The sequence below is a fragment of the Callorhinus ursinus genome, unplaced genomic scaffold, assembly GCF_003265705.2.
Source record: "Callorhinus ursinus isolate GAN/ISIS: 27379988/994484 unplaced genomic scaffold, GSC_fseal_2.0 scaffold33, whole genome shotgun sequence".
In the NCBI taxonomy this organism is placed as follows: Eukaryota; Metazoa; Chordata; class Mammalia; order Carnivora; family Otariidae; genus Callorhinus; species Callorhinus ursinus.
The window spans coordinates 13,565,595-13,689,978 of record NW_027397095.1 but is presented as its reverse complement, the minus strand read 5'-3'; the positions used below and the strand labels follow the sequence as shown (position 1 = coordinate 13,689,978).

At 43.1% G+C, this 124,384-nt stretch overlaps 2 protein-coding genes, 1 long non-coding RNA gene, 1 other non-coding gene and 1 pseudogene across 4 annotated transcripts in view; 2 read left to right on the top strand and 3 right to left on the bottom strand.

Moving 5' to 3' along the window:
* LOC112809436 (uncharacterized) overlaps positions 1–7,105 on the top strand; it is an 8,240-nt gene extending 1,135 nt beyond the window's left edge. Inside the window, exons 3-4 of the mRNA XM_025852736.2 lie at positions 1,428–1,473; positions 6,788–7,105. Of these exons, the coding sequence (XP_025708521.1) occupies positions 1,428–1,473; positions 6,788–7,105 (364 nt within the window). The remainder of the gene's footprint in view (positions 1–1,427; positions 1,474–6,787) is intronic.
* Positions 7,106–7,168: 63 nt separating this feature from the next.
* On the bottom strand, positions 7,169–8,370 carry LOC112809278 (uncharacterized). Its single transcript, XM_073879211.1, has 2 exons — positions 7,683–8,370; positions 7,169–7,356 (listed from the first exon to the last, which is right to left on the bottom strand). The coding sequence occupies exons 1-2, from the start codon at positions 8,326–8,328 to the stop codon at positions 7,292–7,294; spliced, it is 711 nt and encodes a 236-aa protein (XP_073735312.1). The 5' UTR covers positions 8,329–8,370; the 3' UTR covers positions 7,169–7,291.
* Positions 8,371–33,602: 25,232 nt separating this feature from the next.
* Positions 33,603–34,741, bottom strand: LOC112809316 (large ribosomal subunit protein mL43 pseudogene; annotated as a pseudogene).
* A 6,084-nt stretch (positions 34,742–40,825) lies between these two features.
* Positions 40,826–40,932, top strand: LOC112809332 (U6 spliceosomal RNA). Its single transcript, XR_003204555.1, has one exon. It is a non-coding gene; the product is annotated as a U6 spliceosomal RNA (small nuclear RNA).
* Positions 40,933–61,395: 20,463 nt separating this feature from the next.
* LOC141370375 (uncharacterized) lies at positions 61,396–107,567 on the bottom strand. The gene is made up of 5 exons (XR_012374366.1): positions 107,495–107,567; positions 106,920–107,057; positions 64,363–64,420; positions 63,199–63,283; positions 61,396–61,432 (listed from the first exon to the last, which is right to left on the bottom strand). It is a non-coding gene; the product is annotated as an uncharacterized lncRNA (long non-coding RNA).
* Between the last annotated feature and the right edge of the window lie 16,817 nt (positions 107,568–124,384).

The following is a 124,384-nucleotide window of genomic DNA, read 5'->3' as shown; positions in this document are numbered from 1 at the left end:
CGGGCTGCGGCGCCGGGCGCGGGCTCCCGGCCTCGCGGGCGGCGGGCGGCGGGCTGGACGGGCTGCGGCGCCGGGCGCGGGCTCCCGGCCTCGCGGGCGGCGGGCCGGACGGGTTCGCAGCGTCTCTATCCTCGCGGCTGACGAACACCCAGCGGCGTCGAGGCTGCCGGGCCCGCCGGGCACTGGCGCTTCTGCGGGAGCTGAGCGCTCGCTCTGCGGGTGGGGCGGCGAAGGCGGACGCTCGCTCGGGCGGGTTTGATCGCGTCCAGCCGGGAAAGCGTCCGCCGCCCTTCACGGAAAAATGTCCTACTGGCAGCAGGGTGGGCGGGGACGAGGGCGACAAGTCTGAGACGCGGGAGCAAGCGGTTTAGGATCCTACCTTTGTTTAAAATCGTGGTAAGTCTACTCGTCGTGAATTATTTCTGCACTCGGTTTTTTAAAATGATTCATTTTCAGTAATCTCTACACCGCCGTGGGGCCCCTGCACCCATTTTTACATTTTTAAGTAGTGCACTTGAAAACTATCTGGATTAGTGAATATTCTGCATTCCCTTCGATTTTGCTAGAGGTCTTGAAACAATGAAAAGTTAAAAAAAAAAAAAAGAAGAGGAAGAAAAGAAAAGAAAAGGGGCGCCTGGCTGACTCAGTCGGTAGAGCCTGTGACTCTTGATTTTGGGGTCTTAAGTTCGAGCCCCACGCCGGTTGTAGAGATTATTTAAAAATAAAATCTGAAAACAGAGTACAATTAAATCTTGCTTGAGGGAAAGCTGCCCTGCAGAAGGAAAGCTCGAGCTAGATGGTACAGGACAGTGTTGGGGGCGAGGCGTCTGCGGCTGTGGGCGGAGGTAGGGGAGGAGGAAGTCAGTGATACCGAAACTTTAAAACAAGCACAACCAAAGAATGAACAGCAGTTCGTGCCATCCCTTAGCACCTATGGGAATGTACTCTAACTTGGTCATCACTGAGGGAGAGAGAGAGAGAGAGAGAAGGAGAGGGAGAGAAAGAGAGAGAGAGCTGGGGGGAGAGTCAGAGAGAGAGGGTGAGAGAGATGGATGGACAGCACCTTATTGGAGGGCTCTAATTTAATCCATAAAATGGGGTTAAGAGCAATGATCGAAAGTCGGTAGGGCTAGATCCTCAGAGATATTTCTTCATTTTGAAGTTGGTAACACTAAAGGAAACTGAATTAGAATGTCGTGTGTTCTCGGGGACTGTGCCTCCTTTACCCAAGAGACTTGGCTTTCCTTCAGGTCTTGGTCCACTGCATCTCACTGTCAATCCTGAAATGGTGTGACTTTCCCTAAGTGTACAGACTGGTTCCTAAAATGTCACTGACATCTCCCTGAAAAAAAATGTTAAAAAGAGGAAGGAAAAATGCTCTATTTTAATTCACCCCCAACTCCAAATATTGATTTTTCTCCCCTCAGCCAGGAGCTTGCAAGATTAATCGATGTGCCTGAAGCCAGAGTGCAGGTCAGTAAACCCGAAAGAAACCATTTGGCTGGGAGCCGTTCTAAAACCGGCTTCAGGACTTGGACACCTTTGTCCTTGACCTTCTCACCGTCCTGGGTTTTTGTGGCCTTTGCTAGCTTTGAGAAGTAAGTGTTGAACTTTTGGGTCTTGGTGGGGGGACAACGGGATAAATAAAGCCCAGGTTTGGGAAATTGCCCATTTCCAGAGGGAACATGATTTCCTAAAGGAATGAAAAAATTAGTATCGTATCGTATCCCTTCTATAAAATATACACACATGTCTGTATAAACTGTACCTATATATACTTTTAGATGTCACTGAATTAGACATAGAATACACATATTTATACGGATTTTTAAATATAGCACAAATAGAAATATAATCATAGCTATAGATCATATATATAGTATTCGTATTATTTTTATATGTAATATATACCTATATACTAACGGATACATGTATTTACATATAACATCATAATTATGGATCATATATATAGTATACGTACTATTTTTATATGGAGTATATACTAACATATGTGTGTATTTATTATATAAGTCAGTATGTGATCTAGAAGTACATGGAATGTAGTGGGGCGCCTGGGTGGCTCAGTTGGTTAAGCGACTGCCTTCGGCTCAGGTCATGATCCTGGAGTCCCGGGGGCTCGGATCGAGCCCCGCATCGGGCTCCCTGCTCAGCGGGGAGTCTGCTCCTCCCTCTGACCCTCTTCCCTCTCGTGCTCTCTATCTCTCATTCTCTCTCTCTCAAATAAATAGATAAAATCTTTAAAAAAAAAAGAAGTACATGCCATGTAGTAAATATGAATATAAATTATATAACATGTAAATCACATTTAATTCATAGAATATATGCTTACATATTCATCTAGTATAGAATATATATATTTGATATGTTAAATGTATACGTAATAAATACACAGTATATCAAAAGTATATTCTTTTTTAAGCATCTTCCATAACAGATAAATACCATATATATCGATGTGACATCATTGTTATTGCTAATATAAAATATATTTCTATAATGCACATATAATTAATCAGTTATTATCTACGATGTTATTAATATAGTCCTATGTAATATACAATTACCATATACTATAGCCAATAGATTGTTCTTTGCTGTATCAGTTATGGATTAATATTTATTTATTATTAATTGATATTAGTTATTGAGTAGCACGTTAATCTATTGATATAGCAATATCATTATATGGTAGTAATGTTTCTCTACAATAGAATCATCAGGTATTATTTAAGTATTATACTATAAGGGTATAATTATGTAATTCCTATGTATTCCTGTATAAGCACTCATACGTGACTTGTATATACACAAGTTTATATTATATATGGTACATTTATATATAACCCATCTTAGAACAATATATACAGAAACATAAATATTTTATATAAACATAAAGAAAGGAATACCCGCAAGCACACATACTCAACAGACAGCTCAGCTCCTGAAAGGGTTATCATGCAGGCACCACTTCACTGTCGGGTCACATTTGGATGGAGTCTGAAGTGGAAATCGTTCAAATCGCTCAACTCACCAAGGAGTTGAATTACACCGATTTACTGAAAACGAGCATAAGCTCTTGGCCTAAGGAGTGAATTTACAAATATTTTGGCATAGGCTTGAGGGAAGATTTCACACACATGACACAGCAGATAAGCAACTGCCTTATGTCCAGTGAAGCTGAGACTTACAGGGAGGGTAGACCTTCAAGTACAACAGCCTGGGCCTCCTGCTCTTGGTATTTCCTCGTAACATATGATTTTTTTCACTCTAGGATTCAGACGGAAACAATTGTATTTTGTCATTATGGAATTACTTTTAATTTATTTTAAAAGTTCAGAAATTTATTTTTACTCTTACTGCTTGTAGTGCAGGTGCCTAGGCCTCTTGCTGGGTTGTTGTTTTTTTTTTTGTTTTTTGTTTTTCCAATATATATGATTTCTCTCTTTTTTTAGGATTTTATTTATTTGAGAGAGAGAGTGAGCGCGCGAGAGAGCAAACACAGTCGGGGGGAGCGGCAGAGGGAGAAGCAGACTCCCCACTGAGCAGGGAGCCTGACATGGGGCTGGATCCTGGGACTCTAGGATCTTGACTGGAGTCAAGGCAGACGCTTAACCAACCGAGCCACTCAGGCGCCCTAATATACACGATTTCTTGCTCTAGGATTCAGACGAAGGCAATTTTACTTTTTAATTTAAAAAAATATTTTATTTTATTTAAAAGATGTTAAATTTCATTAATTTACTTTTAGAGCTGTGGCTTTTAAGTACTTGGTAAACAGGTGTGGAGAGTGCCAGGCCTACATCTTCATTTTCTGGAACTCCTTCATAGTCGGCCTGATAACCTTGTTAAACAGTAGACCCGTGCATTACGGTGGAGACGGGAGGGGGGTAGGTGCCACCTTTGAAATCTGTCTACAAGAGAAAAGAAACGAAAGCAACAATTTCAAACAAGGTTCCACCAAGCTAACAAAGGTGGAGGCCGACCCAACCAGGTGGAGGCCGATCCAACCAGGTGGCCGCCACCCCAGCACAGGTGGAAGCCTAAGGCCAGAAAGATGCCTTGGGGATATGACTCACATTCCAATCTCTGAACCGACCAAACGCATTAGTGAATATTCCTGTGAGGAATGTCTGACACCTGAGATTTTGATCTTCCTCTTGTGGTCCTTTTAGGAAGAGATTGTGTGGAATTTGTCACTAGTGGGCACTGGCTCTTAGTCCAGGCTGGATTCTGACGTGTGCTAATTGGAAAGACTTTTTCTTTTCTTTTTTTTTTTTAAGGATTTTATTTATTTATTCATAAGAGACAGAGAGGGAGAGGGAGAGGGAGAGGGAGAAGCAGACTCCCTGCCGAGCAGGGAGCCCGATGCGGGGCTCGATCCCAGGACCCTGGGATCATGACCTGAGCCGAAGGCAGACGCTTAACCCACTGAGCCACCCAGGCGCCCCGGCACTTTCAATTTTCAAAGAAGTTTTTCCCAGTTTTATGAAGACATAAGTTGCATAGAGTCCTGTATCAATTTAAGGTATACAGCATAATGATCTGACTTACATCTATTGTGAGGTGTTTACCACAGCAAGTCTAGTTACCATCCATCATGTCCTAGAGAGACAGAGAAGAAAGGAAAAAGACAAAAAGAAAAATAAACAGTTTGTTCTTTGTGAATAGAAGTCTTAAAATTGAATCTCTTAACTGGCATAGATACCATAAGGTAGTGTTAAGTATAGTCCTTATGCTACATTAGAGTCCTGGTACTTATTTATCTTAGAACTGGAAGTTTTTACCTTTTGACCACCTTCAGGCAGTTCCTCCACCCAAGCCCTCTAAAAGTGGTCACAGATCTGATCTCTTTTTCCTTGAGTTTGTTGGGTTTTTTAGATTCCCCATATAACTGAGATCATAAAGTGTTTGTGTGAGGAAGAGTTTAATGGATGTGCCCCCAAGTGCAGTAAGAGCTGTTATATGAATCCAGTATTAGAAATACGGAGGGAGGATCAGTGTGTACCTCAGCTAGGCTACTTGGCATTTGTGTAGATTTGGCCTCTGGGAAACTTGGATCCCCCCAAGATGAGGTCCACGGCGCTGGTGTTTTTAGACAGCATATTCATGCAGCAGAAAGACCAAATACTAGGACGGCAGAGGGAAAATGAGGCCACAGGGAGAGTAGAGGCCCCCTTTGTGTCAAGTGACATTTGCGAACCGGGAATGTCTACAGATATTAAATACAAAGAAATTCCATTAACTAGGATGCGGAGAGGACAGTGGAGTCCAAAGGACAGGTTTTATTTGTAGGGTTCAGAGTTGGCAGATACTAGGGAGGAGCCATTTTGTGACTCCTCACCCACATGGTGGTTGACTGTCTTCCTACAATGTCAGTTTCACCTTCTTGCCTTAAGAATACTGTATGATTGCACTTATAGGTGGACTCTTAAAAGCAAAACTAATCAACAAACGGAGCCGATACAGACTCATTTACAGAGGACAGGATGGAGGTTGCCAGAGGGGAGGGGGTGGGGGCAGGGGAAAAATAAGTGAAGGGGATTAGGAGGTACCAACTTCAGTTGAAAAATAAATCCGGTGCGGAGATGCAAAGGACAGCGTAAGGAATATAGTCAGTAATATCGTAATCCTTTTGTATGGTGACTGCCCTTACCGCGGCGAGCATTTTGTAGAGAACTGTCGAATCACTATGTCGTACACCTGAGGCGAATACAGTATTGTATGTCAACTGTAGTTCAGTGAACAACAGAAAAGAGGATAAGGGATGGGATGGGGCTCTCCTGGTTGAGTAGAGGGGCCTGGGGAGGGGGGGCGGCCCTGCCCCGCTGGGCAGCAGGGGTCCTGTCCAGGGTGCTGGAACCATAGCCAGAGAGGAGGGAGCTGGCCGGGGGCTGAGCCCAGGAAAGCCTGGAGGGTGGTGCAGGCTGGGGGCTGCAGAATCCACCACAGTGACGGCGGTGAGCCTCTTTGCCCCCGATCTGTTGGCTGGACGAGATTTTACGAACTTAGCAAGTCTGGTCCTAGTTCGTGTAAACACGCATTGTCCCCGATGTCTGTAACATTCAGGTAGTGTCCAGCGCTTCAGCTTCCTCCTGTCCCAGCAGGACCAGCCACAGGCTCCTGGGCCCTCCATGCCCAAGCCTCGCTCACAATAGCATCTTTTCCACTCTGAAGCGGTTTCAGAAGATGAGCGACCCTTCAGTCATCCTGAAAGGAACGCTGCTGTTGTTGAAAGATCCGGCACGTTCCTATGGATGACGTACTTACTCTTTGTTCAAGACGGGCTTTTCAAAATGGGGTTTGTTCCCCTCAGCAGGACTCTTGGACGATGCTGAGCTTCCCCCATAAGCAGGGTGACACCTGCCTAGGGACTAGGGGCCAGTGGCAGCTGGACAGCTGCTGGTCAGCTGTGAGGACACAGACATCCCAGGTGTAACAGTCACGGCAGGGACAGAGCGCCGTTCCTCACCTACACCTGCTGCTGAGAACGGGGAAAAGTAATAGGCAAGGTGGGAGGACAGAGGCAAAGCAGAGAGCCGAGCCAGAGCCTGGCACAGGCTGGCGCAGCGTGGGTGCCCTCTCGGGGTGAGCTGCAGGGGGGCCCGTGGCCCTGACTTCCCTAAGCGATTTTAGCAAGAAGGACATAGCTCCCCTGATGCCGTTTCAAACCTTAAGGGCATAGAGAGTAAGTAGCCTGCTTGTTTTCTCCTGTATGACATCCAGTGCTCAACGTACTAAAACGATCTCTTTTTCTCTCTGATTGAAGGTTTGGTTTAAGAACAGGAGGGCCAAGTGGAGGAGACATCAGAGGGCACTGAGGTTCAGAAACGTGCCCCCCGTGGCCATGGTCCCCCCCATCATCTTTAACTTGGGTGGACCCTACCGTGCCGTCCTCAATCAGGAGCGGCCGGATTGCCTGTGCGTTCTCCCCCAGCCACTGCTGCTGGGACCACCTCCGCGGCCCATGCCGCTCTTTCCTGTTGCCTTCTTGCCTCCTCTGCCCTGGCTGCCTCCACCTTTCCCTCCCTTCGGCTGCCCTCCTGCGGGCGCTCCCGGGTTCCTACCGTCCGTGGTTCGCTGGTAAGCCCTTTTCCCACAGAATGGCCTCCGTGACGGTTTTTTCCCACGGTGCTTTCGAGCCCAGCCCCATTCTGTGTAGCTCGCCGCCAAGAGCAGTTCACTAAATGCCCGCTAAATGTATGCAGGAGAAGTGCAAATTCACGGACCCTCATTTTTGGGCACTTGTTGTCTTTTCAATAAAGTTATCAATTCACGCTCGGCGTGTTTGTTTTGCGCGTGGTATGGGGTCAGTGCATGTGATGGACGGCGCCGTTCCTGCAGAAAGGCAAGGAGGCCTGCTGCTTTCAGGCAGCCGCGTCCCCGAGCCGCCATCAGGAGGCCACGGCCCTGTCTGAAGTTCCCCAAGTGCCCGCGGCCGGCTTCCAAAGACCCACCGTGCCCTCCAGCACCCCATCTTCCCCCGCACTCCCCCCTGCCCCCACCCCGTGCCCCAGCGGGACCGCGCCGCCGTGCAAGACGGGGTGGCGTCCGCCTCCAGGGAGAGAACGCTGTGCTTCCAGGCGGGGCTGAGCCGCAGCCGCGGGGAGGCGCTGAGGCCCACCCGGGGGGACTGGAGGGGACACTTCTGAGGGGCTACTCACGGGGCTCCCGGAGAAGCGGCAGCCGGCCGTGCAGCGGCTGGTGCTCCGCAAGTTGTGTCCGGTGCCGGCCCTTTGGGTGGAGGAGACGCGGCGACGGCATTCCGGCCGGAGGGTCCTGCGTCCTGCGTCCTGCCTCCGCCAAGGTACCACGAGAGGGGACCCCCTTCAAGGCCGGCGCTGGGCTCTCGGTCCTCCCTTTCCCCCACGCCCCAGAGGCCGAGGGCCCAGCATCGCTCGGTCGCCGGCTCCCAGCTGCCCGGCGCCTTTCGGCGAGACCGTGGCGGTGGCCCGCGGTCCTTGCGTGCAGTCGTTCCAAGTCGGCGGCTGAGAAAGGACAGGGGTTTTTGTCCACCGGGACTCGCGGAGAGAGAGGGGCTCCTGCGGAACCGAGGCTGTGTACCTGTTGCCCGATCGGGTTATTTACACTGGCACACACCGCCCTTCGTGTTGCCAGGACGACCCCAGCCCTGGGGACGAGTTTTGCCGGTGCACCCAAAATGTCTCCCCCGGTCCCCCAGGTTTGGGTTGTGGCGCCGCAGCGGGTTCTGTGAGCCCAGGCGTCGGCGATCTCCCGGATCCGAGATCGGGTGGCCCCCTCGTGTGCTAGCAGTGGTTCCGGGGTGCCGCCTCGGGATGGGGGAAGCATAGCGTTTCTTCGAAGCTCCCCCAGCCCGGCGAAGCTGCCGGCTTTCTGCGTCGCCGCCGCTGTGACTCACCTCCTTCCTCCCCGCAGAGACCTGGGTGGCCTCAGCCCTTAGCTGTGGGCCCTCGACCCCATCCCGCATCTCCCTCTCAAGGTGTGTTCTCCAGGAGCTGTCCGGGCACCATCTTCGCGTCTGATTCCGGGACGTTTGCTTGTAAATAGCAATTTTTGAAACCACTTGTGGTATGTATCTTTAGTGATATCGTGCTATTTCTCTTATTTGTGAAATTTAGGTGTCAGACGCTAGAGGGAAACTGGGTTTTTTTTATTTTATCATTTTATTTATATTTCATTTCACTGTTTATTTTGGTTTTTGTTTATTTTCCTTCGTTTTATATTTTATTTTTCCCTTATTCATTTTTTATTGTATCTTTTACTTTACAGTGTATTTTATATTGTCTTATTTTCATTGTTTTGTTTAAGTTATTATTTTAATTTTCGTGTGTATATTTTTTTGTTTTTACGTAAAAAAAATTAATAGAAATGTACTTTACCTAAAATATTATCGTGATTTCCAGTGTACGGCGTAGTGATTCGACAATTATATATATTTGGAATTGCTCACCATGGAACTGTAGTTAACCATCTGTCACCATAGAAAGTTATTATTATATCATTGATTATATTCCCTATGCTATGCTTTTCATTGCGGAGACGTATTTATTTTGACTGCAATTTCGCACCTCTTAATTGCCTTCAGCTATTTTGCCCATCCCCCACCTCCTCCTTTCGGGCAACCTTGTTTGTTCTCTACATCTTTTTATCTGTTTCTGTTTTGTTGATTTGATTTTTAGATTCCACTTATTAGCGAAATAATATGATATTTGTGTTTTTCTGACATTTCTTGTAGCATAATACCGTCTGGGTCCATCCACATTACCACCAATTCTAAGGTTTCAGTCTTCAGTATGGCTGAGGAAATATTCCATTGTGCATATAGACCACATCTTTTTTATCCAGGCAATCATGGATGGACGCATAAATTGATTCCGTATCTTTGCTATTGTATATAATGCTGGAATAAACATTAGGGTGAATATGTTTTTTCATATTAGTGTTTTTGTTTGGGTAAATACCCAGAAGTAGAAATACTGTATTGTATGATACCTGTATTGTAATTTTTTGAGGGATGTCCACACTTGTTTCTCATAGCGGCTGCATCATTTTACCTTCCCACCAACATTCAGAAGGGTTCCCTTTTCTACACATCCTGTGCAATACTTATTTTTTCTCTTTTCAACCCTGGGCATTCTGACTGGTGTTACGTGATACCGGGGTTTTGATTTGCGTTTCCCTGGTATTTAGTGATGTGTAGCATCTTTTATGTGTTCAGTGGCCATATGTAATTTTTTTTAAAGAAAAATGTCTATTTTGGTACTCTACCCTGTTTTGATTTGATTTTTGTTTTGGTGTTGAGTTGTATGCGTTGATTATAAATTTTGAATATTAACCTCTTATCAGATATCTTATCATATATCTTATCAGATATATGATTTACAATTTACAATTTTTTTCTCCATTCTGGAGGTTGCCTTTTTGTTTTTTTGGAATGGAATGGAAATGATCATTTCCATTGCTGTGCAAAAGCTTTTTAGTTTGATGTAGTCCCATTTAATTATTTTTGCTTTTATTTCCCGTGCCTGAGGAGACATATCCAAAAAAATATTGTTATGGCTGATGTCTGTAAATTTTCTATCTTTTTTTTTCTTTTAGGAGCTTTATGGTTTCAGATCTACATTTTGGTCTTTATTTTGTTATTTTATTTTATTATTATCATTATTTTTTAAGTAGGCTCCATGGCCAGCCTAGAGCCGAACACGGGGCTTGAACTCATGACACTGAGATCAAGACCTGAGCTCAGATCAAGAGTCAGATGCTTAACCGTTTGAAGCACCCAGGCGCCTCTTACATTTTGGTCTTTTGTTTATTTTCAGTTTATTTCCGTGTATTGTGCAAGTAAGTGGTCCAGTTTCATTCTTTTGCATGTAGCTGTTCATTTTCCCAGCACCATTTATTGATGAGACTGTTTTTTTCCCCATTGTATATTCTTGTCCCCTTTGTTATAGATTAATTGATCATCTAAGCTTGGTTTTATTTCTGGGCTTTTTTTTTTTAAGATTTTATTTATTTACTTGAGAGAGCAGGAGCGCACACATGCGCATGCGAGAGAGCATGAGCAGGGGAAAGGGGCAGAGGGAGAGGGAGAAGCAGACTCCCCACTGGGCAGGCAGTCCGTCGTGGGGCTCGATCCCAGGACTCTGGGATCACGACCTGAGCCAAAGGCAGCCGCTTAACTGACTGAGGCACCCAGGCGCCTCTGGGCTGTTACGTTCTATTGATCCATGTACCTGTGTTTTTGCCTGTAGTACCATTCTGCTTTGATTACTATTTGTAGTATAGTTTGAAATCTGGTAGTTTGATACCTCCAGATTTGTTCTTAAGGTTGCTTTGACTATTCTGGTTCTTTTGTGGTTCCAAGGAATTTTTAGGTTTATTTGTTCTAATTCTGTGAATCCATTTACAATGACATGGATGGAGCTAGGGAGTATAATGCTATACACTCATATGTGGAATTTAAGAAGCAAAACAAATGAGCAAAGGAAAAAAAAAGATAGAGAGACAAACCAAGAAACAGACTCTTAAGTATAAAGAACAAACTGATGGTTACCAGAGGGTAGGTGGGTGGAGGGATGGGTGAAATGGGTGATGGGGGTTAAGGGGTGCATTTGTCTTGATGAGCACTGGGTGATGTATGGAATTGTTGAGTTACTATATTGTATCCCTGAAACTAATATAACACTGTATGTTAACTATACTGGAATTAAAATAAAGTTTAACAGAAAAACAACAAAAAAACCCCAGTATAGGTATTTTCATATGGATGCCATTAAACCTGTGGGTTGCTTTGTGTATTATAGACATTTTAACAATATTCATTCTTCCAATCTATGATCATAGTACATATATATATATATATCTTTCTATTTATTTGTTTCATCTTTGATTTCTTTTTTCATTAAAATTTTTTTTTACGTTTTGCTTGGTTTGAAATAGTTGACATACAATGTTACTAGTTTCATGTATACCACTTAGTGATTGGAGAATTCTCTACATAATGCATTATGCAACGTTCATCATACGTGCAATTACCATGTCACCATACAACATTATAATATTATTGACTATATTTTCTGTGTTATACCTTTCACCTCTGCTACATTTATTTTATTTTATTTTTTTTTAGGATTTATTTATTTGAGACAGCAAAAGTGGGGAGAGGGGCAGAGGGAGAGAATCTTTAAGCAGACTCCCTGCTGAGTGTAGAGCCCATTGTGGGGTTCAGGGCTCGATCTCACAACCTATGACCTGAGCCAAAACCCAAGAGTCCGGCTCTTAACCCACTGAGCTACCCAGGCAGGCTTGTGACATTTATTTTATAAGTGGTGGTTTGTTACTCTTAATTCCCTTCACCTATTTTGCCTATTCCATCCCTTACCCGCTTTCCTCTGGCAACCACCAGTTTGTTCTCTGTGTTTAAGAGACTGTTTGTTTTTTGTTTGTTTATGAATTTGTTTTGTTTTTTAGAATCCACATACAGGGGCACCTGGGTGGCTCAGTTGGTTGAGCAACTGCCTTCAGCTCAGGTCATGATCCTGGAGTCCCAGGATCGAGTCCCGCATCGGGCTCCCTGCTCCATGGGAGCCTGCTTTTCCCTCTGACCCTCTTCCCTCTCATGCTCTCTGTCTCTCATTCTCTCTCTCTCAAATAAATAAATAAAATCTTTAAAAAAAAAAAAGAATCCACATACAGGTGAAATCATATGATATTTGTCTTTCTCCATCTGATTTATCTTATGCAGCATAATACCCTCTAGGTCGATCCATGTTTTTGTGAATGGGAAGATTTCATTCTTTTTTATGGCTGAGTAATATTCCATTGCATGTATATTTCACATCTTTTTTACTTATCTATCAATGGACACAGGTTGCTTCGATGTCTGGGCTTTGTAAATAATCTTGCAATAAACATAGGGGTGCATATATCTTCTTGAATTAGTGTTTTTCCATTCTTTGCATGTATACCCAGTAATGGAATTACTTGATCATATGTATTTTCTATTTTTAATTTTTTGAGGAGCTTTCATAGTGTTTTCCACAGTGGTTGCACCAATTTCCATTTCCACAAACAGTGCACATGGGTTTCCTTTTCTCTACATCCTCACCAACAGTTATTTCTTAACTTTGATTTTAGCCATTCTGACTCATGTGAGATGATATCTCATGTTGTTCTGATTTCCATTTCCCTGATAACTAGTGATAGTAAGCATCTTTTAATGTGTATTGACCGTCTATATGTGTTTTTTGGACAAATGTGCTATTTTGATTTGTATAACATTGTAATATAATTTGAAATCTGGGATTGTGATATTTCCAGCTTTGTTCTCCTTTCTCAGGATTGCTTTATCTATTCGGGGTCTTTCCTAGTTCCATACAAATTTTCAGATCATTTGTTCTAATTCTGTGAAAAATACTGTTGGTATTTTGATAGGCATTGCATTGAATTTGTAAATTGGTTCGGGTAGGGTGGACATTTTAACAATGTTAATTCTTCTAACAATGAGGAGGGTATATCTTACCATTTATGTTCTGTTCCATTTTTTTAATCAGTCATTTATTGTTTTCAGATACAGGTCTTTCAACTTGGTTAAATTTATTCCTAAACAATTTTTTTTCCAGTGCAACTGTAAATGGGATTGTTTTCCTAATTTTCTTTCTGATATTTTGTCATTATTGTGTAGAAACACAACAGATTTCTGTATATTGATTTTATATCTTAACATGTTTACTGAATTTATTAATTCTAGTAGTTTTTTGGTGGTCTTTAGATTTTTTATATACAGTATACTATATAGTATATAGTATTATGTCATTTGCAAATAGTGACAGTTTTACTTCTTCCTTACCAATTTGGAAGCCATTTATGTATTCTTCTTGTCTGATTTCTGTGGTTAGTACTTCCAGTACTGTACTGAAATAAAAGAACCCTTGCCTTCCTGATCTTAGAAGAAAACCTCTCAACTTTTTAATATTGAATATGATGTTTGTTGTTTTTCATGTATGGCCTTTATTGTGTTGAGGTATGTTCCTTCTATATCTACTTTGTTGAGAGTGCTTCTCATGAATGGATGCCGAATTTTGTGAAATGTTTTTTCTGCATCTGTTGAGATGATCACAGGATTTTTATCTTTCATTACTTAATGTGGTGTATCTCAATGATTCATTTGGAGATACTGAATCATCCTTGCATCCCTGGAATAAATATCACTGGATTGTGATGAATGGTCCTTTTAATGTACTGTTGAATTCATTTTGCGGATATTTTGTTGAGGATTTTTTTTTAAGATTATTTATTTATTTGACAGAGAGACACAGTGAGAGAGGGAACACAAGCAGGGGGAGTGGGAGAGGGAGAAGCAGGCTTCCCGTGGAGCAGGGAGCCCAATGCCGGGCTCGATCCCAGGACCCTGGGATCATGACCTGAGCCGAAGGCAGATGCTTAATGACTGAGCCACCCAGGCGCCCCTGTTGAGGATTTTTGCATGTTTATTCATCAGGGTTATTGACTTGTAATTTTCTTTTATTGCAATGTCTTTGTCTGATTTTGGTATCAGGGTAATGCTAGCCTTGTAAAATCAATTTGGAAGCATATTTTTCCTCTTCTATATTTTTGGAATAGTTCAAGAAGGATAGGTATTAATTCTTCTTTAAATGTTTGGTAGAATTTCAAGTATTTCCTTCAGGGGTGCCTGATTGGCTCAGTTGGAGGAGTGTGCAACTGTTGATATCGGAATCATTAGTTTGAGCCTACATTGGGTGTAGAGATTACTTAAATAAATAAATAAATAAATCCTTTAAAAAATAAAGTGTTGCCTTCATAAATAAAAATTTAAAACAAATCACTAGGAAAATATTTGCAACCGACATAATAAAAAAAGATTTACATTCCCAATATACAAAGAATCCTACAAATTGATAGGAAAAAGACAACCTAACAGAAGAGTGGGCAAAATATATGAATAGATATTACACTGAAAAAACAAAAGTAGCCAATAAACATTTGAAACTATATGTAGCTTCAGTATTCATCAGGCAAATGCAAAGGAAAACAGATCACCCATCAGATCAGCAAAATTTTTGAAAATTAATAATATTCAGTGTCAGCATATTGGAGAAAAAACACTTTCTTATAATGTTGGTACAACATTTTTGGAGAATAGTTTGTATATTTTTTAATGAATGATTGTAGGTTTCTAATTAGTATGGTATTTATATTCCATTGAGTACATTTTGTTAAAGATGTAATAATTTTAAAATGTCAGAATTTCTAATAAAGTTATATTCTTTGCAAAAAAAATAAAATAAATGTTTGGTAGAATTCAGCTGTAAAGCTATCTGGTCCTGGGTTTATGGGGTTTTATTATTAATTAATTAATCAATAATTTATTTATTTATTTATTATTTTAAGTAGGTTCCACACACAACATGGGGCTTGAACTCATTAACCCGAGATCCATAGACATGTGCTGTACTGACTGAACCAGTCAGGTGCCCCTGGTCCTGGATTTATGTTTGTTGGGAGGTTTTTTTTTAAGATTTTATTTATTTGATTTTTTAAAAAATTTTATTATGTTATGTTAGTCACCATACAATACATCATTAGTTTTTGATGTGGTGATCCACGATCGTTGTTTTTGTATAACACCCAGTGCTCCATGCAGTACGTGCCCTCCTTAATACCCATCACCGGGCTAACCCATCACCCCACCCCCCTCCCCTCTAAAACCCTGTTTGTTTCTCAGAGTCCATAGTCTCTCATGGTTCATCTCTCCCTCCGATTCTCCCCCTTCATTTTTCCCTTCCTTCTCCTGATGTCCTCCATGCTATTCCTGATGTTCCACGAATAAGTGAAATCATATGATAATTGACTTTCTCTGCTTGACTTATTTCACTTAGCATCATCTCCTCCAGTCCCATCCATGTTGATGTAAAAGTTGGGTATTCATCCTTTCTGATGGCTGAGTAATATTCCATTGTATATATGGACCACATCTTCTTTATCCATTTGTCTGTGGAAGGGCATCTTGGCTCTTTCCACAGTTTGGCTATTGCGGACATTGCTGCTATGAACATTGGGGTGCATATGGCCCTTCTTTTCACTACATCTGTGTCTTTGGGGTAAATACCCAGGAGTGCAATTGCTGGGTCATAGGATAGCTCTATTTTTAATTTTTTGAGGAACCTCCACACTGTTTTCTAAAGTGGCTGTACCAACTTGCATTCCCACCAACAGTGTAAGAGGGTTCCCCTTTCTCCACAACCTCTCCAACATTTGTTGTTTCTTTCCCTGTCCATTTTTGCCATTCTAACTGGTGTAAGGTGGTATTTCAATGTGGTTTTGATTTGAATTTCCCTGATGGCTAATGATGATGAACATTTTTTCATGTGTATGTTAGCCATTTGTATGTCTTCTTCAGAGAAGTGTCTTTTCATGTCTTCTGTCCATTTTTTGACTTGATTATTTGTTTTTTGGGTGTTAAGTTTGAGAAGTTCTTTATAGATCTTATAAAAAAAGATTTTATTTATTTGAGGGAGAGAGAGAGAGAACGAGCGGGGCGGGGGGGGGGGAGCAGAGGAAGAAGCAGACTCCCTGCCAAGCAGGGAACCTGACACGGGGCTTGATCCCAGAACCCTGGGATCATGACCTGAGCCGAAGGCAGATGCTTAACCTACTGAGCCACTCAGGCATCCCTTGTTGGGAGTTTTTTGACTACCAGTTCAATTCCATTATACTAATTGGTATGTTAAGATTTTCTATTTCTTTTTGGTTGATTCTCGGAATATTGCCTATCTTTAGGAATTTATGCATTTTCCCTAATTTGTCTAATTTATTGACAAATAATTTGTTATAGTGGTCTCATAATCTTTTGTATTTCTGTGTTATTAGTTGTAACTTCTTTTTTTAATTCTTTTTTTTTAAAGATTTTATTTATTTGACAGAGAGAGACACAGCGAGAGAGGGAACACAAGCAAGGGGAGTGGGAGAGGGAGAAGCAGGCTTCCTGCCGAGCAGGGAGCCCGATGTGGGGCTCGATCCCAGGACCCTGGGATCATGACCTGAGCCCAAGGCAGATGCTTAATGACTGAGCCACCCAGGCGCCCCTTCTTTTTCATTTCTGATTTTATGTATTTGAGCCCTCTTCTTTTTTCTTGATGAGACTGGCTAAAGGTTTATCAATTTTCTTAATCTTTTCAAAACATCAGTTCCTAATTTCTGATCTATTTGATATCATGTTTTTGGTTTCTATTTCATTTATTTCCACTCTTTATTATTTCATTCATTCTGCTAAATTTGGGCTTCATTTTTTCTTCTTTTACTAGCTCCTTTAGGTATAAGATTAGACTGAGATTTTTCTTGTTTCTTGAGGTAGGCCTGTATTGCCATAATCTTTCCTCTTAGAACCACTTTGCTCCATCCCATAGATTTTGAAATGTCATGTTTTCAGTTTCATTTGTCTCCAGTTATTTTTTATATTTCCTCTTTGATTTCTTCACTGACCTGTTTTTTAAAGATTTTATTTGACAGAGAGAGAGAGCGCAAGCAGGGGGAGCAGCAGAGGGAGAGGGAGAAGCATGTATCCCGTGGAGCAGGGAGCCCAATGCAGGGTTCGATCCCAGGACCCCGGCAGACACTTAAATTGTCTGAGGCACCCAGGTGCCCTGACCTATTTGTTGTTTAGTAGCATGTTGTTTAGCTTCCACGTGTTTTTTGGTTTTCTACTTATTATTTTTTTTTGTAACTGATTTGTAGTTTCATAATGTGGGCAGGAAAGATGCTTTGATTTCAGTCTTCTAAAATTTATTGAAATTGTTTGTGGCCTCAAATGATATCTGTCCTGGAGAATATTCCATGTACACTTGAGAAGAATGTGAATTCTGCTCTTTTTGAATGGATTGTTCTGTTAAGTCCATCTTGCCTTATGTGTCATTGAAAGTCATTGTTTCATTATCAATTATCTGTCTCGATGATCTATCCATTGATGTAAGTGGGGTATTAAAGTCTTCTATTATTGTTGGCTGTCTGTTTCTCCCTTTATGTCTGTTAATATTTGCTTTATATAATTAGGTGCTCCTATATTAGGTGTATAGATATTTACAAATGTTCTTTGTGTTGGATTTACACCTTTATCATTATGTAATGCCTTTCTCACTTATTACAGTCTTTATTTGTTTGTTTGTTTATTTATTTATATTCCAGTATAGTTTCAGGTGTATAATTAGTGATCCAACAATTCTATATATTACTCAGTGCTCTTCATGATAAGTGTACTCTTAATCCCCTTCCCCTGTTTCACCCACCCCCACCTCCCCTCTGGTAACCATCAGTTTGTTCTATATAGGTAAGAGTGTTTTTTGGATTGTCTCTGTTTTTCATTGTTCGTCTGTTTTGTTTCTTAAATTCCACATATGAATGAAATCATATGGTATTTGTCTTCCTCTTAATGATTTGGTTCATTTAGCATTATATCCTCTTGATCCATCCATATTGTTGCAAAATGGCAAGATTTCATTCTTTTTCATGTCTGAGTAATATTACATTGTATATACACACCACTTCTTTTGTGTATGTATGTTTTTATCTGCATTTATATATATATATATATTTTTAAGATTTTATTTATTTATTTGAAAGAGAGAGACACAGCGAGAGAGGGAACACAAGCAGGGGGAGTGGGAGAGGGAGAAGCAGGCTTCCCGCGGAGCAAGGAACCCGATGCCGGGCTTGATCCCAGGACCCTGGGATCATGACCTGAGCTGAAGGCAGATGCTTAACAACTGAGCCACCCAGGCGCCCCTATATATATATGTTTTTAAGTAATCTCTATACCCAGTGTGGGTCTTGAACTCACATGCTGGAGATCAGGAGTCACATGCTCTACCCACTGAGCCAGCCAGGCACCCAGACACCATGTCTTCTTAATCCATTCATCCATCAGTGGACACTTGGACTGCTTCCATAATTTGACTATTATAAATAATGCTGTAATAAACAAAGGGGTGTGCATATCTTTTCAAATTAGTGTTTTTGTATTTTTTTGGTAAATACCCAGTAGTGGAATTACTGGATCATATAGTAATTCTATTTTTAATTTTTTGAGGAACCTTCCTACTGTTTGCCACAGTGGCTGCACCAGTTTGCATTCTCATCAACAGTGCGCAGGGGTTCCTTTTTCTCCACATCCTCGACAACACCTGTTGTTTCTTTTGTTTTTTATTTCAGCCATCTGACAGGTATGAGGTGATAACTCCTTGGGGTTTTGATTTGCATTTCCTTGATACTTAGTGATGTTGAGCTACAGTCTTTATTTTAACATCTAATTTGTCTGATATTGCTACCCAGGGTTTTTTTTTTTTTTTTGCTTCCATTTGCATGGAATATCTTTGTCTATCCCTTCACTTTCAGCCTATATGTGTCTTGAGGTCTGCAGTGAGTCTCTTGTAGGCAGCATATAGATGGGTCATTTTTTTTTAAAGATTTTATTTATTTATTTGACAGAGAGAGAAACACAGCGAGAGAGGGAACACAAGCAGGGGCAGAGGGAGAGGGAGAAGCAGGCTTCCCACAGAGCAGGGAGCCTGATGTGGGGCTCGATCCCAGGACTCTGGGATCATGACCTGAGCCGAAGGCAGACGCTTAACGACTGAGCCACTCAGGCGCCCCGGGTCATTTTTTTTTTTTAATCAATTCAGTCACCCTGTCTTTTTTTTCACCATATGTGTTTTGATTGGAGCATTTACTTCATTTACATTTAGAGTAATTGTTTGATATGTATGCTTTTTTGCTCATTGTTTTTATAGTTGTCTTTTCTTTTTATTCTTGCTCTGTTCCCTTGATGTTTTATGACTTTCTTTAGTATTATGCTTAGATTCCCTTGTCTTTATTGTGTATCTATTACACGTTTTTGGTTTGTGATTACCATGATGTTCATTTATAACTTTCTATGTATGTAGCAATGTGTATTAAGTTGATGGTCACTTAAGTTTGAACACATTCCAAAAGCACTACATTTGTACCCCCCCTTGCATGTTTTATGTGAATGATGTCATATTTTGTTTTTATTTTGTGTGTTCCTTGACTAAGTTTTTAGATATAATTGATTTTACTACTTTTATTTTTTTTATCCTTCATACTACCTAAAGAAATGATGGAACTCATATTTTTACTGTGTGTTTGCTTTTACCAGTGAAATTTTTCCTTTCAAAATTTTCTTACTTCTAGTTATGGCCTTGTGTTTTCTCCTTAAATATGTCCATTTAACATTTCTTGTATAGTTGGTTTAGTGGTGATGAACTGTTTCAAGTTTTGTTTGTTTGTGAGATTCTTTCTTTCTCCTTTAATTCTGAAACCTTGCCAGTAGAGTGTTTTTGGTGGTAGATTTTTTCCTTTCAGCACTTTGAATATATCATGCCATTCTCTGTTGGCCTGCTGTTTTTGCTGAAAATTAGCTGGTAGCCTTATTGTTTTTACCTTGCACATAACTGCTTTTCTCTTGTGGCTTTGAGATGCTCTCTCTATCTTTAATTTTTGACATTTTAATAATTGTGTTTCTTGGTGTGGACCATCTTGATTTCATCTTGTTTGGGACTGTCTATGCCTCCTGAACCTTGATGTCTCTTTCCTTCCCCAGATTAAGGGAAGTTTTCAGGTATTATTTCTTCAAGTTAGTTTTCTGCCTTTCCCTCTTTTCCCTTTCTGGGACCCCCATTATGCAAATGTTATTATGCTTGATGTTGTCACAAAGGTATCTTAACCTATTCTCATTTTTTTGAAAGATTTTATTTATTTATTTGACAGAGAGAAAGAGCAGGAGAGCACAAGCAGGGGAAGTAGCAGAGGGAGAGGAAGAAGCAGGCCCCTGGCCGAGCAGGGAGCCTGATGCAGGGCCTGATCCCAGGACCCTGGGATCACGACTCAAGCCAAAGGCAGATGCCTAACCAACTGAGCCACCCAGCCTCCCTAGCCTATTCTCATTTTTAAAAATTGTTTTGTTTTTTTTTTTTTTGCTGCTCCACATGGTTGCTTTCTATTACCCAGTCTTCCAGCTTGCTGATCCATTCTTCTGCGTCCTCTAATTTGCTTATTCCCTCTATAGTATATTTTTCACTTCAGTTATTGCATTCTTTAGCCCTGATTGGTTCTTTTATATATTTTCTATCTCTTTTTTATATTTCTCACTGAGTTCATCCATGTTCTCTCAAGTCCAGTGAGTGTCTTTACGACCATTACTTTGAACTCTTTGTCAGGTAGATTGCTTATCTTTGTTTCATTTAGGTCTTTTTCTGTGATTTTTTTTTAATATTCTTTCTTTCAGAACATATTCTTCTGTCCTCTCATTTTGTCTTACTCTTTGTGTTTGTTTCTATGTATTAAAAAAGTCAGCTATCTATGTCTCCTGCTCTTGGAAGTACTGGCCTTATGTGGAAGACATCTTGTGATGCCCTTTAGTGTAATCCCTCCTGGTCACCAGAATCAGTATACTCCAGAGCTGTCCCTGGTGTGGGCTTCATGCACCTTCTTGTTGTGGCTGAGCCACATTGCTGCATTTGGGCTGGGGGGGTCGGGCTGGCCCTCAGCTTGGTTGGTTGCAATTTTTGTACTCTTACTTTTATAAACATTCAGTTCTCTCCCACACTGCAAGGCTTTCTAAGGTAAGCTTTTTTGTTGAGGGGGAGAGTAACCCACCTCAGGCTTTGGAGTGTGGATCATTTGGTGCTGAAGACTTGGGGCCCAGCAGACAAAGACAGAACTTTCGTGGTTTTTTTTAAAGATTTTATTTATTTATTTATTTGACAGAGAGAGACATAGTGAGAGAGGGAACACAAGCAGGGGGAGTGGGAGAGGGAGAAGCAGGCTTCCCGCTGAGCAGAGAGCCCGATGTGGGGCTCCATCCCAGGACCCCGGGATCATTACCTGAGCCGAAGGCAGATGCTTAACGACTGAACCACCCAGGCGTCCCTCTTACTTGTTTTTCTTCTGTTAATCTGTGTTATGTCAATTTAATTATTAGAGTAGCTGAAAAACCTAGAAGGGGAGAAGGGAAATTTTTCTGCCCTTACAGTACTTATCCAAAAACATGTTTGTTTTAAATCTGTAATTCAGATTTAACTCAGGTCGTGGATTTCATTTTTTCTTTTTAAAAATCTGTTATGGAAGTACAGTTGACATACAATGTTATATTAGTTTCAGGTGTACAATGTAGTGATTCAACAATTCTATACATTATTCATTGGTCACTTTGATAAGTGTTGTCACCATTTGTCACCATATGTTATTACAGTATTATTGACTATATTCCCTATGCTGTACTTTTCATCCCTGTGACTGATTTATTTTATGTATTTTGACCATTCCCCCACCTTCCCCTCTAGCAACCACCAATTTGTTCTCTGTATTTATGAATTTATTCCTTTTGTTTGTTCATTTGTTTTTTTATATTCCACATATAATGAAATCACATGGTATTTGTCTTTCTATGTGACTTATTTCACTTAACATAATGTTACCCTCTAGGTCCATCCATGTCATTGTAAATGTCAAGATTTCATTCTTTCTAATGCCTGAGTACTATTCCATTGTATATATATATGCCACATCTTTTTTTTTTAAGATTTTATTTATTTGTTTGAGAGAGAGAGAATGAGAGATAGAGAGCACGAGAGGGAAGAGGGTCAGAGGGAGAAGCAGACTCCCTGCTGAGCAGGGAGCCCGATGCGGGACTCGATCCCAGGACTCCAGGATCATGACCTGAGCCGAAGGCAGTTGCTTAACCAACTGAGCCACCCAGGCGCCCTATACACCACATCTTAATCCATTTATATATGGATGGGCAATTGGGTTGTTTCCATATCTTGGTTATTACAAATAGTGCTGCAAAACACATGGGGGTACATATATCTTTTCTAGTTAGTGTTTTTGTTTCTTTGGGTAAATACCTACTAGCGGAATTATTGGATCATATGCTATTTGTATTTTTAATTTTTTGAGGAATCTCCATACTGTTTTTCACAGTGGTTGCATCAATTTACATTTCCATGAACAAAACATGAGGATTTCCTTTTCTCCACATCCTCACAAACACTTGTTATTTCTTGCCTTTTTGATATTAGTTGGGCTATATATTTCTGTTTGTTTGATCTTGTAAATACAAGGACTCAAAATTTGCCACCCCAAAATGCATCTTTGGCATGTGAATTATAGTGTGATTATTTTTTTTAAGATTTTATTTATTTATTTGACAGAGAGAGTGAGAGAGAGAGCATGCATGCGCACAACCAGGGGGAGTGGCAGAGGGAGAGAGAGAAGCAGGCTACCCCACTGAGCAGGGAGCCCAATGCGGGGCTTGATCCCAGGACCCTGGGATTATGACCTGAGCCGAAGGCAGACGCTTACCCGACTGAGCCACCCAGGTGCCCTAGTCTGATTATTTCTATGAAATATAAAGCTCAGGAAGAATCTTTGATCTTCTTTTTAACTGCCTAAAGGAATTTAGGTAGAAGACCTGCTCCAAGAGAGGGATGTCACCATAGGTAACTACAGTATAATATGAACTAAGTTTGATAGACAGGGAGGAATTTGCCAAGGCCTGTTTGTTTAAAGTCCTCTCGTGTCCATTTGTTTCTGTATGGCCCAGCAACCATTTCTTTCACAAGGATTTACTCTTTTTCTTTTTTTAAAGATTTTGTTTATTTATTTGACAGAGAGAGACACAGCGAGAGAGGGAACACAAGCAGGGGGAGTGGGAGAGGGAGAAGCAGGCTTCCCGCTGAGCAGGGAGCCCGATGTGGGGCTCGATCCCAGGACCCTGGGATCATGACCTGAGCCGAAGGCAGACGCTTAACGACTGAGCCCCCAGGCTCCCTAGGATTTACTCTTTTTCATCTCCTGTGAATTGCTTTCTTTTCCTTTGAAATTACTAACCCATACCTCTTTCTCCTTAGTCCAGAATGAAATATATACTTCATTTTACCTGACTGTGTTTGGAAACTCTGTTTATGTGGATTCCTTGTAGGTACATAGTTTTGATTTTCTTCTGTTAATCTGTCTCATGTTAGTTTAATCCTTTGACCAGCCAGAAGAATCTTGAAGAATGGAGGAAATTTTTACTCCCCAACAGTTGTTGGGGATGACCGGATAAATTTTAACTGGTTGGACATTGCTCTCCCTAGGGCTGCTGCAGCTGTGAGGTTCTGGGACTTCTGACAAGTTGGCATAAGTTATCAGTTCTTATGATGTTAATCTGCTGGGTCTTCGCCTGAAGGTATAACTGAATCAAGAGTGGTAAGCATCCTTTTCTTTATCTAAATATAGATTAGCAGGAAAAAATACTTGTGGAACTAGTTCCTTGGGTATATGGACTTTGGTAATATGTATTATTTGTTTTGGAAAGCAAATTAATATTCAGAGACTGAGTTTGTCTTTGATAATAATTTGTTTAGAAGAGGTTCACTGTGAGAATTTTACAAGCCAGTAGCGTACAAGATAATGTCTCTTCATAAGCCAATAAAGAAATAACATACTCTAAATTTATGATAGATTAGTCACGCTATCATTCTAGAAAAGGAGAAGTGAAAGGAATAAAGATCAAACTTAGCTGAGGTGTACCTTTTTAGGAGTTGGTACTCAGGAGAGACTGCTTAGCTAACTGAAAGGCGAGGCCCACCCACCAGTGAAAAAGTAAAGGTCCCCTGTTACTAGAGTGCTTTGCTAGGGATTAATGGCACCATTGTGTTGGGCAAGAGGATTTTTATCTCAAAGCTGCGGTACAGCTTTCACCACTCCTTGTAGAAGATTCACTTTTACCAGGAACAGGAGCTAATTGCCACCAGGTCTTCAGAGAGCTATTTTAGATCAGCAAAATGTTGCCTCTCCAAGACCAAACACTTGAATTGTCCTCGTAAATGTAGTATTTACTGTCAAAATGTCCTCTTGCCATACTTGCTTCCCTGTATTATGTTTTTATTGATATGCCCCTAGTGGAGCCCCCAGCAGCTGAGCTTTTGAGTTCTTAACAGTGAGAACAGGACAACATCCTAACACAAATTACTTCATTCTTTTTTTTTTTTTTAAGATTTTATTTATTTGACAGAGACACAGCGAAGAGAGGGAACACAAGCAGGGGGAGTGGGAGAGGGAGAAGCAGGCTTCCCACTGAGCAGGGAGCCCGATGCGGGGCTCGATCCCAGGACCCCGGGATCAGGACCTAAGCTGAAGGCAGATGCTTAACGACTGAGCCACCCAGGCGCCCCAAATTACTTCATTCTTATAGCAAAACAACTTTATTTCTAAAGACTTTGTCTTTATCGTAAACAAGTGGATTTGAAATCATATCATAACAATACACAACAATCCAATTTGTAATTTCAACTCACACACTACTTAATCCTAAGGGCCTAATGCCCTGTACAAAGCTAAGTTCACAAAAATGTCAATCCACCCTCTGATTCTACATCACTTACAAACTTAATCACATGCAGTCATTTTGGGGGGGCATTCTTCCTTTGTTGCACATTCTTTTACACCATTGTTTAATGACCAGTTTAAGCAACCATATTCCTAATATTCGTAGCAAAACCATAACAAAGACCTCCTTAATATGCTACCATATCCAATTGCCAAATGACAACAAATTAAGCTTTTTAACCCATTCAGTTAAACTTCCTTGAGAATTGTATTTCCATCTATAAGCCATGTTTTATTTTAAGATTTTATTTATGTATTTGAGAGAGGGAGAGTGCATGAGAGAGAGAACAAGCAGGGGGAGTGGCAGGCAGAGGTAGAAGCAAGCTCCCAGCCGAACAGGGAGCCTGACTAGGGGCTCGATCCCAGGACCCTGGGATCATGACCTGAGCCAAAGGTAGACACTTAACTGACTGAGCCACCCAGGCGCCCCTATAAGCCATTTTTATACGGTTCCAGGGGGTATAAGCACGTAAAGTACATTGTATATACAGTATCAGGCGCAGGTATGATTGCCATAATATCAGAATTCAAAGCTGTCATAACTTTGGGAATATAATTTTTTTGTCCTCTTTTCAATTCCTGCTGAGTTATTTTAACTTTATTAGTCTTATCTACCATGTTTGTTTATTTAAGTTTCCGTTGTATGATTTAAATTGACTAAATTTATTTTAAGAGTTTCAATGTGAAATATTTCTCTGGTTATTTTACTTTTTTATTTTATTAAAGTTTTTATTAAAGTTTTTATTTTAATTCCAGTTAACATACAGTGTTATATTAATTTCAGATGTACAGTATAATGATTCAACAATTACATACATTACCCAGTGGTCATCACGACCTGTGTATTCCTTAACCCCATCGCCTATTCCTCCATTCCTCCCTGCCCCCCACCTCCCCTCTGGTAGCCAGCAGTTTGTTCTTGATAGTTAAGGGTCTGTTTCCTGGTTTGTCTCTGTCTGTTTTTTTCCCCTTTGCTCATTTGTTTTGTTTCTTAAATTTCACATGACTGAAATCACATGGTAGTTGTCTTTCTCTGACTGTCTTATTTTGCTTAGTATTATACTCTCTAGCTCCAACCAAGATTTCATTCTTTTTATGGCTGAATAATATTGTGTTGTATATATATACCACATCTTCTTTATCCATTCATCAAACGATGGACATTTGGGTTGCTTCCATAATTTGGCTATTGTAGATAATGCTGCTATAAACACAGGGGTGCATGTATCCCTTTGAATTAGTGTTTTTGTATTTTTTGGGTAAATACCCAGTAGTGCATTTGCCGGGTCAGTAGGGCAGTTCTATTTTTAATTTTTGAGGAACCTTCATACTGTTTTCCACAGTGGCTACACAAGTTTGCATTCCCACCTGTGGTACCCAAGGGTTCCTTTTTCTCCACATCCTCCCCAATACCTGTTGTTTCTGGTGTTGTTGATTTTAGCCATTCTGATAGGTGTGAGGTGATATCTCACTGTACTTTTGATTTGCATTTCCCTAATGATGAGTGATGTCGAGTGTCTTTTCATGTGCTTGTTGACTGTCTGTATGTCCTTTTTGGAAAAAAATGTGCACGTCCTCTGCCCATTTTTTAATTGGATTATTTGTTTTTTGGGGTGTTAAGTTGTATCAGTTCTTTATATATTTTGGATACTAACCCTTTATTGGATACATCATTTGCAAATACCTTCTCCCATTCTGTAGGTTTTCTTCTGGTTTTCTTGATTGTCTCCTTCGCTGTAGAGAACCTTTTTATTTTGATGCAGTCCCAACAGTTTAGTTTTCCTTTTGTTTCCCTTGCCTCAAGGAACATACCTAGAAAAAAGGTGTTGTGGCTGATGTCAGAGACGTTACTGTCTATGTTCTCTTCTAGGATTTTTATGGTTTGAGGTCTCATGTTTATGTATTTAATCCATTTTGAATTTATTTTTGTGTATGGTATAAGACAGTGGTCCAGTTTCGTTCTTTTGCATGTTGCTGTCCAATTTTCCCAACACCATTTCATGAAGAGATTGTCTTTTTCCCATTGTATATTCGTGCTTACTTTGTCATAAATTAATTGATCATAAAAGTATGGGTTTATTTCTGGGTTTTCTATTCTGTTCCATTGATTTTGTGTCTGTTTTTGTGCCAGTACCATACTGTCTTGATGACTACAGCTTTGTAATATAATTTGAAATCTGGAATTGTGATGCCTCTAGCTTTGTTTTTTCTTTTTCTTCTTTTTGTTTTTCCTTTTTTTGGGGGGGGGAGGGGGAAAAAGGAGGGGAGGGAGAGTGAGGCTCTTAAGCAGGTTCCATGCTCAGCAAGGAGCCCAAGGCAGGGCTCAATCTCACAGCCCTGAAATCATGACCTGAGCCAAAATCAAGAGCCAGACACTTAACTGACTAAGCCACCCAGGTGCCCCAAGATTTTACATTTTTTTTCTCAGTAGTCTCTACACCCAACATGGGGTTTGAACTCACACCCTGAGATCAGGAGTCACATGCTCTTCTGACTAAATCAGCCACGCACCCCTTTGCTTTGCTTTTTTAAGATTGCTTTGGCTAGGGGTGCCTGGGTGACTCAGTTGGTTAAGTGTCTGCCTTCACCTCAGGTCATGATTTCGATCGAGCCATGCTTCGGGCTCCCTGCTCAGTGGAGAGCCTGCTTCTCCCTCTGCCTCTGCCTCTCCCCCCTGCTTGTGCTCTCTCTCTGTCTGTCAAATAAATAAATAATCTTTAAAAAAAAAAAGATTGCTTTGGCTATCACAGTCTTTTGTGGTTCCATACAAATTTTAGGATTGTTTGTTCTAGTTTTGAAAAAAATGCTGTTGGTATTTTGATAGGGATTGCATTAAATGTGTGGATTGCTTTGGGTAGTATAGACTTTTTTTAAATTTAAATTCAATTAATTAACATATAATGTATATTATTAGTTTTAGAGGTAGAGTTCAGTGATTCATCAGTCTTACATACATCAGTATAGTGCTCATTATATCATGTGCCCTCCTTAAACATTTAAAAAAAAAGATTTTATTTATTTGAGAGAGGGAGAGCATAAGTGGGGGAGGGAGGGGCAGAGGAGAGGGAGAAGCAGACTCCTCACGGAGCAGGGAGACCAATGTGGGTCTCGATCCCAGGACCCCAGGATCATGACCTGAGCTGAATGCAGATGCTTAACCAAGCCAGGCACCCCTAAACATTTTCTTTTTTAAGTACACTCTATGCCCAACGTGGGGCTTTAACTCATGACCCCAAGATCAAGGGTCACATGCTCTATTGACTGAGCCCCCCAGGCACCCCCTAGTATAGACATTTTTTAAAAAAGATTTTATTTATTTAATTGACAGAGAGAGAGAGACAGCGAGAGAGGAACACAAGCAGGGGGAATGGGAGAGGGATAAGCAGGCTTCCCGCCGAGCAGGGAGCCCGATGCGGGGCTCGATCCCAGGACCCTGGGATCATGACCTGAGCCGAAGGCAGATGCTTAATGACTGAGCCACCCAGGCGCCCCTAGTATAGACATTTTAACAATATTTGTTCTTCCAATCCATGAGCATCGAATGTCTTTCCATTTCTTTGTTGTCTTGAATTTCTTTCATCAGTGTTGTATAGTTTTTAGAGTACAGGTCTTTCACCTCTTTGGTTAGGTTTATTACTAGGTGTCTTATTATTTTTGGTGCATTTGTAAATGGGATTGCTTTCTTAATTTCTCTTTCTGCTGCTTCATTATTGGTGTATTGAAATGCAACAGATTTCTGTACATTGATTTTGTATCCTGTGACTTTACTGAATTCATTTATCATTTCTAGCTGTTTCTTGGTGGAGTCTTTTGGGTTTTCTATATATAGTATTATCATCTGCAAATAGGGAAAGTTTTATGTCTTCCTTACTGATTTGGATGCCTTTTACTTATTATTCTTGTCTGATTGCTGTCACTAGGACTGCCTGTACTATTTTGAATAAAAGTGGTGAGAGTGGACATGCATGTCTTGTTCCTGACCTTAGGTGAAAAGCTCTCAGTTTTTCTTATTAGGGATGATGTTAGTGGTGGGCTTTTCATATATGACCTTTATTATGTTAAGGTATGTTCCCTGTAAACCTAGTTTGTTGAGGGTTTTTATCATGAATGGATGTTGTACTTTGTCCAGTGCTTTTTCTGTGTCTATTTAAATGAGCATATGTTTCATATCCTTTTTCCTATTGATGTGAGGTATCATCTTGACTGATTTGTGTATATTGAACCACGCTTGCAACCCAGGAATAAATCCCACTTTATCATAATGAATGATTTTTTTAAGGTATTGTTGGATTCGGTTTGGTCGTACTTTGTTGAAAATTTTTGTATCTATATTTATTAGAGGAATTGGCTTGTAGTTCTCTTTTTAGTGGTGTCTTTATCTGGTTTTTGTATCAGGGTAATGCTGGCCCCATAGAAGGAATTTGGAAGTTTTCTTTTCTTTTTCTAATTTTTGGAATAGTTTAAGAATAGGTATTAACTCTTTAAATGTTTGGTAGAATTTGCATGTGAAGGTTCTGGAATTTTGTTTGTTGGGAGTTTTTGGATTAGTTATTCAATTTCTTTGCTGGTTATTGGTTTGTTCATATATTCTGTTTCTTCCTCTTTTAGTTTTGGTAGTTTATATGTTTCTAGGTATTTATCCATTTGTTCTAGGTTGTCCAATATGTTGGCATATAGTTTTTCATAATCTCTTTCAATCCTTTGTATTTTTATGGGGTTGGTTGTTATTTCTCCTTTCTCTTTTGTGATTTTATTTACTTGGGTCCCTTTTTTTCTTGATGAGTCTGGCTAGAGGTTTATCAATTTTATTGATTTTTTTTTTCAAAGAACCAGCTCCTGGGGGTGCCTGCATTCCTCAGTCAATTGGTTTCGGCTCAGGTCATGATCTCATGGGTTGTGAGATCAGGCCCAGCGTCAGACTCCACACTCAGTGGGGAGTCTGCTTAAAGATTCTCTCCTTCTGTCCCTTCCCCTAGTTGTCTTCTCTCTCTCTTTCAAATAAATAAATAAATCTTTAAAAAAAGGAAAAAGACAAAAAAGAACCAGCTCCTGGTTTCATTGATCTGTTTAATTTTTAATTTTTTTTTTGGTTTCTGTATCATTTATTTCTTCCCTAATGTATATTACTTCCTTCATTCTGCTGGTTTCAGGTTTTGTATATTGTTCTTTTCTAGCTCCTTTAGGTATATGGTTAGGATGTTCATTTGAGATTTTTCTTGCTTCTTTTTTTTAAATATACATATTTTTAAAGATTTATTTATTTATTTGAGGGGGGAAGGAGGGCATGTGACCAGGGGCAGAGGTAGAGGGAAAAAAATCTCAAGCAGACTCCCCATTGAGCACACAGAGCCCAATGGGGGGCTTGATCCCACAACCCTGAGATCATGACCTGAGCTGATATCAAGAGTCAGATGCTTAACTGACTCTGCCACCCAGGCGCCCTTTTTCTTGCTTCTTGATATAGGTCTGTATTGGTATAAATGTCCCTCTTAAAAGTGGTTTTGCTGCATCGTAAAAGTTTTGGACTGTTGTGTTTTCATTTTCATTTGTTTCCATGTACTTTTTAATTTTCTTCCTTTATTTCCTGTTTAACCCATTCATTATTTAGTAGCATGTTATTTATTTAAGTTTTGTTTATTTATTTTTCGTAATCTCCACACCTGGTGTGGGGCTCGAACTCATGACCCTGAGATCAAGAGTCACATGCTCTTCTGACTGACCCAGCCAAGATCTCAGAAGCATGTTATCTGACCTCCATGTATTTGTGGGCTTTCCAGATTTTTTTCTTGTGGTTGACTTCTAGTTTCATAGCATTGTGGTCAGAAAAGGTGCATGATATAATTTCGATCTTGAATTTGTTGAAGTTGTTTTGTGGCCTGTATGTGATCTAGTCTGGAGAATGTTACTGTGTGCACTTGGAAAGAATGTGTATTCTGCTTTTTAGGATGGAATGTTTTGAATATATCTGTTAAATCCATCTCGTCTACTGTGTCACTCAAAGCCATTGTTTTCTTGTTGATGTTCTGTTTAGATGATCTGTCCATTGATGTAAGTGGGGTGTTAAAGTCCCCTATTTTTATTATATTACTACCAGTTAGTTCCTTTATGTTTGTTATGAACGGTTTTATATATTTGTGTGCTCCCATGTTGGGTGCATAAACATTTATAATTGTTATATCTTGTTGGATTGTCTCCTTTATGATTATATAGTGCCCTTCTTTGTCTTTTGTTACAGTCTTTGTTTTGAAGTCTATTTTGTCTGATATAAGTATCGCTACTCTCGCTTTTTTTTTGACATCTGTTTGCATGATAGCTGTTTCTCCATCTCCTTACTTTCAATCTTCAGGTGTTTTTACGTCCACAGTGACTCTTGTAAGCAGCGTATAGGTGGGTCTGATTTTTGTTTTTGTTTTTGTTTTTACTTTAATGTGGCCTCTTCTGTCTTTACTTTTGGAGTTTGTTCTGTCAATCTTCAGGTCTATTTCTAGGGTATTTAGGATGATTTGATAGTTATCTCGTTGTGTTCGTGGGATGAGGTGAGCTTAGGGTCCTCTTACTCTGCCACCATCTTCCTTTCTCTTTCTCGATTTCACAACCCTGAGATCATGAACCTAAGCCGAAACCAAGAGTCAGATGCTTAACTAACTGAGCCACCCGGGCACACCTGGGTCATGTTTTTTATTCATTCTGTCACTTTATGTTCTTTGGAGCATTTAGTCCCTTTACATTCAAAGAAAGTATTAATAGTTAAGTACTTATTGCCATTTTATTACTTGTTTTGTGGTTCCTTCTGAAGATTTTCTCTGATCCTTTCTTTTTCGTGGTTTGCTGGTTTTCTTTAGTGATATATTTGAATTTCTTTCTCTTTCTTCTTAGCATATTTATTAGTGGTTTTTGACCTGTGGTTGCCATTATGTTTATATGTAATATCTTCTGCATATAGCAGTGTATATTAAATTGATGGTCATTTCAGTTTCAACCAATTCTTTACTCCTCTCCTCCCCACATTTTAGGTATATGGTGTCATATTTTAAGTCCTTTTATTTTGTGAGTTCCTTGATGATATTTTTACAGAAATATTCATTTTTACTGCTTTTTTGTTTCCTGCCTTCATAGTGTCATTTTTTTGGTTTTTCCTTTCCACTTAAGAGAGTTCCCTTTGCTATTTCTTGCAGGGCTGGTTTAGTGGTCATGAACTCCTTTAGTTTTTGCTTGTCTGGGAAAGTATCTCTATTTCTATTCTGAATGATTGTCTTACTGGATAGAGTATTCTTGGCTGCAGATTTTTCCCATTCAGCATTTTGAATATATCATCCCACTCCTTTTTGGTCTGGAAAGTTTCTGCTGAAAAATCCCCTGATGGCCTTATGGGGTTTTCCTTGTATGTTACTGTTTTCTTTTGTCTTGCTCCTTTTTAACATGTTTTCTTTATCACTGTATTTTGCCAATTCAGTTATAATGTCTTGGTATATATCTGCTTTTGTTGATTTTGTTGGGAGTTCTCTGTGCCTCTTGGATTTGAATATCTGTTTCCTTTCTCAGATTAGGGAAGTTTTCAGCTATTATTTCTTTAAAAAGTTTTCTGCCCCTTTCTCTCTCTCTTTTTATTTTTATTATTTAAAAAAATATTTGTTTGAGAGAGTGAGAGAGCATGAGAGAGGGGAGGGTCAGAGGGAGAAGCAGACTCCCTGCTGATCAGGGAGCCCAGGTGGGGCTTGATCCTGGGACTCTGGGATCATGACCTGAGCCAAAGGCAGAACATGACCTGAGCCAAAGGCAGATGCTTAACCTACTGAGCCACCCAGGCACCCGCCCCCATTTTTAAAGATTTCATTTTATTTTTTAAGTAATCTCAGTACCCAGTGTGGGGCTCAAACCTACAACTGCAAGATCAAGAGTCTCACACTCCACCGAATGAGCCAGCCAGGTGCCCCAAGCCTCCTTTTCTCTTCTTCATCTGGAACTCCTGTAATATGAATGTTAGTACATTTAATGGAGTCACTGATTTCCCTAAGTATGTTCTTGTTTTGCATAATTCTTTTCTCTCTCCTTTATATAGCTTGCTTGCTTTCCATTATTCTGTCTCCTAAATCATTAATTTGTTTTCCTTCCAGCCTGCTGTTCATTGCATCAAGCATGTTTCTTTCTTTCTTTTTTAAATATTTTATTTATTTATTTGACAGAGAGAGAGACAGTGAGAGAGGGAACACAAGCAGGGGGAGTGGGAGAGGGAGAATTAGGCTTCCCGCAGAGCAGGGAGCCTGATGCGGGGCTCGATCCCAGGGCCCTGGGATCATGACCTGAGCCTAAGGCAGACGCTTAATGACTCAGCCACCCAGGTGCCCCAAGCATGCTTCTAATCTTGTTTATTGCACTATTCATCTCTGGTTCTTTTTTATGTCTGTGTTAAGTGTCTCACTGATGTCTTCTACTCTTTTCTCAGGTCTGGTGAATATCCTTATTATCATTGCTTTCAATACTCCATGGGCCATGTTACTTACATCTGTTTCACTTAGATGTCCAGCTGTGGCCTTGTCCTGTTCTTTCATTTGGGACAAATTTCTGTCTTCTCATTTTATCTAAGTCTCTGTGCCTGTTTCTTTTTTTTTTTTTTTAAGATTTTATTTATTTATTTGACAGAGAGAGACACAGCGAGAGAGGGAACATAAGCAGGGGGAGAGGCAGGGGGATAAGCAGGCTCCCCACTGAGCAGGGAGCCCGATGTGGGACTCGATCCAAGGACCCTGGGATCATGACCTGAGCCGAAGGCAGACACTTAATGACTGAGCCACCCAGGTGCCCTCGAACAAGTTTATTAATCTCAGTTTTCTAATCTAAACATTCACACGGATATAAAGTGGTTATCCTAATGCCAGGTTCACAGCAGGGTATAAGATGCTAGCTCTCTAGCTCAATGGTTACAGAAACAGGACACGGGAGGTTCTTCACATCCCAATCTTGAAAGCACTCGCTGGGATTTAAGATCACTGTTATCAATCTGGATTTCAGAAATAAATGCCTGTAATATCCTTGAAGAGTCAGGTTTCAGAGATATCAAATGGGGAAGAATTAGGAGACTAACAGTCACTGCCCTGCCTCATGAGCAACAAAAAGACAGCTCTTCTTTATCCCAAGCAAAAGCTTTGGCGTCAGTTTCCCTTTTGGTGGGCTCTATCTGCCTGTGTGGACTTGGAATCCCCTGAACCCAAAGAGGAAGAACCACCTCCACTGGGGTAAGAGTCCAAAGCCTGGGTATTGGAGTTGGTGGGCAACTCTTAATGGCACTTGCGCCTGGGCTAGGGCAGCATCTTGGACCTCTCGCGGGCGCAGCCCACCCAACGTTGTCGGTTTGTTGGTGAAGGGGTGCCACTGGCCCTGGATGCTAGGGCTGTCCGTGTGGAAGGGCTTGCGGATGCGGATCACGTCCAAGCCCGACTGGTCCGCCAGCTTCTGCACCAGCGTCGCAATCTCCTCGACTGACTTGCAGTGGATGCTCTCCTCACGCACTGCCCTGTTAAGGTATTCGGCTACTACTCTGGGCACACAGCACGGCCGCGAGTTTACGTATATTACGACCCCCGGGTTCCGTCGGGCGAAGTCGGCCACCTCGCGTTCCACGAACTCCCTGGCGCCACGAGACGACGGCGCATCGCGGCTGAGGCTAAAGCTGAGACGCTGCAGCTGCTGCACGTAGCGCCCCAGCCCGTTGTGGAGGACACTGGCCAGGAAGCGGCTCGGGGTCCCGCGCGCCGTCATGGGTGCAGCGCCCAGGTAGCCCAGACCGTCTGTGCCTGTTTCTATGTTAGGTCAGCTCCATCTCCTGTGTCTGAGGATAATGACCTTATGAAGAACAGGTCCTGTAGTGCCCTGCTGTGTCATGTCCCCTGTTCCCCATGGCCTGGTGCTTCCGGAAGTGTCTCCAATGTGTGCTCCATGTGCTCTGCTGTTTTGTCCTGGCTGCCTTATCCTGCAGGCCAACCGTCTGCAGAGGCTCTTTGCCTGTGGTGGGCAGTGTTTGGTCCCTGGTCTGAATGTGGTGCATTTTAACCCAGTGTGCTCTGGTCTGCTTGTGAAGTAAGACCAGTCACCACTGCTACCGGAATTGAAGCTCCACAGTACTCCCAGGTCAGGAGACGTGGCGGTGGCAGGGGTTTGGGTCAGTCATTTGGGGGTGGGGTCCCCCCGCACTGGCACTGGGGAATCATGTCTGGGAAGGGTGGTTCCACCATAGTGTGAGGTGGGGAACTTGGTGAAAGCGCATCAGATAGCAAGTGTCAGCACTGCCCTGGTTCCTACAGGTGGCTCTTTGTTTATGCTGAGGGGCAGGGAAGGGCAATGGCATGTGCCAGCTCCTTTGTTCCTGGAGGGGTCTCTCCGTGAATGCTGCCTCTCTGCTGCCTCTCAGGGACTTGCCTCAAGATGAGCAGATGACCTCGCACTGTGTGCCCCAGGTGCTCTTCAGATTGCTGTTTCCGCACTGTATGTGTGCGGGCGCTTTGCCCTGCCTCCTCTCCAAGAGCAGTGCAGCATCCTTTGTGCTCTAGTCCTCTGTGCTCTATCTGAGCCAGGCCCACTGACCTTTAAAAGTGTAGGCTTTAAGCCCTGCCAGTTCCAAGAACTCAAGAAATTTGGCCCTTTTGCTTTCCAGGCCAATTGCTATGGACAGTCATTTTCCCAGCATACTCCCTTGTGTGCTAGTCTGTCTCTCACCCTTCTCTGTGACTCTGGCTCTTTCCCTACCGCAGTGGCCACGATCTGTTTCTCTCCCAAACCACATCTCCATGCTTCCTACCATCTTCGATGTGTCCTCTTCTCTACTTTTAGTTGTGGAGTTATTTCTGCCAGTCTTCAGGTTGATTTCGGGGATATTTAGGATGATCTGATAGTTATCTAGATGTACTTGCAACAGGAGGTGTCCCTAGGGTCCACCTATTCACGGCCATTTTCTCTCTGGTTATTTTATTTTATTTTAATTTCATTTTTAAAGATTTTATTTATTTATTTGACAGAGAGAGAGAGTGCGCACAAGCAGCGGGGGAGGGAGGAGAAGCAGGCTCCCTGTGGAGCAGGGAGCCCGATGTGGGGCTCGATCCCGGGAGCTTGGGATCGTGACCGGAGCCGAAGGCAGACACTTAACGACTGAGCCACCCAGGCGCCCTTATTTTATTTTCTAAAAGATTTATTTGTTTATTGGGGCGCCTGGGTGGCTCAGTCGTTAAGTGTCTGCCTTCGGCTCAGGTCACAATCCCAGGATCCTGGAATCGAGCCCCACATCGGGCTCCCTGCTCTGTGGGAGGCTTGCTTCTCCCTCTCCCACTCCCCCTGCTTGTGTTCCCTCTCTCGCTGTATCTCTCTGTGTCAAATAAATTAATTTAAAAAGAAGATTTATTTGTTTATTTTAGAAAGAGAGTGGGGGAAAGGGCAGAGGGAGAGAGAATCTCAAGCAGACTCCCTGCTGAGTGCAGAGCCAGATGTGGGGCTTGATTCTACTGCCCTGAGATCATGTCCTAAACTGAAACCAAGAGAAGGACACTTAACCAACTGAGCTACCCAGGTGCCCCTCTCTGGTTGCTTTAATAGTTTGTATATCTTCTATTGACCTTGAATAATATCTTTTTCCTTGTATTATCATATTCATTATCTTTTATTTTTACACATCCCATCATGTTGTGTTCTTTACTTTTTTCTTGACTGCAATAAGTTGGGGTGCAGTTTGGCTTAGAGCATACTATCATGGTCCAATTTCCCATATTACATATAACTGGTTGAGGAAGCATCGAGGCCATAGTCATGGCTACTCGTACCACAGGTTCATGCAAACATCTAGCAGTAATAAATGTAATTTGGTCCATTCTACTAGCATATCCTTAAGAACATGTTTTTCTTTTCTCTTAAGGGGGCTCTCTATAGCCTATGGGCTCTATTCTCCCTTTTGATATTGGGGAACTGCAAAAGTGTGGTAACCCAACATCATATTCTTTTTTAAGTGCCAATGTATTAAAAGTATTAATACATTTAATAAAATGTATTAAATCTGATAGCATTTTTCAAGTAAATCAAGGCTACCTTATTTATTTATTTATTTATTTATTTATTTATTTGACAGAGAGAGAGAGAGTGCACAAGCAGGGGGAGCGGCAGACAGAGGGAGAGGGAGAAGCAGGCTCTCCGCTGAGCAGGGAGCCCGATGTGGGGCTCAGTCCCAGGACCCTGGGATCATGACCCGAGCCAAAGGCAGACGCTTAACCGACTGAGCCACCCAGGCGCCCCAAGGCTACCTCTTGAGTCTCTGTCCATCTAACTTCCCTATTCTTCCTAATTGTATCATAGATAGGTTTTCATATCATCCCTACGTGCAGTATGTGGTGTTTCCTATATCCAAACAGTCTTACCAGTTTATGACCTTCTTTTGTGGTAGGAGATGTTATGTAGTTTATCTTGTTCATCACTGGGTTTGGTATTTTTCTACCTTCAGAGAACCAAATTATGTCTAGAAATTTTACTGTAGTGTGGGGTCTGTGGACCTTATGTGGGTTAATTGTCCATCCTCTGAGTGTAAGGAATTCAGTTCACCCAATTTTGACCTTAATCTGTTCTTCCACATTATTACCATAAATAAGGATGTCATTAATAGAGGAAATAATGGTTTGTTTATGTGTTGTGTTTTCCTGAAAGGCCTGGATGTCTTGTGTTAGAAGGTGGCAGGGTTTTGTTGGGTTGTTAAAGTATCCTTGTGGTAACATAGTAAACTGATAGTGTCTGCCTTCCCATGTGAATGCAGTCATGGGTTGATCTTCCTCATCAATTGGAATAGTAAAGAAAATGTCAGATAAGTCTATCACTGTATATTAAGTTCCGGATCCAGTGGTGCTGTAGTTTGTGATAGTGCCTGTGTTTGGGAGTGCTCCCTCAATTTTGGGAGGGTGTCTGTTTAAATTCCTATAATTTACTGTAAATCTGTATGATCCATCTAGCTTTTTAACAGGTAAGATTGGGTGAAAATAGTAGGAACAATAATTTGTTCCTATAATAGTTCCTGAATTTTGTTCTTAACTTGAATATGTCCTCCCTTAAGATTATAGTGGGGTGTATTTGTTATTTTAAATGGGGTGAGCAGGGTTCCTGGGTGGCTCAGTTGGTTAAGCAACTGCCTTTGGCTCAGGTCATGATCCCAGGGTCCTGGGATCAAGTCCCACATCGGGCCCCCTGCTCAGCAGGGAGCCTGCTTCTCCCTCTGCCTGCTGCTCCCCCCGCTTGTGCTCTCTCTCTCACTCTCAAATAAATAAATAAAAATAAAAATAAATAAATGGGGTGGGCAGTTTAATTGCAGTTCATTTTGGTATAGCTAAGGTATTCTGTGGAATGGTTATATCTTTGTTGTTTACATCTTGTATTATTACATCTATTTCAAGAATGTTTTCTAAATTGGGCCCTACAAGGCATTTGTCCTCATGGGTGGTATATCATTAGTTAAGACTGTATGTACCCATGTCCATGGGATTAATTTTCCTCCTAATCCTTCACTTAGTCTCTTTGATTGGTGAAGTTTTCTAAATTAGGGGGTTATCCTTGTATCATTGTTATTTGGGATCCTGTATCTAACAGCATAGTAGTATATGTAATATTTTTATTTATAAAAGGCGTTTTATAGATATGGGCACTGTAACAGGGATAATTGTCTCTGACTTGGGCAAAGAGATGGAGTCCCTGTATGGGGCTCATGGGGCTTTCTGCGTTTCACCTATCAGTGGCATGTCTATTTATGGGACTAGGTTTTATAATGGGGTAGTATTTACAATAAATGGATTCATGGGTCTACATGTTGGTTTATTTTCTGTTGGTCTATTTCCCCCCCAAAATGGGTGTTTCCATCTTTCTGCCGCTGTAAATAGTTTCTGGGGTTCTTATTTGGATTAAAGTTCTCCTGTATTTTTAGCACCTTCAAATACTGTAAATAGTGCTGTTCTATCCTGTGGAGGTGCAGCTGTTAGAATGACCTTTTAAATTGATTCTCTTGCGCGGCGCCTGGGTGGCTCAGTGATTGAGTGTCTCCCTTCGGTTTGGGTCATGATCCCAGGGTCCTGGGATCCAGCCCCACTTCGGGCTCGCTGCTCAGCCAGGAGCCTGCTTCTCCCTCTCCCACTCCCCCTGCTTGTATTCCCTCTCTCATTGTGTCTCTCTGTGTCAAATAAATAAATAAAATCTTAAAAAAAAAATAACTTGATTCTCTTGCTACTGTGTGTAGTAGTGAGGGTGTCTGTCCCCTATCATAAATCGTAGTTAATAGTCCTAATCTCATTACATTAGTAGCTTCCCCTGCTGTTTTTCATTGAGATGTTTTATGGGGTAATGTATTAGGTATAGGCCATATTAATCTCCAGGTTGCTGCTGTCCAGTCAGAGATCTTTGTATATTAATATACTTTTTTCCAAATGCTCTAAGGTGTTCATTAAATTTAGCGTCAGTGGTAATGGGTCTGAGTTTCACAGTTTCTGCTCCTGTGAGGATCAGGTTGTGTCCTCTTTTGGACTATAAATGTAGTAGCCACTGGGTTTCTGTGTTAAAATCAGTTTGTTGGAATTCCATTCTAATTTTTGTCATTTCTTGTCTAGTATAAACTAGTCAGTGATTCTGATTGGTTCCATATTTTCATTTGTTGTAGTTTTGTCTATTTTCATAGGTCTAGTTTTTAGTAAGTTAAAATTTACCAGGATCAAAAGGGTTAAAGTAATCATCATTGTTAGGGTGTGGATTGGTGCTATTAAGAGCAAAAAGGTCTAGGTTTCTTCCTACTCTGGAGATTATTTTACATACTAGTACTTTTCCTCATAGTCTGTCAGTATCTGTGTTACTAAATATTCCTAATAAGAGTGATGGAATTTCTTCCTTATGTGCTTTTTTTTTAAAAGAAAGCAATTATTTTATAAAGCATAATAAATGTATGGTATTCATGTTTATTAAAAGACAGATTGACAGGTTATACCTTAAAATGTCCAGTAATATGCTGGGTTTTGTTGATGTTTTGGCTTCTTCATAGTCTTTTTTTATATACATAATATTATATTAGTTTCAGGCCTATAACCTAGTGATTTGACAATTCTATATATTACTAAGTGCTCACCATAGTAATGTAGTTACCATCTATCACCATACAAAGTTATTATAATATTATTGACTATATTCTCCATGCTGTACCTTTAATCCCTGTGACTTACCCATTTTACAAGTAGAAACTTATACCTCTTAATTTTTCTCAAACATTTTGCCCAACCCCCAGACCCCCTTATGTGCTCTTTTATTTTCCTTTAAAAAATACTGTTTATATTTTTGTATGAAAATAACGGCTGTACTACCATGTTTGCATATATACCAATATTGGAAACAATTCAATAATGAATCACTTCTAAATCTTTTAAAGAACATACAAACATTGGGGCGCCTGGGTGGCTCAGTTGTTAAGCTTCTGCCTTCGGCTCAGGTCGTGGTCCCAGGGTCCTGGGATCGAGCCCCCCGTCAGACTCCCTGCTCGGCCGGAAGCCTGCTTCTCCCTCTCCCACTCCCGCTGCATGTGTTCCCTTTCTCGCTGTGTCAAATAAATAAATAAATCTTTAAAAAAAAAAGAACATACAAACATTAAAACACTGATTGATTATAGAAAGTAGAGTGGAGAGGGACGCCTAGGTGGCTTAGTTGGTTAAGCGTCTGCCTTTGGCTCAGGTCATGATCCCAGGGTCCTGGGATCGAGTCCCTCATCAGGCTCCTTGCTCAGCGGGGAGCCCGCTTCTCCCTCTGCATGCTGCTCCCTCTGCTTGTGCTCTCTCTCTCTGACCAATAAATAAATAAAATCTTAAAAAAAAGAGTAGTGCTCGCTTCGGCAGCACATATACTAAAATTGGAAGGATACAGAGAAAATTAGCATGGCTCCTGTGGAAGGATGACATGGAAATTCTTGAAGTGTTCCATATTTTTTAGGAATAACATGGAGGACATTAGGAGAAGGAAGGGAAAAATGAAGGGGGGTGGAATCAGAGGGGGAGATGAACCATGAGAGACTATGGACTCCGGGAATCAAACTGAGGGTTTTAGAGGGGAGGGGGTTGGGGGGGATGGGTGAGCCCAGTGATGGGTATTAAGGAGGGCACATATTGCATGGAGCACTAGGTGTTATACGCAAACAATGAATCATGGAACACTACATCAAAAACTAATGATGTACTGTATGGTGACATAACATAATAAAAAAATTATACAAAATAAATATAGAAAAAAGAGAGTGGAGGGAAAAAACCTTTAGCTATCATTTTCAGTAAAGAGAAGCACTCTGAGGAGAATCAAATCAATTAGTAATATTCATCTATATTGCAAAATAATACATACATAGAAAAGTTAGTGATCATACTGATTTTATTACTTTTTCTAAGCCATTTTATCTCCCTCACAGTCAATGCAAAGAAATAAAACAATATAAAGAAAAATATGTCCTCATTATTATTCACAATAAAAAAGGTCTGCTTCATTCTACAGGCCTGGGTATATTGTATAATATGGACCACTTAAAGGCTTAAGTGGATCAAAATACCATTTTGATTCTTACTGAATAGAATTTCATCCGTATTTGGTGATAGGACTGGCTCCATGGGAGCTGTAATGTATTGAAGCATTTCTTTGGTATCCCCAGATCTCACATTAAGTAAAAAAAAACCCTACTCAAGAAAAGATAACAATCGTCTGTCCATAAATTATATCCATAGGCTCCTTCTATTTACTTATTTATTTATTTAGAGTGCATGACAGGGGGGAGGGGCAGAGGGAGAGGTAGAGAATCCTCAAGCAGCCTCCGTGCTGAGCATGGAGCCCTATGTGGGGTTCGATCCCAGGACCCTGAAATCACGACCAGAGCTGAAATCAAGAGTCAGTCACCTAACCAACTGAGCCACCCAGACACCCAGGCTCTTTCTTTAGTGTAAGGTGGGAAAAGGGGCCCTTTTTCGAGTACATGGATACAAGCGTTGTTGTGGTCTAAAGATTGTTAAATTGATATTGTGTCTGCTATAAAGAAAATAAGGTGTACATCAAAATGACTGCCAGATTAAGAAACTTCCACAACATGTTTCAGTTCTTCAAATAATTGAGCAAGTTCCTTTTCTAGGCTGATAGTCTGGTATTCGCATTGCTGCTGCCCATGAGACTCATCACCAGAGGTAAACGATTCAGTTGAACCACCTGGTAGCTGTTATGGTAACAGATGATACTTTAAAAAAATTTTTTTTAAAGATTTTATTTATTTGACAGAGAGAGACACAGCGAGAGAGGGAACACAAGCAGGGGAATGGGGGAGGGAGAAGCAGGCTTCCCACGGAGCAGGGAGCCTGGATGTGGGGCTCAATCCCAGGACCCTGGGATCACGACCTGAGCCGAAGGCAGACGCTTAACGACTGAGCCACCCAGGTGCCCCTAAAAATTTTTTTTAATTTTTAATTTTTTTTGAGAGAGTGTGCATGAGCGGGGGTAGGGGCAGAGGGAGAGAAAGAATCTCAAGCAGGCTCACACTCAGCACAGAACCTGATTTGGGGCTTGATGTCAGGACCCTTAGATCATGACCTGAGTCAAAATCAAGAGTCAGTGGTTTAACTGACTAAGCCACCCAGGTGCCCCGTTAACAGATGATATTTTCATTTTTTGAAAGTTCAAGTTTGCTCTCTTGGTCTGTTGCAAGGGCAAAGTAGATAAGAAACTGGGTATCAAAGAAAGCTTTGGACGATTGTCATTGGCTACTTTAATAACACGTACGCCATCTCTAACTGATGCAACAATAGCATGGAGCCCTTCAACATGTAGTAATTTATTTTATTTTATTTTATTTTATTTTATTTTATTTATTTTATTATTTTATTTTATTTTATTTATTTTATTTTATTTTATTATTTTATTTTATTTTATTTCTTTTCTTTTCTATTCTATTTTATTTTATTTTATTTTATTTATTTGTCAGAGAGAGAGAGCACACAAACAGGAGGAGCGGCAGGCAGAGGGAGAAGCAGTCTCCCAGCTGAGCAGGGACCCCGATTTGGGACTCAGTCCCAGGACCTCAGGATCATGACCTGAGCTAAAGGCAGACACTTGACTGAGCCACCCAGGCGTTCCTGTAGTAATTTTTTAAATTAAGTGTTTAATTTCAATTCCAGTATAGTTAACATAGAGTGTCATATTAGTTTTCGGTGTACAATATAGTGATTCAATAATCCCATACATCATCCAGTGCTTATCAGGACAGGTGTACTCCATAATCCCATCATCTATTTCACCCATCACCCCTCCCCCACTTCCCCTCCAGTACCATCAGTTTGTTCTCTGTAGTTAACAGTCTGTTTCTTGGTTTGCCTTTTTATTTTTTTCCTTTCCTTATTTGTTTTGTTTCTTAAATTCCACATATGACTGAAATTATATATTTGTATTCTTCCGACTTATTTTACTTAGTATTATACTCTCTAGCTCCATCCATATTGTTGCAAATGGCAAGATTTCATTCTTTTTTATGAATGAGTAATATTCCGTTGTATATATACCACATTTTTTATCCATTCATCTATCAGTGGACACTTGAGCTACTTTCCATAATTTGGCAATTGTAAAAAATGCTACTATAAACATAGGGGTGCATGTATCCCTTTGAATTAGTGGTTTTGTATTTTTCAGGTAAATACCCAGTAGTGCAACTGCTGGATCGTAGGGTAGTTCTATTTTTAAATTTTTGAGGAATCTCCATACTGTTTTGCACACTGGCTGCACCAGTTTGCATTCCCACCAACAGCGCAAGCGGGTTCCTTTTTCTCCCAAGTGCTCGCCGGTACCTATTGTTTCTTGTGTTTTTGATTTTAGCCATTCTGACAGGTGAGGTGATATCTCATTGTGGTTTTGATTTGCATTTTCCTGAAGGATGTTGTACTTTGTCCGATCCTATTTTCTGTGTCTATTGAGATGGTTATATGGTATTTATCCTTTCTCTTCTTTTTTAAAAAAAAATTTTACTGGGCATATTGTTTTTTTTTAAAAAGATTTTATTTATTTATTTGACAGAGAGAGCAAGAGAGCACAAGCGGGGGAGTGGGAGGCAGAGGGAGAAGGAGAAGCAGGTTCCCTGCAGAGCAGGGAGCTCGATGTGGGGCTTGATCCCAGGACCCTGGGATCATGACCTAAGCCAAAGGCAGACGCTTAACCGACTGAGCCACACAGGCACCCCTATCCTTTCTCTTCTTGATGTGATGTATCACATTGATGTATTTGCAATCATTGAACCACCCTTGCATCCTGGCAATAAATCCCACTTGATCATGGTGGATGATTTTTTTAATGTATTGTTGGTTTCAGCTTGCTAGTTTTTCATTTAATATTTTCACATCTATGTTTATCAGAGATATTGGCCTGTAGTTCTCTTTTTTGTGGTATATTTTCTAGTTTTGGTATCAGGGTGATACTGGCCTTACAGAATGAATTTGGAAGTTGTCCTCCTATTTTTTGGAGTAGTTTGAGAAGAATAGGTATTAACTCTTCTTTTTTCTTAATTATTTATTTTAGAGGGGAGTGGGAAGGGCAGAGGGAGAGGGAGAGAGAATCTTAAGTGGACTCCATGCTGAGCATGGAGCCTGACATGGGGCTCAATCCTACAACCCTGGGATTACTACCTAAGCCAAAACCAAGAGTTGGACACTCGACTGACTGTACCACCCAGGTGCCCCAGGTAGTCTGATAGAATTTGCCTATGAAGCTGTCTGGTCCTGAACTATTATATATATAGGGAGTTTTTTGATTACTGATTAAATTTCATTGCTGGCAATCACTCTGTTCAAATTTTCTTTTTTTTTTAAGATTTTATTTATTTATTTGACAGAGACACAGCAAGAGCAGTAACACAAGCAGGGGGAGTGGGAGAGGGAGAAGCAGGTTTCCCACTGAGCAGGGAACCTGATGTGGGACTCGATCCCAGGACCCTGGGATCATGACCTGAGCTGAAGGCAGATGCTTAACGACTGAGCCACCCAGGCGCCCTCTGTTCAAATTTTCTAATTCTTCCTGCTTCAGTTTTGGTAGTTTATGTGTTTCTAGGGATTTATCCATTTCTTCTAGGTTGTCCAATTTATTTGGCATATAATTTTTCATAATATTCTCTTACAATCCTGTGTATTTCTGTGGTGTCAGTTATTTCTCCTTTTTTTATTTCTGATTTTTAAAAATTATTTATTTATTTATTTATTTATTTATTTATTTAAAAGATTTTATTTATTTATTTGACAGAGAGAGAGTGAGAGAGCACAAGCAGGGGGAGCAGCAGAGGCAGAGAGAAAATCATGCTCCCTGCTGAGCACGGAGCCTGATGTGGGCCTTAATCCCAGGACCCTGGGATTATGACCTGAGCTGAAGGCAGAGGCTCAACCAACTGAGCCACCCAAGCGCCCCTATTTCTGATTTTTTTTTTAACTTGGGTCCTTTTTTTTTTTTTGATGAATCTGGCTAGAAGTTTATAAATTTTGTTGATCTTTCAAAGAAGTAGCTCTTGGTTTCAGTGATCTGTTTTATTGTCTTGTTAGTTTCTATATCGTTTATTTCTGCTCTGATCTTTATTATTTCCTTTCTTCTGTTGGTTTTAGGTTTTGTTTATTTCTTAGCTCCTTTAGATTATATTATTTATTAGAGATTTTTCTTGCTTCTTGAGGTAGGCCTGCATTGGTATAAAGTTCCCTCTTAGAACTGCTTTTGCTGCATTCCAAAGATTTTTGGCTATTGTTTTCATTTTCATTTATTTCCATATAATTTTTTAAATTTCAAATTTGATTTGTTGGCTGAGCCATTCATTGTTTAGTAGCATGTTATTTAACCTCTATGTATTTGTGCTCTTTCCAGATTTTTTCTTGTTCATTTCTAGTTTCATGGTGCGATGGTCAGAAAAGATGCATGGTATGACTTTGATATTTTTGAATTTGTTGACACTTGTTGTGTAGCCTAATATGTGATCTGTTCTGGGGAATGTTTTGTGTGCACTTGAAAAGAAAGTGTAGGGTGCCTGGGTGGCAGAGTCAGTTAAGCGTCTGACTCTTGGTTTCGGCTCAGGTCCTCATCTCATGGGTCGTGAGATAGAACCCTGTCTCCAGCTCCATGCTCAACAGGGAATCTGCTTGAAGATTCTGTCCCTCTGGCCTTTACCCCACTTGCATGTGTGTACTCTGTCTCTCTCTAAAAAATAAATAAATGATTTTTAAAAAGTAGGCCAATACTGTACTAAAACATTGTTTTAACAGAGAAAAACCAAATCATAATTTTGTATCAGTGTACTTTTGATATTAAAGCTCATTTTATTTAATTAAATTTATTCCAATTTTAGCTAGTCCTGATCGTGTATAAGATTACTTTCCAAAGATTCCTTTTTTTTTTTAAGTAGGCTCCACACCCAGAGTGGAGCTCAACATGGCACTCGAACCCACCATCCTGAGTTTAAGACCCAAGCCGAGACCAACTGAGCCAGCCAGGTGACCCCCAAAGATTCCTTTTTCATAAACCTTCTACAACTTTCTTTTTTTTTTTTTTTAAGATTTTATCTATTTATTTGGGAGAGAGAGTGCGGGTGTGTGAGTAGGGGGAGGGGCAGGGGAAAAAGAGAGAATCTCAAGGACTCTGTGCTGAGTGCAGAACCTGACTCAGGGCTTGATCCCAGGGCCCTGAGATCATGACCCCAGCCGAAATCAAGAGTCAGACGCTCAACCGACTGAGCCACCCAGGTGCCCCTACAACTTTCTTTTTTACATTGAGATTTTGTGCTGTTTTTCCTCTTCCCCAGCCTCTCTTTAGGAAAAAAATTACTTTATTTTCACTCAATAAAATGCATTTCCATTCCTCATACCTTCTTTTACTGAAAACGTACATCTTACTTTTTTTTCAAATGGAGTTGTCTCCCTTATTTTTTTTAGTAGCTTTAACCACATGTTAATTGGAATTCTTAACTCTTAGAAACCTTTAGTCCTAGTGAAAACAAAGTAGTAAGCAAATGTGAATTGTCTGTTAATAGCAGCATTCTTTAGATTGGCAAATTATGAATACATTTCATGATTTCTAGAAACATATGCTTCTTTACAGTACAACCTTTCAATAAAGCATGAAGAATATTTACTAATAGTCCCAAATTTATCTTTACTTTCTCTTTAATTGGAAAGACAAAAGTAGATAAATCTATGCTCAGTAATTAATGTTTTATTATTTTATCTTATTTGGAAATAATGTAGATATTTAATGAATTTAACTTAACACCTCACTTAACCTAAAAGCAAAAGTTTAAGGTTTCAGGTTACCAAAATGATCTGAGCAAACATTTAAAAAGTTTACCTACAAACCTTTTTTTTAATTTACACCTTTTCCAATTTACTTGTTCTTAACACATGTTTAGATTGCCCACAAAAACTCCATTAGACATCAGACAAAGTCAACCATTATTTTTTTAGTTATTTATTGCTGAGAAATTTTTTAACAGAGGTAACATGGATTATTTTGATTTTAAATAAACCCAGGCAGAATAAAGGTTTTATATTTAATGCTAGTAACTCTAAATGATATAGGAAATGGTTGGGGTTTGGAGCTGATGGCCAAGAAAGAATTCTTGAGACTTTTTTGGTGCAAAAAGTTGGTTTTATTAAATCACTGGGACGGGACCTGTCGGCAGAAAGATGTGCACTGGGGTCATGAGAAGTGGCTGACTACATACTTTCAAGTTGGTAGGGGGTTAGGGATAGCTTAATTCTGAAAGAATTTTGGAAGCAAGGTTTCCAGGACCTTGAGGGGGCCAGCTATCTTTAGGAAGAGGTCATTTACTACGTCTAGTAAAACCCTAATCGTGAGACCCTTCAGATGTATCTCAGTGGGCCATATGCTTAGGGGATGATTACAAACATATATCTTGGGGGGTAGAGATAAAGGAAGTGTCCAAAGAAATTTTTGTATGTTAAAGTAGACTCAGGATACTGGGAGGCGGGCTAAGATTGCCTTTTGCCCTTAGGAAACCATCAACGTTGAGGCAGTTTAGTTCCTAGAAGAAGGTCTCCCTGCTTCAAGGACTTGTCAGTGGGCTGTAGGAGTTAAGGAAACTTAATTTTTTTCTTTTCCCTTTACTTCCCACATCATAAAGACATGTCTATTTTTGGGGCACCTGGGTGGCTCAGTTGTTAAGCGTCTGCCTTCGGCTCAGGTCATGGTCTCAGGGTCCTGGGATCGAGCCCCACATCGGACTTCCTGCTCGGTGGGAGGCCTGCTTCTCCCTCTCCCACTCCCTCTGCTTGTGTTCCCTCTCTTGCTGAGTCTCTCTCTGTCAAATAAATAAATAAAATTAAAAAAAAGACGTCTATTTTAATTAAACCAACAACATTAAATTAGCTTTAATACTTAATATTTTCCAGGGCGCCTGGGTGACTCAGTCGTTAAGCGTCTGCCTTCAGCTCAGGTCCTGGTCCCGGGGTCCTGGGATTGAGCCCCGCATAGGACTCTCTGCTCCGCGGGAAGCCTGCTTCTCCCTCTCCCGCTCCCCCTGCTTGTGCTCTTTCTCTCGGTCAAATAAATAATAAATCTTTAAAAAAATACTGAATATTTTCCAAGATCATGTGAACCTGAAATTCATTTGGATTGTCTTTCTTTTATTGTTGGGAATTTTTATGAATACTAAATTTATATAAGCATGTAATTTTCTAGAAGTCAATTAAAGTTCTTTTACAAATTAATTTTAGCAATACCATTGGGAGGTAGAAAGATATCTCACATTTACTGTGTGTGTGTGTAGACAACATAAACGGTATATACAATATACAAAGATATTATAGCTTTTGTTTGTACTAGTATCTTTGTCTCTTTTTTAAGATTTTATTTATTTGACAGAGAGAGAGAAAGCACAAGTGGGCAGAGCGGCAGGCAGAGGGAGAGGGAGAAGCAGGCTGCCCGCTGAGCAGAGACCCCGATGCAGGGCTTGATCCCTGGGATCATGACCTGAGCCCTGAGCGGAAGGCAAACGCTTAACCAACAGAGCCACCTAGTCACCCCAGTACTAGTATCTTTGGAGATGACATTACAGGCCCAATTTCCAAGCATCTTTCTCTACTTCTGCTGAAAAACTTCTCCCTTAAGTTTGCATTTGAAAGAATGGCTCTTAGGTCCTAGAGAAGATGGGGAGGGGGAGAAAATGTACATCACAAAGGCCCTGAGAAAGTACCTGCGTTTTCTCTAAGGTGGTGTTTTTTGGGGGCATATTTGCCTGTTATCAGAAGTGCTAAAATGTGGACACAGGAGCCTTTTTTTGCAGTTTTAATTTTTAGAAGTCCTCTCCCTCTGCTCTATTCTTCAGTCTCCGGTGATTCTGGGCTGTGTTTGCATTTCAAAATCATGATAAGATTTATAATTTCAGCGGAAAGAGAAAGAATGCAGATTTTTTTCTGAGAGTTTCAAGGTAATTGGTATTTAATATTTTCTTTCTGTTTTCTTTTTTTAAAAGATTTTATTTATTTATTTATTTATTTATTTGAGAGAGAGAGAAACAGCATGAGAGGGGAGAGGGTCTGAGGGAGAAGAAGGCTCCCTGCTGAGCTGGGAGCCCGATGTGGGACTCGATCCCAGGAATTATTTTCTTTCTGTTTTCTTAAGTGCCAAACAATTTGGTCTAATATTCTAATATAATATCTTTATAATATCTACAAGTATTTTGAGAGGAATAGGTGGGGTTTGGGGGTTGGTAAAGATAGGTGTGTTTTGATTTGTTTCTAGAGTTGCATTTCTGGTTTTGTATAGATTTGCAAGATAAAGACAGTTGTTTCTAATTCCCCCAAAGAACTGGATTACCGCCTGACTATCTGGAGATTGACCTGCTTCTTTAAAGTTGCTTGCACCAGGGAGATTGTTAACTAAATGGGAATTAGAAGATTTATGCTTTTGTAATGTCTGTATAAAGCATTTTAACAAAAACCTTTCTGAGTATGCGATTCAACTTCGGCTTCTATTAGCCCCTGAATATTGGCCTTTAGCTGATCACTTGTAGGATGACCTAAGAGAAATTTTGTTCCTTTGTGACGGTGTGGGGTGGGTGGTTGTGAATGGCCACTAATCTAATTTGTCTCTAAATTTTTGGAAAAAAAATATTTAAATTCAATTTTATTAACCTCTCTAAATTTGGTAAAATCTTCTCAAAGGAGAGGTTAAAGGGCTTTATAATTTAAAGGGTCTGCTGCTATCCAGAGGACATGAAATTTATTTTTGGTGGGGGTCTAGGATGTGTCTGCAAGGGATGTTGCATAGGAATGCCTGAAGCTGGCAGAGATTGACTACAGAGCCCTAGAAGATAGGAGCAAAATGAGCCTTACTGCCAGTCTCAGGGGCTTTTGTTCAATTCATTTCTGGCTTTTAGCATTTACATGAGCAGCCTGTATACTTTGGGTCTCAACATTAGGCTGGTGGCCATCTAAATTTTGCAGGGGAGGGGAAGTTAAAATAGGAAGATGGGGCTGGAATTGAAGAAGGGGATTTACGTTGGATATAGACATTAATTTTTATTTTAAGTCTAATCTGTTTCCTTTAATCTTGTCAAAGGAGTCCCTAAGGCCAGCTGTTATACTAATAAGACAGTTGAGAGCACTCTTTAATTTTTTTTCTTTCAAATATAACCAAATTAAAAGATCCATTGTATGGCCATTGACAAGTAGAATCTATTGATTTTTTTTTAAATAAAGATTTTATTTATTTATTTGTCAGAGAGAGAGAGAGAGAGAGAGCGAGGGAGAGAGCAAGCACAAGCAGGGGGAGCAGCAGGCAGGGCACAAGCAGGCTCCCCGCTGAGCAAGGAGCCCAACGTGGGGCTCGATCCCAGGACCCCAGGATCATGACCTGAGCCGAAGGCAGACGCCCAACTGACTGAGCCACCCAGGCGCCCCAGATCTATTAATCTTAATAGTGATTTAAACCAGTAAGCCTTTTTAAGGCTTAACTATGGACACAAGAGGCATACCCAAAGACAGTGTAAAAAAAAAAAAAGGGCAGCCCAAACAAGGTTCAGAAAGTTCACTTCCCAAAGATGGTCTAAGAAAGCAAAGGCCTTTGTTGTACAGGTGGTTAATTTATTCCAATATAGCAGTCTTTCACGGTGTCAGAATGGAGAATGTTCTCAGGTGCCAGTCTCAAGCCCCCCCTTCCCAATAAAGGAGTCTTTGAGTTAGGTAGGAAGTGCTCCAACAGCTTTTAAGTGCTTTACCCACGCCCACTAATTTTGTGGCTTTGGCTTTCAAGGTGTCCATTAGCAACAGGCTTTACCTCCTGTGCTTCATTAACCCACATCAAAGTTTGTCTTAAGTGACACTGGTCTGATGAGAAATGTGCACTCATCAGTCTGTGAGCTTGCCTTGAACAGCAGGCTTATTAGGGTCTATGCTTGTATTCCTACCCTATCGTTTTCCCTCCTTATGACAAATGATACAACAGACAAAGACAAAGTAAAACAAAGACCATCTCTGGAAAGAAATGGATCACTACTCTACCAAATTTACTGAGTCCCTAAGCCCAAGGAACTAGTTCCACAGATATTCTTTCCTGCTAATCTAAATATATATATAAAAGGCTTTTATCACTCTTGCTTCACTAGACTCCATAGACAGAGATTCCAGGAGGCTGACATGGTGAGAAATCTTACCTTCTCCTGGCTGTATGTCAGATGCCCAAGGACCTGTAGAATTTTTGGAGCAAATATCCAGTGGAAGTTTATCCTGCCAAGTATGGCAACTGTTGGGGAAGAAAAAATTTACTCTTTAAGGGTCTTCTAGCTGGTCTAACAATTAAGTTGACATGAAGCATATTAAAGGGACAAAATCAGATTTAATTACAAATGTACAGGGAATCCACACAGACATGAGATTCCAGATAGTTGGGCAAAGTGAGGTAAATATGTCCCAGAACTAAGGAGAAGGGATTGGGGTCTGGTACTTGAAAGGGAAGGAAAGCAATTCACAGGAAGATGAAAAAGAGTAATGTTTGGTAATAAGTGTTTGCTAAACCATCTAGAAATAATGGATCACAGAAAGGACTTTGATCAAACAGGTCTTGTTGGTTCTTCCCTGTCTACCATGTCATATTATAATATAGATATCTATATTGATCACTCTCTTTCTGGAAGAAGTCCTCTATATTCTTTGAGACAGTTAGGGGGAAGGTGAAATTTTCTTCCTGAGTCCTTTGGGCATTGATTATTTTCAGCTCAAAATAATCTTCCTGCCAAAGAGGCACATATTGGGGTGGCCTGCCCTGGGCCCCTACATGTGGAAAATAAAAAACACATACTTAAATAAATGATGGGTCAAATTTTAAAAATACAAAGGAAATTAGAAAATATCTTGATACAAATGAAAAAGTAAACACGCCATATGGAAAATATGAGCTGCAGTGAAAGCAGTGTGGAGATAAATTTACACTTGTAAGCAGCTTATTTATTTTTATATTTAAAATTATATTTTTTTAGAGAGAGGAGGAGAAGAGGAGCAGAGGGAGAGGGAGAAAGACAGAATCCCAAGCAGACTCCACGCTGAGTGCAGAGCTTGATGCAGGGCTTGATCTCAAGACCTGAGCTGAAATCAAGAGTTGGCCGCTTAACCACCTGAACCAGTCAGGCTCCCCATCACTCTCTTTCTTTTTTTTTTTTTTTAAGATTTTATTTATTTGTCAGATAGAGAAGAGAGAGAGCACAAGCAGGGAGAGTGGCAGGCAGAGGGAGAAGCAGACTCCCCACTGAGCAAGGAGCCCAATGTGGGGCTCCATCCCAGGACCCTGGGATCATGACCTAAGCCTAAGGCAGATGCTTAACCCACTGAGCCACCTAGGTGTCCCACACTCTATTTCTTATAGGTCTTTCAGATACTCTATTTCTTCTTGAGTCAGTTTCACTAGTTTGTCATTTTAGGAATTTGTTCATTTCATCTCTGTTATCTAATTTGTTGGCATACAGTTGTTGGTACTATTCCCTTATAATTCTTTTTATCAGATTATTAGTAATCTCCCATCGTTTACTTCTGATTTTAGTAACTTCTGTTCTCTCTCTCTTTTTTCTTTTTTGGTCAGTCTAGCTAAATGTCAATTTTGTTGACATTTTCAAAGAACCAACTTTGGGTTTCATTGGTTTACTCTTAAATTTTCTATTTCATTAATTTCTGCTCTAACCCTTATTTCCTTTTCTACTTTGTTTGGGTTGTTTGTTATTCTAGTTTCTTAAGGAGATTGTTGATTTGATATCTTTCTTTTTTAATGTAGGCATTTACAGCTATAAATTTCCCTCTAAGTACTGCATTTAATGTTCTCATATGTTGTCATCTTCATTCATCTCAAAGTGTTTTCTGATTTCCATTCTGATTTTTTTCTTTGATCCATTGGTTATTTATACTGTTCTTTAATTTTCACATATTTTTACACTGACCAAATTTCTTTGTTTTTAATTTCCGTTTCCATGCCATTGTGATCTGAGACATACTTTGTATGATTTTAATTCTTTAAAATATACTGAGTCTACACAAAGACACATAATTAAAATGTCAAAAATTAAAGAATCTTAAAAGCAGCCAAAGGAAAACAATTAGTTACATACAAGAGAACACCCATAAGACTCTTAGCTGATTTTTTAGCAGAAACTTTGCAGGCCAGAAGGGAGTAAGGGGTATGATATATTCAAAGTGCTGAAAGGAAAAACCTACAACCAGGAATACCCTACCCAGCAAGGTTATCATTCAGAATTGAAGGACGATCCCAGACAAACAAAAGTTAAAAGAATTTATACTACTAAACCATCCTTACAAGAAATGTTAAAAGAACTTGTTTAAGTAGAAAAGAAAAGGCCATAGGCAGAATGAAGAAAATTATGAAAGGAAAAGATTGCAGTGGTAAAAACATATAGTAAGATTGTAAAGGTAGTAGATCAATCATTTTTTTTAAAGATTTTATTTATTTGAGAGAGAGAATGAGAGACAGAGAGAGAGAGAGCACATGAGGGGGGGGAGGGTCAGAGGGAGAAGCAGACTCCCTGCCGAGCAGGGAGCCCGACACGGGACTCAATCCTGGGACTCCAGGATCATGACCTGAGCCGAAGGCAGTCGCTTAACTGACTGAGCCACCCAGGCGCCCAGATCAATCATTTATAAAGCTAGTGTGAAGGTTAAAACAAATGTAGTGAAATCAATTATATCTATGAAAGTAAGTCAAGAAATAGGAGTCACAGCTTTGGAAGTTATTCCCCATGATCTCCTTATTGATTACAAATAAATTTACAAAAAAAGTTAGTTAAGGGATACACAAAATAATATGATGTAAAATATGACATCATTTTCATAAAATGTGGATGGGGTAAAAATGTAGTGCTTTTAGAATGTGTTCACACTTAGGCAACAATCAACTAGGACTGCTGTACACATAGGATGTTATATACCAACCTCATAGTCACCAGAAACCTATTAACAGATGCACAAAAGGAATCCAGGCATAGCACTAAAGAAGGTCATCACACCACAAGACGAGAGAGCAAGAAAGGAACATAGAAGAACTGCAAAATAACCAGAAAACAATTAACAAAATCAAAATAAGTACATACTTATCAATAATTACTTTAAATGTAAATAGACTACATGTTCTAATCAAAAGACATAGGGTAACTGAATGCGTAGAAAAAACAAGACCCATCTATATGCTGCCTACAAGTGACTCACTTCAGACCTAAAGACACCAACAGAATGAAAGTGAAGGGATAAAAAGATATTTCCTGAGAACGGAAACAAAAAAGCTGGGGTGCCAATACTTACATCAGACAAAATAAGCTTTAAAAGAAGGAGTGTATTGAGAGACAAGGGTATTACATAATGATAAAGGGATCAGTTCAACAAGAAGATGTAACAGTTGTAAACATCTATGCACCCAACATAGGAGTACCTAAATATATAAAGCAATTATTAACAGACATAAAGGGAGACTTGACAGTAATAATAGGTGACTTTCATGCCCCACTTATATCAATGGATAGATCATCCAGACAGAAATTCAGTAAGGAAACAGTCGCTTCAAATGATGCATTAGACCAGACAGACTTAATAGATACATACAGAACATTCCATCCAAAAGCAGTGGAATACACATTCTTTTCAAGTACACCTGGAACATTTCCCAGGATAGATCACATTTTAGGCCACAAAACAAGTTTCATTAAATTTAAGAAGACAGAAATGATATCAAACAGATTTTTTTAAAAAACAGAAACAGGGGCGCCTGGGTGGCTCAGTCGATTAAGTGACTGCCTTTGGCTCAGGTCATGATCTTGGAGTCCCAGAATCAGTGGGGAGTCTGCTTCTCCCTCTGACCTACCCCTTCTCGTGCACTCTCTCTCTCAAATAAATAAAATCTTAAAACAAACAAACAAACAAACAGAAACAGACTCATAAATACTGGGAACAAACTGGGGGTTGCCAGAGAGGAGGTTGTGGAGGGATGGGCGGAATGGGTAGAGGGGATTAAGAGGGACAAAATTCCAGTTATAAAATAAACGTTGGGACACCTGGCTGGCTCAGTCAGTTAAGCGTCTGCCTTCGGCTCAGGTCATGGTCCCAGGGTCCTGGGATCGAGCCCCACATCGGGCTCCCTGCTGAGCGGGGAGTCTCCTTCTCCCTCTCCCGCTCCCCCTGCTTGTGTTCCCTCTCTCTCTCTGACAAATAAATAAATAAAAATCTTTTAAAAAATAATAAATGTCACAGGGATGAAAAGTACAGCATTGGGAATATAGTTAGTCATATTAATAACTTTGTATGGTGACAGATGGTAAATACACTTATCATGGTGAACATTTTGTAATGTTTATAAATGTCACATCACTATGTTGTACATATGAAACTAATAGAATATTATTTGTCAACTATACTTCAATTTAAAAAAGTTTCAGTAAGGTGCTTGCGGCTGCACAGTATTAAGTGGTGAAGTTAGTTTTGTGCCCAGAGTCCATAGGCCTCATACTCAGGTGGCTTGCCTTTCCAGGATCTGTTTGCTGAGATCCCTCTGGCTGAAAATAGATCTGTCTTATAAAGCTCTTACTGGGTGCTTGCAGCCTGGTGCTGAGTTGGCCCTCCATAAGGATGGCTGCTGGGGAGGAAACTGAACTTCTGAGTTCTCTGTGACTGCATTTCTCATACTGGATGGCAGGCTGGGTGCTCCCTGGGTCTGCATTCCTTTCCATACCACACAGTGCCCCCTGGTTGGTCCCAGTCTCGTATCCCAGCAGCCAAGGACCTGGGCATCCTTCTACTTCTCCATCCATAGGGGCTGTGAAGCCAGGCTGCAGACTGAACACGTGGTAACTCTACCTCTTCACTGTTCTTCCTCCTCCCCCTCTGCCTCCAGTCAGTGCTCTCCTCCTCCAAGCCAGCATCCTACCTTGCAGGCAGAGGACGTCATTCCCTGAATAGGGGGAAAATGGAAGCCAGTGGGTTGGGCTGGGAGCTGACTGCTGGGGACCTTTGGGGCCTGATGAATCTGATGGGGCAGGACAGGGTCTGAGGGTGGCCATTCACTGCAGGAGTCAGGAGCGTAGGCTGGGACTCTTGTGCTCCTCTTCCAGGGGCTGCCACCTGCCCAGCATGGCAGATAGAGGGTTCCTGGTACCCTGTACCTTGAGCTGCCAGAGTCAGGGGCTGTGGTTGGAGCATGATGCTTATCTGAGCAAATAGGTTTTCACAGGAGTGAAAGTAGAAGGAAAAGAAAGGGAGGGAAATGGGATGAGGTGAGTATACGGAGCACTTCCTATAGGAAGTGCTCCTAAGCAGGAGCAGGTCCTGCTTAGTGGTCAAGGCTTGTGGGATACCAGGTAGCTGTTGACTGGGCGCCCCATTTTTAAGCACGCATGTGTTTCCATTATGCCCGGAGGAAGTGATCTGGATGCTTTCCTGGCAGTCCATGGGGAAGAGGGATGAGCCGGTTTCAAAGAGGGCCTTCTCCATGCCAGCCATCCCATTAAAGGGAGGGTTCTGATTTCAGAGAATTACTACTCAACAGGCATTGCAAGGCATCCTAGAGGTAGGGAAACTGAAGCCCAGTTAGGGAAATACACTTGGCCGAGGTCCAACAGTGAGTTAAAGACACGGCTAGATACATTCATTCACTCATCCATCCATTTATTTATTCATCAGGCATTGTTTACATATCTGCTGTGTGCCAGGTCCTGTGCTAGACGCTGGGGGTGTGGCAATGCTGAGACTAGCCAGGCCCTGCCGTCCTGGATTCCCTAGTCCCCAGTACAGAGAAGTGGATGAGCTGATTACTATTTAGATTTCAGGGACCGGGGGTCAACGGTCAAACAAGTCTCCAAGATAGGCCAGTTCTGCCCGTACTTCCAGCCTCTTTTCCTCCTCTCCCCACTCAGTCCCTGGGTTCTGGTCGCTCGGGCCTTCAGAACACACCGGCCTCATTGCCACCATGGGTCCTTGGCACTGGCTGTCCTTTCTGCCTGGAATGTTCTTCCTCTAGGTCTTTGTATGGCTGCCTCCTCCACAGCATTCATGACTCTGCTTGGATGCCACCTCCTCAAAAGCCCTCTCGCTGAGCCCCTGACCTAAAAGCTCCCACCCCCACAGTGTTTGGTTATCTGCTCTCTTGTTTCATCTCCATCTCCCTCCTGGAGGACAGCGCTCAGTACTTAAGCGGTGCCTGGCACCTAGTAAGTGCTCAGTTAATATCGGCCAGTGGTCTTAGGAAAGGCTCAGGGACTCTTCTTCCCGGAAGGTCTCTGAGCGCTTCGTGTTTGCCATCTCTACAGAGGACAGACGCTCCTTTTACAAATAGTAAACTGAGTTGCAGAGAGAGGCAGTAACTGCCTGAATTCATAAAGTTCCCAGAGTCTCTCGCCTCACCCTCACACTCCCCCCAGTCTTGGGGACATCAGAGCCAGTCCTTTACACGTTTCTCCTCATTGTACTGAGACCCCAAGAGGCTCTTCTGCCCCAAGGACACTCAGGCCGAAAGCAACAAATTCTCTCCGTTTTTGTTTAACTGGGAAGATCTCAGCCTTAATATCTGAAAGATAGCTTTGCTGGATGTAGAATTCTGAGTTGACAGTTTTGTGGTGTTTTGAGCACTTTTGATGATGCCCACCTGCATCAGATAGTGCGTTTACACACCAGCTCTCCGCGGGCATTGGTTGGGGACTGTTCTTGGGAGCATTGACTCCCCAGCATTTCTGGCCTTTCCTGCATAGGCAGAGGGGCTTCAGTCCACAGAGGAAGCAGGGGGCAGGTGGACTTTGGGCCAAGTGCGTATGGCTGAGGAGACGCGGTAGGACACACATGTCACCTGCTATGGATGACCCGCCATGGTGACACAGCAGCAGGGCCACAATCTGAGCTCAAGGTCGTGTGACAGCAGATTCCATGTTCTTAGCCGCTGCTTGATTTGGTGAATGGAGAGCTGGCAAAGAACAGCAGAAGCTTGCTAGAAGCCTTGTCAAGATTACTTACCTGGACTGTTTCTCATTTACATATTCCACAGATTGTTAGAGACACCTGCTCTGTGCCCATCCTCTGGCTGGGCTTTCAGGTCACAAAGATGAACCAGGCATGTTTCCTACCCTCAAGGTAAATATGTCTGCTGGGAGATGGTCGTCTAAGGGGATAAACCCACACTTTGTTCCCCATCCTATCTGTGTCGACTAGGGAGTCCTTCCTGGAGGAAGTGTTGCCCAAAGCACTGGAGATGACTTTTGGCGGGCATCACACCTATTCCTTTCACTTTACAGATGAGGGAACACGGGACTGTAGCAGAGAAATGGCCTGCAGAAGAGGGCAAGAGGCATCCTGGAGGCCAACCTCTGAGTGGCCGTGTCCGCCTTTGGGCTCTAGTCCCAGATACAAGACAGTGCACACTGTCCCGGACGCAGCTGCTCAGTGCCTACCCCCTCCATCCTATCCAGAGCTCTTTCCTTCAAAGGGCGGCAGACTCAAGGCTCTGCTCTAAGCCTCAGCCCTGGGCCATTTCACCTTTAGCAATATAAGCAACCTCTCCTGAGAGAATTTCGTATACCAGTGTGGGAGAAGGTGTGTGTACACCTCAGGCTGGGAGTGTGAGAGGGCATCTTAAGGTTTGGTGAGTTGGTTTTTCTCCTCTGGATTTACATAGTCCTCAGCTGAGTCCTGGAGGGGAAATGAGCCATAAGGGTAAAAAGGTAAAAAAAAAAAAAAACAACCCAAAACGAACAAGCAAAAAAACTTCTATTTCCAAACTCTACAGCATGAATTTCTCCAGGAAGCTTTTTTTTTTAAATGATTTTATTTATTTATTTGTCAGAGAGAGAGGGTGCTCTAACAGGGAGAATGGCAGGCAGAGGGAGAGGGAGAAGCAGACTCCCTGCTGAGCAAGAAGCCCCATGCGGGACTTGATCCCAGCATCCTGGGATCATGACCTGAGCCGAAGGCAGACACTTAACCAACTGAGCCACCCAGGCGTCCCTCCAAGAAACTTTTAACAGATACTTTCCACCCCCCACAAAGCTTTTGTAACTATAATAGGTCTGTCTTATGGGGATATGGACCTAATAATGACCTATAACACAACCCATTGTGGATATTTGGCCAGTGGTACAGTCGAACTCCCCTGAAATGAGTTGTTACAGTGACCTGATCTACTTGATCTGGCACTGCAGGGGGCCTTCACAGTCATCCAGTCCATTCCTTTCACCGGCCAGGTAAGGAACGCAGGCCCAGAGCCGCTGCGGGGCCTACTCAAGAGAGCCCCGAGAGCTCAATCTAGAGAAGACCAGCTTCTGGGTGGCCTTGTCCTCCTTTCTGTGTGTGAGGTCATTCAGTTTTGGGCAACACACTCAAGTTCACAGCCAGGTTCCTATCCTAAGCATTTACCACACTGTCCTGCCCAGAACTCTTTCACTTAAAGGGCCGAAGACTCAGGACCCCTCTCCAAGCCCTGGCACTGGACCCGTTGGCCTCTCAGAAACCTAAACTCCCTCCCCTGCAGGCAGGTAGTAGCCACTTTGGAGTTGGTTTTTGCAGGCCGTTAGAGAGACTTGCAGTTTGTACTCTCCTAACAAAAGGCCAAGTGTGATTCCACTACAACTCTCATTTCTCCCAGTCTTCTTACAAATACGTGTTTGCCAACTGGTACTACAACACTTGAGCAGCCACCAGCTATGCACTTAGGTTGAATTAACTTTCTTAGAAAAGTAGGCCAATAGCTTGGAAACTGTTCTACCGATATTTTAGAACCCAGGAAAACAAAAGACCCCTTCTGAAAGCATGTTCTGTCTTGTTACATAAAGAGACACAAGAGATTTTAGATTCCCGCATAGATGGCATAATTGGTACCCCTGTCCCCCTCCAAAGCACAGCCCCCAGACAAAACTAGGTCTCTTATGAGAACTGCAGAGTTGGATCGTAATTTTCTATTTCAAGGCCAAGTATCTTGGTTTAGGAAAAATAATGGAGATAAGGCAGAGAATAAGGAGTAGTCTCTGTCTGGTACCCCTTGAATTAGGGAGACCAAAAAAAAAGAGAGAAAAAAAGGATGTTCTGAAATTAGAAGTGGAAAAGAAGGTTGTGGAGACCTAGAGGAGAAGGAAATCCACGGCATTGGCTGAGCCCAGACCTGTTGGGGTGTGGGGGCATAGGTGGTAAGTGAGGGCTGACAGGAAGGAAGCCAGTAGGGCACAAGGAGGTAGCTCTAACCAGCTGGGCTTTACAAAAAAAAAAAAAAACAAAAAACCCAAGTGGGAAACAGATTCATTTGTAAATCCGTCAATTTGTATGTAAATTCAGATTGATATGTAAATTAGCCCCTAACATCTTCCACAGTCCCCATCACAAGGCCAAACAATAGGGTTACCTTCCTTTAACTCCACTGGTCATCCTAAGAGGTTTCATTGGAATTAAAATATTCATGAAGAATGAGGGAAAATCCAGATTGAGAGCAAGTTTTACAGTGTGATTTTCCCTGGCCTATGTCACCAGCCCTAACACCCCAAGAAACACAAACGATGCTTCTATTTCTTCACCTTAATCAGAAGGAATTTTCAAAGATGTCTCATGAATTCCATGGACCCACATCAAAATCTCAACTCCAATAAGGAGTCAGACAGAAATATTACAAGGTGCTAAATTGGTTCTTCTGGTATTTATTTAATATAAAAACTTAGACTTTGGAATCTCACCGTGGCCAAATTTGTTAGATGAATAGATTCTGTAGTCCCAAAACAGGTGAGTGTTCAGTGTTTATTCATTCTGAACTGGAAGCAAGGAGGTTAGCTACCAGCCGTGAATCCTGGCCAACATGTGGGATGTGAAGGGATGAGGAGGTCATCTTCATAGTCATTGAGTTGCTGTCCAAGAGTAGCAACCACAGCCAAGGCCATAAATCATGGTCCGTTCACCTCACTGTGCTCTTCCTCACCCTGCGAAACATGGGAAAGACTCACTCCATAGGCAAAATAAAAATGATGTTTGGAATAACTCTGTTGACACACTCCTGATATTTCAGGCACCATGCACAAATTGGCATATTGTCTCTCATAACTGGTAGCCTTGTGATATTGTACATCAGTATCTCAATTATTAAATATAATCACATGGGCGCCTGGGTGGCTCAGTCAGTTAAGTGTCTGACTCTTGATTTCAGCTCAGGTCATGATCTCAGGGTCGTGGGATTGAGCCCTGTGACTGGCTCTGCGCTGGGGGTGGAGCCTGCTTGGGATTTTTCTCCCCTCCCCCCACCCCCCATTTCTCTCTTAAAAAAATAGAATCACACTAGAAGAGAACATCAGTTCATCAGGATCTTACACTTATTGCAGAAAAAGACAACTATCCAAGAAAATAATTTTTACTTTGCTAAGACTTTTTTTTTTAAGCTGTTGTTTGCATTGTGTTTTGTTTTGTATACTGTTTAGAGGAGATCGCAGGGGGTGAGCATACATTCAGTCTAATAGCTTTCATGTTTTCCAGCTACAGTCATGGCAATGAAGTTTGATCTCTGGAATGATGTCTCTTAGACACTACAACCTCACAGCGATTCCTCAGAACAGGCTGTACCCATTTCCGACCCTCCATCTTTGCTTGTGCTGTTCCCATTCCAAACCCTTCCGCGTCTAGCGCCATCATTTGGGTCTTGCCTATGTTCCTCTCACATTTTCTGCCTCCTTTCACTCACCTCCTTCCTCTTCCTTCCCTTTCGCAACCTTACCTGCCCAGAGTCTGTCTCCCCTCCCTGAACCCTATAGGCCTGAAGTGTGAATCACTCATTAAGAGACAACAGCTGGGACATGGGCTCCCACTGAAAACTGTTTTGTGGGTGTCGTTCTTATGTTCCCTCCCTGCACAGTGAGCACTTGAATTTTCAGACGGGGTGACCTACTTTTTTGTTTCCTCATTTGAAGCTAGGGTAGTGCTTTGCATGTAGTAAAAAAATGAGCAATGATTATAATAACAGCTGAAACTTTTGGCAGGCTTACTGTGTGCCAGGTACTGTGCTGAGCAATATGCATTAATTAGGATTATTGCTATTTTGCAGATGAGAAAATAGAGACAGGGAGAGGGTAATAATTCGCCCAGATCACAGAGCTGACGACTGGTACAATGGAATTTTTCATCATATATTCCATTTGGTTCACTAGACTCTCTCTTTGAGAAGAAAATGGCTACGTGCATATTTTCACATATCTTTTGTTTTTAAAGATTTATTTATTTATTTTAGAGAGAGAGAGAGAGAGAGAGCATGCAACCGTGCATTGTGGGGAGGGGCAGAGGGGGAGAGAGAGAGAGAGAGAATCTCCAGCAGACTCCCCACTGAGCATGGAGTCCAACGCAGGACTCTGTACCACGACCCTGAGATCATGACCTGAGCCAAAATCAAGAGTCGGATGCTTAACCGACTGAGCCACCCAGGCACCCCCAAAATTGGTTGTTTTTTTATAAACAGAGAGAAAGCCATCTGCCTTTTCTGAGTGGTAGTCAGTCTGTGGACACACAGTATCATTGTAGTCTGGAAGTCTCACACATTAAAAAGCAAGACAAGATCAAAGCTTGAATATGGCCAACATCTCTGCTCATTTGAATTTAACATTTCCAAGGTATGCCTATTTTGGTGAATCTTTCAGTTTATTGGTATGGTTTAACTAACAAAATATAAAACTAGTTCATGGAGTATTCTTGTAATTTCGTATACCTGTATTTGGAAGTCTAGTTCTTTCTTTTTTGAAGCAAAAGGAACAAAAAACATTTTCCGCATTGAAAGCAAACTGGTGCAGCCCCTGTGGAAAACAGTATGGAGATTCCTCAAGAAGTTAAAAAATAGAACTACCATATATATGATCCAGTAATTGCACTACCGGGTATTTACCCAAAGAATACAAAAACACTTATTTGAAAGGATATATGCACCCCTATGTTTATTGCAGCATTATTTACAATAGCCAGATTACAGAAGCAACTTAAGTGTCCATTGGTAATGAAGAGATAAAGAAGATGTGGTGTGTGTGTGTGTGTGTGTGTGTGTGTATACAGTGGAGTATTATTCAGCCATAAAATATAATGAAATCTTGCTATCTGTGACAACATGGATGGAACCAGAGGATGCTAAGTGAAATAAGTCAGCCAGAGAAAGACAAATACTATAGGATTTCACTCATATGTGGAATTTAAGAAACAAAACGGAACAAATGGAAAAAGAAGAGACAAACCAAAAAACAGACTCTTAACTATAGAGAACATACAGGTGGTCACTAGAGAGGAGGTGGGGGCATGGGTGAAACAGGTGATGGGGATTGAGAGTACACTTACCATACTGGAGGGTGTTATGCTGAGTGAAATAAGTCAATCAGAGAAAGACATGTATCATATGACCTCACTGATATGAGGAATTCTTAATCTCAGGAAACAAACTGAGGGTTACTGGAGTGGTTGGGGGGTGGGAGGGATGGGGTGGCTGGGTGATAGACATTGGGGAGGGTATGTGCTATGGTGAGCGCTGTGAATTGTATAAGACTGATGAATCACGGATCTGTACTTCTGAAACAAATAATGCAACATATGTTAAGAAAAAAGAAAAAGAAGAAGATAGCAGGAGGGGAAGAATGAAGGGGAGTAAGTCGGAGGGGGAGACGAACCATGAGAGACGATGGACTCTGAAAAACAAACTGAGGGTTCTAGAGGGGAGGGGGTGGGGGGATGGGTTAGCCTGGTGATGGGTATTAAAGAGGGCACGTTCTGCGTGGAGCACTGGGTGTTATGCACAAACAATGAATCATGGAACACTACATCAGAAACTAATGATGTACTGTATGGTGATTAACATAACAATAAAAATTATTTTAAAAAAAAGTACACTTACCATGATGAGCACTGAGTAATGTACAGAATTGTTGAATCACTGTATTGTACACCTGAAACTAATATAACAATTATACTGGAATTAAAAATAAATATAAATAAATAATTTTGAAATTGAAAGCAAAAAAACCCATTCCCCCCCCCACATTATCTTATGATACATTTTGGCATTTGTTAATGTCATGTATGCCAGTAGCTACTCCAGTATATCCCCTCTGTTCCACTGATAAGTATTGCCCTTTTGAGCCAGCATTAGTCTTAACAATTAGTGTTCTGTAGTTCGTGGTCAGTTGAGTAAATAAATAATAAATAAAGAAATATGTGGTCAGTTGAATCTCTTACATACTTATTAGACTATTCTTTTGTTTTCTTGCTTATTTTTCCATTTTAATTGAAATTGTGCTAAAATCAGAAAATTTGGAGCAAATGGTCATATGTACATATATGCTGTCCTCCCATCCAAGAGCATATCTGGAGTGACTCATTTTGCAAATAACACTTAAATCTCTTTTTAATTAAAAAAAATTTTTTTTAAAGATTTTATTTATTTGAGAGAGAGAGAAAGCACATGGGGGGGGAGGGTCAGAGGGAGAAGCAGACTCCCTGCTGAGCAGGGAGCCCGATGCGGGACTCGATCCAGGGCCTCCAGGATCATGACCTGAGCTGAAGGCAGTCACTTAACCAACTGAGCCACCCAGGGGCCCTAATTAAAAATTTTTTTTAATTTTTATTTTATTTTTTTAAATTAACATATAGTGTATTATTTGTTTCAGGGAAGTAACACCTAAATTTTAACGTTTTCTGTCAGCATTGCTTAAATCTCTCAGTGGCCCCTAATCTCTCTTTAGCAACAGGGTCCAATTCTCTTTGTAGCCCTCAGTAGCTAAGTGAATGTTGTGCAGAAGCTTCTCTTTACACTGACCTAGTTTTGCTCGGACCTTAACCTTCTTTCTCTGAGGCCAGTAATGTGTAGGAGGCCTGATCTGGGTCCCTTTCTTTTTAACATCCAGAACATAGAAGACAGTTTTCTGGAAATCAGTTGCTTCCATTTGGTAGAGTCTGTATCACTCCATCCACTCCTGCTCACCCATTTTTGTCCTTCTACCAGCATCTGTAAAACACTTGGGGATCAAGAGATGTTCGGAAAAGGTAAAAACTGCGGCGCCTGGGTGGCTCAGTCGGTTAAGCATCTGACTTTGTTTCAGGTCATGATCTCAGGGTCCTGGGATGGAGCTCATCGGGGAGCCTGCATCTCCCTCTCCCTGTTCCACTCCCCCCACTCATGCTCTCTCTGTCTCTCTCAATTAAATAAATGTTAAGTCTTCAAAAAAAAAAAAAAAAAAACCACTGCGGTGATGTTATCACAGGTCTATGCATGTGTCCAAACTCATGGAAATGTATGCATTAAATATGTGCATTTTTATGATTAAGTATACTTTAATGAGGCTGAAAGAAAGAAAACAGAGTTTTTGGTAAATTGGTAAATTTGGTAAGCTTTGGTGAATTAAGTCATATGGTAATTCGATCCTTCAAAGAATGGCCCACTTGTTCACTTGGTCATTCTGTGACTTGGCTTTTGGTGACATGGCTCTTGATGAACTGACTTGGAGCCAAATCCATGACTTCTAATACCAAGCAAATGAGGCAGCGTTTTTATCCGCGGATAGATCCTCTTTAGAACTTCCCCATGGAAACCAGTGCTTTATCATGAGAAGGAAAATTCTGGGATTTTATCGTCACACAATTGTGGGAACAAATCACTCTTGACTTTCCCTTTCCCTGGCCTTTTCTAGTTCCTTTCTCCCTTTTCCTTCCCAATATAACAGGCTAGAAGGGCAGAAGGGGTGGGAAGTGTCAGGGGTCTAGTGAGGGTTGGGGTCTGGGTGGTAATGGGGACGGCCACGGCAGGGCCTTTGTGTGTAGCACCCTGCTCCTCCCAATGCCTGATATTTGCTGGGAGAGGCAGTTGCTGCAGAAGCCACAGACGTCTTTCCGCATGCGTTCCCCAGAGTTCCCAGAAGGAAAGTGTATGAGTGCTGCTATGGCAACCATTTTCAACCAGTGGGAAGTAAAGCTGAGACATTTCTGCCTGCTCGGGTTCCGTCAAGGAGGGGGAAGTAGGAGACAGCTGAGAGAAGGAGAGTACAATCAGTCCTAGCAACTATCTGACCTCAATAAGAGGAGCAGCCTGTAGTATTCATACTCCGTTTCGTTCCAGCAGGACGTGAGCCGGCAGGGCTGTGCCGGGATGAAGAAGAATGATAAGCCTCGCCCCTGGTATGTATTGGGGGTCCTTATTTGCCAGTCACTGGGTTCAGGGCTCAGTATCTGTTAGGCCGTTTCCTTCTCACAACAGATATTTTCTTTTTTTAAATATTTTATTTATTCATTTGACAGAGAGAGAGACACAGTGAGAGAGGGAACACAAGCAGGGGGAGTGGGAGAAGGAGAAGCAGGCCTCCCGCTGAGCAGGGAGGCTGATGCGGGGCTCGATCCCAGGACCCAGAAATCATGACCTGAGCCGAAGGCAGACGCTTAACAACTGAGCCACCCAGGTGCCCCCAGATATTAATATTTTCATATTAGATTTCAGAAAACAGAGACGAAGAGCATTAATTTGCCCAAGACTCAAACCCAGAGCTTCTGTACTTTTTGCTCCGCTATTCCCAGATTCTGAGATCAGGGCCTCTGTTGTACACTTGATAGTTTCCTTTAAAGATATCTTTTACGGGGACACCTGTCTGGCTCAGTTGATAAAGCATGCAACTCTTGATCTCAGGGTGATGGGTTCAAGCCCCACGTTGGGTGAGGAGCCCACTGAAAAAAAAAGTCTATAAAAAAAACTTAAGAAAAATAAGGATATCTTTTATGAAGCATAGATGACAGAGATTATACTATAATGGTTATCAGCGCAGAATTGGGGCAATTTACATAGCACCTTTTTTTTTTCCAAATTTCCTTGCCTATAAAATGGAGATAACAATGATGCCTATTGAATAGGATCTTTATGAGGATGAAATCAAATAGTTCATTGAAAGATTAAGAACACCTGGCACATTATAGCCTTTCTCCTTAAGGTTTACATATTCCTGCTGTTAGGAGGAGGAGTATAAATGGTACTCTTTTAAATGGTCTTAATTGGTGAAATGAAAAGACCATGATCTGTGTCAGAATCCTGTTTTGTTATTTAGTCCATGAAATCTCCAAGGCTGGGAGCCCCTGCCCTTAACCCATGTGCTTTGTATGTGGAGTGGTTGATTTTTCGTGTTGAAACAACTGGTCTCCATCCCAACAAGCTAAGGAAAGTACTTTGCTAAGTGTTCTCTCTCTTCAGGAGGAACTGTTGAGCTTGCTGCCTGGAAGCCACCGCACACATCCAGGCCTGCCACACACAGGTTGTGCTGCTGAGCTGGCATAGAGAGGTAAGCACATGGGAGTGGGAAGGAAGGAGTGTGGAAGGCGGGGTGGCTTCGTGGGAAGAAGACCAACTGTGGACTCACAGGGTTGCAAACCACGGATCTGCCACAGACTGGCTTTGTGACTTCAGGCAGGTTGTTTCAGCTGCCTGAGCCTCATCTGAGCAATGTGATCATAATAGGGGTTGACAAGGCTGAAAATAAGATGAAATGAAGGAATTCGTATAGAGCACACAGAACAAGGCCAGGCTTGCTGTAGGTCTTCAGTAAACATTAGCTACCCCAATCATGATGATTAAGAGACTAACAACAATAGACAGAATAAAAAAGTAGGAGCATTGGAAAGAGCCCACATCTTCCCTGCAGCTGGGAAAATTTTCTCAGTACTCCAGGCACAGGTGTGGCTTGAGCTGTCGCTGTTAGAGTGAATGCCCAGACGCCAAGGCCTGGGCGGGACTCGTGAGGACACTGAGTGCTGAGCACGTAGGCTCCGGAGCTGAGAGACTGCTGTTGGGGATGGCAACCAGCCTCAGTTCTGCTCGCTTGTCCAAATCCCATAAAGCGCATCTGACCAGTTGCTGTGAACCTCGTAGTACCACAGCAGGTGCCAGACCGTAGCCTTGCCCTCTCCCTGTGTTCCCTGTGTACGTGTGTGGTGGAGGCGGCACGCGGTACCTCTGGAATGGGAGCCCGAAACACCCAGCCCCACAGCAAGGGCTTTCCTAAGGGGCAGAGCTCTGAGCTCCTTTGTGTCATGCTTTTGGGGCAAGGACAGCAGGGACCCCTGGAGAGAGTGAGTAGTCTGGCTCCTGGCGTGATCTTTCAGGCAAATACAAAGGATTTGTTGGGCAGGCATCATGGAAAGAGGCTGGTTTCTCCGCATCTCACTTGGTGCCCAGCCCGTGCACTGCATTCTCTGGAGGGAGGACCCCTGGTCAACCACGCTCTTACATGTAGCTGCCTTCCTAGCCCAGTGCCTATGGCAGAGGCCTTCCTCAGGCACCTCTGCTAACGCCTCCTCATCTGAGGCAGTGGGGCACTTAAAGACACATTTTCTCCACTCAGTACTCAGTACTTTTCCAGTCTCAGCCCTTCCCGCGCCTCCTCCTGCCTGTGGGTCCATAAGATGGCAGGAGCCTTCTGTTCAGGGCTTCCTCCACGGTGAGACCATCCCTCGAGGCTGCGCTAATCCATTTGACCCTTGCTGGAGCCGGCCCATGGGAGGAAATGGAACAGTGGGGGGGTCGTCAGCACCTTCTCTGGTTCACCCTCTGGCTATACCATCAAAGGAAGTGATTAGAGCCTTGACTGTTAGTTTTACTTTGGCTTCTTGTTTTAATCGACTACTCTGAAACCTGGCGACTCAGCTTTCTGTAGCTCAGCTCAGCTCTTGAGAAAGAGGTGCAGGAAGCAGGGTAGTTGATGTGGAGGAAAATCTCAGGGGGCACTTCACCAATGGGGTACCAGCAAAGCGTGCTGGCAAGTCAGCTGCAAGAGGCAGGGGATCTCACGGGGCACTTCGCCAATGGGTGTCAGGAAGTGGCAGCAGAAGCCACGGGGCATTCTTGGAGGATGGCAGCGAATTGTTTTTTCCTTTTTTTTTTTTTTTTAAAGATTTAGTTATTTATTTGAGAGAAAGAGCGCACGAGCGGGAGGGGCAGAGGGACAGGGAGAATCTCCAGCAGACCCTGTGCTGAGCACGGATCCCAACGCGGGACTCTATCTCAAACCCTGAGATCATGACCTGAGCCGAAATCAAGAGTCAGCCACCCAGGCACCCCGCAAATTGTTTATATAAGCTTTTGCGTTCCAAGATGGACCACTGGTCCTTCTCTTTAGCTCCCAACACCCTGGCTGAAATCGTTGGGTGGGTCAAATTAGAAATCCAACAGCGAGGGACTGTAAGAAGGCCAGGGAAGCAATTTGCTCACTACTCTTTCCTGTTCTCTGATGACGGAACCAGAAGTTGTCAGAGACCAGGGAAACTGAGTTGCACCCAATGACTGTTCTTAGATCTAAGCCCATCCCTGGTGCCAGTGGACAGTCTGCTGGGCATTGTGTTATTGAGACTCATGCTTCTAATTAAAAAAAACAAAACAAAACGTAGAGCTCTTTGAGATTGCTATGTCCAGTGACTTGACAAGTTTGCCTCTGTGATGAAAGAGGGAATCGTGTTCAACTTCACAAGGGAAAGGGGCTCCGAGTGAGGTGCGTCACCATAGACCCCCCTCCTCCAGAGTGCCTTGACGGTAGCCACTTTGCCTGAGGAGGAGGAAGAAGGGAGAGATGAGAGGGCAGGATTATCAGAGACCCTCCTCCTCAGCTTTGGACTCTGACAGATTTGGCCCACACATGAGGAGGCAATGGAAAAACTTGTCTGGAGCGCCCTTACAGAAGCTACGGAGGCCCCGCGCGCAGCCTGGTAGTCTTTGGGGTCTACAGTGAGAGAGTGGGAGTGGGGTTTGATGAGGTGGTTCACCAGGCGAAGATTTTTAGGTTTGTTCATGCTGCTTCTGCTCGTTATCGAACCCAATTAAACCTCCACCCAATTAAGCTTCAGAATGAGGTTAGGTCAGTTGGTCAGCCACACAATCTGGATCTTCACTGAGAAATTTCTGGGCACTGAAAAAGTGGCTACTGCAAATAGAGCAAATTTGACTGACCAAAGAAACAATGTCAAAATGGCGATCAGGAGCCCTCTTGTGGACTTTCTGGGCAAGAGCTTTTTCCAAAGACAGCTCTGGGCCCAGTCACTCAATAACGGGTCCTCAAAGAAGGAGATTGATGTGCTCCCCACTAAGGAACTCTGGGCCAGTACCAGGTCATGGGGCACTTGATAGATGCTAGGGTCTGCATGGTGATGGCCCTCTGCCTCTCCTGGTGAATCGGGAGACAAATCCAAGAGTCCGAATGTCTTAGTGTCTTGGTCAGCTCAGGACAGAATGAGTGGCCTGCTATTGGCTTTGGTGGATACTGAGCACATGATCGATGGCTGTGAGGTAATCTTAAGACCAGAAATCCCAGTCATGTCACAGATCCAAGCAGATGTCTCAAATCACCTGGTGGAGGTGGTTCAAGAGTCTTCCATACTAAAATATAAATGGTACCTATAGGAATGAACAAAACTCAGCCCAGATGAGGTCTCATAACTCCAAGGAAAGATCTCAGGAATGTCTCTCTGGCTCCCTGGCATATTTCCCAAGGAGGCAGCCCAGTGAGGTCCCAGATAGAGAGGCTTCCTGGACCACAGATGGGCCTGTTCACTGTCAGCTCCTCCTGGTTAACTACTAACAAGCAGGGATGGGGTTCAGCTGCCATCCACTTCCCGGGTGTGGTAAGGGATGCTCAGTATAATGGGTAGAGCTTCGTGCAGGATGACTGGCTGGCTGTCCCGGCCACCTCAACAAAGAGGTTTGCTATATTTTTGCTGACTGGTGTACTGTGGCTAATGGCCTCGACATATTTTGGGGCCACTGGCAAGACTCAGATTGGCATGTAGAGCAAGCCTCCCTGTGGGGACTAGCCATTAGTAGAAGTCAGTTCTCCTAATAAGCTTCTTGTTACTCATATGGACGCTCACCAGAAAGACCCCAACGTGGGGGTGGGGAACATCACAAACGGGTGGACTGTGCTCATCAACCACATAGGGAGACTGAAGTGTCCTTTACCCCAGAGCAAGCAGACACGCCTCTAGGATCCACAAGAGAATGGCCGTTGGGAATTCAGTGTAGGGAAGGAAAAATTCTTTCTCTACCCTTCAAGGTCTTCTAGCTGGACTAAATTAAATCTACGTGAGACAGAGTAATATGGAAAAAAAACCCAGTGTCATTATGTGAGCACAGAGGCCCAGTAATGAAATTGAGACCTAAAGAAATAAATGACCAAAACAGGCAGTTTTTATACTTTTTAGACAAAGAGACAATAAATTTATGAGGAATTGACAGGATAAAGAAAACAGGTGTTTGGGAGCTTTTTTTTTTTTTTAAGATTTTTATTTATTTGACAGAGAGAGAGCGCGAGAAAGGGAACACAAACAGGGGGAGTGGGAGAGGGAGAAGCAGGCCTCCCGCCGAGCAGGGAGCCCGATGTGGGACTCGATCCTAGGACCCTGGGATCATGACCTGAGCCGAAGGCAGACGCTTAACAACTGAGCCACCCAGGCGCCCCTAGGCTGATTGTTTTTAAGAAACCGAAGACTCAGGAAGTTTTTCTTTTTACTTCTCTCTTTTTACCTTTACCACTGCCTGAAAGAATTTCGATAGAGGGCCTCTTCCTGGAAACGAGCTACTATCCTAGATAATGACAGTATAATGTGACCTCAGGTGTGGTAGACAGGGAGAAACCTAGCAAAGTCTGTGTGTTAAAATTCCTCTCTGCGCCTTGTTGTTTCTTTATGGCCCAGCAAATATCTGTTTCCCAAACATTTATTTTTCATCTTCCTGTGAATGACTCGCCTGCCCTTTGAAGTCTCAGACCCCTCCCCACTTCTCAGTTCAGGATGGCATACATAACTTCATTTTGCCTGTCTTTGGAATGTCTTATGTTTATGGGGATTCCCCACAGGTATATAATTAAATTTGTTTTTCTCCTATTATTCTGTCTTGTGTCATTTTAATTATTCAGCCAACCCACCAAAAGAACTAAGAGGGGAAGGGGGAAATTTTCCCTTCTCTGACAACCTTACCCCTGTTGGGATGGCTGCTATCAAAAAGACAGGAGATAACAGGCGTTGGCGAGGATGTGGGGAAAAGGGAAGCCTCGTGCACTGTTGGTGGGAATGTAAATTGGTGCAGCCACTGTGGAAAAACAGTGTGGAAGTTCCTCAACATTAAAAATAGAATTACTGGGGCACCTGGGTGGCTCAGTTGGTTTAGCAACTGCCTTCAGCTCAGGTCATGATCCTGGAGTCCTGGGATTGAGTCCTCCATCAGGCTCCCTGCTCAGCGGGGAGTCTGCTTCTCCCTCTGACCCTTCCCCCTCTCATGTGCTCTCTCTCTCTCTCTCTCATTCTCTCTCTCTCAGATAAAAAAATAAAATCTTTAAAAAAATTGAATTACTATATGATCTAACAATCCCACTTCTGGGTGTATATCTGAAGGAAAGGAAATCAGAATCTTGAAGAGATATTTGCACTCCCATGTTCATTGCAGCATTATTCAAATTATTCACGGTAGCAAAACATGGGAACAACCTAAGGGTCTATAGATGGGTGAACAGATAAAGAAATATATATAAAATGTGGGAGAGGTACATAATGTGAGATAGATATATATATATATATATATATCTGCTGTCATTTTTGGCAACATGGATTAAACCAGAGGGCATTTTGCTAAGGGCAATAAGCCAGACAGAGAAAGCTAAATACTGTATGATCTCATTCATACATGGAATCAAAAAAAATTAAGTCAAACTCATAGAAACAGAGAGTTGAACGGTCATTGCCAGGGGCTGGGGCTGGAGGAAATCAGATGTTGGTCAAAAGATAAGTTCTGGGGAGCTAATGTTTGGTGTGGTGACCACAGTTAATAATACTGTATTGTGTACTTGACATTTGCTAAGAGAGTCTATCTTTTTTTTTCAAGTTTCAGATATTTATTAATGATTTCATGTATTTAGAGGGGAACGATTTCCTGGATAACTGGAAAGTTGTGCAGGTGGCTTCTGGAAGACCTTCATTTTAAGCAGCTTTATGGTGAAACGTTTCATTTAGAAGTCTGGACCTTCTTCAGTTTGCTGCAATCTCCGTTCACTGAGTAGAACTGGTATTGATTCTTGGGACCCAGTTTGTTCCAGGGTTCTGGATTGAACAAATTCCAGGCACAAGACGTAGAACGCTGCCAGTACCTCTGGCCCCACGACATACGAAGGGGGCACCCAGCTTGGCTGCTTCTTGGAACGTCTCAGAAGATCTGGCAGAACGTGGTGGCGGCAGAAGCCTAGAGTCTGGAAGGAGAGAACAGATCTGCAAGGAAGAGATTCTGCTAAGAGAACAGATCTTCAGCCTTCTCTCTACACACAGAAAAGGTAACTGTGAGTTGAGGGATGTGTTAGAATTACCTTAATTGTGGTCATTTCACAATGTGTACGTATATCGAATTGGATTGTGCACTTTAAGTGTATACAACTTTATTTGTCAATTAAAAATAAAGCTGGGAAAAAATTACAAATAAACTGTCAAGTAGATCCATTGATGGATGGTTCTATTGAGTTCAGCTATCCTTACTGATTTTCTGCCTACTGGATCTGTCAGTTACTAATAGAGGGAGTGTCAAAATCCCTCACATTAATAGTGGGTTATCTATTTCTCTGTGCATTTTTATCAGTTCTTGCCTCTTGTATTGTGACGCTTCGTTGTAAAGTGCATATATTTCAAAGATCATTGTGTCTTCTCAGAGAATTGACCCCCCCCCCTTATTATGTAATACCCTCTTTATTCCTGGGAAGTTTCCTTGTTCAAATGCCTTTTTTGTCTGAAACTAATCTCACTACTCCAGCTTTCGTTTGATTAGTGTCCGCGGTACCCCCCTCCCCTCTCTTTTACTCTTAATATATGTGTGTTTTTATATTCAAATGGGGTTTCTTGTAGACAACATATAGTCTGGTCTTGTTTATCATCCACCCTTACAGTCTCTTCTCTTAATTGGCGTATTTAGACCACTCCCATTTAAAGTGATTGTTGATATAGTTGGATTTGTACCTACCATGTTTGTCAAAATTTTGTATTTGTTGCACTTGTTCTTTGTTTTTTTCTTAATCTTCCTGTTTCTGCCTTCTCTTTTAATTGAGCATTTTTTATTATTCCATTTTCTCTTCTCTCTCAGCGTATCAGTTATATTTCTTTTTAACTTTTTAGTGGTTTCCCTAGACCTAGACTGTGCAACATAAATTTACAACTACTCTAGGTCCACCTTCAAACAGCACTGCGCCACTGTATGGGCAGTGTGGCTGTAACAGAGAATCCCCAGCTCCCCACTCCCACCCCCCTCATAACACTGCTACCGTTTCTTGCACTGACCTACGCGCTATGATCACCCGTACATTGTGGCTGTTATTCCTTTGAACAGTCGTCCTTTAGATTAAATAAGGAAAATAAAATACTGTATTTTAATCTTCATTTATTCCTTCTCTGACACCTCTCCTTTATTTATGTAGATCCAGATTTCTGACCAATACCATGTTCCTTCTCTCTGAAGAGCATCTTTTAACATTGACTGGTGACAAAAATTCTCTCAGTTCTGTAAGTCTGAGTGTTAACGGATTGAATTGTGTCCCCCTGCAAAATTCATCTGTCAAAGCCCTAACTCCCAACATGACTGTATTTGGAGAGGGCCTTTAGAAAGGTCATTAATGTCCCCTGTGGCTATAAGGGTGGGGCCTTACTGCAATTTGACTGGTGTCCTTGTAGGAAGAGCAAGAGACACCAGGGATGCGCGCGCGCACACAGAAGGGTAAGGCCATGCGTGAAAATGGCTGTCTCCAAGCCGAGCAGAGAGGCCTCCCAAAAGGCAACACTAAAGCACCGTGATCTTTGACTTTCAGTCTCCCGAACTGTGAGAAAATCATTTTTTTGTTGTTTAAGTCACCCCGTTTGTGGTATTTTGTTATGACAGCCCTAGGAAACTACTACACCAAGAAAGTCATTATTTTCCCTTACTTCTGAAGGATGATTTTTCTGGATATAGATTCGGTTGGTGGGTTTTTTCTTTTAACACTTTAAATATTTCATTCTACTCTCTTCTTGCTTGCATGATTTTTGAAGCAAGTCTGATGTAATTCTTCCCTTTGTTCCTCTCTAAATAAGGTGTTTTTCTTCTCTGACTTTTTAAAAGATTTTTTCTTTGTCTTTGGCTTTATGCAGTTTGAATATGATATGCCTAGGGGTGTGTGTGTGTGTGTGTGTAGATAGATATATATATATGTATATTGGCATTTATCCTGCTCAGTGTTCTCTGAGATTCCTAGATTTGTGGTGTGGTTTCTGTCATTAATTTTAGAAAAATCTCAGCCATTATTACGTCAAATAGTTCCTGTTTCTTTCTTTCTTCTGCTTTTGATAGTCTCATGATATATATGCTATACCTTTTGTAATTGCCCCACAGTTATTAGATATTCTGTCCCAATTTTTATTATTTTTTTTCTATTTCAGTTCAGTTTGGGAAGTTTCTGTTGACGGATCTTCAAGTGCTCTGATTCTATCTCCAGCCCTTTCCAATCATCTGATGAGTCCATCAGATGATGTATACTTGATTTCTGTTACAGTGGTTTCTTTTTCTAGTCTTTCCTTTATATTCTTTCTTAGGGTTTCTATCTCTATTTACATTACCTGTCTGTTCTTGCATGTTGTCCACTTTTCCCACGAAAGCCCTCAGCATATTAATCATACTTATTTTTAATTTCCCTGTCTGGTGATTTCAAAATCTCTGCCATATCTGAATCTGGTTCTGACACCTGCTTTGTCTCTTCAGATTGTTTCTTCTTTCCTTTTATCATGCCATGTAGTTTTTTGTTGTTGTTGTTGGAAGCCAGTCGTGAGTTATCAGGTATTAGGATTACAGTAAGTAGGCCTTTAGTATGATGTTTATTTTTGTCTAAGAGATAGGCTGTATTTACTGTTTTCTGTCTCTGTAGTATCAGAGGATTCAGTTTCCACTAGTGTCTTTGTTTTTGTCCCCCAGCATCTTTTGTTTCCCTAGCAAACACTTCTTCCATAGAATTTGAGCCTTGCAGTTCTCGGCTGTAATCTGTAATCCACTATTGTGAGCCAGGAGCCCTGTTGATGTTTGGTCAGGTCTGGACTGAAGGCACGCATTCTGTAATCCTGGGATTAGGTCTCAGTCTTTTAGTGTACCTGTCCCCCTGGGCTGGGACCTTCTCAGGTGTTTCTCTGTTTTTCCCCCCACCTTATGTGAAGAGAGAAGGCTCAGGGGGCCTGGAGTTTGCTCATTTCCCTTACCCTGAGTCCAGTAAGGCTTCTCCCTTGCTGGGTAAGCCTTTGTTGTGGAGAATACTCTTGGCTTCTTTCAAAATAGTTCTTTCTTGCCTCTCCCTGGCCCAACAGGAAGCAATTTGCTCTCCTCGGTTATCAAGAAAAGCTGTTGAGGATTCTAGGGGCAAACACCATGATTGTGGAGGGGGTGGCTACCTTAGGTGGGGCCCCCAGGAGTTTCATCTCTCAAGCTAGTCCACAGCTCGCTGAAGCTGCCGTTCAAGTCCTGGTTCAAGTCCTGGTTGCACTCACCAGCACTTCCTGTCTCAGGGGTGAGGAGTTGTAGTCCCTGCAATCTGTCATCTCTGTCATCGCTGGTTCCTCTAGGTTCGGGGTGCAGCTGGTCCCATGACCTCAGTACTCTGATGTCTCCACAGAGTCATTGATTTTTAATCTGTTCATATTTTTTCTTGTTGTGAAGATGGGAGTGAAGACTTGTAACAAGCCCTTTAGGTGTTAGAGTAGAATCTTTCCTTTTAGATTTTAGACGTTGTTTCCGTTAGCTCTTTGGACATATTAAAATAGCTGATGAAAGGCTTTATCTAGTAATTCCAATGCCTGTGCTTCCTTGGGACAGTTCTATTGATTGCTCTCCCCTCCATACATGGGCCATCCTTTCTTGATTCTTCATGTGCCTCATAAAATTTTATTTAAAACTGGACATTTTTGAATATCGTCATGTGGCAACTCTGGGAATGAGATTCCCTTCCTGCCGGGCTTCGTTGTGGCTGCCTGTTGCAGTTCATGTTTATTTAGGACTTCTCTGAATTAATTCCACAAAGACTGTCTTCGTTGTTGTATATAGCCATTGAAGTCTTAGCTCAGTGAGCTCAGTGGTCGGCTGATGGTGGACAGAGATTTCACTGAATGCCTGGAACAAATAAATCTCGCCCTCGTTTCCGAGAGGTTCAGTGTGTGCACTGCTTTCAGCATTCAATCAAACAGTTTACAGCTCTGAATTAACCTTCACTAGCCTCAAGGCCAGCCAGAGTTGAGAAGTTACAGGGCCTTCTCACACTTTTCCGGAGCATGTACAGTGTCCTAAGCATGTACTTGACCTTCTAGATTCCCAGGAATATGTCAGAACTTTTCAAAGCTCCAGTGGACATGTAGTTGCTCAGCCGATTCTTTTCAGTTTTTTGGTTAGTGTGTTACTTCCCTCAAGTGTTATCTAATGCCTTAGGCATCCCCCCCCCACACACACACACAAAAACCCCACTTTCCAATGAATGTTTTTGGCCAGTGCCGTCAAGAAGAGAGCACTAGACGAGCTCTTAGTTCAAATAAAGACGAGTCTTTGGAGGAGGGTCTTCCAGTGACCCGTGAGGTTAAATAATTAATATTTGGGGAGGATGAGGCTTTCAAAGAGGACCACTCTGCTCCCTCCTGTACTACAAACTTGGGCTGTTGTTTTTCAAGGCTTCCACAGAGCTGTGGAGTGGTAGATGGGACTAGGGTAATTTAAAATACCATAAAGTCTGCTGTTCTTGTTGACATTCAGCTGTTTTTTCTTGAATAAACACTCCTAGGTTGGGAGCGTAAAGTAGGGCAGATGTTTTGGAAACCGCTTTTCCAGTAACTCAAACAGTTAAACATAGAGTTAGCATATGACCCAGCGATTCAGCGCCTGGGTATATACCCCAAGAGCATGGAAACCATATGTTTACACAAAAATTTTGTGAATATACTCAAAACCACTGAATTACGCACTTTAAAATATGTGAAATATCTCGATATAAGTAAGAACTGAAGTTCTGAGATATGGAGGAACCTTGGAAACATGATGCTAAGTGAAAGAAGCCACACAGAGAAGGCCATATATTTTATGATTTCATTTACTAGGAATGTCCGGAATATTGAAGCCCATTGACAGAAAGTATATTAGTGGTTACCGGCGGCTGGGGAATGGGGAATGGTGAGTGACTGCTGGTGGGTATGAAGTTTCTTTTAGGGGTGAGGAAAATGTTCTGGAATTAGGTAGTGAGGACTGAGGCAAGAATTCGCAAATATACTAGAGACCACTGAATTGTACATTTTAACAGGGTGAACATCATGGTATATGCATTGTCTCTTAATAGCAATGTTATTTTACAAAAGAAAAAATAATGCTGTGGAGAGCGTAAATCCCTCCATGTATTCAAAAAATACCAATGGACCGGCCACCATTTGATATTTCTAGGGACTAAGGACCAACAATTGAACACAAATTCTTTCCCTTGTAGGCCATATACTCTGGTATTAGATGAAAAGCAATACGGTAGCTTTTCATAATAATATCTCTGAAAATATCTTAAGAAGATAAGCACACTTGAGACTATCAAATAATTTGTTTTCCGGCTTCCTAATTGCCCTTCATGTATGATCTAGTCTGTTGTTTCTGCTCATTAGGGTCCCAAAAGCAACAAGCAAACTTTTCTCAAAACAAACACAATGATGAAGCTTTACTCAGAATTGCCAAAACGTCGAAGGAACCAAGATGTCCTTCAGTAGGTGAATGGATGAATAAGCTGTGGTACATGCAGACAGTGAAATATTATTTAGCATTAAAAAGAAATGAGCTATTAAACCATGAAAAGACATGGAAGAACCTAAAATGCATTATTACTAAGTGAAAGAAGCCAACTTGAAAAGGCTCCATCCTGTAGGATTCCAACCATAGGATATTCTGGAAAAGACAAAATTATGGAGATGTAAAAAGATCAGTGGTTGCCAAGGGTTGGGGGTCATCCGGGGAGGGTGAGTAGGGGAAGCACAGGATTTTTAGGGCAGTGCAACTACTCTGTATGATACCATAATGGTGGCCTCAAGGTAGTATACGGGTTGTTCACTTCCATAGAATATACAACAGCAAGAGTCCCCTGGTTACTTCTCCAAACTCCTGTGGAGTCTCTCTCCCCCTCACTCCTGACATCCAGCCACATGGCCTCTTCTAGAAAATGTGAAACCCTCCTAACTCGGGATCTTTGCCCAGAACCTTTCATCTGGCTCGTTCATGTTTATCCTTCAGGTTCAGCTTTCATGTCGGTCTCTTGGAGTAGCCTTTTTTGACCTCACGGCCTAGATCTGAATCCATTGTACTCTCTCCTTGTACCGTGTCCCTTACATGGATGCACTTACCACCATCTGTGTATTTATTCATTTATGGTCTGGGCCCTCAGTTGGGTGGCCAATTTCATGAGCGCAAGGAAGGCGTCTCCCTTGGGCACTGATGTATTCCCAGCGCATAGCCCAGGGCCCAGCTGGAGTAGGTGCTCAGTTGACCTGTTGACTGCGTGAATAAATGAATGGACTCTGTGAGGTCGATGTTATTAGCTCAGAGTACTTTAGCCATTTACCTGCTGCCACACAGCTAGCAAGTGGACAGAAATGAAGGAGACCTCAGAAGTATAGTTCCTAGGTGACTCTACCAGCTAGGAAAGTATTTGCTAAGAAAGGAGTTGGGGGGAGGGGCATGGAGCGGGCAGGGTAGAAGATTCCAGACCAGTGACTCTCAGGGAGATGGTCCCAGGTGTGGGGGGTATGGGGTGAGAGTGTGCAAGCTGCGTATTCAGTATTTTACTTTTGTTGAAAAAATATCTTCTGTTTTCATAAAACAGACTGCTGAGATTATCCCTTCCCTGGCTGGGAAGGAAAATAGGAAATACAGCGCTTTTCCTCTAAAAGGGCAGATTTTTCGGTTTTCCAGATGGAAGCAGGTTTCTTGGGGATCGGGAACCCACCGCCCAAGGGCTTTCCAGCCTTTCCCGAAGCAGAGCCAAGGGCTGCGGGATGCAGGACCACTCACAGGGGGAAAGTGGGTCTTGGTGACACAGCACCCCCCAAGCTGCATGCTTCCGGGACCCCCATCTCCCAGACGGCCTGCCCTTCATGCCCTCTGGCCTGCCCGTTACTTGAACATCACGCGCCCCTCCAACCTCAGCCCCCCCCCATTTCACCCCCCGTCACCCCCACGGGCTTCGCATCTTCCCCACCGCCTGGAGTAGGCTGCTTGCCATGCTCTCTGCTGGGCAGTGAGAGCCTGTGCTTCCCAGTGAGACTAGAAACGGCCCCGTGGCTGTCTGTGAGCGGCAGGCTGGTCATTCTCTTGAATCAGATGGGGGGTGGGACCCGGCGATCTGGGGGGAGAAGCCGGCGTGGTGTGGGGTAAGGACAGCAGTGGGCATTGTGTTTGCGTACATGGCTTTGGTTTCCCTCTGTGGCTTGGATTGTGGGCAGTGTCGTTTCGGCATGTAGTGGTTTTTTTGTCTGTCTGCTTGTTAATATATAGGTTAAAAATAGTCTTTCTGGGAGAAGACCCTTATTTTTCTAGAGCGATATGACACATTTTTAGTGAGATGCATTAACATTCCCTTTTCAAAGGACTGATGGGAAGGGAAGAATGGGAGCAACTTCACATGCCAAAGAAAGCAAATAAGGTGTAAAGTGACTGTTTATCAACATTTAAGTCCCCACGTGCCAGTTTTTTGTTTTTGTTTTTAAGAACTTCACTAGGAATGAAATTGACTAAGTCAAAGAATGTTAAAGCTGGGAGACACTTGTAAAAAGAAACCAGCTTCTCATTATTATATATATGGAACAGGAGGCCCAGAGAGGGTAAGTGACTTGTCCAAAATCACAGAGCACTTGAGTGCAGTTGGGGCTGATTTCTAGTCTGGGGCTCAAGTGGGAAGCGGTATCTCTCTATGAAAGGAAAGTAGTGTGATTTTTAAAGATTTTATTCTATTTTTTGTTCGAGGGTTATCGTAAGAGAAGTTGGGAGAACTTAATGTTTTAATTTACCTGGAGTCCTACCACTTCAAAATGATCATTGTTAGTATTTTTGCTATATTATTTTCCAGACCTCTTAATGTATATGTATCCTGGCAGAAATGCTATATTTATTAAAATTGGGTCACACTGTGCATACTGCTCTGCAATGTAATTCGTAACAGATGCTTAACTATTGTATTGAGTGGATGTACCTTCATTAATCAGTCCCTTATGATAGACAAAAAGCTTTTTCAGATGTTAAACTCTTATGAAAGATGCTGCATTAAAGATCCCTGTTTGTACATCTTTTGCTGAAGTCGTGTCTACTTATTGATCTGTGTGAATTTTTGTAGGAATGTAGTGCCGTTGTGTAGGCTGGTTGAGAACTTGGGCTCTGGAATTTACTGTGTGTCCTTTACACGCATCACAACGCTTCTAGGCTCCAATTTCTTCATCTTTTAAGTGGGATCAATCATACTACTGCTCTGCTGGAGGTGCTGGGAGGATTCAATGAGATAATACGTGTAAAATCATTAGTGCCTAACACATAGCAAGTCCTAAATCTGTATTAGCTATTGTTATTGCCTCAAGAAGATTAGTTCGTTAACATAACCCCCCTCATTTTCTATTACTCTGTAAAAGAGAGTAATCAGTTTCTCTTCATAAGGAGGTTTTTAGGTATAAAACTTCAGTAGCTAAATTGATATTTCCTATTTCTAACTCAGTTTCTCCAGAGGATAAATCATAAATTTAAGTGAATCGTGGGCCGTTGAGCTACTCACCGCGTTCTGGTTACAGAGCTTAATGCCAGTCAAAATGGAAAAGCATAGCTTTTCATCGAAGGTTCTTTTTTTTTTTTAAGATTTTATTTATTTGACAGAGCACGGGAGAGCACAAGCAGGGGAAGTGGCAGAGGGAGAGGGGGGAAGCAGACTCCCTGCTGAGCAGGGAGCCCAACGCGGGGCTCCCACGTCGATCCCCGGACCTTGGGACCATGACCTGACCCGAAGGCAGACGCTTAACGACTGAGCCCCCCAGGCGCCCCTCATCAAAAGTTCTTGAGTAAAACTCAGCTGTTTCGTGATAAATAAAGCCGCCTCGGACTCTCTGTCCTTTGGAAAGTGCTCAAAGCACAGCGTATCCTATAAAACCAGCGGGATTTCTAGGCTATCCCCTGGAAAGTTTCCGCCGTGCCTCAGAAGATCGGGGCGGGTCTGGGGAGGCGAAGGTGAAGCAGCAACAACCATTAGGTTCTGCAGTTTGGTGGCAGGTCGCCGTTGGTGTCACTTGTGCACAGGGCCGCTGACCCTCTGGCGCGCCCTGTTGGTCGGGGCCCGCAGTGGCCCCAGGCAGCTCGGGCTTCGGCGACATCTCTTCCGGCACGTGCAGCTCCTTCTCGGGGCTGGAGGCAGGAAGGGGCAGATAGAGGTTCCGCCCAGGTCATGGTCTCCGGATCATGGTCTTGGGGTCGTGAGATCGAGCCCCCCCACCCCCGCCCACAGGCTCCACACTTAGCAGAGAATCTCAGCGCTGTTGCCTGAGATTCTCTCTCCCTCTGCCTCTCCCCCTGCTTGCTCTCTCTTAAAAAAAAAAGAGAAACTTAGAAGAATTTATAAACGGAATTAATTAATGACCAAAAATGATTAATGGATACGTCCAGGATACAGGTACCCAAGTCGCTGATTAATCGAATTCCCTTGTCCCTTCAAAGGCAGGTTTGCTGACGCAGCAGGCTCAGCCTCTCTCTACCTGCCCTTATTTTTCTCTTCCGACTTGCTAGTGGAAGAAGGGCCACATCTGCAGGTCCAATGAGCAGAACCACTGCATTCATCAAGGCAGGGCAGGGCTTGTCTGTGAGTGAGGTGGTGTCCCCGCGCACTGGAAGGAAAACACTCGGACTCAGTACTGAGCTGACGTGCAGGAACTGCCTCCGGAGGAGAACAGCGACTGCACAGGTTTAAACACGGTTTTTATTGAAAATCTTATCAGATTCATCAAAGAGCTTTAAAGCAGAGAAGGCTTAGAATGAAGGAGAGCTATTACTTTTAAACATTAACTACTAACTCATGCATAGGCTATGTGCAGTTGTTCAGAAAGTAAGTATAGAAAAAAGATGGGCTATAATTATCCCTGCCCCCTAGAGCCTCCTAAGGGTCATGAGAGCTTTGTCTCAAATACCATCACTTGCGAGGGGTTGAGGCAAAGCTGATGCTGATGTTTCAGCAAACGCCTTGGACGCAGGCCTGGAGGTTCAAAGTATATTTTCTAAAATTAACTCCACAAGGTTGAGCCATCCCACCCTGGCTAAATTTCTTTTAAAAAGGGGACGATGAGGGGCGCCTGGGTGGCTCAGATGGTTAAGCGTCTGCCTTCGGCTCGGGTCATGATCCCAGGGTCCTGGGATGGAGCCCCAGGGCCGGCTCCTGGCTCAGCCGGGAGCCTGCTTCTCCCTCTCCCTCTCCCTCTCCCTCTGCCTCTCCCTGCTCATGCTCTCTTCTCTCTGCATATCTGTGTCTCAAATGAATAAATAAAAGAAATCTGTTTTAAAAAATCAAAAGGGGACGATGGTAGTGGTGGTTGTGCAGGGAAAAAGAGTCAGTCACCTACAGTTGTCGGGCACGGGGCCCAAGGTTAGAAGCCATTCTCAGCATTCAGGACATTAACACATCCCAGGGTACCTGTAAACACCTCTCCAAGAATCATAAAGCCGGCAATCTGGCCTGGCTCTTATCTGACACTTCTCAGTGGGGAGCAAGAATTCAGGAAGATAGTTGGGGTGGAGGCGAATATGGAAACTCTCCCTGGTCCACAACACGGGCCCAGTAAAGGGCAAACCCGCGCTGTTGCAGGGCGCCTGCAGCCACGGGAGCGGAGCCCAGCAGACGCTGCATGCCCCACGGCTGCGTCCCAAGTCAAAGGAGGGGCCCCTTGCGCTCTGAGCGTTCTTGAATACACGAAGTAGTGGGCAGGGGGTTACACTTGCACCCTGACGCGGGTTTATTCATAAAAACGTGGAGTACTTGGGACTTTCTCAAGGGGCATCTGGGGTTTCTTGTAGGGTGCATCTGAACACCCAGAGGGCTCCGCTTTCAGCGCGTTCTGGCAAAAACCCAGAGCAAGCAGCCCCCAAGCTAATCGTTTCGTCAGGATCACTAGCCCGGCTCGTGGACTCTGGATGCGAACGGAACCCAACCAGAGTCCCATCCATTAGTTACCGACTTGCCGGAGGGGAGAGTCGTGCTCAGAGCCCACACGGCGAGGGGGATACCGTCGCTCCGGTGCCGGGGCTGCCAGGGGCCCCGCGCCTTCTCCAGCCCTATCTCTGCGGCTCTCGCCCTGGAGAGGCGAGGGCAGGCGGTGAGACGTTCTCCCAACACGTCTCCCAGGGCTCCGGGGAGTGGTGGGAAGTTTCACTCCCCACCCCTTCCCCGCTCCCGGCGGGCTGCCACCACCCACCAAAGCCCCCTTCCCCAAGGCGGTGCCCCGCGGGACTCGGGAGGAGTCGGCTAAGCGGCGAGTTAGAAACCCCCACCACGGCGCGCGCGCGCCCCCTGCCGGCAAACGCTCCGCCCACCTCGTGGCCACGCCCCGGCAAGTCCCGCCCACCACAGCAGTGGTACTGGCTCTCAGCCGCCGGACTCGGGCGACACCGGGAGAGCCGCGGGGTCAGAGCCCGGCCTGAGATAACGTCAGCGGACGGCCTTCCCCTGGGAGAGGCGAGGTACGGGACGCCGCCGCTGCTCGCAGGTCGCGGCCCTTCCCCGCGCCCTGCCCGCTCTGCCTTCCGCGCTCCCAGGATCTCAGTGAAGGTAGCAGAAGAGGAGGACCGGGAGGAGGCGGGGTGGGGAGGGCGAGGAGGCCCCGAGCTGGAGCTGTCCTCCTTAGGTTCCTGGGGGGCGGCAGCCCGGAGACAGGCGGCAGCGCCTCTGCCGCACCCCGTTCAGCCCCCGCAGCTACAGAAGGGAAGCATTTCACACCGCACCGAGTACTCCCGCGTGTCCCCGCCCTACGGCGGCTTCTGGAGGTGCGAGCTCTCCGGGTCTTCGGTCCTCTCTGGATCTCTTCCGGAGTCCCCCGCCCCCCCACCTCTAATTCAGAGCCAAAAGCCACCTAGCGGGCCCAAGGCCACTAGGGCCCCCCCACCCCAGGACTCCGGGGAATCAAGGTAAATACGTTCATGCACTGTTTAAGCCAAGTGGGGGAACACTGGCCCGAAGGCTGTTTTGTAAATAACCTCTTACCGAGCCGTGCGGGAGGCACTGTGGAGCAAGTACAGGGTCAGGTCCAACCTCAATTTAAATTTTGATAATTTTAAAATCACGAGTTATTTTTGCCATGTTGTTTGATGTTTATGTTAAGTACCGCATTAAAGCATGTATCTTGATTACTGATTTCTTTGGCCTCATTATATTTTGTGTGGGAGGCAAAAACCATCCCCTAAAGCAAGCCTCAACCTGAGTATTACAGAAAAGTGCCCTGAGAGGAGCGGCATGAAGGGGATAGAAATTTTAAAACAAGCATGAAAATGCCATCCACGTCTCCGAATAGGGGACGTTGGCGGTTTTCTCCTCTCAGAAAGGAGCTTGCAATCAGCAGGGGTGTGAGTGAAGCCACAGTGCAAGCTGGTGGGCCATTCTAAAACGTGCTTCAGGACTTTTGTCCTGGACATTCTCCTGTCGGGTTTTATTGCTTTTTCCATGATTGGAAAATAAGTTTTGAATTTGGGGGCTTTAAGGGATAGAAAATGGGATCAATTCCAGATTATGGAAATTGTCCATTACCAGTGGAAACATGAGTTCGTAGAGGAAAAAAAAAACAGAACCATTTTTCCTACACCTGTACTGTAATTTTTTTTTTTTTTTTTTGCAATAAAGCTCAACTCCTAACATAGAAATCCTTTGGGGTGGATGGTAGCCCTCCATAAAGGAGTATTTCTGTGTCCCTTATAGTCATGTTGGGACTCAATCTGACCTGGAAGTATTTACATTAATGCACTGAGGAGCTGGGTTAGAAGAGAGTTCAACTGTACTCAATTATTTGAAATATTTAACACCAAGCAGAACCTCTGAGCTAAAATGAGTGATTTTGTAAGTATCCTGGTGTTGGTGCAAGGGAGTCATTTGTCCACAGAACACAGGATAGGAGTGCCTAATGTCTGCTTAGTCATGTTGAGACTGATGGAGGAAGAGAACTTCGAGTCCAAGTCCTACTGTTGTTTTTAAGCATTTGGTAAAGCAGTGTAGGGAGTGGCACCCCTAAATTTGTCTAAAAAACAAAGCAAACAAAAACAAAAACAAAACAAACAATGGATAAACTTCCACTGACCTAAAAAGAGTGAAAATGGGAGTTCTGATATGGAGATCGCAGATACCACACAAGTTCAATGTTAGCAAACTACCGAAGGCATTAAGTGAATATTCTCGAGGATTTTCTAACTCTAAGGATTTTTTTCCCTTTTGGCAGTACAATTATGAACAGGTGGGTTTTGCGGAATTTGGGGGGCGGCTGTCAATTCACGGTAGACTTGTACCTGTGTTAATTTGAAGTACTTTTTCGTTTTCTCAAGCAGTGTTGACTTATTTGTAGGCCATGGGATCAACGGTGATTACTTGAGAAGATAAAAAAGTTGTATCAAAGCGCTGGCAGGGGAAAATCAGGATGACCTTATTTACTAGCTTTGCTGCAGAGCGTGTGTGAATGCCCCGTTGGAAACAGGCTGCAGATCTAGTGGTGGGGTAGTGGAGCTGAAAAGCAGCTCGCAACCTAAGGCCACAGTTGGGCTCCCCAGTCAGGTGTGGCCAGGACGTGGGAGGCCCAGGCCTCTGTGCTTTCTCAAACAGGCAAAGCAAACTCGGAGGAAGAGAAAAAGTCTGGTGACTTGCTTTCACTGGAGTTATGCAGTGGTCCCTTAATGGGGTTCTGAAAGGAGGAAGAGCCACAAGAAACAAAAAGGAAAGAAAATGTTCTCATCCTTCAAACTCTACAGCATGAATTCCAAGAAACTCAATATATGCTTTTCCCGCTCTCTCTTGCAAATATAATAGACCCATTTTATGAAGCAGTATTGGGAATAGGGGCCTAATATTGGCCCAGATGACAGCCCACTGTGGGCTCTGGCTGTTGATGGAGGTTTGAGCACCAGCACATTTGAATCTCCCGCAGAGGAGCTCTATTACACCGGCCTTCTTTAAGGCTATATATTCATGCAGAGGAAGGGTCCTAGACCCTGAATCTGAGAGCAAAATCGAGGAGTCAGGCAGAAAGAAGAGGCCCACAGTGTCACAGTTGATAGTTTGAAAAGTTCCAGAAGGATTAAACATGATGTAAATTCTGTTAATTAGGATGCCAAATGCTGAGTGGACAGTGAGGTCAATTGACATGGTTGTTTTGTTTTTAAAATTAATTTTATTGAGGCATAACCAACACATAACAGTTTCAGGTATACAACAATGATCTGTATACACTGCAAAATGATCGCTAAGTCTAGTTAACATCTGACATCAGTTACAAATTTTTTTCTTGTGCTGAGAGCTTTAAGATCTCTCTTAGCAACTTGTATTAACTAGTCATCATGCTGCACATTATATCCCCATGACTTATTTTATAACCAAAGTTTGTATGTTTTGACCCTCTTCACACATATCTCCCACCTCCCCCCCACCTCTAGCAAATGCCAATCCATTCTTTATCTATAAGTTTGGTTTCTTGTTTTGTTTTTTTCTTTTTTAAACATTTATTTGAGAGAGAGGCGCCTGGGTGGCTCAGTCATTAAGACTCTGCCTTTGGCTCAGGTCATGGTCCCGGGGTCCTGGGATCGAGCCCCGCATCAGGCTCCCTGCTCGGCGGGAGGCCTGCTTCTCCCTCTCCCACTCCCCCTGCTTGTGTTCCCTCTCTCGCTGTGTCTCTGTCAAATAAATAAATAAAATCTTTTAAAAAAAAAGATTTATTTGAGAGACAGAGCACAAGCATGAACAGGGGGAGGGGAAGAAGGAGAGGGAGAAAGCAGTCTCAAGCGGACTCCCCATTGAGTGCAGAGCCTGATGCAGGGCTCGATCCCAGGAACCTGAGCTGAAATCAAGAGTCAGCCATAACTGGCTGAGCCACCCAGGCACCCCTTGGTTTTTTTAGATTCCATAATGTAAGATCAGACCGTATTTGTCTTTCTCTGTCTGACTTACTTAATTTAGCACAATGCCCTGGAGGTCCATCCATGACAGGCAAGGCTGGGTAGGGAGAGACAGGTAGGGGGCTACATGACTAGGCTCACAGAAATCCCAGATGTGGAGAAATGCTGAGGCGTACAAAACCAGGAATAAGAGTTATTGTTGGGGGTGAGTTAAGATGGCAGAGGAGTAGAGGATCCTAAGTTCATCTGGTCCCTGGAATTCAGCTAAATAGTTATCAAATCATTCTGAACACCTGCAAAAATCAACTGGAGATCTGAGAAAAATGCTGCAATTCTACAAATAGACAAGCAACCGCTTTTTGGAAGGTAGGAGGTGCTGAGCCCTGAATCTGGGGCAGAATATCAGAGGATAGGCAGAGGGGAGGGAGCCTACTTAAGGAGACTAGTGCAAAATATTGTAAGTAGTGGAGCACAAAATCAGAGTGTTTAGAAGTCTGATATGGTGGGGGACGTCCCTGGGTTAAAGGTGCTAAGGTGGTGAAGCGGGGTGGAATCCCAGGTGGAACATGGTCTCAGGATTCCCGGGGTCACAAGAAGAATGGGGGTGCGTGAGTGCAGCAGAGTTCCCAAGCATCAGAGCGGGGAAGCTGGCTGCAAACAGCGGGTCTAGGCGCCGGCTTTCTGCTCAGTGTCACCATAAACTGAGAACTGCTGCCCAGTCGTGTGACCACTCTCCAGGCTGGGGCCCAGCAAAAGGCAGAAGCGCGGAGAGACCCCTGGGAGGAATGGTGCAGGTCTGCACTGCATGAATCTGTAGTTTGGAGACTTTAAACTGGGTCACGTGCCTGAGATAAAAATGCTCGGTCACAGGCTGGGTGAACGGAGTGCAGTCGGAAACCGGGGAGACAAGAGTGATTCTGTGAGGGCGCACTGAAGAATAGGGGGGTGCGGACCCTCAGCTCCAGGGCTAGAAAGCGGGACGCTGCCATACTCACTCCCCCTCCACGGCCTGCAGGCCTGCAGGCAAACAGCGGCACATAGTGCAATCTGAGACCCACCCCTAGCAAGGACACCTGAGGTTCAGCCCAACAGGCCCCTCCCCCAGAAGACCGGCAGGAACTTCCGGCTAATACCAAGTTTACCCATCACAGAGACTGGAAAACTTCAGCTCTCAGGAAAAACAGTATATAGCATTTACATTTTTTTCTTATTATTTAGTCTTTCAGTTTTATTTTTTCCTTTTCAGCTATTATTTTTTCAGTTCTTTATTATTTTTATTTTTATATATACATACTTTATACATACTTTTATTATATATTATATATTTAATGTATATTTTTAATATATATATTAAATATATGTATTTAATTTTTGGTTTCCTTTCATTGTATTTTATTTTTGTATATTTATAAGTTTTTCTTTTTTTTATTTTGGGATCTAGTTTCTTTTAACAAATAGACCAAAATACACCCAGGATCTAGTTTATTATTCTGTTGTTTTACTTGTTGTTTGATTTTTTCTTATTTTGTTTTGTTTGTGTTTTCTTCTGGTTTGTTTTGTTTGTTTTTTCTGGTGTTCCTATTTTTGTCTTTTCTCTTTCTCCTATTCTTTTCTGGACATAATGACAAGACAGAGAAACTCACCCTAAAAGAAAGAACAGGAGGAAATACTCACTGCCAGGGATTTAATCAATACGGATATAAGTAAGATGTTGGAACTAGAATTCAAAACAACGATTATAAAGGTACTAGCTGGGCTTGAAAACAGCACAGAAGACACTAGAAAACCCCTTATGGTAGAAATAAAAGAACTAAAATCTAATCAGGCTGAAATAAAAAATGCTATTACTGAGATGCAGTCAAAAAGGGAGGCTCTAACAGCAAGGATAAATGGGGCAGAAGAGAGAGTCAGTGGTACAGAAGACAAAATGATGGAAAATAAAGTAGCTGAGGAAGAGAAAAACTACTGGCTCATGAAGGGAGACTTCAAAAAACCAGTGATAGCATAAAGCAAAATAATATCTGGATATAGGGGACCCAGAAAATGAAGAGGGGGAGGCATAAGGTTTATTTGAACAAATTATAGTTGAGAACTTCCCTAATCTGGGGAATGAAACAGGCATTCAAATCCAGGAGGCACAGAGAAACCCCCTCAAAATCAAGAAAAATAGGTCAACACCCTGACATATAATAGTGAAGCTTGCGAATTTCAGAGATAAAGAGAAAATCCTGGGGCGCCTGGGTGGCTCAGTCGTTAAGTGTCTGCCTTCAGCTCAGGTCATGGTCCCAGGGTCCTGGGATCGGGCCCCACATCGGGCTCCCTGCTCAGTGGGAAGCCTGCTTCTCCCTCTCCCACTCCCCCTGCTTGTGTTCCCTCTCTCGCTGTGTCTCTCTCTGTCAAATAAATAAAATCTTTTAAAAAAGAGAGAGAAAATCCTGAAAGCATCTCGGGACAAGAGGTCTGTAACCTACAAGGGTAGAAACATGAGGCTGGCAGCAGACCTGTCCACCGAGACCTGGCAGGCCAGAAAGAACTGGCATGATATAATCAAGGTGCTAAATGGGAAAAATATGCAGCCAAGGATACTTTATCCAACAAGGCTGTCATTCAAAATAGGAGAGTTTCCAGGACAAACAATAACTAAAGGAATTCATGAACGCTAAACCAGCCCTGTAAGAAATATTAAAGGGGATCCTTTGAGCGAAGAGAGAGCCCAAAAGTAACAAAGACCAGAAAGGAACAGAGACAATCTACAGAAACAGCAACTTTAAAGTAATATGATGGCTCTAAATTCATATCTTTTAATAATTACTCTGAATGTAAATGGGCTAAATGCTCCAATCAAAAGATAAAGGGTATCAGACTGGATACAAAACAAGACCCAGGGGCACCTGGGTGGCTCAGTTGTTTAAACATCTGCCTTTGCCTCCATGATCTCTGGGTCCTAGGATTGAGTCCCACATGGGGGGGGGGTTCCCCCTGCTCAGTGGGGAGTCTGCTTCTACCTCTCCTTCTGGCCCTTCCCCCTCATCCCACTCTGTCAAATAAATAAGTAAAATCTTAAAAACTAAGACCCATCAATAAGCAGTCTACAAGAGACTCATTTTAAACCCAAAGATACCTCCAGATTAAAAGTGAGGGGGTGAAGAACCATTTACCATGCTAATGGATATCAAAAGAAAGCTGGGGTAGCAATCCTTATATCAGACAAACTAGATTTTAAACCAAAGACTGTAATAAGAGATGCAAGAGGACACTATATCATAATAAAAGGGTCTATCCAGGGGCGCCTGGGTGGCTCAGTCATTAAGCGTCTGCCTTCGGCTCAGGTCATGGTCTCAGGGTCCTGGGATCAAGCCCTGCATTGGGCTCCCTGCTTGGCGGGAAGCCTGCTTCTCCCTCTCCCACTCCCCCTGCTTGTGTTCCCTCTCTCGCTGTGTCACTCTCTGTCAAATAAATAAAATCTTTAAAAAAAAAAAAGGGTCTATCCAACAAGATCTAACAATTGTAAATATTTATGCCCCTAACTTGGGAGCAATCAAATATATAAACTAATTAATAACAAAATTAAAGAAACACACTGATAATAATACAATAATAGTGGGGGACTTTAACACTCCACTGAAAGCAATGGACAGATCATCTAAGCAGAAGATCAACAAGGAAACAAGGGCTTTGAATGACACACTGGACCATTCTCCAGAATAGATCACATACTGGGTCACAAATCAGGTCTCAACTGGTACAAAAAGATTGAGATTATACCATGCATATTTTCAGACCATAATGCTTTAAAACTTGAACTCAATCACAAGAGGAAATTTGGAAGGAACACAAATACATGGAGGTTAAAGAGCATTCTACTAGGGAATTAATGGGTCAACCACCAAATTAAAGAAGAATTTAAAAAATACATACATAAAAAATTTATACAAATGAAGATGAAAACACAACAGTTCAGAACCTTTGGGATGCAGCAAAGGTGGACCTAAGAGGGACGTATATACCAATACAGGCCTTTCTCAAGGAGCAAGAAAAGGCTCAAATACACAAGCTAACCCTACACCTAAAAGGAGCTGGAAAAAGAACAGCAAATAAAGCCCAAATCCAGCAGGAGAAGAGGAATAATAAAGATTAGAGCAGAAATCAATGATACAGAAATAAAAAAACCCAACAGATCAATGAAACTAGAAGCTGGTTCTTTGAAAGAATTAACAAGATTGATAAACTCCTAGCCAGACTTATCAAAAAGAAAAGAGAGGGCGTCTAGGTGGCTCAGTCATTAAGCGTCTGCCTTTGGCTCAGGTCATGATCCCAGGGTGCTGGGATGGAGCCCCGCATCGGGCTTCCTGTGCCGTGGGAAGCCTGCTTCTCCCTCTCCCACTCCCCCTGCTTGTGTTCCCTCTCTCGCTGTGTCTCCCTCTGTCAAATAAATAAATAAAATCTTTTTTTAAAAAAAGATAGAGGGCCCAAATAAATAAAATCATGAATGAAAGAGGGGAGATCACAATCAACACCTAAGAGAAACCAACAAATATAAGACACTATTATAAGCAATTTTATGCCAACAAATTAGGCAATCTGGAAGAAATGGATGCATTCCTAGAAACATATAGACTACCAAACTAAAACAGGAATAGAAAACCTGAACACACCCATAACCAGCAAAGAAATTGAATCAGTAATCAAAAATCTCCTAACAAACAAGAGTCCAGGGCCGGATGGCCTCCCACTGGAATTCTGCCAAATGTTTAAAGAAGAATTAATACTGGGGTGTCTAGGTGGCTCAGTTGGTCAAATGTCTGCCTTTGGCTCAGGTAATGATGCCAGGGGCCTGGGATTGAGCCCCACATTGGGCTCCCTGCTCAGTGGGGAGTCTGCTTCTCCCTCTCCCTCTACTCTTCCCCCTGCTCAAGCACTCGCTCTCTCAAATAAATAAAATCCTAAAAAAGAAGAAGAATTAATACCTATTCTTCTGAAACTGTTTCAAAAAATAGAAATGGGAGGCAGGTGGGTGGCTCAGTCAGTTAAGCATCTGCCTTCAGCTCAGTTCATGATCTCAGGGTCCTAGGATCGAGCCCCACGTTGGGCTCTCTGCTCAGTGGGGAGTCTGCTTCTCCCTCTCCCTCTGCCTGCCATTCGCCCTGCTTGTGCTCTCTCTCTCGCTCTCAAATAAATATTTTTAAAAAATAGAAATGGAAGGAAAACTTCCAAACTCATTCTATGAGGCCAGCATTACCTTGATCCCAAAACCAAACAAAGACCCCACCAAAAAGAATTACAGATCAATATCCCTGATGAACATGGATGCAAAAATTCTCACCAAGATACTAGCTAACAGGATCCAACAGTACATTAAAAGGATTATTCACCATGACCAAGTGCGATTTATTCCTGGGCTGCAAGGGTGGTTCAACATCTGTAAACCAATCAATGTGATGTACCACATTAATAAAATAAAGGACGAGAACCATATGATCTGCTCAATAGAAGCAGAAAAAGCATTTGACAAAATACAGCATCCTTTCTTGATAAAAACTCTCTGCAGTATAGGGATAGAGGGTACAAACCTCAATATAATAAAAGCCATCTATGAAAAACCCACAGCGAATATCATTCTCAATGGGCAAAAGCTGAGAGCTTTTCCCCTAAGGTCAGGAACACGGCAGGGATGTCCACTATCACCACTGTTGTTCAACATAATATTGGAAGTCCTAGCCTCAGCAATCAGACAAGAAGAAGAAATAAAAGGCATCCAAATCAGCAAAGAAGAAGTCAAACTGTCACTTTTCAGAGACAACATGATACTCTATGTAGAAAACCCAAAAGAGTCCACCACAAAATTGCTAGAACTGGTAGAAGAATTCAGCAAAGTCACAGGATATAAAATCAATGTACAGAAATCTGCTGCATTTCTATATACCAATAATGAAGCAGTAGAAAGAAATTAAGGAATCGATCCCATCTACAACTGCACCAAAATCACAAGATACCTAGGAATAAACCTAACCAAAGAGGTAAAGGATCTGTATTCTGAAAAATACAGAACACTTATGAAAGAAATTGAGGAAGACACAAAGAAATGGAAAAACATTCCATGCTCATGGATTGGAAGAACAAATATTGTTAAAATGTCTATGCTATCCAGAGCAATCTACACATTCAATGCAATCCCTATCAAAATACCATCGATATTTTCCACAGAGCTGGAACAAATAATCCTAAAATTTGTATGGAACGAGAAAAGACCCTGAATAGCCAGAGAAATGTTGAAAAAGAAAACCAAAGCTGGAGGCATCACAATTCCAACTTCAAGCTATATGACAAAGTTGTAATCATCAAGACAGTATGGTACTGGCATAAAAACAGACACATAGATCAATGGAACAGAATAGAGAACCCAGAAATGGACCCTCAACTCTATGGTCAACTAATCTTCGACAAAGCAGGAAAGAATATCCAATAGAAAAAAAACAGTCTCTTCAACAAATGGTGTTGGGAAAATTGGACAGCCACATGCAGAAGAATGAAACTGGACCATTTCCTTACACCACACACAAAAATAGACTCAAAATGGATGAAAGACCTAAATGTGAGACAGGAATCCATCAAAATCCTAGAGGAGAACACAGGCAGCAACCTCTGTGACCTCAGCCACAGCAACTTCTTACTAGACACGTCTTCAAAGGCAAGGGAAACAAAAGCAAAAATGAACTACTGGGACTTCACCAAAATAAAAAGATTCTGCAAAGAAACAGCTGACAAAACTAAAAGGCAACCTACTGAATGGGAGAAGATATTTACAAATGTCTTATCAGATAAAGGGCTAGTATCCAAAAATCTATAAAGAACTTATCAAACTCAGTACCCCAAAACCAACAAATCCAGTCAAGAAATGAACAGACATTTCTCCAGAAAAGACATACAAATGGCCAACAGATACATGAAAAAATGGTCGACATCACTCAGCATCAGGGAAATGCAAATCAAAACCACAATGAGATACCACCTCACACTGGTCAGAATGGCTAAAATTAACAACTCATGAAACAACAGATGTTGGTGAGGATGCAGAGAAAGGGGAACCCTCCTACACTGTTGGTGGGAATGCAAAATGGTGCAGCCACTCTGGAAAATAGTACAAAAGCTCCTCACAAAGTTAAAAATAGAACTACCTTATGATCTGGCAATTGCACTACTGAGTATTTACCCCAAAGATACAAATGTAGGGATCCAAAGGGGCATCTGCATCCCGATGTTTACAGCAGCAATGTCCACAATAGCCCAGATGTCCACTGACACATGAATGGAGAAAGAAGATGTGGGAAATGTGTGTGTGTGTGTGTGTGTGTGTGTGTGTGTGTATACACACACACACATAATGGACTATGACTCAACCATCAAGAAGAATGAAATCTTGCCATTTGCAATGACATGGATAGAACTAGAAGGTATTATGCTAAGTGAAATAAGTCAGAGAAAGACAAATACCATAAGATTTCATTCATATGTGGACTTTAAGAAACGAAACAGATGAACACAGGGGAAGGGAAGGAAAAATAAAATAAGACGAAAACAGAGAGGGAGACAAACCACAAGAGACTCTTTACTATAGAGAACAAACTGAGGGTTGCCGGAGGGGAGATGGGGGGGAAATGGGGTAACTGGGTGATGGGCTCAGACCTTTGGAGACCACTCTCCTCTGAGCCCGCTGGCGTTAAATAAACCTCCCATCCTCCAAGATCTCCGGGTGCCGCTTGGTTCTTCCGTCAGGCGATCCAGTCCAGCTTCCGTAACATTTGGTTCCCACACGGCGAAACCCAACCGCACTGGCCCATAGTTGCCACAGGTTTGGGGGCAATGGTGGGACAGTGACGGAACGAGGGGTCATAATGGAGAAGACGTGCCCTGGCCTAATATTCAGCAGTCTCCCGCCCCAGTCGCTTCGGAGCAGCCCCGCTCTGCTGTTCCCGCCGGACTCAAGGAGACTCGGCAGGTGAGGTGAGGACCCGGTTCTGACATCAGATCATGGTAAGGCCTGGGGCCCCAGACCCAGACAGACCCACCTGTCGGGGTGGAAGGGGAGCCTGACCACCTCCCCCTTAGAGGTCTCACAGGTAGGGATTCCCCAGGGAGGGAACGTAATAACCTCTGGAGTGTGAATGTATGAGTGAGCGTGCAGTCCGACCTGACTACCACCAGGTGAACTGATTCTGTGGCTCCACGGGCAGGCACCTTTAAGGTCCCCAGAAGCCTACAGAGTCTGAGTGGGCCCGTCTGTGATCCCATGGTGAACGGCATACAGTCTAGGGCAGCATCGGAACAGTTTCTGATCACAAGTCCCAACGCTGAGACCGCTGTGGCTAAGCCTCACCTAAGCTCCTTCAGGACACGGCCAGACGGGCATCTGATTGGTCTCCTCACCTGAGGAGGCAGCCCCCCCCTTTGTCTGTCTCTGTGCCACCGCACACGGGGACATCACCATGGGGTCAGGACAGAGTAAACCCACGGTCCTTGAGACCATGATCAAAAATTTCCAGATGGGGTTCTCGGGAGACTATGGAGTCAGCACACTGAGAACCCTATGTGAATTGGAATGGCCCACCTTTGATGTCGGGTGGCCTTCAGAAGGGACACTGGACGTCCCAACAATCCGAGTGTGGCGAGTCGTAACAGGAGAACCAGGACACCCCGAACAGTTCCTGTATGTTGACTCCTGGCTAGGAATGCCCAGACCCTTCCTCCTTGGGTGCGATTCACTTGCATTAGGCAGGGACAGGCCAGGATCTTAGTCGCCTCATCTAAGCGGCCCAAAGAAGACTGACAGAAGCCCCAGCCTCCACAGAGTCTAGCTGGAGATCCTGAAGATGAACCGATCCTGCCTCCACTGTATGAACCCCAAAGTTCTGCACCCCCAGTTCCAGACACTCCACTGCCATCAGTCTCCCCGCCACCCCTAGGCCCAGAAGATACACTATGTCCAGGACTAGCAGCCAGGCTGTGCCCCAGGTTGGGCGCAAGCGCCCTCCAAATGCTGGTTACAAGAGACTCGGGAACCCGAGAGGCGCGATGAAGACGGGACAGTCCAACCCGGTCATTCCATGATGTATTATCAACCTTTCTCCACCACTGACCTCCTCAGCTGGAAACACTCCTTCCTACTCTGAGAAACCACAGGCTATGGTAGACCTCATGGAATCCCTCTTCCAGACTCATCGGCCAAGCTGGGAAGACGGCCAACAGTTACTCCGCACCCTGTTTAACACAGAGGAAAGGAGGAGAATGATGAAAGGTGCACAGCAGTACGTGGAAGAGCACGCACCAGCGGGAGTCATCGACCCTGCTGCCTGGGCTAACACAGCTGCACCCAAGGAGCACCCAGCAGGGGACTTCCCCACATCTGAGGGACAGGCCCACATTCACCGATACCACGAGGCCCTCCTCCGGGGAGTCCAGGCAGGAGCTAAGAAACCCATGAACACGACTAAGGTATCCTCGGTCACTCAACAACCAGGGAGTCCCCCAGGACTACTACGAAAGATCATGTGAAGCCTACAGGATACACACTCCATTTGACCCCGAGGCACAGGAAAGCCAACAGATGGTAAACACCTCCTTCGTGGCTCAGGCTGCCCCAGACATCAGAAAAAAACTTCAGAAACTAGAGGGTTTCGCTGGGATGAACATCACCCAGCTAATAAGAGATTGCCAATAAGGTCTACATGAACAGGGAGGTCACAGCCGAGAGGGAAGCCAACAAAAAGATGAAAAAGAAAGTCAGCCTCCTCGCCGCCGCCCTGAAAGAAAAGGACAACACAAAGGAGGGGAGACCTCGACCACTGAAAGGGGGAAAGTCCAGAACCCCCTTGACAAGGGATCAATGTGCCTACTGTTAAGGAGAAAGGGCATTGGAAAAATGAATGTCCCAACCGGGGAAAGGCCCAGAAGCCCAGCCGCTACAAGGGAGAACCCCGAGAGGAGGCCCTCACAGGCCTTGCGGGAACGGACTCAGACTGAGGGGGGCCGGGCTCTTTCCTCCTTGGCCCCCAGGAGCCCATGGTCAGAATGAAAGTAGGGGGCCAATCGGTGACTTTTATGGTTGATACTGGGGCCGAGCACTCTGTTGTCACCTCCCCAGTGGCCCCTTTCAGCAAAAGGACTGTGACCATCCTTGGGGCCACCAGGACGCGGGCGATACAACAGCCCTTTTGCCAGGCTCACCAGTGCGAACTCGGGGGCCACAAGGTCCGACACGAATTCCTTTATCTGCCCGATTCCCCATCCCCCTCCTGGGCCGAGACATACTCTCCAAGCTTCGGGCTCAGATAACCTTTGAGCCCACCGGACATACTAGCCTCTGATTGAACCCAAGGCAAGACGGGGTCTCTGGTACTAGCAATTACCACAGGGGGGGAGAAGAATGGAGGCTATTCTGAGCAGCCCGCCGGAGTTCAGACTCGCCTTCCCTTCAGTATGGGCTGAGGACAACCCGCCTGGACTAGCCCGGAATCAGGCCCCTATCATTGCTGAACTGATCCCAGGAGCCCAACCTCAGAGGCAAAGGCAATACCCCCTCCCACAAGAAACTAAGATTGGCATCCAAGAACATCTGGCCAAACTCAAAGAAGCAGGTATTCTAGTCAAGTGCCAGTCGGCCTGGAATACCCCACTCCTGCCAGTCAAGAAGCCAGGAGGGGGATACCGACCAGTTCAAGACCTGTGGGCCATCAACAAGGTGACCATCTCTCTGCACTCAGTGGTTCCAAATCCACACACCCTCCTCAGCCAAATCCCACGGTCGGCCAGATGGTTCACTTGCCTAGATTTGAAGGATGCCTTCTTTTGCCTCTGCGTAGCTCCCCAGAGCCAGCCACTGTTTGCCTTTGAATGGTCTGACCCTGATACAGGGCGCCAGATGCAACTGACTTGAACACGCCTCCCGCAGGGGTTTAAAAACTCACCAGCCCTCTTTGGGGAAGCACTGGCCGCGGACCTCGCCAGCTTCCCAAGAGAGGCCACACGATGCACCCTCCTCTGGTATGTGGATGACCTCCTCCTCACCAGTGACACACAAGATGACTGCACAAAAGGCACCAAGGCCCTCCTACAGCTCCTGTCAGACTCGGGACACCGAGCCTCATGGAAGAAGGCACACTCTGCCAACAACAGCTCCGATACCTTGGTTTCCTCCTCACCCAAGGGAAGAGAGAACTAGGGCCGAAGAGAAAGAAAGTCATCTCCCTGCCACAGCCGCAGACATAAAGGGGCCTACGAGAATTCCTGGGAGCTGCAGGATTCTGCCGCATCTGGATCCCTGGGTTCTCGGCAACAGCAAGACCCCTCTGTGATCTCTTAGGGGGACCAGATCGAGAACCTCCTGCCTGGACTGAGGAAGCAGAAGCCGCCTTCGCAGAGATAAAGACCGCCCTGGGGCAGGCTCCAGCCCTGGGCCTACCAGGTGTAGAAAAACCCTTCAATCTCTATGCATGAAAAGGAAAAAATAGTGCTCGGGGTACTCACCCAGACTGTTGGACCCTGGCAACAGCCAGTTGCTTACCTGTCGAAGAAGCTGGACCCTGTGGCAGCGGGATGGCTGCTGTACCTCAGGGTGCTGGCAGCCACAGTCCTACTCATCAAGGACAAACTCACCCTGGGGCAAGAACTTAACGTCAAGGTCCCCCATGAACGCACAGGGACACTGCTTCCTTTCCAACTCTCGGCTAGCACAATACTAAGGGCTCCTCTGTGAAAACCCATGGGTCACCCTCGAAACAGTAAAGACATTAAACCCAGCAACCTTTCTCCCCATGGAAGAGGGGGAACCAGACCATGACTACTCCGAGGTGACTGATGAAGTCTACGCAAGCCATCCAGATCTGCGGACTCAAGCCATAAAGAATCCAGAGCTCACACTGTTCAGCGATGGCAGCAGTTACCTACAAGAGGGTGCCCGGAAAGCAGGTTATGCAGTAACCACAACCACTGAAGTCCTAGAAGCTAAGCCATTACCAGCTGGATGGTCAGCTCAACAGGCTGAACTATATGCCTTAGTCCGAGCCCTCACCCTCAGTGAAGGCAAGCAAGTCAACATCTCTACAGACTCTTGGTATGCCTTTGCTACTGTACATATACGTGGAGCCATCTACAAGGAAAGGGGCCTCCTAACCGCTGCAGGAAAAGCTATCAAGAACAAAGAGATACTGAGACTCCCCGAAGCCATCTGGTTTCCAAAGGAAGTAGCAATCCTGCACTGTAAGGGACACCAGAGAGGAGACAATCCCACAGCGCAGGGAAATTGTCTGGTAGATGAGGCAGCCAAGACCATAGCCAGTGAGGACATGGACAGAGCCCCTTCCCTCACCATGGCCCTGACACCCCCAGAAGTCCCTCCGCCCAGTCACACTGAAAAGGAGAAAGAATGGGCCATGGCTAAGGGAGCCACCCTGACTGAAAAGGAATGGTGGATGATGCCAGACGGGCACATCTTCATTCCAACAGCAACTGGAGGGCATCAAGTCAAGGAACACCACCAACTCACTCATCTGGGAAAAACTGCATAGAGGCCCTTCTCAAGAAGCACACTACATCAGTCAGCTGCCTGCACTATGCCGAGCAACGAGTGAACGATGCATAACATGTGCTAAAAATAATGCTCGGTTTGCACCACGGCGCCCCCCCCCAGGTGTTCAGAGGATGGGAGCAACCCCCTTCAAAGATCTAGAGGTAGACTTCACAGATGTGCAGCCGAGCAGGGCGTTCGGATATCTCCTAGTAATAGTATGCACATACGCTGGGTGGGTCGAAGCCTTCCTGACTTGGACGGAGCAAAGCCGGGAAGTAGCTAAAGCCCTCTTGCGGGAAATCGTGCCCCGGTTCCGCCTGCCATTAACAACCCATAGTGACAATGGACCTGCATTTGTGGCAGACATTGTACAGGTCTTGACCAAATCTCTCAACATCACCTGAAGACTCCACACCGCCGCCAGCCCCAAAGTTCAGGGAAAGTAGAGCGAATGAATCGCACCCTCAAGGGAACCTTAGCAAAGTTTTGTCAGGAGACTGACCTCCCATGGCCAGATCTGCTACCCCTAGCTCTCCTGCTTGCTCAATGCGTGCCTGGGACATTAGGTTTCTCCCCATTCGAATTAATATATGGACAGCCTCCCCCGTGCCTGGGGAGCCTTCCAGGAAACTTACATCAGGCTGGAGATAATAAAATAAAGGAGCAGCTTCAGGCCCTGGGGGCCACCCTAAATGAATTACAAAAATACACCACTGAGCAGACCCCTATCTCCTTACAGTCTCAAGTACACTCCTTCCAAACAGGGGACTCAGTTTGGGTCAAAGATTGGAAGAAAGACCTCCTCAAACTGCAGTGGACAGGGCCCCACACTGTTGTACTAACTGCCCCTACTGCCCTCAAGGTCTCAGGTGTCACCCCGTGGGTCCACCACTCCAGAGTGAAGAAAGCTCATCATTCGGACAAGGAGTCATGCCAGTGGAAAGTGCAGCCAAACCCCACAGACCTGCTCCGGCTTCACCTTTGACGAGACCCCACCGGCTGATGGACACCTGCTCGTCATGGTCCCTAGCCCTCATCGGCGTGATATCCCTCATGCTAGGAGTCGGACTCTATACTGCTGCCCCTTCTGACTGGACTTTCCCCCAGAGACTTGCCGTTGTTGTTGTTTAGTGGGTCACCTTAGGATGTATTACTACACTCACTTGCTCACAGGTTTCCTCTCCCTCACTCTCCAGGCCACAGGGATACTAGGGAGCACCAACTACCTGCCATGTACACGCCAGCATTACCCCAAGCCCTCCTGGGCAAATAACCTTGATGCATGTGCTAAACGCCACCCAACCCTCTGCCAATACGAGGGTCTGTTCTACGTGTCCAGTTGCCCGACAGGCTGATGTCCCAACTGCTATGCGGCCCTACCCCCTGGGGACCCCCCAGCCCCTCCATGGACTCTCCCCACTCCTGTCCAGAAGGCCCCTGCCCGAGCTCCCACTCGAGAACAGACACCACCAACCCCATGGTCTCCCTGTCCTGTACCTCAGTGTACCCTAGCATGCCGAGACAATGTTATGACTCGAGGTAAGTTACTATTTGTCACAATAGGGGAGAGACAGTCATGACAGGAAAAATTAGGCCCAGACTATACTGGGGATATAGGGATCTGGGATGTTCTGAGGAAAAGGGCCTAACCTGCTGGAAACCTGACCTTTATCAACCCCTGCTGAGGCTTCCTCCCCACTGGGGACCTCTCACTCTAGACCCTCGAGTAAATGGTATTTTAGAAGGGGTCCACCATTTACTCAACACAACCAACCCTCGGTTGGCTGCAGACTGCTGGCTCTGCCTGCGAACCAGGCCCAGCTCAGCTTAGAGCAAGCCCACTGAGTTTCCTCAACCTGATCAGGCCCGCAGCTGACCCTCCCAAACCCGCAGAAATAGACCCAAAACTGGCCGATACATTGTTGTCCTACCCGGCCCCCGACTGTGTCCATAATCCTGGGGAAACACATTCAATAGGAAGCCTATCTGCCACCCAATGTCTCCAAACCCACAGCTGCCTTTCGCTTGATGGGTGCATGTCTGCCACACCATGGTGCAGTCCAGAACCTGGCACCCTTTTCATGTGTGGAAAATATATTTATCGATGCTTACTGGCTAACCGGGTGGGGACATGTGCATTGGTGCTTCTTACTCCTCAGGTAGATAGAATCCCCAATAATCAATCCCTTCCCATTCCCTTGTTGGCATATACACGGCCCAAAAAGGCCATCCAATTCATCCGACCATTGGTTGGATTCGGCATAGCAGCGGCTGTGGGCGCTGGAATAGGAGGAATCGCCTCATCCGCCAATTACTACCAGAAACTGTCAGAAAATCTCGCAGAAGATATGCAACAGGTGGCCAAGTCTATAATGACTATACAAGATTAGATAGACTCCCTCGCAGCAGTGGTACTACAGAATTGGAGGGGCTTGGATCTGCTCACTGCTGAAAAGGGGTCTTTGTCTCTTCCTAAATGAGGAATGTTGTTTTTATATGAACCAGTCAGGGTTGGTCAGAGACATGATCCAACAACTACAAGATCGGGTTGCACACAGGAGAGAAGAATTAGCAAATTCTTGGGGCAATTGGTTTAATACCTGGAGCTGGGCTACATGGCTCCTTCCCCTAGCTGGTCCTCTCCTCATGATCCTATTGGCATTCCTGTTCGGTCCATGTATTATTAATCTCATCACCTGATTCATCAGCTCTCAGATAGAATCAATTAAATTACAACTACTGGTAACCCAATACAGACCTCTAGACTGGCAAGAACCCTAATAATAATCGATGCCCATTCAAGTAGGAAAAGGCATCAAAAGGGGGGAATGAAGGGGAAAAATCTGTGGCCACAAGCCACAAGCCTCCTTACCAGACCACCTTTTTAACTCTCGAGAGGCTTCGGAGGATGTATGACCCTTTAGTCATCCTTAAAGGAAACCTTCTGTCTAAAAATCCAATATACGCTTATTGATAAGCTACTTCAGACTAAAGATGGGCTTTTCAAAGAGGGGGCTGTTTCCCTCAGAATGACTTTAAAAAGCACCTGCTTTTTACCATGCTCAGCAGCCCCCACCACCAGGGTGACACTATCTCTAATGGTCTACTGTCGGGACAATAACATTTCTTTATGCTATTACCAGGCAAAGCATAACAGCAAGGACACAGTGCAATTCACTAGCTAATCTTGCATCCAAGACCTGGAAAATAATTAAATAACAATAAAAGTGAGGGACGCCTGGGTGGCTCATATGGTTAAATGCCCAAGTCTTGGTTTCGGCTCAAGTTGTGATCTCAGGGTTGTGAGATCAAGCCCCGTGTCATGCTCCGTGCTCAGCATGGAGTCAGCTTGAGACTCTCTCTCCCTCTGCCCCTCCCTCCCCCTGGCACATGGACTCCCTCTCTTTCTCTTAAATAAATAAATCTTAAAAAAAAAAAAGAACATTAAAAGTGGGAGAATAAAAGCAAAGCAATAAGCCTAGACCAGAGCTTGGCACATAGTTCATGCTCACTAAGGGTGAGCTGAATGGAAGGAGTGCAATATTGACTTTCCTAAGATATTTTAGCAATAATGAAAAAGCTTCTCCCATTGTGGTTTAAAATCTCAACAGTATATAGATTGGTAGGTTGTGTTTTCCTATTAAGACATTAACTTTTCAATATACTAAACAAATCCGTCTTTTCTAGAAGGTTTGGTTTAAGAATAGGAGGGCCAAGTATTAGAGACATCAGAAGTTTTAATTCTCAGAAATATGTCCCCCATTGCCATGGGTCACGTTGCCATCATAATCTTAGATGGACCCCATAATACCATTTTTGTTCTGGAACCCAAATGGAGATGGGTATTCTGGTGCCCCTGTGGCCCAGAACACCCATGGTGAGATCATGGTATTGTGGTTAAGTAGGAAAATGTCTTTTTTTTAAGAGCTACGTACAGAGATATCTAGCATCAAAGTAGGATATTTATAATTTAACTTTGATACCTCAGCAAAAAACTCATATTTGAAACAACTATGTCAAAATGCTAACAAATGTTTAACCTGAGTGGTAAGTATATGGTGCTAATTATACTATTCCCTTTGCTTTCCTGAATATTTTCATGATGAAAAGAGAAGAAAACCCTATGTGTTTGGGGTGGGGGGCATGTTTTCCAGGAGCTCAGTCTAATGGAGGAGACAGAGGTAAAGAGATGAACAGAATCCGGAGTGATACAGGGAAGCACGGGGTGCTCGGGGCCTACAGAGAAGTCTCTGAATCTGGCTAGCTTGGAGAGGGTGGTTAAGGAATGGTGACTCTTGAGCTAGTTCTTTTAAAAATCAGTTTTATGGGGGCGCCTGGGTGGCTCAGTCGGTCAGTTAAGCATCTGCCTTCGGCTTGGCTCAGCTCATGATCCTGGGGTCCTGGGATTGAGCCCCATGTTGGGCTCCCTGCTCAGCAAGGAGCCTGCTTCTTCCTCTGCCTGCCGCTCCCCCTGCTTGTGCTCCCTCGGTCAAATAAATAAATAAAATCTTTTAAAAAATAAAATCAGTTTTATTACAAAAGTACTGCATGCCCATTGTTGAAGTGAGTAAGCCAAGCCGCATGCAGGGAGAGACTGGCATTGTAGGCAGATGGACTCTCTGTATCAAGTAACAGAAGCGAGAGAAAGAACATGGAATACCGAGGAGACAGACAGTAGTTCTTTGGTTACAGAGGATGCTGCAAGAGTGACAGGGCATGTGTGATTAGAGAGGGATCAATCAGGGTCCGAACTTTACCCTGAAGGCTACAGAGAGCTTCTGAAGGATTTTTAAGTAGGGGACAGATGTGCTCACGTTTGTGCTCTAAGAAAGTTCACTCGGGGGCACCTGGGTGGCTCAGTCGGTTAAGCGTCTGACTCTTCATTTCAACTCAGGTCATGATCTCACGCGTTGTGGGATCAGCCCTGTTTCAGGCTCCATGCTCAGTGGGGAGTCAACTTGAGGTTCTCTCCGTCTGTCCCTCCCCCCACTTGCACACCTGCACACTCTCTCTCTGAAATAAAATTAAAAAAAACAGTAGTTCACTCTTCCGCAGTGAGGAAGAAAAGTGACAACAGGAGCCAGGAAACCAGGTGACATCAGAGGAAAAGACACCTTTATGTAATGTGTCCCCAGAAGTGGCACCCTCTGTCAACCATCAGCCAGAAGGCACAAAAAAGTGGCTTTCTGTGAGGCACCACCCCACGGGGGGTGTCTTCCCTAATCAGCTGCCAACCTGAAAGGGGTCCATTGTGGCGTGCCTTTTTGAAAGTGGCACAGAGGTGCCCACTGAGTGTGGGAATGACACAAGAGAGCTGCCCCCCCAGGGCTGACGTAGCCCTGTACGGCTCGCTTTGCTGCCGCACGTCTCCCGGCCCAACCCCACCTCGGTTCGCTGCCACGTGCCTCGTACGGCCAGACACCGCCCATCTGGGTCACGCCGTTCGGGTCTGAATCTCAGCTGTGTGAGCCTGAGTGCGGTGTCGCAACCTGCTCTGCGCCCCAATCCCCCAGCGCTAACATGTGGTCTGGAGTCACGTGTGGATTAAACAGCACTGACGAACACCGAGCACTTAGCGCGGTGCCCGGCACAAAGTCAGCGAGTGCTCAACGACTCTTGGCTACCGTTCTTGTGGTTTAACCTTCCTCTGAAATCAGTTTTACGAAGTAAAATGAGTTCTGAAGCCAGGCTTGCAGAGTAATGCTGGCCTTCTTACCGATGGAGGCTGAGTCACAGTCAGAGTCACTGTCGCTGTCATCAGAATACTTCTTGTGTTTTCTTTTAGAGGATTTTTTCTTTCTCTTTTTCTTGGACCTTTCTTTCGAACGACTAGACTTCCTCTTCTTCTCCTCTTCTACGTAAAGTACAAATATAAAATTAACTTCTAACAAGTATTACGATCATCAATTAGTATTACGATCATCAATTTTATTGTATTTGAAATACTGAAAAAGAACAGATGACGGGCAACTTGAGTACAAGCGAAGTCTATTGTTCGACTATTTAGAAACATTTTTTTCAACTTCTCAATACAGCAGCTCTGTAGTATTTAAAAAGATACCTTCCAGGGTGCCTGGGTGGCTCAGTCGTTAAGCATCTGCCTTCGGCTCAGGTCATGATCCCAAATCCTGGGATCGAGTCCCACATCGGGCTCCCTGCTCAGCGGGAAGCCTGCTTCTCCCTCTCCCACTCTCCCTGCTTGTGTTCCCTCTCTCGCTGTGTCTCCCTCTGTCAAATAAATAAATAAAATCTTTAAAAAAAATTTAAAAAAATAAAAAAATAAAAAGATACCTTCTGAAGTAGAAGCTTAAGTGGTGCTTTTCTTTGGCTCATCATCCTCTACTGGTGTGTGTTCGTCAGAGCTGAATTTAAAGGAGATGGTTGTAAGAATCAGAAAAGTGATAAAATGTGAATCATGGAGTATAAAAATATAGAATCAAAAAATTTCAGTAATGACACCAATTGTCCAACAACAATTAAGAGCAAACACTGGAATAACTTTGTTCAGGGTCTACCACCTTCATGATAATATAATAATCACTTATGTTTGCATAAAGCTTTAGAGTTTACAAAGTACTGATCAAACCGAAAGCAACATGTAAGATTTATATTTTAAGACTTATTTTTTATTATTTGAGAGAGAGAGAGAGAGAGAGAGAGAGAAGGGGGGAAGGGGCAGAGGGAGAGAGAGAATCCTAAGCAGACTCCCTGCCTAACGCGGAGCCCAATGCAGGGCTCAGCCTCACAACCCCGAGATCATGACCTGAGTCGAAATCAAGAGTTGGACACTTAACCAACCGAGCCACCCAGGTGCCCTGTAAGATTTATATTTTCAATGCTGCCTACAAGATACTCACTTCAGACCTAATGGCATGCACATTGAAAGTGAAGGGATGGAAAAACCTTTATTGTGGAAATGGAAGTGGAAAAGAAAGCTGGGGTAACAATACTATATCAGACAAGACAGACTTTATTTACAAAAATTTTTTAGGGGCACCTGGGTGGCTCAGTTGGTTAGGCGACTGCCTTTGGCTCAGGTCATGATCCTGGAGTCCCGGGATCGAGTCCCGCATCGGGCTCCCTGCTCAGCAGGGAGTCTGCTCCTCCCTCTGACCCTCCCCCCTCTCATGCTCTCTCTCTCTCATTCTCTCTCTCAAATAAATAAATAAAATCTTTAAAAAAAGATTTTATTTATTTGAGAGAGAGAGAGAGAAAGAAAGCATAAGCATGAGGAGCGGGAGAGAGAGAAGCAGGCTTGATCCCAGGACCCTGGCATCAGGACCTGAGCTGAAGGCAGACGCTTAATGACTAAGCCACCCAGGCACCCCTAAGAAATTTTTTTTTAATTTTTAGTAATCTATATGCCCAACGTGGGGCTTGAACTCATCACCCCGAGATCAAGAGTCGCACACCCTACTGACTGAGCCAGCCAGGGGCCCCAGACAAAATAGACTTTATTTTTTTTTAAGGATTTTATTTATTTATTTGACAGAGAGAGAGACAGCGAGAGAGGGAACACAAGCGTGGGAGTGGGAGAAGGAGAAGCAAGCTTCCTGCGGAGCAGAGAGCCCGATGCGGGGCTTGATCCCAGGACTCTGGGATCATGACCCGAGCCGAAGGCAGACGCTTAACGACTGAGGCACCCAGGCGCCCCCAAAATAGACTTTAAGACAACAACTAACAGGGGTGCCTCGCTGGCTCAGTCAGTAGGGTGTGTGACTCTTGATCCTGGGGTGATGAGTTCAAGCCCCACGCTGAGCATACAGATTACTAAGAAAAAAAAAAAGAGACTAAGAAGACACAAAGAAGGACACTACATAATAATAAAGGTAATAATTCAACAAAAGGATATAATAACTGTGAATATTTATGCACTCAACATGGAAGCACCTAATACTAAATACTACATTGCCTAAAGCAACTATTAACAGACATAAAGGAAAAAAATTGACAGTAATAGAGTAATAGTAGGGGACTTTAACACCCCACTTACATCAATGGCCAGATCATCCAGACAGAAAATCAACAAGGAAACAGTGGTTTTAAAGGACAGATGGACCAGGTGGACCCAAAAGATGTATTCAGAACACGCTATGCAATAACAGTAGAATATATATTCTTTTCAAGTGCACACAGAACATTCTCCAGAATAGATCACATGTTAGGCCACAACACAAGTCTTAATAAGTTCAAAAAGACTGAAATCATATCATGCAACCTTTTCTAACCACAACAGTATAAAATTAAAAATCAAGAAAAAATCTGGGAAGAACACAAACACATGGATGCTAAATAACATGCTACTAAACAATGAGTGGGTCAAGGAAGAAATCGAAAAGGAAATAAAAAATACATGGACACAAATGAAAATGAAAAAAACAACGGTCCAAAACCTTTGGGATGCAGTAAAGGCTGTTCTAAGAAGGAAGATTATTATAGCAATACAGGTCTACCTCAAGAAGTAAGAAAAATCTCAAATAAACAACCTAACCTTACACCTAAAGGAGTTAGAAAAAGAACAATAAATGAAGCCTAAAGCCAGCAGTAGGAAGGAAATAATAAAGATCAGAGCAGAAATAAATGATACAGAAACTAAAAAAACCAATGGAACAGATCAATGAAACCAGAAGCTGGTTCTTTAGAAAAGTCAACAAAATTGATAAACCCTTAGTCGGGTTCATCAAAAAGAGAGAGAGAAGACTCAAAATTAGAAATGAAGGAGGAGAAATAACAACCGATATCACAGAAATGCAAAGGATTATTAGAATAGTATGAAAAATTATATGCCAACGAATTGGACAACCTAGAAGAAATGGACACGTTCCTAGAAACATATAACCTTCCAAAACTGAATCAGGAATAGAAAATCTGAACTAGTATTGAAATTAAATCAGTAATCAAAAACTCCCAATAAACAAAAGCCCAAGACCAGATGGCTTCAGAGATAAATTCTACCAAACATTTAAAGAAGAGTCAATTCCAAAAAGCAGAAAAGGAAGGAAAGCTTCCGAATTCATTCTATGAGGCCAGTATTACCCTGATACCAAAATCAGATAGAGACACTACAAAAGAGAAATACATGCCAATTATTTTTGATGAACATAGATTCAAAAATCCTCAACAAAATATTAGCAAACCGAATCAAACAATACAATAAAAAAGTCATTTACCAGGGTGCCTGGGTGGCTCAGTCAGTTAAGTACCCAACTCCTAATTTCAGCTTAGGTCATCATCTCAGAGTTGTGGGATCAAGTCCCACATCGGGCTCTGTGCTCAGTGCAGAGTCTGCTTGAGAGATTCTCTCTCTCCCTCTCCTTTTCCCCGGTGCAGGCTGTCTGTCTGTCTCCCTATCTCTCCCTCCAGTAAATAAATAAATAAACAAATAAATAAAATCTTTTTTTTAAAGTCATTTACCATGATCAAGTGGGATTTATTTCAGGGATGCAAAGGTGGTTCAAAATCTACAAATCAGAGGTGCCTGGGTGGCTCAGTCGGTTAAGCATCTGATGCTTTTTTTTTTTTAAGATTTTATTTATTTATTTGAGAGAGTGAGAGGTAGAGAGCACGAGAGGGAGGAGGGTCGGAGGGAGAAGCAGACTCCCTGCTGAGCAGGGAGCCCGATGAGGGACTCGATCCTGGGACTCTAGGATCATGACCTGAGCCGAAGGCAATCGCTTAACCAACTGAACCACCCAGGCACCCAAGCATCTGACTCTTGATTTTGGCTCAGGTCATGATCTCAGGGTCCTGGGATCGACCCCCAAGTTAGGCTCCCCACTCAGCAGGGAGTCTGATTGTCTCCCTCTTCCTCTGCCCCTCCCCCTGCTCGTGCACACACACACACACTCTTTAAAATAAATAAATAAACGTTTTTAAAAATTGCAAATCAACCAATGTGATGCATCACATTAACAAGAGAAAGAAGTAAAACCATATGATCATTTCGATTGGTACAGAAAAAGCATTGGACAAAGTACAACATCCATTCATGATAAAAACCCTCAACAAAGTAGGCTTAGAGGGAACATACCTCAACATAATAAAGACCATATATGAAAAACCCACAGCTAACATCATCCTCAATGGGGAAAAACTGAGAACTTTTCCTCTAAGATCAGGAATGAGACAAAGATGTCCACTCTCACCACTTTTACTCAACATACTACTGGAAGTCCTAGTGACAGCAATAAGACAAGAACAAGAAATAAAAGGCTTCCAAATTGGTAAGGAAGAAGTAAAACTGTCACTATTTGCAGATGACATGATACTCTATATAGAAAACCCTGAAGACTCCACCCAAAAACTGCTAGAACTGATAAATGAATTCAGTAAGGTCGCAGGATACAAAATCAATATACAGGAATCCAGTGTATTTACACAGTAATAATGAAGTGGCAGAAAGAGAAATTATGAAAACAATTCCACTTACAATTGCACTAAAAATAATAAAATACCTAGGAATAATAAACTTAACCAAGGAGGTGAAAGACCTGAACTCTGAAAACTATAAAACATTGATGAAGAAATTGAATATGACACAAACAAATGGAAAGGCAGTCCATGCTCATGGATTGGAAGAACAAATATTGTCAAAATGAGCATAGAAGGGGCACCTGGGTGGCTCAGTTGGTTGGGCGACTGCCTTCGGCTCAGGTCATGATCCTGGAGTCCCGGGATCGGGTCCCACATCGGGCTCCCTGCTCGGCAGGGAGTCTGCTTCTCCCTCTGACCCTCTTCCCTCTCGTGCTCTCTATCTCTCATTCTCTCTCTCTCTCTCGCAAATAAATAAATCTTTAAAAAAATAAAAAGCATAGAACCCAAAGCAATCTACAGATTTAATGCAATCCCTATCAAAATACCAACAGCATTTTTCACAGAACTAGAACAGATAATCCTAAAATTTGTAGGGAACCACAAAAAAATCCCAAACAGCCAAGGCAATCTTAAAAGAACAAAGCTGGAGGTATCACAATCCCAGATTTCAAGATATACTACAAAGCTATAGTAATCAAAACAGTATGGTACTGGCACAAAAATAGACAAATGGATCAAGAGAACAGAGTAGAGTCCAGACATAAACCCACACTTTTATGGTCAATTAATCTATGACAAAGTAGGCAAGAATATACAATGGAGAAACAACAGTCACTTCAACAAATGGTGTTGGGAAAACTGGTCAACTACATGCAAAACAATGAAACTGGACCACTTTCTTACACCATACACAAAAATAAACTCAAAGTATATTAAGGACTTAAATGTGAGACCTGACACCATAAAAATCCTAGAAGATAACACAGGCAGTAACCTCTTTGACATTGGCAAATGATGTATCTGATAAGGGGTTAATATCCAAAATATATAAAGAACTCACACAACTTGGGGTACCTGGTTGGCTCAGCCAGTAGAGCATGCGACTCTTCATCTAATGGTTTTAAGTTCGAGCCCCACATTGGGTGTAGAGATTACTTAAAAATAAAACCTTAGGGGCGCCTGGGTGGCTCAGTCAGTTAAGTGTCTGACTCCTAGTCTCAGAGTCATGAGTTCAAGCCCTGCATTGGGCTCCACTCTGGGCGTGGAGCCTACTTAAAAAAAATTAAAAATAGAATTACCATATGATCCAGTAATCCCACCACTGTTACTCAGAGAAAACAAAAACATTAACTAGAAAACATATGTGCACCCCTATGTTTATTGCAGCATTATTTCCAACAGCCAAGCAACCCAAGTGTCCATTGATAGATGAATGGATAAAGAAGATGTGAAGATGTGGTGTTTACACACACACACACACACACACACACACACAAATGGAATATTACTCAACCATAAAAGAGAATTAAATCTTGCCATTTGCAACATGGATAGACCCAGAGGGTATAATGCTAAGTGAAATAAGTCAGAGAAAGACAAATACCATATGATTTCACTCATATGTGGAATTTAAGAAATTAAACAAAGTGAACAAAGAAAAAAAGAGACAGACAAAAAACCAGACTCTTAAATACAAAGAACAGGGGCTCCTGGCTGGCTCAGTCAGTAGAACATGCAACTCTTGATCTCGGGGCTGTAAGTTTGGGCCCCATGTTGGGTGTAGAGATTACTTAAAAATAAAATCTTAAAAAAAAATACAGAGAACAAACTGGTAGTTGCCAGAGAGAAGGTGGGTAGGGGAATGGATGAAATAAAGGGGATTAAGAGTACACTCACTGAGGGGCGCCTGGGTGGCTCAGTCGTTAAGCGTCTGCCTTCAGCTCAGGTCACGATCCCAGGGTCCTGGGATTGAGCCCCACATCGGGCTCCCTGCTCCGCGGGAAGCCTGCTTGTCCCTCTCCCACTCCCCCTGCTTGTGTTCCCTTGCTCACTGTGTCTCTGTCAAATAAATAAAATCTTAAAAAAAAAAAAAGGAGTACACTCACTGAGATGAGTGATGAGTAAAACTGCTGAGTCATTATATGGTACACCTGAAACTGATACCATATGTTAATTATACTTGAATAAAAAAATACTTGGAGGAATCTTAAATGCATATCACTAAGTAAAAGAAGCCAATCTGAAAAAGCTACATACCACATGGTTCTAACTATATGGCATTCTACTAAAGGTAAAACTATGAAGACAGTAAAAAGATCAGTGGTTGGAGGGGAGGGAGAGATGAATAGGCAGAGGATTTTTTAAGGCAGTGAAACTCTTGTGTACGATAGTGTAATGGTGAGTACATGTCATTATACTTCTGTTCCAAACCTACAGAATGTACAATACCAAGAATGAATCCTAATGTAAACTATGGACTTTGGGTGATTATGATGTGTTGGTGTAGGTCTCACCGGCTGTAACGAAAGTACCACTCTGGTGAAGGCTGTTGATAGTTAAGGAGGCTGTCCCTGTTTGGGGCAGGGGGTATATGGGATTTCTCTGTACTTTGTGCTCAATTCTGCTATGGACCGAAACTGCTCAAGAAAAAAAAAAGTGATTTACCTTTTCAGAATGAAACCACAGGGTAAATGTAGGAAACTATAAGGAAAGATGGAACAAACTAGAGCTAGGAAGACTGAAGAAAGACTTCATGACCGTATTCTATGTGTATAAAGGACATCCGGTACAGCAGCAACCGTTCTGTCCCCAGAGCAAGAAGCTAACACACTACAGGAAAAAGAGATTTCATTCTGTTGTAGAGAATTCTGAAAACAAGTATTATTAAAATTCTATAGTAGTTAAAAAGGGAATTTCCATATCATATAATCTTTTCCTCTGGAGATCACATCTAGAATAATTTAGGTATTGCCTAGAACATTATTTTTAGGGTTCCTTTCAACTCGAATTCTATGATCTTTTAAGAACAAGTTTTTCAGTTTGTTTATTTTTAAAAGATTTTATTTTTAAGTATGCTCTATGCCCAACACGGGGCTTGAACTCACAATCCTGAGATCAAGAGTTGCAAGCTCCACCAGCTGAGCTGGTCAGGCGCCCCTTAAGAACAAGTTTCTGATAATGCTTTATCATCCTGTCACAAATTACAGATTTTACCCGTCAAAGCACATTGTCTCAACTCAACCTACAGTGGACACAGAAACAGATGAGAGGTGGGGTGCCTTGCTGGCTCAGTCGGTAGAGCACACAACCCTTGATCTCAGGGTTGTGTGTTCAAGCCCCATGTTAGGCATAAAGATCAATGAGGGGGAAAAAAAGAAATAGAGGAGAGGAAGAAAATGCTTGGGAATAGTACCAAAGAGGAAAGAAATAAGGAAAAAGAAGCAGCATTAAGCCTTCAGAGACTACTGACTTTAGGAAAATTAACTAAACCAAACCATACTGGTATATTCATTTTATTTTATTTTTTTAAGATTTTATTTATTTATTTGACAGAGAGAGACACAGTGAGAGAGGGAACACAAGCAGGAGGAATGGGAGAGGGAGAAGCAGGCTTCCCGTGGAGCAGGGAGCCTGGATTGCAGGGCTCGATCCCAGGACCCTGAGATCATGACCTGAGCCGAAGGCAGATGCTTAACGACTGAGCCACCCAGGCGCCCCTGATATATTCATTTTAAAAATCCCTTTGTAATGTTAAAACCTGACAAGCAATCTGCTATTGGGTTAGCTGAGAAAAGAAATTCAAAATAATAGAAATGTATCATTAACACTGGACCCTTCTATGAAGAAATTAGCACCCCATGAATTATAATTTAAAGAGAACACTTAGCATCCTAAAATCCACTGGCAACATGTTTTAATTCTTAGATATGTTCCATGTTTTTATTTTTTTTAATGATTTTTTTCTATTTTGTAAAGTAAAAGAATATCATAACAAAACACATTCTGGGTGGCTTAAACAACAGAAATTTATTTTCTCACCATTCTGGAGGTTAGTAGACCAAGATCAAGGTGCCAGCAGAACTGATTTCTGGTAGACCTCTCTTCCTGGCCTGTAGACTGGTGACTTCTCCCTGGGGCGTACTAGCTCTGGACCAGTGCCCCAAGACTCAGAGGGTCTCCCACTTTGAGGAGCAATCTAAAAATAAACAGAAATAACAGTTCTTGGAATATATGAGGAATATAGGGGCCAATAAGGCCTGTCAGGCTGTAAAGGCACCCAGCTCTTGTGGTTTAAGGCCTAAAATTAAGGCCCATTATTGTGGCGCCCGGGAGGCTCAGTCATTAAGCATCTGCCTTTGGCCCAGGTCATGATCCCAGGGTCCTGGGATCAAGCCCTACATCGGGCTCCCTGCTCAGCCAGGAAGCCTGCTTCTCCCTCTCCCACTCCCCGTTTGTATTCCCTCTCTGTGTCCCTCTCTGCCAAATAAATAAATAAAATCTTAAAAAAAAAACGCCCATTATTATGTACTGCTTTGACATCTGGGAAAACCAGTAAGGCCTCCAATGGCCTAACTACAAATTCCTCTCCCCATTCTGTCTCTGTAGGTAAGATACCCTAGCCAAATAACCCTCTTCATCATAGGGAAAAGGCCCAGTTCCAGATTATCCCTGAGCAGTGGGTCTCAGTACTCTGCCAGCGTACAGATCTCATTTGTCCAGTGTCAGGTGTCCTGTGTTTGGCCTCCCCATAACCCCATGAGGGAAATCCCTCCCTCACCAACAAGGTGAATAGGAGACCATTAAAATAGTCCCTGTTGCTGCCTGGTTTCATCTGTACTAGTAAGATAAATTATTTATCTTCCACATGCACAAATACAAATCTCATCCAAGCCGTTCTTGCATCTTTTAGTTCGAATTCTAAAATAAGAAGCTATTTGGTTTGGGGCGCCTGGGTGGCTCAGTCGTTAAGCGTCTGACTTCGGCTCAGGTCATGATCTTGGGGTCCTGGGATTGAACCCAGTGTCGGGCTCCCTGCTCAGCAGAGAGTCTGCCTCTCCCTCTCCTGCACGCCCCACTTCGTGCGTGTGCACTCTCTCTAATAACATCTTAAAAAAAAAAAAAAGAAAAATCACAGCTTCATAGGTGCAACTTTACTGAAAAAAAAAAAAAAGAAACCATTTGGTTTGATTGGCACAGACTGAGGGCACCTTTCTGAAACACATAACTCGAAGAGGTAGGTCTCTAGTGTACTCAGGACTGTTTTTACTCTTTCTGCTCCCAAGCATGAAACCCTAGTAGCTAACAGGAATGTATATTCTGTTCCAGGCACTAACTCATTACAACAACCCTAAAAATATCAGCACTATTTTTATCCCCTTTCTACAGGTGAATAAATGAAGCTAGAGAGGTTAAGCAATTTGCCTGATGTTTTGACTTTGAATTCAAATAACATTTGTTAAGTAGAGCACAGGGTGCTGGATGGTGAGCCAAAGTTCAACAACAGACCACAAGAGAAATTAAAATAGAGCAGTTAATTACTCAGAAGACCTGGAGGGAGTACAGGGAATGCCTCCAGAGGCCACACAAGGAGGTCAAGGCAGAGTGCAGATAGGGACAGGACCTGGGGCACGTGCCTTTATTAGGGTCTGTGGGCATGGGGCTTTGGAGTTCCCAAGTTAGGGCCAGATTTAAATCTCTCTTTTTTTTTTAAAGATATTTATTTATTTATTTATTTGACAGAGAGAGACACAGTGAGAGAGGGTACACAAGCAGGCTCCCTACTTAGCAGGAGCCCAACGTGGGGCTCGATCCCAGGACCCTGGGATCATGACCTGAGCCGAAGGCAGATGCCCAATGACTGAGCCACCCAGGCGCCCCCAGATCGGTCAATTTAAACCAAAAGAGTGGGATTTTGGTAAGCTCCAAAGGGATCTTATCTAAGGGACCTATAAAGCACAGAAGCACTGGGAAGCAGGGGAGACGGCTGATCACAAGGGCCATTGGGGAAATCCCTTAAGAACTTAACATTTGCTTGTGATTCCGTGGGCTATCGCATGTGCTTGCATGGCGGCGGGGGGGGGGGGCTAGTGTTAAGTTTAAGGTCCCTGCAGGCCACTTGGCCAAACAAAATGGATGCCCAGGCAGCAGCACCATGGAGTAGCTTGGCTAAACTCTCCACACTCAAGGCCACACAGGTATTAAGTGGCAAAGTGGGTATTCAAACTCAGGCAGTCTGAATCCAGAGACTATCCCCCTCAGTATGCCTTATTACCTCCCACTGCTGGAAGAAAAAGAATCATCAAGACATCGCCCAACTGTTGTAATTTCAACCTACCTCTCAATGTCTGTAATGGTTTTTTTTAATTTTTAATTTTTTTAACACATTCAAGGCCCTTAGTATGGTACCTGACACACTCAATAAACATTAGATATGAACACTCACACAGCAATAATTTAACTCTTTTCCTTCTTAAACTACTTTTCCACTCCAATACTCACTTTCATTAGCGGCAAACTGATCTCACCCTCCCCTCATTTCTCAAGGTCAAGGTCAAGATTGGGACCCCTTTTAACATGACCTTTCTAGGTGGCCCCATCTCCAGTAGAGCACATCACTTTTCCTACATTCATCCAATTACCTCTTGGGAGGAAGGTTCTTCTAACTTTCCAATTTAAACCCCGTTCCCAGGCGCCTGGCTGGCTCAGTCGGTAGAGCATGCAGCTCTTGATCTTGGGGTTGTTAGTTGGAGCCCCACCTTGGGCACAGAGAGTACTTAAAAAAAAAAAAACCATAATCTCAACCCTTCCCAACTCCCTACAAAGAATTTCTATTTACATATCCTGTTATCATCTCAAACCGATCTTTTCATTCATTCAACACGCCATGGTTGAGCTCTTTACTAAGGGTTAAACGCTGTGAATTCTGTAATGAATAAAATCTTCCTTTCCACGAACTCAGTCCAGTGGAGAATAAAAACATGCTCATGAATGAGAACATAACGCTATATATAAATCTGCGACCCCTGGCCACGTCCGCTACAAGGCCGAAGATGATAGGGACCAGAGGCACAGGAGGAGGGCGCCCAAGGATGAGCGAGCATTAAGAGAGGAAAGGGGCGAATAAGCGGCTGCCGTGCGCAGACTGAAGAAAAAGATGAAAATGGGCCCAAGGAAGGGAGAAGGGAGCACATGAAACGCTAAGAAGCGGGATGGGCTATGAAGGCAGGCGGGCTCCTCAGAGCGAAGGTGCGTCCGGCTCACTCACCTCCCTCCCTCTCCTTGTCCCGGAGGCCAGGCCGCCGCCCGTGGCTCCCGGAGGGGCGCGGGGAGCGGACGCAGAGACAGAGGCGAAGGGCGGGGGGGGGGGGGCGGCCGCGGCGCCGACGGCCGCTCTGGAGAGCGAGACCGCGAACGGGATCGGCAGGGCAGGTGTGGGGATCCTCGGTCCGGGCCACTCCGGGGGCGGCGCAGGCCATTCCGGTGCCCACGCCGCCAGCAAGAGTGCGAGCGAGAGCCGCGGCTCCGCGGGGAGCGAGCGGATTTGCCTGGCTCCGCGCTCTTCCACGAAGAACTGCGACGCTTCCCCCCGGAGCCCGAGGCCTCCGTCTCCGGACTGCAGAGCGGGACACTGGAGCCATTGCTGTCGCAAAGGCAGGGAACACTCTCAGGAGCCTGGGAAAATCTCAGTTGCCGTGGCTCCCAGAAGCCACCTGCGCAACCTCCCAGAGCTGAGAAAAACCGGGAGAGCGTTCCGGGTACGTCGGCAAAACCCTTCCCCGGGGCTACGTGGCGTCCAGCCCATGAGAAAGGGGTGGTGTATCCGTGTAAATAAGCCGCCGCTGTCATCGGCTCGGAGCGCCTATCCTTCCAGTTCCGCGGAAGGTTGGGCAGGTCTCATTTGGGTAGGAGACCGTGTCTTTCTCAGCCTTATACTTAAAATAACCGAAGGGAAGGATGACGGACCACAGGGTACATTTCACAGAATGGCCATATCAACAACACAGTCAATTCTGCTTGTGTTTCGGGTGCTTTCTGTGCGTCTTTGTGCGTAGCATATTATATAATATTGGGCGCTTAGTGTGTCTCATATGTGTATGCGTATATATGTATGTATGCATAACATATGCATAGATATATGTGTATACATGTACATATATAATATATAGGAATGGCTCAAGTCGAATCACATATTTTTTTCTGAGTCTATCCTGAATTAAAAATCTAAATGAGGAATGGGACGAAAAAGCCACAAAGTATTCAAAGTATTTCTACGCAGCTGACAGCGTGTTTATTTTAGTGTTGTCATAGTTAGCAAAAAGAAAAAATACAGTAGACCCACTTACATTTGAATTTCTGATAAACAACGAACAATGTTTTAGTATAAGTATGTCCTGTACAATAATAATACAGTATTAAATGACTATTTTTTGTTGAAGATGAGAAGGCCACTATTGTACCTCCTCCACGACCTCTAAATTCTATTCCTTACAGCTTTTCACTTGCTGTTTGATTAGGGGGAAGGGGAGGCAGCCCCTGATATCTGGAAGCTAGCAGAGCATTCAGGCCATGTTCTTCTGTTGGACATAAACTCACACAACATTAACCTAAGACAAAGTCACTAAGAGACTGATGAAGTGAGACAAAACAGACCAATTTATAATTTTGTCTAATCATAGATTTAAAAAAAAAAAGTCACCGTGTCACTCAGAAAACACCAGACACCCCCTCTCTTGGCCAAAATGGGTGACTGCTACTTTATCAATTATAGCTTTATTCCTGCTCTCCTCTGCCCTCCCTATAGATAAGATTTATTGAGATGCCCAATCATACAATTGCCCCTGCTTTCTGACAGCATCTGATCTAGAAGGAACTCCCCTTTCCTTAGATCATCCCCTAAATCGCCCAAATACTACAATAGGTTCTTTCTAACGTCCTCTTACTGAAACACCCCCCAGTTCCCTATGGTGTGCTTTCTCCCTCCCTGCAAAGAATAATAAACACAACTTGTCAACTATGGGTATGTTCCTGGTGATCTTTGGTTGAAGGGCATTGACATGTTCCACTGCCTAGAATGTTCTTCCCCAGATATTTGCATAGCTCTTTCCCTTACTTTATTCTGTTCTTTCCTCATACATCATCTTTTCAGAGAGGTCTTCCCCAACCACACTATTTACAGTGGCACCTGATCATTCTCTATCCCTTTACACTGTTTATTTTTCTTCACAGCATTCATTACTATCTGATATTATACATTTAGATAATATATGCACATATGTTTATTGTATGTATCTCCCATTAGAATCTAAGTTTCATGAAGACTGGGACTTTGTCTTTTTTTTTTTAAGATTTAATTTATTTTTTGACAGAGCGAGCGAGAGAGGAAACACAGGCCGGGGGAGTGGGAGAGGGAGAAGCAGACTCCCCACCGAGCAGGGAGCCTGATGCGGGGCTCTATCCCAGGACCCTGGGATCATGGAACTTTGTCTTTTTGACTGTATCCACACTGCCTACAACATTGCCTGGCACAGAGTCGGTATTAAATGATACGTATTTAATGAACATATGAACGAATGGGTTTTTATTGTGTCAGGGCTTAAAATAGTTTCATTCTGTCACATATTCATTGTTTGGTCTTAGTCCTCCATTTAAATAGACTGGCTCACTGCAAAATATCCTTTCTTAATTTTTTATTTTGACTCATTTCTTATTTGATTTTATTTCACATTGCCAAGTAATTTTTCACAAAGAACTCATGGGTAGTATATTCCCTCATTTTTTTTCATATTTGAAATAAGCTATCTGGTTGTTGTTGTTGTTTGATAGATTCTATTATTGTTAGCAATTGTCCACTCCCTCTTTCCCATTAGGAGGGTTATCTATCCCTATCTAATTGACTTTGGAAGGTTTTAAGAAGAAAAAGAGAAGCAGCAGTATCAAGTCACTTAAAGAGCAAATTGTTAGGATTAAGTAGAAAAGGGGATAGAGATGAACAAGCAAATGTATATTCAGCACTTATTAGGTACCAGACACTCGTTCATTCAACATTAAGTAGTCATATTTATCCACCTTTGAGTGGATCAAGTCAGGCTTCACAGGTAAGTTAGTGCTTGAATTGCATCTTTCTGGAAGACCAGGCACTTGGCCAAACAACAGGAGAGACAAACTGTGGATATGAAAGGAATGGTTATCCCAAGCTCAGGGTTCCTGGCACGGACATGGAAGCAGTCAACAGCGTGACATAGTTTGGAAACTGAAACTCAAAACAATTCTATGGGAAGGTATTATCTCTATTATACAGGGACTGAATGAACGTCATTTTTTAAATCTTTTATCATCATCCATTGAATATATATTAAGCACCCACAAGATTCTTGGCATATTAACACAGGAGAGGACAGTTGCTGCCCTCAAGAAATCCATAATCAGGGGTACCTGGGTGGCTCCGCCGGTTAAGCGTCTGCCTTTGGCTCAGGTCATGATCCCAGAATCCTGGGATCGAGCCCGCTTCTCCCTCTCCCACTCCCCCTACTTGTGTTCCCTCTCTCGCTGTTTCTCTCTGTCAAATAAATAAATAAAATCTTTTTAAAAATTAAAAAATTGAAAAAAAAGAAATTCATAATCAAGTTCAAACAAGGCAAGCAAAACACTGACAATGTGGTTATAAAACCTAACTGAGGGCGCCTGGGTGGCTCAGTTGGTTAAGCGACTGCCTTCGGCTCAGGTCATGATCCTGGAGTCCCGGGATCGAGTCCCACATCGGGCTCCCTGCTCAGCAGGGAGTCTGCTTCTCCCTCTGACTCTCCTCCCTCTCATGCTGTCTCTCATTCTCTCTCTCTCAAATAAATAAATAAAATCTTAAAAAAAATAAAAAAAAAACCTAACTGATTCCATTATCATCCAATCAAAAACCTTTCCAGAATGTGAAACAATTGATACCTTTAAAATCTACTGGGTTATTTGAAGTAGGCTTAAGTCTGCAGATAAAAAGAAAGTGAAAGGTGAAATGACTGGTCAAGAAACAGAAAATTAACGAAACTTTCCAATGATCTTGTCCAAAAGGCAATCATTAAGGCCACTCAAATTTCTTGGTCTGCTCTGCTTTCCTGCAAGAAAATTCCCTTCCTGATCATTGAATCCCCTTTGGTTATAGGTAGCTTTTAAATTTTAATTTAGTTTTTGCTGGGCTGGGGGGTGAGGGACATGGCCAGAAGGGAAGAGAAGGTTTCCTGTGCTTTGAACCAACAGATTTTCATCATACCTTAGTTGGGGCTCCACATTTTAAAAGCCCTTTCAGGAAAGGGGAAAAGGCAAGGTGCTGGTAATGCTGGTGCAAAAGAAATGATATCATGTCTTCCAGTTTACTGAGAGGTAACCAGCAAACATTTGATACGAAGAGTGCAGCTACTGCCACTGTGATCTGTATTTCAAAGATACATCTCATTCTAGTTTTAGTCAACTAAGCTACTGAAAGGCAAATAGATCCTAAATTTTCAAGAAGTACTTTGTCCTGGTTCCTAAAAACATTTTTTTTTTTTTTGCTCCTAAATTTTGGGCAAGGATGACTCAAGAAAATGGTCATTAATGGTCATTAATCTGCTAACTAGTTTTGTTAAATCTGCTAACTCATTTTGTTTAAGTGCTCAGTTCCAGGAAAATACTAACCATCTGCTTTAGTTTCCTTTATAACAGTGTACTCCATTTTCCTGTGAAATGTCTTTATATTAAACAATGAAACTCATAATTTTAAGTTCTAATTTTAAAAACCCCAATAATGCAGTGATTCTCACATTGTTTTCTCACAATACAAAATCTTGAAGAGCCTAAGGAATTTCATGTGGATTTCTTATTTCCATGTGAAAATACAACTGTAGTACACCACTTTGGTATTTTTCTATGTGGCTTTACTTTATTGAGGAGAATGTAGAATCGATTAGGGATGGATAGATGGTGACATTCTTGTCTGATTTCATGTTGAAAAAATTAAATATAGTTAGATTTGTTTTCATTCTGGAATATCCCGATGGACATTTTCAGCAAGATTTTTGTAGGAAGGAAGCACAGGGATTCTGACTGAAAGATAAACAGGTGCAAATTCACGTTTTGGGGGATGGATGCAATATTATCCTGTACGTATTTTTTTAAAAAGAAAATGAAGGTAGTGAATGGCCTTAATTGTTGAAGAAAAAAAGCAGTATTTTGGCTCCTTAGTTGGATACGATCAATAACCAGTGTAAAGGGAGAGATTTTGCTCTCCAAACACCCATTCTGTTGTTTCGTTCATCATGGTACTCAGAAGTGTATTACCGGAGGGTTTTAAAAAATTACCACGACTCATTCATTTATTCATTCATTAAACAATTATTGAACACCGACTGCATGTCAGACACTAAAACCCCCTGAGGAGGAAATGCTATGAAAATAAAAATTATAAATTAACAATGCAAGTATTAATTTAGGGGCTCAGTGGTTGAGCGTGCGCCTTTGGCCGGGGCTCAGGTCGAAATCCTCAGATCAAGATCCTCGGATCCTGGCATCCAGCCCCTCCGCGTGGTCCCTGCTCAGCGGGGGGTCTGCTTTACCCTCTCTCTCTGCCCCTCCCCCCACTAGCGCGCGCGCGCTTTCTCTCAAATGAGTAAAATCTTAAAAAAAAAAAAACCAATGCAAGTTAATTTATTCCTCTTTCAAGATACAGCTCAAATGGGGACATTTAGTTTGCTATTGCCTTCTCTGTGTTCTATACCTTGTACTAATACTTTTGTCGACGTTTGTGTAACCATCTACTGAGCTCTTTGGACAGGGAGAGACCTTGGCTTACTCATTTTCGTATTCCACCACGCCTAAATTAGATTTGGTATAGCTCAAACAGGT

Excerpts from the sequence above, each read along its gene's own strand:
- LOC112809278 (XM_073879211.1), bottom strand. The coding sequence starts at position 8,328 with ATGCTTCCCCCATCCCGAGGCGGCACCCCGGAACCACTGCTAGCACAC. Across the intron at positions 7,357-7,682 it reads GCCGCTTCTCCGGGAGCCCC|GAACGGCGCCGTCCATCACA; the intron begins GTGAGTAGCCCC and ends GCCTTTCTGCAG.